The sequence below is a fragment of the Neovison vison genome, chromosome 10, assembly GCF_020171115.1.
Source record: "Neovison vison isolate M4711 chromosome 10, ASM_NN_V1, whole genome shotgun sequence".
NCBI classification, from domain to species: Eukaryota; Metazoa; Chordata; class Mammalia; order Carnivora; family Mustelidae; genus Neogale; species Neogale vison.
In genome coordinates, this window is record NC_058100.1 from 2,957,215 (window position 1) to 3,100,682 (window position 143,468).

The following is a 143,468-nucleotide window of genomic DNA, read 5'->3' on the forward strand; positions in this document are numbered from 1 at the left end:
TGGTGTGGAGGGAAAAATGTGTTCCTCAGGACAGGAGAACACTGGGGAGTGAAGGAGATGTTTGGGATCTTGATTGTGGTGGTTTCTTATTTTCTTGGTTTCTTATCTGCCAAAACGTGAAATGGTATACTTCAGATCTATGTGATTTATTGTGTTTAAATTGTCCTTCCAGACATTTGTAAATAAATAAATAAATAGAATGTAAAGAAAGAAATTATAGTCATGTCTTAAATCTTGAGGTCTTAAATGTTACCTTCCTGACCAGCTGGAAACATGATGTCCTCTTGGATATTTTCCCAACTCTTCCTTAGCCTCTCCCTTGCTGCTGATGGGTGCTGTTTGCCCCGTTGGAGGACCTGGATACGGAATTCTGGGAAGAGGGTCTGCACCCCATCAGAACTGTTCTGAGCGCCAGAGAGCCCCTTGCTGTCCCCATCTTTCGCTGGCATCATGGACCTTGCCCATGTGAGAGGCTGCCATCCTGGTGTCTGACATGCCCTCCTGCAGAATGACTCTTACTGGCTCTGGGATGCTGCCTTGATGCCATCTCTCTCCCTTGGGGACTTTGCCTTTTGTCCCCACTCTTTCAGACGGGTTTCCCACAGCTGGGACCTTGTGGCATGTCCCTCTCCCCGCTATATGGCTCTATTCTTCCTGGAACCCAAATAGCCAAAGTTGGGAGGCATTTGAGGCCAAATTTAAGCATAGACACAGATTACACCTGGATTTTTTGCTGTCTCTAAAGGCCAGGTGTACATTCTGGAGAGCATTTTGTACCTGTTAATATGGAACCAAGACATAGAAGTCACTCTTTCATAACAAAAATATATATTCCCTCTTTAGGAAGGACAACACTCCCTCACCCCTGCAGCCAATTAGCTTGCCAGTCAAACTCATGAGGCTAAGATTAAAACCTCAAATTGGATTAAGCTTTTCTGTATGTTACACTTCCCCTTACCCAGGATTCTGACACCCAAGGGGAAAGGAATAATCTTTGAAACACACTTTTTTCTTTTGATCTTGCTATTCCAAAGGTTTGCAAAGCCTTGCTGTGTTATTTACTTGAAGTCTTAAACAGGGCAGGTGTAAAATCAACATTGTCCGTGGCGTGTATCAGCCAAAGCACACCGGTCCCCAGTGGGCGCACCAGCTGGCCACGCCTATCGTTTTTACAGCGATCGAAAGTTCCGTCTCACCCCAGGTGACAAATCTCTTATTCACGTGAATAAAAGTCACTCCAAGCAACTCTGCCGCTTTTCTGGAGACGTAGGAACAGATGGCCTGCTTTTTAAATGCTTTCTCCTGTGGTGGACACTCAGCTCTTGAATTATTTGGGAGTCGGTGGGCAATGGGAGGGGTCTGTCCCGTGGGCCCACTGACTGCCTGCGTTGCTCCCTCCACTGCTGGCTCGGGCCACGTGGGCTCCCAGAGACACGAGGCTTTGCCATCTGAGTCCTGGGAGTCACCGGCTCTCCTGGGCCTCCAGGGTTGGTGCTGATCCCTGGAGCCTCCAAACAGTGGGTGCTGAACAACCAAACCGTGGAGCTTGACTTCCCCAGATATGGGGGAGTTTGATCTGGGGGAGAGGAAGACTCGTGAAGGCCCCCAATTCTGAGCAGATTGGTGTGTGTCCTGTATCTATATTCATCCTCTTCATTAGTATCATCATCACCAGTCACTTACCACCTGTCCATCTAGAAGAGGAAACAAAGTGTTTCAATTGTTCATGCAGAAATGATGCGGTCAAAGCTTTCCGCACTCAGAGCACATGGTAGTGACAGCACTCTTGTGATCCTGGCTAGACCACTTGCCCTTCCTCCTTGTTCCATGGGCATGGGAGGGGAAGGCCCACCTGCCCGCTTTCATGTGTCTCTACTGTGTAGAAATGCAGTGTTTACCGAAATGCTGCCCATTCTGTTCCCAGAGAACACGCAGACTCAGGCGCGGGGCGGGGGGGGGGGCGGGGACCTTCACCCAGTCTGCTGGATGGAAGGAGAAGCATGCTTGTGGAGAACAGGGGGAAGGTATCAGATGCTCCCAGGGTCTTCAAGGGATGCTCTGGGTAGGGGGCTAGTGGTCCAGAGCTGATGGTGCACATGGGAGATTCTCATAGTTTTCTGCAGGATCTTCATGGGCCTGCCCTGCAGTGTCTTCTGGTTGTGCCTTCTTCAGCTCCGAATAGATGACTGCAGGTTCCTGGTGGAAATCCCACAAACAATGAGCTCCTAAGCACAGGTGAGGGGAGGAGAGCTCTGCGAGAGGGAGGCGGAAAGCGTGACCCACCTCATTCTTCTGATGTGTCCTTGGTGAACGTGCTGTTGGATGGGAAGAGGGAAGACAGCATTAGTCTGTGGGCGACATATTCCAACTTACAACCCACTCACAATGCATTTTGAAATCTCCCTTCCGCAACTGGGCTCTTGATGGTTTGCTCTGTGGGGTTCTTCCACCCCCACACACTGATAAAGCCTTTCCCCTGCCCACCAAATGCCCAGAGTGACTCTCCTGATGATTTCCTTGGCTCTCCCCTGCTCATCGCCCCAGCCAAGCGGTCCCCCTGCTCCCATCCAGCCCCCGTTCAGGGCCTCTGTGTGTGCACTGATTGGGAGAAAGTGGAACACAGGCTTTGCTTCATGCGGGGATAGTGGTGGAGGCCAGAGAGGGGGTTGGCATTCTAAGACTACACAACAAATTCCCAACAAAGATCTGCAGTGAAGCAGTAAGAAAATTCAGTGTGTGTGTTTCTTCTCTTTCCAAGGGTCCTCTGGATCTCTTTCATTCATTTATTAGTAAGTATTCAGTAAACAATGACCTTCTATTAAGCTACAAGGACAGAGAAACAACAAACAAACTCAGTCCATGTACCCAAGGAGCCTATAATTTTTAAGAGGAACAATGGATGTGTAGACGTATGCAACAAGTAGGATGGGCACCAGATGGAAATACGTAATGAGCTGTTGTTGCCAGAAGCTAACCCATCCTCCCAGGCTTGGACACAGGGAGGGCTGGGGGGACGTTTCATGGAGGCACCTGAACTACGTCTTGACATGTGATCAGGGGTCACTGGGTAAACTAGGTGGGAGAAGGGCATTTCAGGCCGATGAGACACATGATCACCAGAGCATGCAACAGCCCAGTGTGAGCAGGAAGATGGGGAGGGTCAGCTTGGCTGGAGTAAGGCCAGAGCTCTGGGAGGGGGCCGAAGAGTAGGGGGAAGCGAAGGTCCAGCTTTGGAAGGAAGGGCATCGAGGCCGTGAATCCAAGCCCAGGTGTGATAGGCAGGGCCTCTCAGAGGGATCGTGCTGGAAACCATGTCTGGGGGCCAGAGGAGGAAGCGATTAGAAATAAGACTGTCTGGGAGAATTATGATTGTCTACGCATTAGGTTATGTGAGGTAGACACTAGCAATTAGCAGTCATGCATTCTTTTAAAACGATATTTGAAGAGACCCATAGTTTCCTAAGCACCACACTGGGTGCTACTGGTAAGTTCGTGGAAACACTAGTGTCTGTCCTCAGAGAGTCTGTGGGGTCCAGTGGCAGTGCACAAGGGTCCAAGGGAAGGGACACAGACATAGGGTGGCAGTGTGGGAGCAGATGATGCCTTCCTTCCGTGGCCCACTCATACTTGAGAGGCCTGGTCAGAGGCCCCTCGTGGATCCCCTCACACAGGCTGCCCCATCTCCCCTGGTCTGGAAGAGCTCTCACCTGGATTTCCCTTTGTTTTCTGGATGCTCCAGATCTGGGAATACACCAGGTTGTCATCTCCAGGATTCACTGTGGGAGAGGAGATGATAGCTCGCTCCAGCCAAGAGCCCACGTTCTAGACTCTTCTAAGCTACTAAGTTCATCTTCTGTCTCAGATACGGTGCCAGGAGTGTCATTTTCAAGTTGAGTGTGACTCAGTCTTGGGAAGTTGCTCAATCTCCCCTCCCACCTTGGTTCATCCCTGGGGCCCTGGGCTACTTAGGAAGTCTCACCATTGCTGTACACTGGCTGCGGCTCCATCACGGCTGGTGGCTCAGAGTGGGGGGGCTTGTGGCGGTCTGTGGAGCAGGGTCCAGACCAGGAAGGCTCCTGATGCTCCTTGGGACTGTAACTGGGACAGACAGGGAGAGACACAGGGCGAGCAGGATTTGTGGATCACACCGAATCTCAGGAAGACCAGTGTCCAGGAGGATCCCAGTGTGGTCCCTGTGAACAGGCTGGTTCTGTTGGTTAAGAGTCAGACTCTTGATTTTGGTGTCGGTCATAATCTTAGGGTCTTGAAATTGAGCCTTGTGTCAGGCTCCATGCTCAGTGTGGAACCTGCTTGGGATTCTCTCTCTGATCATTCCCTCCTTCTCCCTCTGCCCTCTCCCTGCTCATGCTCACTCACGCTCTCTCTCTCTCTCTCTCTCTCAAATAATAAATAAATAAAATATTCTTTAAAATATCATGACTTCCTACCCTGGGTCTGCATGACTCTCTCAAGAGAACTCAGAAGGTGTGTGCGGCGCGACGTGCGGCTCGAGACAGCGTGACAGTGAGGGTCGACTGACACAAAGTCAGTGGGCCAAAGTGCAGAGTCTCAAGGTCTTTTTGGTAAACAGTTAGATCTGCCCAACTTCTTATTGTTCTCAAACACTTAAATGTTTAAACACTGATACACAAAGACTTTCTCACCCCCCCTGGAACGAGACCTTCATCTTTTTTAAAAGGTCCCTTTTAATATTCCAGCTTATATCACAATCATTTACCTTTCCTGTAAGATACCTTGACGGATCTCTGGGAAAAGAGTGTTTTTCCCCCCCACTTCTGTTTCCTTCTGCAGTCAATACTGTGAATTGAACATTGCCAGAATTTAATAATTATGTCCCGAATGAGTGTGTGGTGAAGGAATGAGGTCTGAGGTGGGGGCCCTGTGACAGAGGACGCCACTAGGGTGGGCATGGTCAACTCTCCACCAGGGCACATCTTAAGGAGTAGAGTGACAAGGAGAGCAAGTGACATGAGTCCTGGGTATGCCGAGGTCTGAGTGAGTATTATTCAAATATATGGTTGGAAGTGGCTTTCTGAATCACATTTTTGGATTTTGTAAGAATTTAAAATGTTAATAGGAAATCCAGTCAAATATTTTTTAAGGTACATATAACCCTGTGGCCCTGTCTTGTGGGTATGAATAGATCATGACAATGTTCTCAGCATACGAAACGAGACCTCACCTGGGTGTTCCAGTAGCAGGAAGTCTTCCTGAAAAACAGAACATCAGTGATCGTGAGTGAGCTGTGTAGGTAGTGGGCTCCACATCAGAATGCCCTTTCCAGGAAATCAGATTCATTTTAGGTCTCAGCCACGGCAGATCTTAGAGAACATCAGGCTCTACCCTGCCAATGGCATATTACTGATGAGGAAGGTGGGGTCTGGAAAGATGGTTGCCCAGAATCATACTTATTCAGTCAGTAAAAGCAGCATGCACTCTAAGGAGGTGTGGCCGAGTAGTACAAGAGAGACAACTTAGTACTTCACTTTGGGCCCAGTGCTTTCTCTCTTCCTCTTCTCTGCTCTGGCTGAAGCCCCAGGAGATGAAGACCAGAGACAGAGTTCCTACACCTTGTGAATAAATAGGGCTCCCATAACCAGCTCAGACATATCTGTACCTGTGGTCCTTGCAAACCCAATCAGCTGGGTACATACTGTTTTCTCCATACCCCTGCTCCCCTTCTCTTTCATCTGTCTGATTCCAACTGATCTTTCCTCCACCAGGGCTTTCCTTGGGGCCAGCGAGCTCTGAAGTGACCTATCTACACATACATGGAAACCTGCAGTATTGCAATCACCATACTGGATGGCAATTATCTATTTGTAGGTTTCCCTACAACTCTCTCCATCATGAAAGAGGGTGTTACTTGAGGCTGCAACCTCGTCTCAATTATTTTTATTTTCCCAGTGGCTAGAATGTTGACAATATTCAGTAAAGTTTGGTTCAGCAACTGAATGAATAAAGTATATGCTTTGAGGACTAAAAAAGGGGGGGCACGTTGACAATTGTATAATAGGTGATTACAGGTAAACCTAATCTGGAAGGCTCCTTAATCAGCCTTGGAAATATGACAGTTTTCCATCATCAGTGAGACAGTGAAATCCTTTTGGCCTGCCCCAATGCAGGACCTAGAGCCCACTCCTGACCATTGCCTATTTAACTGTGGCTCTGCATCTGTCTCACTGGGCTTAGACACCACGGATTATTACCACAAGTAAACATTCTCATCAAAAATGATTGATATCTGCAAACCATGAATTAAACTAGAGTTGTGTGACAGCTCCTTAGAGAAATTGTGATTCGTATCAGTCAACAGCCACTGTCCTCCCTTGTGGGTGGGTGAGCTAAGTCCCAGGATGTGTCTGCAAGTCCATTTATCTCTTCATTTGCAAAAGACAGAATAGACCCAGAAGATGGCTATTTACATGACACAGGTTAACATCACTGAAGAGGTATGGGTTGGTCTAGGACTAAGCAGTTTACATGGATACCACCAAAATGGTAAAGAGTATTGTTGTGACCACGAAGAAACTGGGGCTTGGAGAGTTTAATTTGCCTGCCAGATATCAAGTATCTGGAAAATTACATTACTGGAATTTTCATCCAGGCAGTTCAGTCACAGAGTTAATAGAGTTACCACTCTCTTTGGTAATGGGTTGGATACACTCAGCCTAAAGGAGCAGACAGAATTCTCTTTTCAAAAAAAAAAATGGAGTAAATACTTAGCAGTACAATTGCTGGGTCATAGGGTAGAACAAAACTGAGGGTTTTAGAGGGGAAGGTGGTGGGGGTGTTAGTCCTGTGGTGGGTATAAAGGAGGGCATGTGTTTCTTGTAGTACTGTGTGTTCTACACAAACAGTGAATTGTGGAACACTACATCAAAAACTAATGATGTACTGTATGGTCCCTAACATAACATAATTTAAAAAAAAAAGAAAGAAAAAAAAAGTGGAAAGGGCTGAGCTCCTCCATGAGCAGGCTGATGGGTAATGAGAAGGAGGTTGGCAAGACTGTGAGATGAGGAAGTCAGATACCCTCTGACTGGTAGACTGTTGGAATTTCTTACTGAGTTTGCTGTTTAAAACAAGACTTCCTCTAGATCGAGAGGTCAGAACCTCTTGGGTTTCTGTTCTCATGGATCCATAAAATGATCGTTGCTAATCTTGACTTCCCTGTGCCGGTTGCTGTATGGCTGAACAATCTATTTTTTGACCATTATTAACTTCAATGGCAAGGTCTTAATGTCTGCACTTCCAGTATGTTTTTAATTAGTAAGTGACTCAAATACAGGTGATAAAACAGAAAAGTAGTTTTGGAAATAGGGGATGTGACCAGCCTTCCATAAGTCACAAAGGTACAGTGGAGAGAGTATGGAGTCAAAGGTTAGGAAGAACCCCAAGTAAGCCCCAACTCTGACTCTTAATAGATACAAAAGTTTGGAAAGATAACTTATGAAATATCTCCATTTTTTCATCTCTAATATGGCGATAATAATATTGACTGAATTGAACTGAGATGTAGTTATTGAATAACTGGGAGTAGAAAAACTACAAAACCACATAAAATAGGCTTTAAATGAGTGATATATTTTATGATGAGTACCATAAAGCTTAGTGCTCTTATTCCTTTCATATATATTTTTAAAAATGATACGTAGACTTAATTTACATGTAATGTTATTTAAGAAAATACTAAATAGCTTTAAAATATCAGTCATACGATTCTCAAGGTTCTAGCCAGGCTTGAAAAAGGCATGGAAGATATTAGAGAAACCCTCTTGGGAGACATAAAAGCCCTTTCTGGAGAAATAAAAAAACTAAAATCTAATCAAGTTGAAATTAAAAAAGCTATTAAGGAGGTGCAATAAAAAATGGAGACTCTCACTGCTAGGATAAATGAGGCAGAAGAAAGAATTAGGAATATAGAAGACCAAATGACAGAGAAGAAAGAAGCTGAGTAAAAGAGGGACAAACAGCTACTGGACTACGAGGGGAGAATTCCAGAGATAAGTGACACCATAAGACAAAGCAACATTAGAATAATTGGGATTCCTGAAGAAGAAGAAAGAGAGAGGGGAGCACGAGGTATATTGGAGAGAATTATTGGAGAGCATTTCCCTAATATGGTAAAGGGAACAAGCATCAAAATCCAGGAGATGCAGAGAACCCCCCTCAAAATCAACAAGAATAGGTCCACACCCCATCACCTAATAGTAAAATTTACAAGTCTTAGTGACAAAGAGAAAATCCTGAAAGCAGCCCGGGAAAAGAAATCTGTAACATACAATGGTAAGAATATTAGATTGGCAGCAGACTTATCCACAGAGACCTGACAGGCCAGAAAGAGCTGGCATTATATATTCAGAGCACTAAACGAGAAAAACATGCAGCCAAGAATACTATATCCAGCTAGGCTGTCATTGAAAATAGAAGGAGAGATAAAAAGCTTCCAGGACAAACAAAAACTGAAAGAATTTGCAAACACCAAACCAGCTCTACAGGAAATATTGAAAGGGGTCCTCTAAGCAAAGAGAGGCCCTAAAAATAGTAGATCAGAAAGGAACAGAGACAATATACAGTAAAAGTCACCTTACAGGCAATACAATGGCACTTAATTAATATCTCTCAATAGTTACCCTGAATGTTAATGGACTAAATGCCCCAATCAAAACACACAGGGTATCAGAATGAATAAAAAAACAAAACCCATCCATATGTTGCCTAAAAGAAACTCATTTTAGACCCGAAGACACCTCCAGATTTAAAGTGAGGGGGTGGAAAAGAATTTACCATGCTAATGGACATCAGAAGAAAGCAGGAGTGGCAATCCTTATATCAGATCAATTAGATTTTAAGCCAAAGACTATAATAAGAGATGAGGAAGGACACTATGTCATACTCAAAGGATCTGTCCAACAAGAAGATCTAACAATTTTAAATATCTATGCCCCTAACGTGGGAGCAGCCAACTGTATAAACCAATTAATGACAAAATCAAAGAAATACATAAACAATAATATAATAATAGTAGGGGACTTTAACACTCCCCTCACTGAAAAGGACAGATCATCCAAGCAAAAGATCAACAAGGAAATAAAGGCCTTAAATGACACACTGGATCAGATGGACATCACAGATATATTCAGAACATTTCCTCCCAAAGCAACAGAATACACATTCTTCTCCAGTGCACATGGAACATCCTGGGTCCTAAATCAGGTCTCAACTGGTATCAAAAGATTGGGATCATTCCCTGCATATTTTCAGACCACAATGCTCTGAAGCTAGAACTCAATCACAAGAGGATATTTGGAAAGAACCCAAATACATGGAGACTAAACAGCATCCTTTTAAAGAATGAATGTCTAAACCAGGAAATTAAAGAAGAATTGAAAAAATTCATGGAAACAAATGATAATGAAAACACAACAGTTCAAAATCTGTGGGACACAGCAAAGGCAGTCCTGAGAGGAAAATATATAGCGGTACAAGCCTTTCTCAAGAAACAAGAAAGGTCTCAAGTACATAACCTAACCCTACACCTAAAGGAGCTGGAGAAAGAACAAGAAAGAAACCCTAAACCCAGCAGGAGAAGAGAAATCATAAATATCAGAGCAGAAATCAATGAAATAGAAACAAAAAAACAATAGAGCAAATCAACGAAACTAGGAGCTGGTTCTTTGAAAGAATTAATAAGATTGATAAACCCCTGGCCAGACTTATCAAAAAGAAAAGAGAAAGGATCAGGACCCAAATAAATAAAATCATGAATGAAAGAGGAGAGATCACAACTAACACCAAAGAAATACAAACAATTATAAGAACATACTATGAGCAACACTATGCAAAGAAATTTGACAATCTGGAAGAAATGGATGCATTCCTTGAGACATATAAACTACCACAACTGAACCAGGAAGAAATAGAAAACCTGAACAGACCTATAACCAGTAAGGAGATTGAAACAGTCATCAAAAATCTCCAAACAAACAAAAGCCCAGGGCCAGACGGCTTCCCAGGGGAATTCTACCAAACATTTAAAGAAGAACTAATTCCTATTCTCCTGAAACTGTTCCAAAAAATAGAAATGGAAGGAAAACTTCCAAACTCATTTTATGAGGCCAGCATCACCTTGATCCCCAAACCAGACAAGGATCCCATCAAAAAAGAGAACTACAGACCAATATCCTTGATGAACTCAGATGTGAAAATTCTCACCAAAATACTAGCCAATAGGATTCAACAGTACATTAAAAGGATTATTCACCATGACCAAGGGGGATTTATTCCAGGGCTGCAAGGTTGGTTCAACATCCACAAATCAATCAATGTGATTCAATACCTTAATAAAGGAAAGAACAAGAACCATATGATACTCTCATTAGATGCTGAAAAAGCATTTGACAAAGTACAGCATCCCTTCCTGATCAAAACTCTTCAAAGTGTAGGGATAGAGGGCACATACCTCAATATTATCAAAGCCATCTATGAAAAACCCACCGCAAATATCATCCTCAATGGAGAAAAACTGAAAGCTTTTCTGCTAAGGTCAGGAACATGGCAGGGATGTCCATTATCACCACTGCTGTTCAACATAGTACTAGAAGTCCTAGCCTCAGCAATCAGACAACAAAAGGAAATTAAAGGCATTCAAATCGGCAAAGAAGAAGTCAAACTATCACTCTTCACAGATGATATGATACTATATGTGGGTTCAAAAGACTTTTGGGTTCAAAAGACTCCACTCCAAAACTGCTAGAGCTTGTACAGGAATTCAGTAAAGTGTCAGGATATAAGATCAATGCACAGAAATCAGTTGCATTTCTCTACACCAAAAACAAGACAGAAGAAAGAGAAATTAAGGAGTCAATCCCATTTGTAATTGCACCCAAAACTATAAGATACCTAGGAATAAACCTATCCAAAGAGGCTAAGAATCTATACTCAGAAAAGTATAAAGTACTCATGAAAGAAATTGAGGAAGACACAAAAACATGGAAAAATGTTCCATGCTCCTGGATTGGAAGAATAAATATTTTGAAAATGTCTATGCTACCTAAAGCAATCTATACATTTAATGCAATTCCTATCAAAATACCATCCATTTTTTTTCAACAAAATGGAACAAATAATCCTAAAATTTATATGGAACCAGAAAATACCTCAAATAGCCAAAGGAATATTGGAAAATAAAGCCAAAGTTGGTGGCATCACAATTCCAGACTTCAAGCTCTATTACAAAGCTGTCATCATCAAGACAGCATGGTACTGGCACAAAAACAGACACATAGATCAATGGAACAGAATAGAGAGCCCAGAAATAGACCATCAACTCTATGGTCAACTAATCTTTGATAAAGCAGGAAAGAATGTCCAACGGAAAAAAGACAGCCTCTTCAACAAATGGTGCCACATGCAGAAAAATGAAATTGGATCATTTCCTTATGCTGCACATGAAAATAGACCCCAAATGGATGAAGGACCTCAATGTGAGAAAGGAATCCATCAAAATCCTTGAGGAGAACACAGGCAGCAACCTCTTCGACCTCAGTCGCAGCAACATCTTCCTAGGAACATTGCCAAAGGCAAGGGAAGCAAGGGCAAAAATGAACTATTGTGATTTCATCAAGATCAAAAGCTTTTGCACAGCAAAGGAAACAGTTAACAAAACCAAAAGACAACTGACAGAATGGGAGAAGATATTTGCAAATGACATATCAGATAAAGGGCTAGTGTCCAAAAATATAAAGAAGTTATCAAACTCAACACCCAAAGAACAAATAATCCATTCAAGAAATGGGCAGAGGACATGAACAGACATTTCTGCAAAGAAGACATTCAGGTGGCCAACAGACACATGAAAAAGTACTCCACATCACTCAGCATCAGGGAAATACAAATCAAAACCACAATGAGATATCACCTGACAACAGTCAGAATAGCTAAAATTAACAAGTCAGGAAATGACAGATGCTGGTGAGGATGCAGAGAAAGGGGAACCCTCCTACACTGTTGGTGGGAATGCAAGCTGGTGCGACCACTCTGGAAAACAGCATGGAGGTTCCTTAAAATGTTGAAGATAGAACTGCCCTATGATCCAGCAATTGCACTACTGGGTGTTTACCCTAAAGATACAAACGTAGTGATCCTAAGGGGCATGTGCACCCAAATGTTTATAGCAGCAATGTCTACAATAGCCAAACTATGGAAAGAACCTAGATTTCCATCAACAGATGAATGGATAAAGAAGATGTGGTATATATACATGATGGAATACTATGCAGCCATCAAAAGAAATGAAATCTTGCCATTTGCGACGACGTGGATGGAATTAGAGTGTATCATGCTTAGCAAAATAAGTCAATCAGAGAAAGACAACTATCATATGATCTCCCTGATATGAGGAATTGGTGATGCAACATGGGGAGTTAAGGGAGTAGGAGAAGAATAAATGAAAACAAGATGGGATTGGGAGGGAGACAAACCATAAGTGACTCTTAATCTCACAAAACAAACTGAGGGTTGCTGGGGGGAGGGGGGTTGGTAGAGGGGGTAGGGTTTTTGACATTGGGGAGGGTATGTGCTATGGTTATGTGCTATGGTGAGTGCTGTGAAGAGCGTGACTCTGGCGATTCACAGACCTGTACCCCTGGGGATAAAAATATATTATATGTTTATAAAAAATAAAAAAGTTAAAAAGTTAATAAAACAATGAACTAATAAAAAAATCAGTCATAAAATGTTGGTGCCATTTTTCATGCAAAGAAATAGGACAGAGGCTCATTGATTGACCTGAAGACAAAAGAGTAAGGAGACAATGCTTATCAGCATCATTAAGAAGAAAATATGTAAGTTTTTTCATTGCATTGAGATCCAAATATTCTTTTTATTTCTTTGTTTTCTTGCTTGATTTTCAGTATAAGCCCTAGAAAGGGAGAACAAAAGCATTTGGCCTGACAGAAAAGAAAGTGTCATGTTATGCCAAGTGAGAGATAGACAGAAAGAAAAGTTTTAGTAATTCCAAAATTTAAAGTAGTGAAACCTTACAGGCACCCAAGACACTGAATTAAAAAGTCCATTAGTGGGCACCTGGGTGGCTCAGTGGGTTAAGCCTCTGCCTTCGGCTCAGGTCATGATCTCAGGGTCCTGGGATTGAGTCCCGCATCTGGCTCTCTGCTCAGCAGGGAGCCTGCTTCCTCCTCTCTCTATCTCTGCCTGCCTCTCTGCCTACTTGTGATCTCTCTCTGTCAAATAAATAAATAAAAATTAAAAAAAAAAGTCCATCAGTTCAAGAATCCCTGATCCATGAAAAACATTTAGAGAGGAAAAAAACGCAGCCACAGAAGAACAAAGGATGATAGTGTATTTCTTGTCAGAAACAATGCACACAAGAAGATAGTAAAGCAGTATCTTTAAAATTTGTGAAGAAGAAAAAATCTCTGCCTATAATCCTATAACAGCAAAGGCATCTTTCACAATGAATGCAAAACAGAGACTTTTACAGACTATATAAAACCTGAAATAATTCATCATCAGCAGACCCATCTATTAGAAATGTTAAAAGAAATCTTTGGGGCAGAAAGAAGGTAATACCAGATGGAATTTGAAGATACAAAAAGAAATAAAGGAAATCAGAAGTAGTAACTACTTAAGTAAGTATGTAAAATTCTTAAATTATACTTAAGTCTCTTAAATTATACTTAATAACTAACAGGTAAGTGACTGTATACAAAAGTAATAGCACTGTAGCTAGGAGGGAAGAAATGGAGTGCAGAGTGGAATATCCTCTTTTTAAAAATTTCACTTATTTCTTTATTTATTTGCTCATTTAGAGAGAAAGTGAGTGGGAGGAGAGTCAGAGGGAGAGGGAGAAAGAGTCTCATGAAGACTTTGCAGCTCAGTGTGGAGCCCAATGGGAGGCTTGATCCCATGACCCTGAGATCATGGCTTGAGCCAAAATCAAGAGCTGGATGCTTAACCGACCGAGCCACCCAGATGCCCTATAATAGTAATATTCTTTTATTTTTTAAAAGATTTTATTTATTTATTTGATAGAGAGAGAGAGAGATATCACAAGTAGGCAGAGAGGCAGGCAGAGAGAGAGGGGGAAGCAGGCTCCCAGCTGAGCAGAGAGCCCGATGCGGGGCTCAATCCCAGGACCCTGAGACCATGACCTGAGCCGAAGGCAGAGTCTTTAATCCACTGAGCCACCCAGGCACCCCAGTAATATTCTTACACTATATGTGAAGTGACTGAATGGACCTGAAGATAGACTGTGGTAATTTAGTTATCTATACTAGAAATGCTAAAACAACCAGTGAAGTAAACAAAACAAAGAATTATATACCTAATATGCCAATAGAGGGAAAAATGGAATCATAAAAAATACTCAGTTGGTCTAAAAGAAGGTAGAAAAAAAGGAAAAGGCAAACAACAGATGGAACAAATAGAAAATAAATAGCAAAATAATAGACTTTAAATCTAATCTTATCATCACATTAATATAAATGATCTAAATACCTTAGTTAAAAGATAGAGACTGTCATATTGGATAAAAAGCAACAATTAATTATATGCTATGCATTTATAAAAAAATTTTTATAAAAAAATGCCTTAAATAGAAGGGCCTTTATAGGTTACAAGTGAAAAGATAGATAAAGAAATACAATGTTAGGGGCACCTGGGTTGCTCCATCGGTTAAGCATCTGCCTTCAGCTCTGATCACAATCCTGGAGTCCCAGAGTCGAGTCCTCATCAGTCTCCTCACTCAGTGGGGAGTCTGCTTCTCCCTCTGACCCTCCCGCCTCTCATGCTCTCTCTCTCACCCTCTCTCTCTCAAATAAATAAATAAAATATTTTTTAAAAAGAATACCACGTTAACAGTACTTTATTAATATATGAATATCAGAGTAATGACACTAACAGGGATAAAAATATCATTTCACAAGGATAAGCTGATCATTTTGCCAAAAACACAAACAATTACAAATATTTATGCACCTAATAAAAGAGCTTCAAAATATGAAAGGCAAAACTTGATGGAATTGTGGGAAGAGATGGATAAATCCATAGTTAGCATTGGTGATTTCAACACCCCTCTTTCAATAGTTGATAGATCAAGTAGAAAGTCATTACAGATATAATAGACTTTGGCAACACGACCAGTCAAGCTGACCAGCAGACCCATACTCTGAGAAATGTGAAACGTAGTTCAGGCAGAAAGAAAACGATACCATATGGAAATATGGAGACACAAAAAGGAATGACAAATACTAGAAGTGGTAATTAAATGGGTGTTACCTTGACATCAAGTCTGATAAAGATATGATAAGAAAATAAATCTACCAAGCAGTATCCCTCATGAATGTAGTTGTAAACATTCTTAACAAAATTTTACCACATCAAATTCAATAGTCATGACCAAGTGAAGCTGACCTCAAAAATGCAAGTTTTTTTCTTTTTTTTAAAAGATTTTATTTATTTATTTGATAGACAGAGATCACAAGCAGGCAGAGAAGCAGGCAGAGGAGGAAGCAGGCTCTCCAATGAGCAGAGAGCCCGATGTGGGGCTCGATCCCAGGACCCTGGAATCATGACCTGAGCTGAAGGTAGAGGCTTTAACCCACTGAGCCACCCAGGCACCCTGCAAGGTTGTTTTGACATTCAATATTCAAAATCCGTATCAATCAACTAGAAAAGAGAATCATATGATCATCTCAATCAATGTAGAAAAAACATTTGACAAAGATTTTCCTTATAAAAATCCTCAGCAAATTACATATAGTAGGGACGTCCTTGGCCTAATAGAAAGCATCTACCAAAAAATCCAAAGCTAACATTACCATATTAAATGATGAGAGACAAATACTTTCCCCTAATATCAGCAACAAGACCTGCTATGCTGATATGCTATATGTGCTCTCACCACTTCTATTCAACATTGTACAGGAGGTTCTAGCCAGTGCATTAAGGCAAGAAAAAGAAATAAAAGTAACTCAGATGGGAAAGGAAGGAGTGGGACTGTCTTTATTTGCAGATGACAGAATCACCTACGTAAAAAATCTGATGGAATCTATAAAAGAGAGACTGGAACTAATAAATATGTATATAGCAAGGTTGCAAGATATAAGATCAGCATAGAAATAAATTGTATTTCTATATACTTGCAATGATAAAAAACTGAAATTTTAATTTCTTTTTTTTAAATTTCTTTTCAGCGTAACAGACTTCATTGTTTATGTGCCACACCCAGTGCTCCATGCAATATGTGCCCTCCATAATGCCCACCACTTGGCTCTCCCAACCTCCCCCCCTGCCCCTTCAAAACCCTCAGATTGTTTTTCAGAGTCCATTTCATTTCATTCTCAGCATCCATATTAATTTTCCAAATTTCACAATATTTGGCACCCAAATATATTTCAGAATGTATGGTTTGCACCATGGCTATTACCTATCTTTTGTTGTTACAAATGAAAGACTTTTTAATATTATTCCTTTTGTTCTCAGTAAGCCTTGAACTGGGGGTGGAATGGCAAATAATCACCTTTCTAATTTTTAATTAGAAGCAAAACTCTGCTACCTAGTTTAAATCTCAAATTAAACACATGGAATGACAACTTCATTGAGAAATGTATTCTTCCTTTTTGTCACTGTTGCCTACAGAGTGCCAGTGAGTAGAACTGAGGGTTTACTATTTGGAAGAGAACAATCATCTTAAGAGAACGCACTACACAAGTCCAAATTATGATAGCAATGGCAAAAGTCACAACATCAGAGGGTAACACATAGACACCCACCTGATTTCCTTTGGGTCCTGAAGTAACTCACCAAATAAGCAGTAGCAGCAAGGCCAGGCACACTTAGCAGGCACCCAATGACGCCCACAGTGATATGGATTACTTTGCTTGTGGAAAGCCCTAAATGGGAAGACCTGTATTTGAGTTCTGGTGGCAAGTCTTTTTGACCTAGACAACATGTAGGTGGGGAGTAGAGATCTATCAGGACAGTTTTCTTCCAGGTTCTAATTCCTCCATTTGAATTATCTCCACTATAATTGGTAATTTTCAAAATAATGGTCCATGGTTGTTAGCATCTAAGATTGAAATCTATTCCCTTTCTTTCCCCCATGAAATCAACATAATCTCTGGAAGCCCCAAGCCTTTGTGTGCATGTTCAAAAACTCTTTGATGGTAGAATTTGTATAGTCTGTAGGAAAAATATTTTATTGATCTTAACTGTAATCTGAAACTCAGGTACCTCCAACATACCTGTGAAGTTGAGTGTCACCATGTAACTTCTCTGGACCCCCAGGCCATTGTCAGCCCCACAGGAGTAGTTTCCAGAATGTTCTGTGGTCAGAGAGAGATTAAAAGATGCTCCTCTTCCAGAGGGGGCCGACGTGTTCCCCAGGATGACATCTTCATGATAAAACCAGTATAAGATTGGGGGAGAGCCTCTCTGGACCTCACAGCGAAGTTCTAACAAATCTCCCACCACAGCCTGGGGTCCAGCAAGGTTGAGGGTGAGGATAGGGCGAGACACTGGAACTGAAGGAGGAAACATAGTTCATTGGCAGTTTTAATTGGGAATGTATACCAGATAATAAAGGAAACATTCAACGTAATTTAGTAGTAGGAATAGAGACCTGGGATCAAGACAAGCCCTACCTGTGACACTGAGCTTCACCGCCTCACTGCGCTGGGCCCCCAGGCTGTTGTCAGCTTCACAGGCATAGTTTCCAGAATGTTCTGCTGTCAGAGAGAGGTTGAAGGAGGCTCCTCCTCCAGAGGGGGCCGAGTTGGTCCCCAGGATGACATCCTCATGGTAATACCGGTACCGGATCGGGGGAGAGCCCCTCTGGGCCTCACAGCGAAGCTCCACCATGTCCCCTACCACGGCCAGGGCTCTGGGTGTCTTGACAGTGAGGATGGGGTGGGACGCTGGAACTGAGTGAGACAGGAGCTGTCAGAGAGGGTCTCACCTTACCTTCCATCTTTGCTTTGGCATTTAAATCTTCACACCTCTTTTCCTTGCCTTCTTCAGAAGATCCTTCTGGCTGACAAAGAAACTAAACCCTGGCTTGGGAACAAGGTTGAGTGAAAAAGCGAGGAACTTACTTCTTGGTGTGACTCTGATCCATTTACTGAGGATGGGGCCTTGAATATTGTCGGCTGAGCAGTAGTACCTCCCAGCGTCCTGCTCCCTCACTGCGGCTATCCGCAACTCTGCTGACAGGGCACGCACCATCTTCCTGCCCAAACTTCTCTCCGTGCCCTCCCGGTGCCAGGAAAATGCGATAGTCCCTGTACCCTTGGCTACTGAGCAGATAAGGACCATATCTCCTCCTTCAATCAGCTGGCCCCCAGGGGGCTGGATCTCTAGATTCACATCAGACACAGGGATCCCTAGGAGGACAGAGGAGAATATGAGAAGGTCTCAAAGGCAGGTGCTACAGAGCCAAGGAGAAGGCTGGTGTTGCCACGAATAAGCCAATAGCAACAGGTACAGTAGGCAGGGGGCCAAAGTGGGAGATAGGGAATTGTACATTATTATGAAGGGAACATTACCTGTCCCCACACACAACAGTTTCTGTCCTCGGGTAATGTCTATCTTCTTTTAAACCTAACGTTGACCACAGTCAAATTTTACGGACCTTTATCTCTAAGGCACCTCTGTTCCATCAGTGGACCATAAAGAAAGAGAACAGGGAAGGTTCCTTGTATCCCGAAGTGACTTGATTCAGAACCCAAACCCCTCTCCATCCTCCAAGCCTCCTCCAGTCTCAGCACCAGCTCCCCACCTTCTTCTTTATTTCAGTTTGTGTTTATCTTCCTCTTTTCTAATTATTTTGGAACAACTTTTGATTGACACATGGATACCCCAAAGGGCCTCTACAGACAGACTGCATGTGGTCTTTGGTGCTTCTTATGAAGTGTTGACCCACTATAGAATGTACCCTGTATGTCTTTGTGGCCCTCACAGGTTAGACGCCCAGCAAGTGATCAATAATGATTATTACCTAACTTAGATGGAAGAGAATGTTATAGGGAAGTTAGGCCAATGTTGAACCGAAGAGAAAGGAATAGTGGGATGGCTGGTAGCTCCTCTCTGCCATGTTCACTATCTCAGGGAACAAGAGAGGTAATTCTCTGCTCTCTTTTCCCTTCCCTCTGCCCCACAGACACTCACTCTGTACATGTATCAGGGATTGAAGGCTTTCTTTAATGATAATGGGAGTCATTGTCTTTGCCTGGCACCAGTAGGACCCGGAGTCTTCACTCCACATGGTGGGGATCTGGAGCTCCGAGGAGTTGCTCCAACCAGGTTCCAGGACCTTATCTTCTCTGAAGAAACAGAACCGAAGCCAAATGTATGACCTTGGTGGAGGGATCCAGGTCTCACATTTCAGTTTCACTGGGCTCCCCTCGATGGGCTGGGATGGTCTGACTCTCAGCACAGGTTGTGGAAACAGCTCTAGAGAGAAGAACAAAAACAGTTCCCAGGGCAGTGAGATTCTGAGTTCCTGGAGAGGGACACCTGTATTCTCAGCACAATGTCAGAAGGTGGGGACCCATGGAGATGGAACCACCTCTAACCTCCTTCCCATGGATGCTCTCTTGAAGAGGCCTCTCATATAGGCCCTTTTTGATCCCCACATAGTTTCTCTGTCAAGACCTATTACCCACAGGAGCATAGCCATTACCTTGAACTTGGATTGTTAAAGGTTCTGAAGTTTCTTTCTTTTGGCTCCAATGAGATTTCCTAGAAGCAGTGCAATGATATTCGTTATTGTCCCTGGAGACTGAATGTATTGTGACCTCTGACTGAGAATGAAGTCTCATTTCTTCTTTATTTTTGTAGTAAGTCTTTTCATAAGTTTCTTTTTCTTTCTTCCCCAGGCATCTCAGAGTTACATCATCTCCTTCAAAGACAGGATGTGAAGCCTGGAGGATCAGCCAGTCTGCAAAGAGTGAACAAACATACTCCAACTGTTTCTTTCTTCAAACTCTCACTTCTGCCCTTGAGGGAAGAGCTATGGCCCTGCACACATTGGTGAGAGACCTCCACCACCTTTTCCATGTGGCCCCACTACTAATGTTCTCTTGTCCCAGATAGTGAACTAATTTTCAGAATATGTACCTAAGAGATCCTCATATGTATCATTAAAAGAGCAATTTTCTATCATATATTCCTTCGGACCTGAGTCCCTTCTTGCCTGGTGGCTTCTGGGTTACTGACATGTCTCTGGATGGAGGAGATGGACAGTGTGCTGTCCTCACAGCCCTATCTCCTCATTCTCCCAACTAGAATCAATTCATCAAATAGCCTCATGCCTGCTTACAACACTGTCTGTGTTCCCTGCGTTCACCCAACCTTCAGACATGTGCCCAGCTGCTTGATTTCAGAGACTCACCCCTTTCTTTCCTCACCAGATAAAAATTCCACACGCACAGGGTCACTGAAGGAAGATGTTGGGGTCTTGCATGAGTAATATCCAGACTTGTCTATTTGGATTGTTCCAGATCTACTTTGCCAGAAAATCCCATTGTAATGCCAAGATACATATCCCTGGGCCCGAGAATGATCATCCTTGCAGATGAGATTCACTTTTTCTCCCTCGAAGGTTCTGGACCATGGAGGTTCAAGGAGAAGAAAAGCTTTTGGAAGTGTTCCTAAACAGGAAAGAGAAAGGTGCAGGCAGATGAAGGTGGATGGGAGGAGGCTGAACCCAGGGGAGGTCCCAAACTGCTGGTGGGCCAATTCCCATCGGGAAAGAAGCAGATACAACTGGGGGACATGCCTGGGGCAGAACCTGCTCTTCCTCACCCTTTGCATAGGCCAGAAGTGGGCAGGTGGGTGCCATAAGGGAGAGGTCTCAGGTCCCTGAGGTGGGTTCCGAAAAGCTTGGGAGATGGGATGTGTAGCTGGGCATGCACTATGAGGGCCTCTGAAGGTGGCTGATTCTGAAATGTTCTTGTCCTGTGCATTCCTGTCAAGGTACAGGTGGGCCTGGGATGTAGTCTCTAGACTCTGAAGAATCACTTCCTACTTGGTTGCTCATAGGTAATGGACAACATATTTTTTCCTGCTTTCATTACTTTTAAACTTTGTTTGACTTGAGATTCTATGGGGAAGGCAACTTTTGTCTACACTCTAAGTCAGATACAATAAAAGATGAAGGGACATAAAGAATTTGAATGGAGAGGCATGGGCTGCTTGATAAATCCCCTTTGTACACAAAATTGCAAATGACAAATGGGACCCGAAATGGAAGCAGGACAGCAGCATGAGCTCCCTTCGGAGTGTATGAAGATTCGGGTGCAGCACTTCCTCTGTGAATAGGAGCTGCTTTTCTGTCCTTTGATGGTGGCTCTAGCTTGAACATACGGGTGTGGGGGATGGTCCTCAGGGGGAAAAAAGGAGACAGATGGAAGGTTCTGGACATTAGCGTCCTGCCTCTGCAAATGCTTCCTTGCCCTGCACTGTGGGGAAAGGACTGAAGGCTGCAGAGATCACAGGAGGCTCTGCTCACTGGCCGTGGTGACAGGTGTGACCCCAGAGTGGCAGCACCACCCATCCCGGCACAACCTCAGGCCCCATTTACAGGGACAGGCATGCTGGCTGGAAGAACCAATGCCCAGAGAGCAGGACGGAGAGGGAAAGGAAGACTGACCTGATTGCTCTCGTCCGGGAGCTGTGAGAGAGCCAAAGGTTAAAGGTTAGCATGGGATGACACTGTTTCAACCCTTGGTTAGACTCTGAGAAACTCCCAGCAACCCAGCCACAGTCCCTTCTTGGGCTTTCCCTCCCATTTCTTTCTGCACATTCCATACCTCCCATGGCCCCCAAACAAAAATGCAGCCTCTGATTTCTGTGATGAGCATGAGTGGCTCGTATCCATACCCCTGGCCTCCTTGCTCTGCCCGCAGTAGCTCGTGCTCCCTCTCGCTCTCTTCCCTGGCCTGAACTGGGCAGAGCAGAGGCAGAGAAGGGCTTGGAGAAATGCTTTATCTCCCCCTTCCTCCTCACTTCTTGGGCACTGTTCCCCCTACTTTTCCTTTCTTTTATTTATTTATTTTTTAAAGATTTTATTTATTTGAGAGTGAGAACAAGAGAGAGCACAAGCAGGGGGAAAGACAGAGGGGGAGAGGAGCAGATTCCCTGCTGAGCAGGAAGCCAGATGCGGGCTTGACCCCAGGACTTCCGGATCAAGACCTGAGCCAAAGGCAGAAGCTTAATGACTGAGCCACCTGGGCATCCCTCCCCCTACTTTTTCACTCTCTGGTTAAATATTGGCTTAAAATGTCAGGAAGGAGCCATGTTGTCCCGCAGACCTTCCTCCCCTCACCTGTGTGGGCAGTAACTGTTTCTCTGGGCATTTAGAGGTGTGGTTTCGCAGAGAGAAAAATCCAAGCTTCCTATGAGGTGAGAAAGGATACGGGCAGGAAGCCAAGGTGCCACAAAGGATGGCCAGGTCTCTGGAGTCTTTTGGTTTTCCTGGAAACCCAGCTCTGCTCATTTTCCACCTCTTGCTATGTGTCTGAAGCCCAAGGGGGAGCAGAGATAGAAGCCCCCTGGCTTTCCCTCCACCTGCTGACATTAAGAACTTGGGCCCCTGTCCCAGTCTGACCCCTACTCACCCAGGATCAGCAGCAGCAGCCACAGAAGCACAGGGACCTGGTCCGGCCGATGGCAGGGAAAGCCCATCTTACCAGAAGCCAGGCTTCTCTCCCGTCTGTGAAGGATGGCCAGAGAGTAGTACTCAGATAAGGCCCACAGAATTAGAAAAAGGAAGTAAAATAATCAGGTCTTGCTAGTGTTCTCAAAATGTGAATGTGGCTACTTTCCTACGTGGCCCTTGTCTTTCGGGCTGGTAGCTGTGCCATTTCCGATGTTGGTGGCCACCTTCTGGTGGTCCACGTCTGCCAGGACAAATATCTCCAAGGCTGTGCCTGGGTCCTCAGAAAATGCCAAGCTGTGCATTTGCTAGTATGCAAATAACTTTTTCTTCATTTCTCAAATGGAAACCGCTTCCTTACCTCAAATTCATACAAACTTCGGTGTCACATGAGGTCCTAGTACAGACACACTTGGTCAGTCTGGTGTCAAAGTGTGTTTTATGATGGGAGCCCCACAAAGTCAAAGGGTTAGAGCAGATGTAAAACCTTTTGAGCTTTATATAGGCTGGTCTGAAGTTGCTGAAGAGGAAGGTAAGAGAAGTTCACAGACTGACTCAGCTGGTAGAGCGTGCGACTCAATCTCAGGGACATGAGTTGCAGCTCCACGTTTGGTGCTGAGGCTACTTAAAAAACAAAAACATATCCCTCTGCAGTTTAGCAGAATAAGCTTCCCTAAGTGCCTCTGAGACCTGCACAGATTGGGGGTAAGTGAACAAGCAGACAAATGTGAACCTATGTTGTGAGGGTCTCAGCCTGTCAACAGCCACATTGTGCCTGAACCAGCCCCCGTGGTTCTCACCATTTCCCCCTGCAAAAACCATCAGGAAACACGGCAGTGGTGGGGCGAGGGAGATTGTTACTCACATATCTTGGGAAGTACATGACACACCTGGGACCACACAGCGAGGCCACAAGACTGGGGTTCTTCTGCTTTTATTGGGATCAAGGTGGAAGGCACTTAGGGTTTCATGGGCTTACTCTTTATTGAAGAATTTAACATAAGAGCGGAAATTTAAGTTTGTGATGAAAAAACAAAAACAAGAGATCCAAATGGTCAGTTAGTGAGATCAGCCAAGATCTCTGAAACAAAGGAGGGTAGGGTGGAGGGAGCTGGCTGGGTCCCAGAGGTGAGGAGCTGCCACCATGCAGTGGGTGCTCCGGGCACCACAAGCTTCAGGCAGGCCCTTGCCTTTCCTATAAAAGGAAACCCCTATCCGCTCACACAGAAACCCTGTGTCCAATGTGGACCGTCCCCAGAAGGGCCCTCTGCAGCCTCACGGTCCAAGTGTCTTTCCTAATTATTTCCTGTTTCAGCCCCACAAACACTTCTCATAGTTTGTCAATTTCCCTCCCCAGTTCCGGAGGGTTCTTGGCCATTATCTCCTTATCTTTTTAGTCCTCCCTTCCTTCTTCTGAAATCCTTAGAATGTGGATATTAATCTGCCTCATGGGCTTTTCTCCTTTTTGCTCCCCTAACTGAAGTATTTCTGGTGACCTGTTTTCAGCTCTCTGGTCCTTTCTTCTGTTGGGTCTCTAATGAGGAAAACAAAGGCAAGAGAAATCTAGCTTAAATTAAATCTCCCTACAGCTTGCATCCCACTGATAGATCCCTGAGACATGTAGAGAGTGACCTTCCTCGAGGAACTCATGGTGGCTTTAATGTTGTTTTGCTAGAGAATAAGAGTAATCTTATCTTAATGGCAGCTAGACCCTCAACATCTCAAAAGACTTGCTTCAAAATTCCTTTGAAACTTACTTTATCTCTACCCCACCTCTCTCCACAAACCTAAAAGTACAGAATGTCACCCATCACAATGCCAGTGCAGCTCTTTCTGCCCACAGGTCCTGTCCCTGTGTTATAATAAAATCATTTTTTGCACCAGAAATATTTCAAGAATTCTTCCTTGGTCATTCACTCAGAAGCCCAAAACTTCAAATCATATCATTTACATCATTCGGTGTCCAATCTGGGGCTTTGAATCCACTCATCTGGACTCTGATCCTTAATGCAAATTTGGTGAGTATTTCCTCTCCTGTCCCTTTACTTTCACTCCAGGAGCTTTTCAAGGAGTAGGGTCTTATTGAATACTTTCCTGTCTATTGCTCAGGCTCTAATCCTCTAGCCTGTGGCCACTCTAGGAAGAAGAGAAATCCTGTCTTTTGGCTAGAAGTTAGTACCCTGGCCAGAATGATAATAAGACCCAGAAACTTGAGGACCTCTCTTTATTTCTGTCCTTATACAAATTTGTCTGGTTTGGGCATAGGAAAGCTACCTAAGTGACTAGCAAATCTGCTGATCGTAAGACTCCCATATGAGGTTTCCTCTTCTTTGGTCTAATGTGATCCCCTCCATACTCCTGGCCTAGCCCCTTCTAGCCAAGGAACCTCCACTAAGAACAGCTCCAAACCAGTTAGAATTAAAACCCAACCAAGGATGTTTCCTAGAGAAACTGGCTGTAAAGTTTACATGTATTGGGATGTCACTTACATCATGATGGATTTTTATCTTTACTGTTTTTCATTAGTGTCCTCTACTGACAAAACTGGGTAATGTTCCTAGTAAAGCTTTTCTGATGTTTTCCATGGTTTAGAAATGGTAGTTTCTCATGGCACAGCATCGCATTTCAGTTCCTTCTCTAGTATCCGTTTGTAGTCTAGAATGCAATGGGGAATGAGGGGCTCTTGGCAGCTTTTCTGTGGGGCCCTTATGGGATCACGTTATGGTGATCAATACCAATTCCTTTGGAGGGTTCCTCCAGTTGCTTTTGATACCTGGAACCTCTGACATCCTGGTGTGACACCATCCAGGAGTTGGTTGGCGGGATTTTTTGGTAATAGACTTTTTCTACTTTTCTAGGAATGTGGGATATTCTTCTTCAGTCCCCAAGACTCCCCTTTGGAATAATTTTAACCCACTGGGATCAATTCAGATGGAAAGATCTAAAAAAGACAAAAGCTGGAGAGTTAAGATGGTGGAGGAGTAGGGGTACCTTAAGCTTGTCTCTCCCCAACATAGCTAGATAGTCAACAAATCATTCTGAACATCAGAGAAGTCAATCAGAGTTCTGAGAGAACAAACACTGCAAGTCTACAAGTAGAAAACTGACCTCTTTCTGGAAGGTAGGAGGTGTGGAGAGTTGACTTGGGGGGTGGGGGGATACAGCTGAGCTATAGCAGCACGGAGTCATCCTGCTTTTGGAAGCTACTGCAAAGTGTTATAAGAAGCAGAGTGCACAATCTGAACTTGTAGACATCCGCTACTATGAAGGGCATGCCAGACTGACAGGTGCTCCGGGGGTGAAGTGGGCAGAGTGTCAGGAGTGACAGTACAGTTGGGTGAAGATCTCCGGGGTTCCAAGAAGAATACGTGGTGTCAACATGCATGCTGTTCCCAGGCATAGGTGTGGGGAAGCTGGCTCAGAGCAGCAAGTCTTGGTGTTGGATTTCTGATCCACCTTGCCGTAAACTGCAAACAACTGTGTTTGTACAACTGCTTTCCTCGGATGGCCAGCAAACAACAAAAGCACAGTAAGACCCTCCCCCAGAGGAACAATGTGGGTCTGCACCACAGGTATTCCTAAAATTTGGAGTTCTGAAACTCGATTGCATGCCTGAGATAAAGCAGCTCAGACACAGGCAGGGCAAAAGCAGGATTCACACGGAAACCAGGGACACAAGAAGGGTGATTGATGGCACTTCTGTAAGGGTTCACTGAAGACTGGGGGATGCAAACTTACAACTCCTGGACTAGAAAGCTGAGCACGTCCCACCCATCAGCCCTGAAAAACATCAGGGGGCAAGGCAGGGCCACCTAGTGGAGTCCAGGGCCACTTACACTGAGTACCACCGCTTTGTGGTACACCTGTGCTCTGGAAATATATCTCCACTGAAAGAGGTCAGTGTGAGAATCAACTCATCAGGGAAGGCCACTGACATCAAAATCCAAGAAGCACAGAGAACCCCCATTGAAGTCAAGAAAAGCTGACCATTTTCAAGGCATATCATAGTTAAATTTGCAAAATACACCAAGAAAAAAAAATCCTAAAAGCAGGAAGAAGAAAAAAGGCCCTTAACCTACAAGGAAAGACCAATGAGGTTCATAGCAGATCTTTCCACAGAAACTTAACAGGCCAGAATGGAAGGACAGGTATATACAATTTGCTGAATGGGAAAAATATGCAGCCAAGAATATTTTGTCTAGTGAGGTTGTCATTCAGAATAGAAGGAGAGATTGAAAGATTCCCAGGAAAAAGAAAAACTAAAGGAGTTTGTGACCACTAAATGAGCCCTGCAAGAAATTTTAAGGGGGAACTTTTTGAGTGGGGAAAAGAAAAATCAAAAGCAACAAAGACTAGAAAGGAACAGAGGATATCACCAGAAAACCAACTCTACAGGTAACACAATGACACTAAATTAATATCTTTCAATAATCACTGTGAATGTAAATGGACTAGATGTTCCAATCAAAAGACCTAGGGTGTCAGAATGGATGAAAAAACAAGATCCCTCTATCTGCGGCCTACAAGAGGCTCATTTGAGACCTACAGACACCTGCAGACTGAAAGTGAGGGGATGGAGAACCATCTGTCATGCTAATGGATGTCAAAAGAAAGCTGGAGTAGCCATACTTATATCAGACTAACTAGATTATAAAACAAAGACTGTAATAAACGTGAAGGGCATTATGTCATAATTAAGGGGTCTATCCATCAAGAAGATCTAATAATTATAAATATTTATGCTCCCAACTTGGGAGCACCCAAATGTGTAAGTCAATTAAAAATAAACAAACCCATTTAAAATAATACAATAATAGGGGACTTTAATACCCCACTTATAGCAATGGACAGATCATCTAAGCAGAAAATCAACAAGGAACAATGGCTTTGAATGACACACCAGACCAAATGGACTTAACATATTATTCAGAACATTTCATTGTAAAGCAGCAAAATACATATTCTTTTTGAGTATTCATGGAGCATTTGCAAGGAACATATGGGGGTCACAAATCAGCCCTCAACAAGTACAAAAAGATTGAGATCATACCATGCATATTTTCAGACCACTCTTCTATGAAGATTTAGGTCAACCACAAAAAAGGAAAAAAAAATGGAAAGACATCAAATACATGGAGATTAAAGAACATCCTATTAAAGAATGAATAGGTTAACCAGGAAATTAAAGAATAAATAATTTTTAAAAAGTCATGGAAGCAAATGCAAATGAAAACATGACAGTCCAAAACCTTTGGAATGCATCAAAGGCAGTCCTAAGAGGGAAATATGATGGAATACAGGCCTACCTCAAGAAGCAAGGAAAGTATCAAATACACAATTTAATCTTTCACCTAAAGGAGCTAGGAAAGGAACAGCAAATAAAGCCTAAAGCCAACAGAAGGGAAATAATAAAGATTGGAACAGAAATAAATGATACAGAAACAAAAAGCCCCAGTAGAACAGATCAATGAAACTAAGAGTTGCTTCCTCAAAGGAGTTCATAAAATTGATACCCCCCTAGCCTGACTTATCAAAAAGAAAAAAGAAAGAACCCAAATAAATAAAACCATGAATGAAAAAGGAGATATCACAACCAATAATCATAAACAAAAGTCCTGGGCCAGATGGCTTCCCAGGGGAGTTCTGCCAAACATTTAAAGAAGAGTTAATACCCAGTCTTCTCAAACTCTTTCAAAAAATAGAAATGGGAAGAAAATTTCCAAACTCATTCTACAAAGTCAGTATTATCTTGATTCCAAAAGCAGACAAAGACCCCACTAAAAAGGAGAATTACATGCCAATATCCATGATGAATATGGATGCAAAAATTCTCAATGAAATACTAGCAAATCACATTGAACAGTACATGAAAAGAATTATTCACCACAATCAAATGGGGTTTGTTCTTGAACCCAAGGTGTAGTTCAATATTCATAAATCAACGTGATACACTACATGAATAAAAGAAAGGATAAAAACCATAGATCATCTCAATAGATGCAGAAAAATCATTTGACAAAACACAGCATCAATTCTTCATAAAAACCCTCAACAAAGTAGGGATATTTGGAACATACCTCAGTGTCAGAAAGGTCATATATGAAAGACTACAGCTAATATCATCTTCAAAGATGAGAGCTTTTCCTCTGTGGTCAAGAATAAGACAGATGTTCACTCTCAACATTACTATTTAACATAATACTGAAAGTATTAATCTCAGCAATCACACAACAAAAATAAATAAAAGGCACTCAAATCAACAAGAAAGAAATCAAACCCACTATATGCAGATGGCATGGTACTCTATATAGAAAACCTAAAAGACTTCACCAAAAAATTACTAGAATATGTGAATTTAGCAAAGTTGCAGGATATAAATCAATGTGCAGAAGTATATTGCATTTCTATACACCAATAATGAAGCAGCAGCAAAAGAAATCAAGGACTCTATCCCATTTGCAGTTGCACCAGAAACAATAAGATACCTAGGAATTCCAATACCTAGGAATAAACCTAACTAAAGAGGTAAAATATCTGTAGTCTGCAAACTACAGAACATTTATGAAAGAAATTGAAGAGGACACAAAGAAATGGGAAAGCATTTCATGCTCATGAATTGGAGGAACAAACATTAGAAAATTCTGTATTACCCAAAGCAATCTACACATTTAATGCAATTCCTATAAAAATACCACCAGCATTTTTCACAGAGCTAGAAAAAACAATCCTAAAATTTGTATGGAAACCAAATGACCCCAAATAGCCAAAGCAATCCTGACAAAGAAAAACAAGACTGGAGGCATCACAGTTCTGGATTTCAAGCTATATTACAAATCTGTAAGCATCATAGAGCTACCACAAGACCCTGCAATTGCACTACTGCATATTTACACCAAAGATACAGATGTAATGAAAAGAAGGGCACCTGTACCCCGATGTTCATAGCACCAATGGCCACAGTTGCCAAACTGTGGAAAGAGCCAAATGCCCTTCAAGAGACGAATGGATAAAGAAGATATGGTCCATATATACAATGGAATATTATTCCTCCATCGGAAAGGATGAATACCCAACTTAAGTATCAACATGGACAGGACTGGGGAAGATTATGCTAAGTGAAATAAGTCAAGCAGAAAGAGTCAATTATCATATGGTTTCACTTACTTGTGGAGCATAACAAATATCATGGAGGACAAGGGGAGATGGAGAGGAGAAGAGAGTTGGGGGAAATCGGAGGGGGAGATGAACCATGAGAGACTATGGACTCTGAGAAATAAAGGGTTTTGGAGGGGAGTGGGATGAGGGGTTGAGTGATCCTGGTGGTGGTTATCATGGAGGGCACAGATTGCATGGAGCACTGGGTGTGGTGCATAACCATTGAGTCTTGGAACAGTGAAAAATAAAATAAAATTTAAAAAATTTGAAAAGCTAAAAAAACAAAAGACAGTATGGTATTGGCACAAAAATAGACATATAGATCAATGTAACAGAGTAGAGAGCCCAGATATGGATCCTCAACTCTAGGTCAACTAATCATTGACAAAGCAGGAAAGGCTATCCAATGGAAAAAAGGCAGTCTCTTCAACAAATGATGTTGGGAAAATTGGACAGCCACATGTAGGAGAATGAAACTGGACCATTTTCTTACATCATACACAAAAATAAATTCAAAATAGATGAAAGACCTTAATGTGAGAAAGGAAACCATCAAAATCCTAGAGGAGAGCACAGGCAGAAATCTCTTTGACCTCATCCATAGTAACTTCTTACTAGACACATTGCCTGAGGCAAGGGAAACAAAAGCAAAAGTGAACTGTTGGGACTTCATCAAGATAAAAAGCTTCTGAACAGCAAAGGTAACCATCGCAAAACTAAAAGGCAGTCTGTGGAATGAGAGAAGATATTGGCAAATGACATATCTGAAAAAGGGCTAGTATCCAAGATCTATAAAGAACTAATCAAACTCAACACCCAAAAGACATATTATCCAATTAAGACTTGGGCAGAAGACATGAATAGACACTTTTCCAAAGAAAATATCCAGATGGCCAAAAGACATATGAAAAGATGCTCAATATCCCTTATCATCAAGGAAATACAAATCAAAACCATAATTAGATGCCACCTCACACATGCCAGAATGGCTAAAATTAACAATACAGGAAACTTTACAGGGGATGGGAAGGATGTAGAAGAAGGGGAACTCCTATGCACTGTTGGTAGAAATGGAAACTGGTGCAACAACTCTAGAGAACAGTTTGCAGGTTCCTCAAAATGTTAAAAATAGAACTACCCCATGACGAAGCAATTGCAATGCTAGGTATTTACTCAAACAATAAAAAATACAGACTTGAAGGGGTACATGTACCCCAATGCTTACAGAAGCATTACCATCAATAGGCAAACTACGGAGAAAGCTCAAATGTCCATTGACTGATGAGGGGGATAAAGAAGTTTGGTGTATATATAATGGAAAAGTACTCAGTCATCAAAAAGAATGAAATTTTGTCATTTGCAGCGATGTAGATGCAGCTAGAGTGTATTAGGCTCTGTGAAATACATCAGTCAGAGAAAGGCAAATACCATATGATCTCATTCATATGTGGAATTTAAGAAAAAGACAGATGAGCACAGGGGAAGGGAGAAGAAAAAGGAGAGAGAGTAAGAAACTATAAGAGACTCTTGATGATAGACAACAAACTGTTGTTTGATGGAAGGAGGTAGGTGGAGGGTGGGCTAAGGGGTGATGGGCATTAAGGAGGGCACTTGTGATGAGCACTGGGTGTTGTATGTAAGATGAATTTCTGGGTTCTACTTCAGAAACCAATATTGCACCATATGTTCAACAAACTGATCTTCTTATGCAACACTGCCTGGCCTCAGTACTCCTTAGGAGATGAGAAAAATGGCCCATTAATGGGACATTATACTTTATATGATCTATAAATTAGATCACTTATGTAAGAAACAGGGCAAATGGGCTGAGGTACCCTGTGTCCAGGCTTTCATGGCCCTAAATCAGGACCTAGACCCAAGAGCCTCTTGCAGAATGTTTCTAACCAGCAGTTGGGTTAATAAACCCCCCTCTGGACATATAGAATGATGATTGTATAAAGAGACCCATTCCTCCTAACAAACCTGGGCCACTGGAGGGATCACCAGCCAGTTCAGACAGAGAGGTCACTGGCTCTGTTGCTATCCCTCCTTGTTATAAATCCCAAGATCTGTCTGTTCCCAGTCCAAATGGACATACCAGGAGTGGAACTCCCTATCTTCCAGGAGCTCCACCTAAATTTGGAATGCATCCTTTTAGGGAAGTTACTAGTGGAAAAATGGGCAGAGTTAGAGACCATGCCCTATTCTCTATGAAAGAGCTGGTTCAGATAAAACAACAATTAGGACAATATTCCAAAAAAAAAATCCTCTCAGTATATTGAGGACTTTCAACAGTTATCTATTATATTTAGTTTGACCAGGGAAGATATAGACATCATATTAACTCATACTTGCACCCCTGAGGAAAGGAACCATTTCTGGGCAGGAGCTCCTGGGCAGGAGTTTACTGATGAGCTATCAGGGATAGATAGGGAACATTATCTGGTAAGGAGACCTGCTGTCCTAAATACTGAGCCACATTGGAGTTACCAAGAGGATAGACAAGGAAGGGAAAGACAAGCCCATTTGATCCCTTGTTCAATAGAAGAAATGAAAAAAGGATTCTCCAAACCTGTACATTTTGATAAAAATCAAGAAGTTACTCAAGGAGCTGCTGAAAATCTAGCTCTACTTCAGGGTCATTTAATAGGAACCATCTGTAAATATACAAATCTGGACCCAGCTTCACCTGAGGGAATGACGATACTAAACCTTTATACGTCAGTTGGCACCTGATACTGACTAAAATGGCTTCGGTTCTCCAACTCCCACCCAGCGCCTACTAGAGGTACCTACTGGGGACTTTAATAACAGGGATGACTTTAGAGCAAGAAAGGCACCAGAGAGCTAACAGGCTCAAGTATTGGCCGCCCCTATGTGGGTGCCCCCAACACCAGACTGACCAGGGGCTCAAGATAGAGCCAGTATCCTACAAAGGGCCGGGTAAGACACCATGCTATGGGTAGCCAGACCAGACATTGGAGCAAAGAGTGTCCAAACCAAGGCTCTCCCCCAAAGCTATGTCCTATCTGTCAAAAAGAAAAAAAAAAGAAAAAGACATCATTGGGAGAGAGACTGCCCTCATCTCCAACAGGAACTGGAGGGTGAGCATTATGGGGTCCTGAGGTTGGTCTCTCTCTCTGGGACAGCAAGATGATGGAGCCCTGGGTTACCCTGGATGTAGGACATAATTTTATTGATTTTCTTACTAATACAGGAGCCCCTTACTCTGTTTTTATTCAGCCCTACTTGTCTTTCTAAGCATAGAATGGTTGGCATAAGGAAACTAAAATGTGTCTCCAGACAATGCCTTTAACTGTAAATGGAGAAACCAGTTGGTTCCTCATTCCTTTCTAGTCTTTCTGTGTTGTCCCACTGCAGTAGTTGGATGAGATTTAATGTATAAACTAGGTAGCAGATTTGCTCATACTGAAGAAGAGAATGGCTTGTTCTCTTTAGCATCTAGGAAATTAAAACCTTACCCCAGTATCCCTTCTGACATCTGGAAGGAAGTAAACCCACAGGTCTGGGATTGCGATGTCCCAGGATGGTCTTTTAAGCCCAGCCAGTTAAAATCACCTTAAAGGACCAGCCACCATACCTCATAAAAGACAATACCCCTTAAAACGTGAGGCAAAACCTGGGTTACAGCCACTATTCATAAGTTTCTCAAACATGGTATTTTATTTTACTTTATTTTAAAGATTTTATTTATTTATTTGAGGGAGAGAGAGAGCACATATGGTGGGGAGGGGCAGAGTGAGAGGGAGAAGCGGACTCCCTTCAGACTCACCTGCAGGGAGCCCCATGTGGGGCTTGATCCCAGGACCCTGAGATCATGACCTGAGCCGAAGGCAGACTGAGCCACCCAGGTGCCCCAAACACAGTATTTTAAAGCCTTGTCCATCCCCTCATGGCAGTTTGACCAGTAAAGAAGCCAAATGGGGACTACCAGAGAGTGCAAGGTTAAAGAGCTGTAGATGAGGCGATGGTGCCTCTTCATCCCGTAGTGCCAAGTCCATACACTATTCTGACCCAGGTCCCTGCAGGTGCCACCTGGTTTACAGCACTTGATTCAAAGGACGGCTTCTTTTGCATCCCTCTAAGTGAGGAAACACGGCTACTACTCGCTTTTGAATGAGCCTCGTCTTCAAGCTCACAGGCTGCTAAATGAACTTGGACAGTCTTGCCGCAGGGAGTTAGAGACGGTCCTCACTTGTTGGGGGTTGCACGTTGCAGAGATCTCTGTGATATCTCCTTGTCTCAAGGCGTTATAACTCAGTATATGATGGACTGCAATCTGTCAGTATACGACAACATTTTAATCTGTAGACCTACAGAGGAGACGTCAGATAGTAATTCTATAACTTCAATTTCTTGGCAGACAGACGGTATCGTGTCTCCCCTAAAAAGGCACAAATATCTGGATAAAAAGAACAATACTGAACAAACACCATACCTTCTCTACCAACAGAAAAATGGCTATATAAGATCTTGGACCCTCAGCTACAAAGAAACAACTCTGTGCTTTCCTAGGCATGGCCATCTTTTGCCACGAGTGGACTCCTGGATTTGGGCTCTTAGCCAGACCCTTATATGATTCAATTAAAGGCCCTGATGAAGAAGAATCTTTGCTCTGGACTAAAGCCCAGGAGATGGCCTTTCAAACATTAAAAACTAAGCTTTCGTCAACCCGAGCTTTGGCTTTACTGTATTTAGAAAAACCTTTTACTTCATATGTAACAGAAAAACAGGGACAAGCTTTGGGAATTCTTACTTAAAAGTTAGGAAAAGAAACAAGTCTGGCGGGTTATTTTTCAAAGTCACCTGATTATGCAATGCAGGGTGGCCGGCTTGTCCTTGAGCTGGAGTTGCCACAGCCCTTCAGGTAGAAGCAGCTTTAAAGCTCATCTTGGGACAGTCCTTACCAGTAATATCATGTTCAGAGGGTCTTAGAGACCAAAGGCCACCAAAGGAGGATAGGAGGCTGACCTTCTAGATGCTGGCTATACTTTCAGACACACTTGAAATAATACTTAAAACCCAACCGACTTAAAACCCAGCTGACTGTATGGAGTTAGAGAGATGGACCTGACCACCGTCCCTCTGTTGTAGAACACAACTGTCCAGAAATTATAGACCTTGTTTATTCTAGCAAAAGGGATTTGAAAGACACCCCTATTGAAAATGCAGGTGACGGTTGATTTACTGCTGGCAACAGTTTCCTGGATAACGGAGAAAGAAAAGCTGGATACCCTGTAGTTAGTTTAATTAGGACCACTGAGGCACAAGCCCTTCCAGCAAATACGTCTGCTCAAAGGCTGAATTAATAGCACCTACCCTTGCTGTTCAGTTGGCAACAGGCCTAAGGGTTAATACTTACACTGACTCCAAACATGCTTTCCTGGTACTACATGCTCATGGAGCAATTTGGAAAGAAAGGGGATTATTATCAGGCCAGAACTCCCCAATCAAATATGGGCCTGAAATAATTACTCTTCTCGAGACTGTAGACCTGCCCAAGGAGGGGAGGGAGGGAGGGAGAGAGGAGGGAACTGTAATTCACCTAAGAGGACATCAAAAGGACGTAACTTCACAATATAAAGAAAATAATTTGGCAGACCGTGTAGTCCAGCAAACAGCAAAAAATAAATAAATATTCAATTTTATACCAGTCCTAACTCGAATAAAGTCCATAATGCCAGTGTATTTAGACCAAAAAGTTCACATAGCTCAGGAATGGGGATAAAAAAAAAAATAAGCAAAGGACTGGCTTGTTAATGATGAAGGAAAATCTTTATACCCAAAAATAACCAATGGAAGGTAATACAGGGTTTACACCAGACCACCCATTTGGGCAAAAATACTTTAGACTATTTAATTTAAAATATCTTTGGGTGCCTGAGTGGCTCAGTGGGTTAAGCCTCTGCCTTCAGCTCAGGTCACGATCTCAGGGTCCTGGGATCAAGCCCCGCATCAGGCTCTCTGCTCATCGGGGAGCCTGCTTCCTCCTCTCTCTCTGTCTGCCTCTCTGCCTGCTTGTGATCTCTCCATCAAATAAATAAATAAAATCTTTAAAATAATCTTTGATGGAGTAAATTTAACAACTACAATAAAACAGGTCTGTCAATGCTGTATCGTTTGTGCACAAGTAATTGAGAAGGTACGGTCCGCCCCTCCCCCACTTTTAAAACCAGTCCAAAGGCATGGAACATATCCAGGAGAGGTCTGGCAGCTTGATTTCACCAAGATGTCTCCTTTCAAAGACTAAAAACTCCTACTGGTGTTTGTGGACACTTCCACTGGATGGATCAAGGTCTTTTCCTTGTAAAACCGAGAGAACCATGGAAGTAAGAAAAGCTGCCATATATTTTAAAAATATATATAAAAAAAAAGCTGCCATATATTTAAAAAAAATATATTTTTTTATTTGACAGAAAGAGAGAAAGAGAGCAAGAGAGCACAGAAAGGGGGATCTGCAGGCACAGGGGGAGGGGGAGGCAGGCTCCCTGCTGAGCAGAGAGCCTGACACAAGGCTCAATCCCAAGACCCTGGGATCATGACCTGAGCCGAAGGCAGACCTGTAACCCACTGAGGCACCCAGGCGTCCCTGTAGCAACCAAAGTTTTGTTGGGAGAAGTTGTTTCTAGATTTGGCCTTCCACAATCCCTACAAGTGATCATGGTTTTTCTTTTTTCTCCACAAATAACTCAACAAATAGCGCAGCTTTAAAAATTAAGCATTTCTTACAATCCTGTGGAAACGTAGAAAAAGCTAATAATGCTTTAATACGACACTTTCCTAAGCTTAGCCTAGAGACCCAGAAAATTGGGTTACTGTCGTCCCAAGAGGAATTCTCAGGAGGAGAACTGTTCCAAAACAACCTGTAGGACTCAGCCGTTTTGAGTTCTTATATAGAAAGCCATTTCCTACAGTGGACCTGTTACTGGAAGGACATTATCCTACTCTATTAAACTATTCACTGAAGGCTGATTTAACCCATACGCCACGTAGTGATTATACTGATCACCTGCTTCCTGAAACCGACTCAGTATAACTGAAAGTCCACCCGAGGTCAGCCCGGAAGACAGGGTTTGTTTAAAAGACTGGAAATCAAGTTCAGTGGGGGACTTAAATCCAAAATGGAAAGGTCTATACTGGGTCATATTATGTACTCCCCCTGAAGTAAAGTTAGAGGGACATTCTTCCTGGAATAAAACATATATCTGGAATAAAACCTGTCCCTCCTTCGTAGAAAACCCATGAGCAAGCTAGTGTGCCTTCTTACTCCTGTAAACCTGCAGAAGACCTCCAAGTCTTCTTCAGATGACAATGAAGGTTGCGTAGTTTCTCTCTGTTCACCCGTCCCAACAGAGAGTTCCTTTCCACAATGGATGCAACATTACGCTGAACTTCAAAATCAGACAGTTTGTTGGATAGGTGGAATTTTGTCCAAGTGAAGGATCTCTGGGTTACTCTGGTGGGTTTCCCCTTTACAAGGCACTGATTGGCATTTGCTATATACTTACATTTCAAGGAATAACATATAATGATACCGTTTCATGATAAATCTATCACTAACCAGAATGTTTCTTCTTGGCCCATGATCAAGAGGACATGGAATTTACCAGGACATAACCAGACTCTTTTATACCCTCAAATTACTAATACATGAACTAGCTTTACAACTCCACAAATTGATGCCCATCGAGTGGCTAAGTTACAAAATCCTACTTATTATTATACTGAGAAGGGTATATATCAAATTTGGGATACATGAGTATGGCCCACACCCATCATTAGACAGCTCAGTCAGAATGCAATTTTATGTTGGGAACAAAGGAATCATACTTACGATACACAGGCAAATAGCAACAACATCTAGGGTAGCTATCATTAGATACATGTCCCCAAACCATCCTGCTCCAGGCTGCTGCCTGGCTTGCAGCTGATTAGATGAGGTGACCTGGAATCAGACAGCTAGCTCCAAATTGAACCCTCTGGTTATGTGGAACTCATCAATAGTCCCCGGCTTCCTTCAGGGTGGATAGGTCACTACACCTTAGGTTTTGCCTGGATTCGTGGGTGCATTACTAAAACCATCACCACCCTGGCTAATTGTCCCAACTTCAAAGAAAGAAAGATGGACATGATCTATCTTTCTCTGGTATGACCATCTGACACCCATCTTTGTTACATTTGTAGGGTTAGAAAGCATAAATTGGCATGGGGAAGCCCTTAATAAATATACCATAAAGCACTCAATGATTCACAAACCAGCCTCTCCTTACTTAATATTGAAGTTGCAGAGATGTGCAAAGTAGTTCTACAAAATGGAATGACTTTAGAGGTTCTAACAGAAACACAGGAGGTGCTTGTGCCATTATTAAAAACAGAATGCAGTGTATACATCCCACGTTACCATAAAACTGTCACAGGACTGCTAAAAAATATAAATACTCAAGTTGAGGGTCTACGAGATCCTTCCCTTTGTTTTTAACAATTTGTTAGGTGCCTGATTTCGGGGAGAATTATGGTCAAATATTAAAGGTTTCTTTGTTGGACTTCTCATTCTTACAGCCACATTAATTCTTGCCTGTACCCTCCAAGAATGTGACTGACAAATTTAGGAAATTAAAAGTGGGGAGAAGGTCAGGTTCTTGGGGTGCACCTGGGGGAGGAGTCGAGTCTTCCTGGACTGATTGCTTGAGGTGTAAGTTTCAGATCGGCACAGAGCCGTTCCATTTCCAGAATCCGCTGAGATACCTCTTCTGCCTGGAGTAAGGGTGGGGACCTGGTCAATCTGGCAGGTTGTCAGGCCAGAGCCGTTCTCGGGAAGCAGCAGCCTGCCTGTTTGCTGTAGACACCGTGTCACACAGGCCCCCCCGCTCTGCCTGGAACCACAGCGCCACGTGCCTCACTCAAGGGGAAGTGAAAGCTGAGAGAAGGTACAAAATAGGTGGTTTCCACCCACCCCCAAGATAGCAAACGTTGGGCGCCAGCATTTACCGTTGCTGGAAGGGTGTCTCACAGCTGAGCGTATGCAAACTGACGCCAACTAACTTACATCCTACTGAGGCCAACAGAGGACTCACTTCCCGTCCTTTCCTCATATGTGATGGGGGCTCTGTTAGGGCCTTTGGAGACCTTACCCACGGGCTCTGGGTGGGGGGAGTCTGCTCGGTGTATGTGCTCCAGGCTGGGGCTGGCCTCTTAAAATCCAGGGGGCGTGGGGCCGGGGGCTTGTGCTGGGGTCATCTCTGAATCCTGTTAATTCTTCAAAGTCATTAAAACCAGGTGTGGCTCACGAGAACCTTGGCACTGCGTTAATCCAATTTCTACAGTCCTGGAAGGAAGTGATCGGTTCTCCGGGAACAGCCCTGCTGCACGGGCCTCAGCTGCACCAGGACCCTGAGAACTGCTTCTGAGCGGAGATCGAGTCAGAAGAGAAATCAGGGTGAAGGGTGATTTTCATTTCTTTAGAATTTTGACTCACAAAAGAGAATATAATGTCAGGGTTTGGTTTATTTTGATTTTTAACGTGTCTGGAATTTTTCTGACCTGGCAATCGGATCTTTGAACCTCACTTTCTTCCAGGGGATATTGACAAGAGAAGGAGTTTAGAGTATAATTGATGGCACCTGGAGGTTGTAATTTTACTATTAGAGGATCTTAGGATACTCTTCAATCTCATCGTAGAACGTCTGACCAGCCTATTGGACTGGATGTCGGATGGAAATCATAATTAGAAGCAAATTTTCACCCTGGGATGCCAAGTGACATTGGTGTTATTTAATTAGCACTTTCCCCCTGCATCTTGGGGGCAGTTGCCCAGCACTGCCCAGAGTGCCTGGGACCGGCCCGGTGGTGCTAGGAGGATACACACGGGAGCAGGGCTGGTTCTGGTAAACCGTCTGTGAGCATGGCCGCCAACCTCCAGGGACATCGCAGAGCTGCTGTTGGAGACACAAAGAGAAATGAGACAGGATCCCTAAACCCTGCAAAGCATTACATGAGTTTTTACAGCAAAAGGGCAACAAGTGTGATAAAAAACTGTGCTTGCTTCATAAAATCACTCACAAAATACATTACCTTTTTCAAATATTTGCAGGCGTTTGGGTCCATTGGCATCATGTCTTTCAGAATACTTGGTAGAATTGCCAGGAATGCTCTCTGGGCCTGGAGTTTTCTTTGTTGCAAGTTTTAAACCATTGGTTCAATTTATTTCATCACTGCAGCGCTGGTCGGGTGTTGTTTCTCTCCTGGTGTCTCCTTCAGTGTATTTTTCACTATTTCTTCCTGGAAAAAAGTATGAATTTTCCTGGGAACTGTCTGTTTCATCGAATTTTCATTTTTACTAAAATGAAGTGTTATCGTCTTGTTTTAATTTTTAATAAGTTCAGAATATATGGTCATGGCATGTTCTTCATTGCAGACATTGGTTATTGGTGCTTTCTCTCTTCTTTTGTCTTGATCAGCCAACTGTGGGTGTGACCTGTCTCTCTACTTCTTCTGATGGTGACTCATGGTGATTCATTTCCTTGTGGGACTGTTTTTATGTGCTCATTGCATCTGGGAATTAACTTATAGAATTAATTTGAAGCCCAAGTTGAATTATTTTTTCCCCAAGAATATATATTCCCAAGAATAAATATTCCCAAGAATATTTAATTCATTTTGGAAAAGTCGGGGATCTGGCAGCACTAGCAGTACAAGATCATCTTTCTTTCTTTTTCTTTCTTTCTTTCTTTCTTTCTTTCTTTCTTTCTTTCTTTCTTCCTTTCTTTTTTTCTTTCAAGATCTTATGTTTTTATTTGAGAGGGAGAGAGAGTGAGCATGAGCAGGGGAAAAGGAGGCAGGGACAAAGGGAGCTGGGAGCCCAATTTAGGGGCTCAATCCCAGGATCCCAGGGTTACCAACTGAGCCAAAGGCAGATGTTAACCCACTGAGCCACCCAGGTGTCCCAGGACAAGAGCATCTTAACCCACATCCAAGCATGGTGGTCTTCCAGCCACCAAATGAGCTGAAGCCAGGCACTCATTTGTAGGAGGGATAGTTTACTTCCAATTCACCATTACATGGGCAGTGGAGCCCTTTGAGGTCCCAACCCTAAAAGGAGGGTTGTTCTCAGAGCTTCACAGACACCAGATTTGGGTTTTTGTTGACAGCCTTACAAGGCTACCTCAGTCTCAGCTCAGTCCCTTCCCAACATTTTCACATGCGCTTTCCACCCCCTCCCCATATGGCCATAGAACATAACAGCCTCCAGAGCTGTTTGCATTCTGATCTTTATCCCAGATCCCCATAGCTAGTTGAAAGGACTTTCATTTTTTTTTAATAGGAATTTTAGAATTATACCTCTGAAAGGGTGACAACACCGAGATGAAACATCTTTAACCTGGAGACCAACATTCTGTTCACTTTCTGGTAAATGGAGCCAAACTCTGCCCCACTTTCACTTCTGTGTGAAGCTGGCCTTGACGAGCCTTGAAGCCAACAGGTTCTCTGGGTTACTCTGGATTTTGTAATTTCAGAATTCATTTGTTAGCCACCCAACCAGCCCTGCTTACTCAGCACCGAGTCCCCTGGAACCCAGCAAAGCCAGGATTCTCATCACAACCCCGGGCTGAAGTGCTCCTGCTGGTTCCCTGACTTGAGTTTAGCTGTCTGCACCACCTCAGCGTGAGCCAAGAAGCATGAATCAAAAGTCGTCTTCCCTGCACATGCCGGCTCGCCTTCCCTGACAGCCTCCATGCCCAGAGTGCTGCGGCGTCCGCTTCTCCCCAAACGTCAGAGTGCACCTGCTCGCCCTGTGCTTGCTTCCAAGCAGGCTGCCCTTCTCTGCAGCCGTCTCAGTGTTGGCCGAGCCCAGGCTGGTAAATTTCAGTCCATTCTAAGATTTTGTTTCCAAACCAAATTTTATGAATAGCCCTTTTACTTACAGCCCTTGGTGAAGACATCCTGGTGGCTTTGCCCAGTCCAGCACATATAGGGGGGCACAGCCATGCTCCCTGCAGTGGCCGTGGCCCAGGGACGGGCTGCTCTGAAAGTCGCACACTCTATTTCCTGGGGCCCGTGACTACAAAGATGAGTAACAACACTCATTTATATTTTTTGAAACAATTCCTCCCCACCCTTCCATGGTGATATCAGAGTCTAGGGTTTAAGTAATAGAAATTAAAAAATTATTTTATTTTTCTTTCCAACATTTAACAGCTGCTTATTTAAGCAACAAAATTTCAGCCAGAACCACCATCTTCTAGTAATTCACCGAAATGACCAACACAAAGGGAAAAAGGAGAGGCACCCAGCAAAAGCCTCCATAAGCCTCTCAGAACATGTGAAGTGGTCCCTTTGGCCACGTACATGCGAATCCACGAGAAAGGTGACACTGGGACAGATCTGGGAGACTCTGCATGTCACCCAGCAGGCTGTGAACATTGCTATGAACACACAAGGGCCAGATTTCTGCCAAGAGAATTAATGAGCACAGTGAGTGTAGTAAGCACTCGAAGCCAAGCTGGCTTCTTAAAGCACGTGAAAGAAAGTGATCAGAAAGAGAAGGAAGCCAAAGAGAGAGGTACTCGTGTCCCACTGCTTGTCTCACCCAGAGACGCACCCTGTGAGAACCATGGAAAGGAGCCTGAGCCATGGGAACCCATTCCCTGCGGATTCATGGCAAGATGAGTGAAAAAACAAAAACAAAAACAAAAACCCAAAAACAAAAAACTCCATGAAACCTCAAGACTATAAAACTGTTCCTCTTAGTTGAGTAGAAGTGTGGTGTCCCCTCCCCCCAAAAAATAGTTAAAACAAACTTTGGTTGTGTCCTAACTCAATGGGTGATGTCTTTATTCAAATTTAGTGGGATTTTCTTTTTTTCTTGCTGAAAGATGAGAAGTGGTTTATTTTGCAACAAAATATACTCAATTGGTTAGGAAACTGCCAGATATTACTTATAAAATATTTAAAGAAGTTTGAAAATAGTCCTCTAGATCACCAAGAAAAAAATAATTTTAAAAATCAACAATAGGTTATCTGCTGTATTAGGCTCAGAGAAAGCTGGGTACTCATAATTGGGTTCTGTCTTAAACAGCTGTGTTTTAAGGGTAAGGACCTTGCCTTTGAAGCCTGCTACTTAAAAACAGATCCTTCACACCCCCTTGGTTCCTCCTGTTCTTGTACATAGCTCTCTAGTGATTGGGAAAAATGTTTGTACTGGAAGGGCTCTTTCTGGCCCCAGTTCCTTTGCACTTGCCTTTGCCTAAAATACCTGCTTTTTCTTTGTTCGGTTGGCAAATCCCTGACTGTCCTGTGTCCATCCTCCATGTCACAGGTGAAACTTCCCTGACACAAGTGTTTTTAGGAGAGGAATGAAAGTGCTTGGAATCAGAGGAGAGAGCTTATTCCTGGTTTGGGATGCAGTATAAAATCTCTTCTATCTGTTTCCCTGTCATGGGAACAAACACACGAGAGGTGTGTTTGTTTCTCCTATGGGTTTTATAATTTTTAAAAACTTCTGTCTTCCACTCCCCTGTGGTTAGAGACTGTTTTAGTAACCTTTACACTCCTAGGGCCTGGCACACAGTAAGCATTTAATAAATGCACTTTAATAAATAATCAACAAAATTTTACTATTTAATTGCTCAAACTTACTTTCCATATCTCCTGTCATACCTCTGAGTATATTTTTTGGCTCCATAGAGCACTTCCTCTAAGGATGTCTTCAGGTGTGTGTGTGTTTGTGTGCGTCTCTGTGTTTGTGTGTGTGTGGTGAGTGTCTAGTGTGTGGAGCGTCTGTGGGGTGTGTGCTGCATGTGGGGTGTGTATGTGTGTGTGGGGGGGGGCATGTGTGTATGGTGTATGGTGTGTATAAAATACTGAGGCCTGTTATACCCCAGAAGATCATATTCATCCTTAAAGGTAAAGGAAAGGGCTGCTAGGTATGAAATTTTATAATTTCCACTTTGAAAATGCTATTTTCCATTGACGTCTCACATTGTTTGTTATTGTAGGAAGCTGGAAATCCGTCTAATTGCTGTGACTTACAGTGTTTTACCCTCTTGATATTTCAGAAATGTCCCTTGGTCTCTGACACTCACCTGCTGAACTGTGATGTTTGGCTCTCACGATCTACTCAGCTCTGCAAATTAGGACACTTCCAACATGAGATCTTTCTCTTCTCTGCTCATGTAAGATCCTGGGTGATTTCCCCCTAGACTCTCCTTCTCTTTTACTTGTGCCGATAGCATGGACATAACTCACAGGGATGCCTGCACAGCCAGCGCACAGACTGCCTTCCTTTGACTTTCCGTTTCTCTACCCCATTTTGGTATTTCCGGGGGAGATTTTCTGACCTTCCAGGTTACTCCCTGGTTCCTCAGTATTAATCCACGTGTGAACACGTCCACCTGCCGGTTACTTATTCTGACTTTTGTAATTTCCATGTTTATGGTCTTGACTTGGTTATTCTTAAGCTGTGGACGGTTTGGTGTGTTCAGGTAGCGTGGAGGGGAGGACATCCACCGTGTCCTTCCCTGCTCACCCACCCCCGGCTCACGTCTCTGTGCTTTTGCCGTGGTCACTGTTCTGTCCCAGGCATGTCTCTGCCCCTCTCAGTGATGGCCACAGCCCTTGTGCTGTGGGTGGAAGTGGGAGACGGGAATTCTCAGGGACCCAGAAGCTCACCTCAACCTGCTGTTAAATTTGGGGCCTACAACAGCTGGGGTCCTGTGGAGCCCAGATGCTGCTGGCGGGATAAGGGCCCCAGAGGGTCCAGCAGGGAACCCCTTTCGAACAATGTTGGGGAGCAAAGGTCTCATCCAGAGAGCACTCCATCTTCCGCCTGCCTCTTCCTCTCCGAGCAGCTCCTGCTTCCTTGCATCTGTGTGTCCCATGCTTGGGACAGTTCGTGTAAGGTTTTGATAGACACTCAACTTCCTGTTCGTGGATTTCCAAGGTGCAGAATATGTGGAACAGCCTGAAGCCATCTTGTCCACAAATGGAAAGTTTTTAATGGGGGAAAAAACCCCAAATGCTAGTGAAACAAAGAGATGTGTGAGCTAGAGCCAGGCCAGAGAGCACCAGTGATGAGTCCCTGAGAGAAAGGGTCAGTAACCAGAGAGCTTCAGATAGCCGATTGGCATCTGTCCACTCCACAGAGGCCATATGCCAGCAGCGGCCTGGGGCCTGCACGGGGAGCAGGCCTCAGCCTCCGGTGTCTGGGGCGGGGTCCGTGTGTTTCCTGAACTGGCCAGAAGGACAGCATTTCTGAGCACCCACGAGATGCAGCAGCGGGGAAACCACCTGGGAGCTCATGGCCCAGAGCAGCAGGTGCGCGGCCCAGGGGCCCGGGGCCCGGGCTCGGCTCCTCTGTGACGCCCAGGCCTCTGTCCCATCCGTCTGCCTCTCTTCCCCCTCCCTGTCCTCTCTGACCTCCTACTCTCCACGTCTCCCCACAGACTGCACCTTCCCCACTGCTCGGCATCTCCTTCTCCACACCCACAAAGGAAGAAAGGAGGGTCTAGTACTGGAAAAAAATCCCAATTACATCACATACAAAGTATCCCGAATAAACAGAACAGAAATTTATGACAAAGAGGGACTATCACTTTCCCTGATAGACATGGAGAGGTACCATGTCTACGCACGCTTGGAAACTAGGGTCTTCCCAATGACCTCTGGATACTGGACTGGCTGTGGGCTCAGACGACTTCTAGGCATTGGCCAGAGGTTTGGACCCACGAGAGCCCCAGGGATGCCCTCCTGCTGGGTCTCCATCCTCTTGCTTCCCTGTCTCATTCCTCTTGTCCCGCTCCCCACATGCCTGCAGCACCCAGCACCCCTACATCAGCACGAAGTCCTCTTCACTCTGCCTTTGGAGAAGAGACTCTCAGCAGCTGTCCCAGGGGATTCCTGCAAGAGTCACAGGAGGCAGGAGCTAGAAGCTGCTCTTCAGGATGTTTTGTATGAAAAGAAAGCAAGGAAGCAAGAGATTCCTCCAGGGTTTGGTCTGTTTGCTCACGTAGAAGGCAGAAACGATGGAAACTGTTGTTCTCTCCTTCACTTCTGAGTTGTGCCAGTAACGGTAAACTGAGGGATTCCCCCCAACTACCCAGGTTCCTTGGGAGAAATCCTGCCAAGTTATTGTCTGACTCTGAATAAAGTAATGGGTTTAATCTCTCCAAACTGTAATACTACCCAAAATATTGACTTAAAAGCAAAGATATTCACTCCAACACTGCTCATCATGGTGAGTAATTGTCAATATGATAATGGTCCCCAAATAAGTAATTTACAAAACAACTTACTATGTATCCAAACATACCAAGCAAACTACAAAGATCTTTGAACATTTAATGGCATGAAAACATCAAAATTTTTTAAGAAATAAAAACAGGTTACAGTTATTATTCCTTTAAAATCACATATTTATAAGCACAAGAGCACATTCATGGAAAATACGACTCTGGCTGATGGCTATTGAAATAATAACAATTATCAGAGTGATGAAAGTATGAGTGAGTTAATAGTCTCTTTCACTGTCTGTATTTCTAAATTTTCTACAGTGAAGATACAGTATTTTATAGATTAAAGCCCATGGGCTTTGTGCCTTCGGTCACATCCAGGTGGTAGCCCTCAGACTGCACAGTACTGGGGTCATACTCGTGCATGTGAAGTGTGTGGACAGGAGGAGCGTTCCGTGGCAGCTCTTACACGGTGCGCCTCTATGGATGAGAGGGGCCACTGGCTACTTAGCCATCAGAATTATAACCATTTTTAATTATTTTTTTCTGATCAACATCAAATGTATTGTGTATAGTTTCTAAAATATTCCAGATTATCTCTCTGTAGATTAATGACCAAACCCAAGCCCCAGTCACCTCTGTCCTTCCCACTGGGGACCTATCTTTAGCAGGGGAGTGGATTATAGAAGATATTAATCAAAGCGTTAAAAATCTGATAGTTGCATTTGATAGTCAGTTTGTTTGAGATTCTCGTTACCCAACTTTTTAAACATTTTTGTACTAAGTTTAAGGCTAAGTGATAATTATGCATATTTTATTTAATGAAAACTTATTTGGTGCTACTTAATGCCAGACATTGTTCTATGTGAATTACTAATATTTAACAAATGGTTTCCCCCCATTTAAAGGTGAAGAAACTGAGGTACCTGGAGGTTAAGTAGTTTGTTGAAGGCTACACAATTAGTGGGGGATGGGATTGGGACCCCACCCTAGACAGGGGTTCCCAGAGGTTATGATCTTACTCCTTGCCTGATTGTACCAATGGATGTAAAATATTCAGCATTTCAAGAAGACATAAATACAGTTGTTACTTTTAAATCAATGTGAGTCAATGTACAAAACAAGCATTCAAAAATGGACAAATATGGCAAGCCAGCTCAAGCTGCTGTTCCTTCACACAAACTCAACCCTAAAGTTCTCACAAGAGCAAGAGAGGACTTATTTAAAACTTGAGATGTCTGTCTGTGGAGACAAAAGACAATGAATTCCCAGTTTGGAAGATGAAGAGAAGCCCCAGAAATGGATTCTGTTCACATCACCTCAGAGCAGATGCAGACGAAGGCTTGTCTCTCGTGCTCCTTGTTCTTCCTCAACTCTTTGAACTTTGGAGCAAATACCATACGATTTCACTCATACGTGGAATTTAAGAAACAAAATAGATGAACATGGGGAAGGGAGGGAAAAATAAAATAAGGTAAAAACAGAGAGGGAGACAAACCATAAGAGACTCTTAACTCTAGGAACAAATGGAGGGTTGCTGGAAGGAAGGGGGGGATGGAGAACTGGGGGATGGGCATTAGGGAGGCCACTTGATGTAATGAGCACTGGGTGTTCTATGCAGCTGATGAATCACTATACTTCTGAAACTAATAAGACTCTATATGTTAACTAAATTGAATTTAAATTAAAAACTTAAAAAAGAGAGAACGTAACAAAGATAATCATCCCACACAGCTTCTGGGACTCAGTAGCAGTTCAGTAAATATTGACTAAATGGAAGAAGACATTGGGAGAGAACATGATGAGAACCAAAACGATGACCCAGCTGACCTTCTCAGCACTTGCAGCACGTTCTGTCTGTGAGATGTCATGAAGTTTGGCATTTTTATAAAGTTTTTTTTAGCCCTTAGTGCTGTTCCATCTTTGTTGGGGTTCTGCCCCCCAGTTTCTCCAAGTGTTATGTCTCCTTCACATCAGAGTAGATGACATGAGAGTCCTAGAAGAGATGCACAGGTGAAGGAAGGAAAGGACTATGGCTGGTGGGGGACCAGATGAGGAAGGAACTCTCCAGAAGTCCAGCTCACCTTGTTCTCCAGAATCATCCTTCTGGTGTTTGCTGTGGAGAAAAAAAAAATATTACTTAGATTTCATTCTCAGACAATGCTCCAGGGCACAGGATGGCAATGCTTATTGTGTGGTTTCCAGCTTCTCCTGTTCTTTTGTAAAATCCATGCCTTAATATTGTCCACTCTGCAGTCCTTTGAAGACCACCGAAGCTCTAAGCCTTCTGCCAACCCTTGTTAAACAAAACCTTTCCCCTCTTTGATACAATTTCTGTAGATCATTGACAATATTCTGTCAGAGCTCATTCTCCTGTTATCTCTTTATGTCCTTCAGATAAAACCACAGGTGTTCATGTACTACACAGAGGGAAATGGGACACAGAGATGAGGGATGGGAGACCTGAATCACACCACCAATTGAGGGTGTGGGGCCTGCTTCCTTCTCCCTTCATTTCAGGTGGGCAGAATGGAAATCAATCCCCCTCCTGCCCTTGGCAACACATCAGCCCCGGGAGGGCCTGCAGGATAAGCATGCAGTGGGCAAGACTGTGCCTTTTCAGGTTTGCTGGGCTGGTCCCAGGCAGGGAAGGAGAATGACAGGGTCATGGGCTCTCTGTAGGCTGCTGCAGTACAACTGTAAGCAAGGCTGGCCGAGGACCTGTGGTTCAGAGGAGTGCAGCTGGCTGACCCTTTCCTGGGACACCTGCCAGGCTGCCAGCAGCCTCTGGCTTCAACAGAAGCAGCCGGGAGTGCAGAGCAAAGGACATGGCTGAAGGTTGCAGCTTTAAGGGCAGTGGAGCAGTAGCTTGAAGGACATGACTCTGCAGTTCTAAAAAACTACTGACTCAACTCTTGGAAGACTACACATCAAAGCGCAAGTCTCCAGATTAGGCTGATGTGTTCAGTGACCCCTTCCATGGCGTCTTCAGACTGGACTTCACATACCATACTTCAGATATTCTCATTCTTTCCTGATTTGTTTTATTCCCTTGCCTTGTATCCCAGATTCTCACTAATTGTCGGTTCTCAACTGACCATCTGTTTTTGTTTTGTTTTGTAATTCAGCTCCTCCCTGAGAACCTGCCTGCAAATACCTCTTGCTCCTTCTTGGATCCACAGATTGCATATCAAGGTCAAATGATGTGAGCAAGCCTCACTTGTGCACATGGTGCCCCTTACTGGGAAGATGCATCTAACAAGAACCATTTTGTAGTTTCTCACCTGAGTCTTCTGGTGGCTGAATGCTCCAGACCTGGGAATAAACCACATCCACATCTATAGGGCCCACTGCAGGGAAAAGACATTGGTTCAAAGACATCCATGGGCATGGGGTTCAAACTTTATATGTGCTGTCCCAGACTCCTGCTTTGTGACTGTCCTCCCAACCCCAACATGAGGGTCATTTATTGATTGAGGGTCATTTATTGATTGAGATTGGGACTCGGGGCACCAGGGCGTGCAGATCTCGTCATGTTTTCTTACCTGCTTTCCTCTTCCCTCCCTGCTGCAGCCCTGGAGCCCCTTCCAGTGGGGGAGACTCACCATTGACATAGTCTAGCTGCAGCTCCTCTATGTTGGGGAGTGAGCTGGCATGGGTGGACTCTTGAGGGTTTGCACTGGAAGCGTCTCTGAGAAAAAGCAAACTAACTACATGATAGTCTCCAGAGCAAGAGCGAGAACACAGAGGAGGCAGGCTGGGGAGAATGTGGGAGAAGCCTGGCAGATGTGGCACTTGGCTCAGATGGTTTGATGGCTCTTAGTCTAGCCTCTCAGGGTGTGGTCTTTTAGGTGGGCAGCCAGAGACAGGCCACAGAATCACAGAGTACTTTATTATAGGATGGCCCCTCTGATCTGGCAAAAATGTTCGATTCCTCATCTTTAGCTTTTTCAAAAGTTATAAACAAGAGAACAATATTGCCTCAGCTTTAATCTCTTCTCTCACAAGGTCTCCTAGAACTTCATCTGCTTCTTTTTCATCAGTTTATCTCTCTCCTTTGTATACTGTATGTATCATATATTCTTCATAAGACAATATGTCACCTGTGGAAATAAACTCCATTTTATGCATGTTTTCACACCTTTCAAAGTCTGACAAGAACTTACTCATACATTGTAAGTACTCCATAAATAATCTTGAAAATGTGAATTAGTAAACTAATTTAGAAATCTTGACTCCTACACAAGATAGCACCTTGTCACATGGGCCACCATGAGATAGCACCTGATCCACAAATGTAATGAACACAGACATGGCTGAGTGTCACAGAAAGATACTGTGTGACCTGTGCAAGTAGTAAGAGCATGATTCACAATGGAAAATCATGAAGGGAGAGGTTCTCTAGAGTTCCCATTTTGAATAGGAAAGTTCTCACCTGGGTGCATGTGGGGCAGAGCGTCCTCCTAAAAAGCAGATAAAGGAACATTCGTTTTAGGGGAGACATCTTTATCTCTTGAAACTTTCCCCCGACTTAACCACATGTGGTCCTGGTGGGCATAAGATTCAGAGTAGGGGTCCAGTTGCATTGCATCCTGAGGACTCCTTATTTTCTCCAGCACCGTTGGCTGGATAATCCTACTGGTCTAACATGCCACTTCCAATGGCAAACCTCACAGGCATAGGTCACTCTTTCCGGAATTTTTATTGCTCTTTCAATTATTGCAAAATATATGTTGACTGCTGATGACTTTACTGGCTTCCTTATTCAGGTGGAACCTTCTCACTTTCTAAACGTTTTGGTACTGCAACCCCCACTCTAAAGCATGGTCTTGGGGTAGGGCTTGATGTTGACCTTTGTAAGACCCATTGGGATCTCCTTCATACCACCTAGCTTTACAGAGAGATGCAGAACAAGAAATACAGCAGAGCAGCTTGGACGTGTCAGCTGTGTCACCAGTGGCCAAGGAACTCTTTCCTGGTCCTTCAAGTAACAGCTCAGGGGACAAGTGCACATGGCTGGAGCAGAGGCCACTACGAGGGACATAATCAGTCTCAAGAGTCATGCTGCATTTGGGGATGTGCTCGTTTGTGCTTCTTACCCAGCATCACCCTACTCAGAGCCCTTCTAGTTTAGAGACGGCTCAGCAATCATGGAAAACGTTGCCTAGTAATATAGCCAGCTCTCCAGCTTGATCAGAGTTTTTGGATACAGTGTTAAAGAAGGAAGAACTAACTTATTTTCTTCAAGGAAAGGAAGAAAGATCTCAGGATTTTCTACCAAGCCAAAAGTCATTCCACCATAAGGCGAGGGATGGCATCTTCAAACAGTATGAAATCGGTATATGTGTGTGATTCTAACACCTCCTTCCTGAGTAAATTATTTTTGAAGTGGACTTTGATCTACTTCCAAAGCACTTTTGAACAAAAACAAAACTCGATGATATCTTGGCTCCCAAAGGAAACTTCAAAAATATTCTAAAAAATGAATATGGTATAAACAATCTTCTCTGATCTTAGTGTAACTGGAAATTCATAATAGAACTGTGAAGAAATCTGGATATATCTGTAACATATACATTTTAGGGAATTAAGTCTTAAGCTACTAAATACATATATAAATATATAAGACAAGGGAAAGCAAATCTTTTAAATGTCTCATTTGTTCTAAAGAATGAGACTAACAAGAACAGAATGCAACCACTTAACAAAGATAAAAGCAGAAATTTCAGAATTAGAAAGCAAATGGACAGATCAAATAAATCATTCTAGCAGCTTCATTTTTTAATCAAAAGGGGTGAATATTCCTTTTTCTATGCCACTTGAGAATGTGAAAGGAGAAGGCACAGAGGGTAAGTGCAGCCATGGGGAACGTAGAAGAACCCTAGGACACCACTTCACTCAATTCTAAGGAAGCAAATTGGCGACCCTAGATAAAACAGACAATGTTCTAGGGAAATTCCCCAGAAGATAAAGAAAATGTGAGCAGAGTGTGGTGGTCGGACAGGATGGAGTGCGCTCTGCTACCTGAACAAACCAACCTCGGTTTGCAGGGGTTTATAACAGCGAAGGTTTGTAAATTTCCCACTCGTGTTGCAGACCTGTCAGAAATCTGCTGGAGGTTCTGTCACTCAGGGACGGAGTCCCTCGGAGACGTAGGCTGCTGGAGGCCATACCATCTAGAGACACTGTTAACCTTGCATGCGTTTGCATGAGCACCAGCGCATGGGAAGGAAAATGGGACATCAGCACCTCGCTGGTAAATGCTTCTGACAGGAAACAGTGCAAGTGGCTTCTGCCCGCATTCCTCTGGCCACATCTCGCTTCGAGAAGACAGAGAAATGCAGCTGTCCGTGCGCCCAGAGGTACGGGAGGGCTGGGTGTCAGTAAGCACTAGCAGCACCTCTCACAAGATTAGTTACAAGAGCAGAGACGGCAATAGCTATCAAAGACCTGCTCCCCCAAAACCCACCAGGCACAGCTTCCACAGGGAAGTCCCACAAAATCTTGAGAAAACAGATCATTACATTACCATGTAAACTACTCCAGAACACGTAAGACACACAAAAAGAAGGAAAATGTTGAGCTTCCTTTGTAACGGTGAGTACGAAACCCAGAAAAGATCACAATAACAACAAATCTGGCAAGTGTCAACATTACTATTAATGGGGAAAAAAAAAACCCTTCAAAAGATTGCTGGTTTATATTAAAACTGCATCACTATAATTGGATTTTTATGAAGAACGCAAAGATCAGTCAATATTAGGTATTCTAGTATAATATAATTAGTTGATTTAATACCTGAAAAAGAGAAATATATGATCATCATCACAGATACCAATGAAATATTAGCAAAAATTTAAAGTAGTTTCTGAGAAATTGTCTTAATAAAATAAGAACGCTGGAACTTAATTAAAAGAGGCGTTTTAATTAAAAGAATTGGAACTTAATTAAAAGAGGTATTTACACTACATAGCAGCGAAATACTAGACAATTTCCCTCAAAAACAGGAACCTGACAAGCTATCCACATAAGATACCAGAGGTCCTTGAGCATATAATTAGACATGAAAATTTAATTTGCATAAAAATTGAAAAGGAGAAGATAATTTTTTTTGTTTTGTAGATTGTTTCTATATTTGAAAGAATCAATAGTATATTGGTATATAGATGAAAAGTGAGAGAATTCATCAGTATGGATGAGTGAGAAATCATTTTATGTTAACAAACAACCTCTCCATAGCCTCATATTTCTATCAGTTAAAAACTATAATGAAAGAAAAAAAAAAAACAGTATCACAGTTCCTGAGTCTTGAATGCTCTGTTTAAAAAAATATAGCTTCCGTTGGACTTGAAAAAATTGAATTACATTTGCACTATCTGATGAGTTTCCAAAATTTCTTTGATCCTGTGGTAGCTAATAGGTCTAAGGAAGCATTTTGCAAGCTTTAAAGTTTATCTTGCATTTCTGTTGTGCCCTATGCTTGTCCTGTATCTTAGAGATTAATAAATGACACTCACTGAAGAGGGGGAGCTGGGGGAAATCAGGGAAACATGCAAGAGGAGGATAGTTAAGTTCATGAGGTTCTACAGGCAAGGTTGAGGCTCGTGCCCAGGTCAGAGTGGACCCAGTCTTAGCTCTGCCTTCTAGTGTCTGTGTGAACAAGGCTGCCCACTTAACTTCCACAAGATTATTAAGCCTGGACCATAAAACACACTTAAAAATTATTTCTTATAGTTATGGATAATATGTGTAAGCTTGCCATACACAACAGAGGCAATAATTGGTCATAGGTAACATGTCTTGGCTAGCAGAATATTAGTAGGGGTCAGAATGGGATGTCACTTAGAGGAGTCCTCAAAATTCCTGGTCCTACAAATAAAGCAGAGACACAGTCATGAGGAAAGCACAGCAGCTTTGTGGGAGTGTTGGTTAGTGAAGCTGGTGCTTTGATGCTTCCAATGATGACAGAAGAAGAAATTGAACAGACCTTTCTTCTGAGAACTGGAAATATTTGACAAAATACTGGTGGAAGTCTATTTATAGGGTTGAAGAGGCGATAGGATAGAGAAGAACTATGAGGCTCTGGGAAAGAGGGCTAGCTCTGGAACCGCTGGTCCTGTGGGGGATTTATCAAGGCCAGACAGGGTGGCCCAGGGGCTGGAGCTTCAGGATGTCTGGTGGGGTGGGGAGGCACGGACTGGAATGTGTCGAGGTTTGTTTGGAAATTTTAAAAATATGGCTGCAAATTCTTTGACACTGAGATCTCCATTTGGAGGTGGAAGCTGTGATCCCTCTCCTTGCATCCCAGCAAGTTTATTAGGGACCCAGTGAAACCAAGTCATCTGAAATTAGGTGGAAAAACACATTGCAGATTGGCTATCACACTTGCTTTTGAAAGGGAAGCCAGCATGTAACATGTTTGACTGCCCTGTAACATCATGCTACGAAGGGTCCAGGCCACACTGAGAGGTTGTACCTGTGTTCTAGCTGAGAGTCCTAGTCGAGGCCCCACCCTCCAGCCATCACCAGTCACAGCAAAAAGCTAATGATGTATTATATAGTGACATAACATAAGAAAATCAATAAATAAAGGAGAAAAGTGTACTAAATTGTTTTCCTTTCTTTAAATCCAGTTACTTATGTTTTACTCCACTGCATATAAACTGAATATGTCTATTGAAGATTATTAAATAATTAGTTATTAGATAATTTAACAATTGGACATTTTTATTTAAAAGGCAAGCATGAAGGACTTGTGTTAATGGTTTTAATCTCTACACAGGGGAACATGACATATTCTAAAATGAGTAATATGGCAGCATTGCCCACTGCATGAAACCTTAGAAAATCATGAAGTGTAAAATAATTAATCAGATTTGGGGAGGTTTTCTTTCTTCCTTTTTTCAAATCCAATCTGTCTCAGTAATAGAAAAGTTCACAACAATGAAAGGCAATCAAAACAAATGGTAAATAACCAACCTGCTATCTTGTGGGACCAGTAATAACAGAGCAGAGCAGCAGCTATAAAACCAAGGCCACCACACAGCGTCCCGAGAACTCTGGCTGTGACATGGTCTCTTCTGCAGCCACCGGTCCCTACAGGAAGACACAGTACATCAGGCTTAGAGGGTCAAGTCTTGCATCCTGGAATCCTTGTGCAGTACTATGCAGGAATGGTTAATATAATTTCACACATTATCTGAGTATGATGTGTACTTTCCAGGTTGCTGTGGAGAGAAGAGGAGCAGCCAGGCACTGAGATCACCTTCTCCAAACTCCCACACAGAGTATACATCACTTGGACCTCCACCTACCTTCCAACAGCCCGATATGGTACCAGTGCCGACTACTGGGGCAGAGCTGTTGTTCATTAACACTCCTGTATCCAGGGACCGTCAACCTACCTGTGACGTTGAGTGGTACCACCTCACTGCGCCGGGCCCCCAGGCCATTGTCGGCCTCACAGGAGTAATTTCCAGAATGTTCTGTGGTCAGAGAGAGGTTGAAGGACGCTCCTCCTCCAGAGGGGACCGAAATGTTCGCCAGGGTGACATTCTCATGGTAGAACTGGTACAGGATTGGGGGAGAGCCTCTCTGGGCCTCACAGTGAAGCTCCACCACGTCCCCCACCCCGGCCTGGGGCCCCAGCTCCCTGAGGGTGAGGACGGGGTGGGACACTGGACCTGAGGGAGACAAGGGGCCGGTGGAGAGGATTCGTGAGGCCATAGCAGACACACAGACCCCCCAGACTAGGACGTCAGTGAAGGCCCTGGCCCCTTGGTCATTGTGTGTCTCCCAAGATTCTTAACAATGTCTTTAGTATTGGGGGGGATATCGAGTCTGGGCTGTTGTCTAAAGACACGGTCCCTTGTCATTATCAGCTTTTTTCTAAGCCGATCCAGCCCCCCTTTACGTTCTCTCGCACGGAAAGAAGGATGCTGCTGTCTAACTTGCAGGGGTGACCCAGCCTCCGGTTGCCGCTGACCCCTGGCATGTGACTCCATGGCCTTGGTCTGGGGTTTCTGTCTGGGCTGACTCAGAGTGCAACTCACTTCTCACACAGACGCTCAGCAGCTGGCTCTGGACAGGGTCATGGCCGTTGTCAGCTCTGCAGTAATAGCGGCCGGCATCGCCCTCCTGCACAGCCGGGACCTCCAGCTCCGCTGACAGGGAACGCTGGGTCTTCCTTCCCACACTGGTTCTTGTGGCCTCTCTGTGCCAGGAGAACGTGATGTTTCCCGTGCCTTTGGCCACAGAGCAGAGGAGGACCAGGCTCCCTCCTTCGATCACCGGGCCCCTGGGGGCCCAGATCTCTAAGCTTACATTAGAGACGGGCACTCCTAGACAGACGAAGACGGCAGGTGAGGAGCTGGACTAGGGGAGGACTCTGGAACCAGGCCGTGAATGTCTTCATGCAGACGCTTGAAGTGGGAATAAGGGCAGGGCTCATGCAATCCATTATAAGTGCCCACAGGAAGGGAATCCACAGTGATGACTCCTGAAGAATATGGGTGTTTATACTGCATGTCCCACCCCCCCATCCTGCCTAATACCATGGGATCACTAACGAATGTGCGACGGGTCATCTGCTCCAAGGACAGGAGAGCATTTCTGCAGGGAGGAGTTGCTGTGCCGAGTGGGGCCTTCTGCACAGAGTGAAGGGGTCTCTGGTAGCATCAGTCCTACCTCAGGAAAGGCACTGTTCCCACTAACAACATCGATGACCATTCCTGCATTATCCTCAGTTTCAAGGGGTCCACACGAATTACAATGCCTCCTCTGGCTTTTCTGCTTTTCTCCGAGGCCTCATGTGTCCCCCGATTCTGGAGCACTGTGGTGCCTTCTAACAAACCAACTTGTGTTGCAAGCCGGGGGTGGGGGGATGTGCAGAGCCCCTGGGGAACCCGTGCCTTGCCCCTGGGGAACCCGTGCCTTCACCTTGCTGGGTGAAGTCCCAGCTCACTCCTAAACACCAGCATGGCAGGAAGGGATCTGTGTAGCTATGGCTGGTGCATATCACTTCAATAAAGAAGAGAAAGGTTATAAGGAGTGTTTAAAACAGAAGGAAAAACAGCTGCAAATGCAGTACCGGTGCTCATAGACAGCACACCAAGACCTCATCGGTTTCAGCCCATCCTGGGAACGCGACCTCCTAAAAGTCAGTCTGAAATTTCCTGTTCTGCACTAAAGAGGTTATCTGTGTGATACACAAACAAACAAACAAACAAACAAAACAAAAAAAAACAAAAAACAAACAAACAAAAAAAACCCAACAAAAACCTGGCAGTTTCCTCATCCCCCAAAGTTGTCCTGGCCTGGGGAAATCCTCTCTTTTATTTTGCTAAGAACCCCTCCCCCCACCGGGTGCCTATAAACACTTGCATTTCCTACAGCTCCCCTGAGCATCTCTCTGCCTGCTAGCTGGGATCCTGCTGACTCACGAATGCCTAATAAAGTCAAAGACAATACCATCTTCACCTTCACTCCACTGGGCTCTGTTTTTAACAGGAGCTTGCCCATTTGTTATTTCTATGAAACGCCCATTCTCTAGCTCACATCCCACTTTCCACGAGCACAGGAATTGCAAGAGAACCCAAAAGACGAGGGTCCAGGAGTGAAGCTGCCTGACTCCCCACGCTGAGACCCACGGGTACTTACTCTGCACGTGAATCCGGGATTGGAGGCTCTGTTTTCTGACCGTGAGAGTTGCTGTCTCTGCCTGGCACCAGTAGGACCCTGAGTCCTCCGTCCACATGGCGGGGACCCGGAGCGCTGGGGAGCTGCTCCAGCCAGACCCCAGAGCTTTGCCGTCTCTGAAGAAGCAAAATTGGAGCTGAACGTTTGATCTCTGTGGAGCAGGCCGGGTCTCACAGGTCAGGGTCACGGGGCTCCCCTCGGTGGGCCAGTAGGAGCTGACAGTGAGCACAGGGCGTGGAAACAGCTCTGGAGAGAAGAAGGATCACAAGCATCCTGAGCAGGAAGTTGGGTGGTTCTTGCTCCAAAGCAACCCCAGCCAACGTGAACTTCAGACCAGACAATGACCTTCAGACCAGACAGGCTGCCTCACCGGCTCCCACCTGCGGTCTCACCGCGGGACTCTGGTTCACAGCTGCCGTGGGGCAAGGCGTCCCCCCCAGGGACCTGCCTGCTCTGCCCTGGTCTCATCCAGCCCAGCTCCCACAGGAGGGAAGCGTTTACCTAGTACTTCAATCCTGACGCTTCTCGAAGATTTTGACTTCCGAAGGAAGTATTTTCCGGCGGTAGCAGAACAGGAGTACTGGCCACTGTCACTCGGAGCCGCACGTGGGATGGAAACGCTGGAGACTTGGTCTGGAAACTGTAGCTGTTTTCCATCCCTGTAATACACCACGGTCTGGATTTCCCACCAGTCCTTTTTCTTCTGGCACATCAGATCTATGCTGTCTCCTTCAAAGACAACGGAGGGAGCGTCGAGGGTCAGCCAGTCTGCAAAAGAGGGCGTGAGGGGCTGGGTTGGCCGTTTCTCCCACAAGCCAGATGCCTGACCCCTTCCTGTGCTCTTGGATACCGCAGCTCCTTCCCCTTCAGGCAGGACGGACGTTCCAACCCCCCGCTTTACCTACTTGGGACCACCACGTCCTCTTTTTTTCTGTGGGGTATCTGAGTCAGCATGGGCTGCTGTAACAAAACACCGGGTGTCTTATTTACAACAGACATTTATTTCTCAGGGTTCTGGAGGCTGAAAGTCTAAGATCGAGGTGCGGGCACAGTCAGGTTCTGGTGAGGCCGCTCTTCCGGGCTGAAGACGGCAGACGTCTTGTGTATTTTCACTTTCTAGTTCTCCGGCCTCGTTTTCTAAGGGCACTAATCCCATCCTGAGGGCGTCACCTCCATGACCTTATAGTTCCCAAGGGCCCCACCCCCAGCTACCATCCTCCTGGGATTAGGGTTTCAACACAGGAGTCTGGGGATGAGGACACAAACATTCGGTCAATGGCAGGAATGTCAGAGTAAACCTAATTTTTCACAGGGATATGAGAGCGAAGTTCCTCCTGGTCAGCCCTCTCTACTGGTGATGTCACACGGGGGACCTCGGTCCTCAGGGGACATGCTGCTTTCCCACCTCCTCAGCTCTGATCCAGCCTTAGAAGGCACTACGCTGTGCTCTAAGTTCATGGTCTCCATCTTCTTCTTGTCTGGTCAGAGGAAACCGCCTAGGGGGCCTGGGTATCTGGTTACTGGAATAAGACCCCATACCTCAAACCTCAGGACTTCCCACCTGACTAGTTTCCAAACACGTCCCCACCCAGCCCATGAGTAATTAGTGGGGAAGCTTTCGTTCATAGTTCAGGTCTTAGAGGACGGACCGTAGTGAAAAGAGTCATTGCTGAAAGTAAGCGTCCTCCCCTGGGACTGCCGGCCTCCGACTGCCTCGTGACTGGTATTTAAGGTAGCAGGGCACCTTCTGTGTCTGGGACATTTGCATTACCTTTCAGGGCTGCAGTTGAGGATTTTGACCTTGAGGTGAAGAACTAAGTTATACCCCGAACAAAAATCTCCTGCCCCTGTTCTCTGGCGGCATGGCGGCCAGAAGTTGGATGTGTAGTGTAGGGAAACGGAGGTCAGCCATATAAAGGAGGGAGTGCCTCATAAAATACCCCGGCAGAACCGGAGCCACCATGCCACAGGACGCTCGTGAAATTTAGAATCATAAGTTTTGGAAAACGTGCTACTGACTGTTCCAGGAGGAGAACCAGATTTGCCTGTTGGACATAAGGAAAACCATCTGGGTTATCAAAAATGAAACTGGAAGGGCAGAAAAGCGGGGTTGCAGAAACAATGAGCTTATTTGAGATTTTCGCTCTCCTTTACTGGTGGAGACTGGATCCCCTGTGGACTCCGCTGTGGAACTTACAATCAAGCTGATTTTTAAACCACCAGTATAGACTTCATCTAGACACTGGGAAAATGTCCAGGGAGAAAGCTATCAGGGAAGCGGGCAGACATTCTGTGTCATGGTTAGAGAAGCCACTGAAAAGGTGCATGACGGACAAGCTCATGGGCCCGGGCCGCAGCTGACTACGTGAGCCTGTGGTCGGTTGCTAAGGACCTTTTATGGCCCAGGTGTGTGCAACAGTCCTGCTCCTGAACGGGCTCCGGGCCAGAGCTGCGGCAGCGGCCCCCGGCACCCCGTCCCATTCCTCTCTTGCCATGAAAGGTGAGGTGAGGGTCTGCTCTCCCAAGACAATGTCTTGGAGCCCTAAGAACACTTTGCCCTTGGTGGCTGGTGTTGGTGAGGCCTGGGAACAAACCTCCACGACTCTAGCTTCAGGCCAGGCTCTCTACATATAGAATAAAGTCTTGTTTCTATACTTCCTTTGGCGAGCATAGCTTGAAGTCAAGAAGAGCAAGGTGAGACCAGCTGTAGGCACACAACGCTAGGAAGGTAGCCTGGGTATGACAGCATGCAGAGCTCAGCGATGCCACGGAGCCAGGGCCACCGGACATCGGCCTAGGAGACCCTCGCCTGCCTGTTGGGGACAGAAAGTGTGCCTGTCCTGCAGCGTGGCCCCAGCAGCTCTCCCGCAGCAAGGGCAGCCCAGCACTTACAGCAGATGCTAAAGAGATGCTCTCTGACTCTCGCAGGGCAATGCACTGACTTCCTCACCCGGGGCTGGAGCAACCATGACCCACCGCCATTCCCACCGTGCACACGCTCTCAGACGTGTCTTAGAGAACAGCTGTTCTTAAAGCTGTGAAGACATTCAGCCCGACCTCGTGGAGGAGATGTGTTCCCAGGGCCTGGAGAACCGTCCTCCCCCAAGGGCCCAGGGGCCGGCTGTCTGGCCTACAATCCCTCTTCCAGATGCCACAGTCCCTACAGCTGGGGCGGTGACCAGGCGGTGGACTGTACCTGGGCAGGCCAGGCAGGCCGTCCTCACCCAGCCAAGGGGGCCCGTCTTGAGGCGGGTTGGGCCAGGGGAGCTGCGACACTGGAACATCTCCACAGCCTGTACTTGTCCCTCTCTGAAGGACCTCATGGGAGCCCGGCGATGGAGACACCCGACCCCGGAACAACAAGACGTAGATGACTCACCTGCCTCTTCACTGAGAGGACCTGTGAGGGAATCAAAAATCTGAAGTGAGCCCAGAGCGTTTGACCTTACAATTTAGACATTTCTATGACTCTTCTCAACTTCCCCCAATTCCCCATCACCCCCTGTTCTGTTCCTCGACTCCATTATCACCAACAACACGATCTCCCTCAAGCACCAGCCGGCCTCCACTCTCGTTACGGTCACAAGGCAGGTGATTCCAAAGGGAGAACCTGGGCTGTGCCCATGGACGGAGCCAGATGCTCAGTGATTCTCTCACCTCCTCATCCTTTCCCTCTCCCCACCAACCTCCTGCATACCCAGGTGTCCACCACCGTATCCCACGTTACCAAGGGCTCATCAGGAAACACCCAGGCAGTGTTTGTGGTGCAAACCTTGACAGCCGGAGTTGTTTCTTGGTCCAATTTTGTGCATGACTTAAGCTTTGACGCCGAGGCACCCGCAGAAGCCTGTGACCCCAGCACACTGAAGCCATCAGACCAGACAGAGAGCAGGGCCCCCTCCCCACTCCCCCCTGCTCTGAGCCTTCTTCATTTTGGAGATCTTGGTGGATTTCCATAACTGACCATGTGGGCCACTTGGTTTATTCTCTTCTCAAGCTTTCAGTTCTCACTCATTTGTTTTAATTCACTAGCAGAGAGGGAGCCCATGAAGCTATGGGACCCCAGCCTCCACCCCAATAAGAACAGAACCCCAGACCCCTGTGTTTCTCTCCCCATGACCTTGCTGTTTGATCCTGGAGGTGCTGTGTAGTTTCAAGGCTCTGTAAATAATAAACCTTTAGCTCTCTGAAGCTTCCTGACAGTTAATACTGATGGACGTCTTGCAGTCCTGATAAGACCCATGAGGGCATGTCCTGCCACAACCTTGCTTATTGATGGCCTGAGACCAGCACACGCAGTTTTGACCATACCTGCCTCGAACAGATTCCTTTTCTCTGGCTATATTTTATGTGAGAGCCCTTTTACTAATTAACAAATGTTGGTTGGTCTCCTGAATGTAGAGAAAGGAACTTTGTTTCCCTACAGCACTTTCCCTGTCCTGGTAGCCCAAGGTTTAACAGAGGAGCCTGAGCGAAGGATGTCCATGCATCTCTGAACCCCATCTTGGAGATAACTGTTTAAATAGTTTCACAGAGAAGTAGTAAATGTTGAAATTATTAAAACTGTATTTATGAGAACATATTACTCTATGAATTATCTAAGATACCAAAGCAGGAGCTTATAACCCAAGGACAGCCGAGATAGTTGACCTTGACCATTAAGGACAAGGATGCACTGCAGTCTGACTTGCCCAGAGCTCACTCCTGTGCCTCAGACTCTGCTCCCTGAGCTCGAAGCAGACACCCGAGCATTCCTACTGGTCCTGGGCTCTGATAAACCCTCAGGACTTTCAGAAGCTAGAGACCTCCATCTGCTGCCACCTCAGTCCCAATTCAATTATCGGACTCACCAAAGATGACCAACAGTGACCACAGCAGCATGAGGACTTGGTTCAGCTCTCCAAGAAGAGATGTTCCTTCAGCCACAGGCTGGGGTCTGTATGCAGGGAATGGAAACTGCTGTTCAAAGTAAGTGTTGTACAATTAGAGAGAGAGAGAGAGAAAAAAAAAAAAAAAGGAAGTGGAAGGGCTTGTCAATGTCCGGCCGCAATCTTCTTTCCTATAGGTGCTATGAGAATGATGATGGTCCTCTAGGTGCTAGAGAACCGCCTTCTCTCAACACTGATGATGGTTAACACACACAGCTGTGCATGAGTTGGACACAGTCTAGGTGCCTCACACTCACGGGGTTATTTGATGTCCAGAGCAAGCTTCTGGAGTCTGCACAGTCCCCTTTACACAGCTGGGGAAACAGGCAGCAGGGAAGGCAAGCAATGGACCAAGATCATCATGGTCCGTTTCCAGTGGGGACAGCCAAGAGTCAAACTCAGGCAACCCCGTTCCACAGTCTGGCCCTCAAACGCTGTCGGATCCTACCGTGACGTATAATGCTTCTCAGTGTTCGTCAGGAGAGTAGGGCCAGAGGTGCAACCCCTCAGGCTTCCTGGCTGATCTTTTCTTCAGTCCATAGCTTGCCTTCTAGAATACGATGTCGCCAAGATTCATAAGTGCTCTGTATCATTGGAAACATTGTCCTCTCCCGTATTTCTAATCCATGCTGCTTTCGACGGCCATCTGCCCCCAGCGCAGCCACGCCCTCCAGAGTACACACCCCCAGATCCTGTTATCTCCCCCGTTCTGATGAGAAGTGGTCCCTGTAAGAGTCCTGTGCCCCAGTCCGCTCAGGGGCAGGCTGAACAGGCAGATACATGTTTCTTTGTGGGCCTTTCAGAGCACGAAACTGTAAATCATAAAATCATTGGTATTTGTAACCTGGGGACTGACTGGCGGTGAACTGAATCAACGTCTTCTGTTCAGGTGAAGACTTAGCGTCGTCAGTCCTCACAGACAGAGCTTTCCTTCGGGAAATGCTGACGTACATACGTGATTCATACCTCGTATCATCAATGCCTCACTTAAAGTAAAAAGGAAATGCAAAAAATACCCCAAAAACCAGGTTAAAAAATAAATTATGTGTCAAACAGTATACTATCAAGCAGCCATTAAAATGATTCTGTAGAATATTTAAATAGGAATGGAAGCTGTTCACGATATACTGTAAGGAAAGGGGCTGTTCAAAGCAATCTATCTGCCACACACCATCCTCCCCAAAATGGACCGATTAAAAAAAATGTATGGGACAATAAACAGCAATGTGTTAGTGTGATTATATCTGACTAATGTAATTTTTTAAAAGATTTTATTTATTTATTTGAGAGAGAGCGAGAGAGGGAACACAAGCAGAGGGAGTGGGAGAGGGAGAAGCAGACTCTCTGCTGAGCAGGGATCCCAAAATGGGGCTCAATCCCAGGACCCTGGGATCATGACCTGAGCCGAAGGCAGACACTTAACCCCCGAGCCACCCAGGTACCCCCGACTAATGTAATTAAAGGTGGTTTTTATTTTCCTCATTTTGCTTATCATTGTGTTCTCATATTCTTACAATAAACACATGCTATTTATATATTTCTAAAGGATTCATAAAAAACAAGACCTGCCTTTTTTAAAGCCTCACTCACCTCTAAGTGTACCAAGCAATGCTACTCTACCTTTCTGCACAGGCGAGTGATCTATTTGTGTTTGGAAGAGGGTGAGTGTTTCTCTCCCTGGCACCAGAGCTGCCCACTGAGCTTCTCTCCAAGCCCTGCCTCTGGAAGGGCCTCTAGGTGGCCCGTGGCTCCTCCTCGTCCTGCCCAGTCACCACAGCACAGGATTCTGATGGAGGACAGTGAGTCAAGGGAGAAAATACAGAAAAAGGCATAAGCAAATTGTGGAGGAAGAGCTGGTAGTAGGTGTTGGTTTTTCATAGATATCTGAGCCGATTTTTCAAAGTGCTTGTGGTTTCATCCTGTCCTGTACGGACATGTGGCTCTTGAGTTGAGAATTAGCTTTTTCCCATAGCGTTACCAAATGGTGGGAGGTGTGGTTTGTGTGAAAGTGAGTGCTAGAGGGGAAGAGAAATGAGTGGCCACAGGGTGGGTAGGTGGGCCACTGGGGTGGCAGCGAGTCCTTGAGGTGACCAGCACGCTCCATCCGGATGCTGGTCACACCTGACGGATGGCAGACATTCACACGTGGACGGACACAACTAGCAGGCCCACAAACTCGGATGCAAAGTAGGGGCCACGGCCAGAGACCAGAAGCTCAGCAGTTCATTGGAGGACAAAGTAACTTATGTTCAAGGTTATAGTGGTGGAAGTGAAACTGTAGGGCGGGGTGCACTGGCCAAAGCGAGAGATGTGTGCTGGGATCTTTGGCTGCCAGCAGGAGGAAGTCGCAGGTTCCAGAAAGAAGCAGTTACCTGTAGACACAAAAGCTTCTGGGACAGACCGAGTAGACCCTTGACTTGGAGACTCTGCAGGTGGCAGCATACACAAGGGTACCTGTCAGACACGGGGGCAGCAGTGTCCTGCCAACTCCATTCAGTATCTTGGAAGGGACACAAGATGCAAGGCTAGGGGTGTGTGTGTTAGGATTGAGAGAGACAGAGTCTTCATGAACTACAACTCACAAAAAAATAAATACCATCTCCCACTTGAGGAAGTTGATTACCAGGAAAGTCACAATAAGAAAATGAGGCTGGTTCACTTCAGAGATCTCCGGGTGTATTTGGTTGAATTTGGGGCTGCAAGGCTGCAATGACAGAATTAAATGTCATAATGTGTGAAGTCCCTTCCCACAGGAATTGGTGCATACATGCTGTGGATATGGTCCTGTCACCGCCACCACCCTGGTGTGTGTGGGGGCAGCTATGGTAGTAATTTCAGTTGTTACTGTAATTGTCTTGAACAACATGGTAGGTCTTTGTTGAATGAGGTTTGACCTAGATATTCAACAAATGACATTTTATGTCTAGGGTGAGAAATACATTCTTCTGGAGATGCTAATGTTTGTTGGAGCAGAGCTGGGTGGCGGAAATCTTGATGTTGTGTCAATAGACACTCTCTAAGTATTATTTAAGCAGAGCCAGACCTTTTGCCCAGAAGACTCTACATAGCATTTCATTAATTCCAAGAATTCTGATGGGCTCTTCATAGTCCAGACAGCATGGCAGGGAATTCAGACCAAGAATATCCGGAAACTTCTGTCCGCTTCCTTCCTGGTAGTTGTGAAGATGAAGACGGTTGAGAGACCCAGTTTCTCTGAGAATTATCCAGGCAATCTGAGAAAGATAGGAATAAGATTCGACTCAGGTAGTGATGGTTTTGGGAGCCTGGAGTTTTACAGATCTCAAATTTTTCTTCTTCTAATTCTTTTTATTTTTTAAGGGATTTTTAAAAAAAGATGTATTTATTTATTTGACAGACAGAGATCACAAGTAGGCAGAGATGCAGGCAGAGAGAAAGAGAGGAGGAAGCAGGCTCCCCGCTGAGCAGAGATCCCGATGCGGGGCTCATCCCAGGACCCTGAGATCATGACCTGAGCTGAAGGCAGAGGCTTTAACCCACTGAGCCACCCAGGCAGCCCTCAAATTTTTCTTCTTCATGAGGAGGATCACTTTCTTCAGTGTCACTAGGAATTATTGCTAATCCCTTTTGAAGAAGGCATTGCCATTCCCGTGGGGGGAGGTAGAGGAGATCCTAGTCTTGAAGTCTGAGGTGGGGAGGGGTGCAGGGAGACTTAGTGAGGCTCTGGGTAGATATCTGAGCAGAATCTGCAACAGGAAGCAGACCTCCCATGGTCTGTGAGAACCTCCTGACTAGAGGCCGGGCTCCCTGGGGATGGCAGTCATGGTTGGGGCCCCAAGGGATCAAACACAATTCAATCTGAAGCTTTCTATTTTCCATTCTAATTGTATATGTGTGAGCTGGGTGGAGGGGACCCTTGGGGCGTTGAGAACACTGACCCTTAGTAGAGCCACCCAAGGCAGCTTCCTTGGGCGTCTTCCCAGCAGTAGAATATTGGCTGTTGGTGGTAGAAGACCAAGAACTGAGATTCAGACTGTGCTTCTGGCTTTCGGTTTTGATTTCCCTTCAAGGGATTTGCCCATTCTTCTAGCCTGCTCTGCTAACAACTCCTTCCTAGTTCAGGAGGTGGTAATTCACTAGCCAGAGGAAGCGTGCATTCATTCACTCAGTGATGGATAAATATTACATAACTTTTTTTTTTTAAAGATTTTATTTATTTATTTGAGAGAGAGAGACAGTGAGAGAGAGCATGAGCAAGGAGAAGGTCAGAGAGCGAAGCAGACTCCCCATGGAGCTGGGAGCCGGATGTGGGACTCGATCCCGGGACTCCAGGATCACGCCCTGAGCCGAAGGCAGTCGTCCAACCAACTGAGCCACCCAGGCGTCCCTTACATAACTTTTTAAATGCACAATTAAACAGGTAAAAAAGAAGGGAAATTTCCACCATTACAGATAAGAAAAAAAAAAAAAAAGGAAGTGAAAACAGAGTGTTAACACGTATAAATTGATATTACCGGTGCCCTGAGGAGAAAATACTACACTAGATGATTTTTATGAGCACAGCATTTAGTTTATCTGGAACTCAGAAGCAAAACCCTGTGTCTGCAAATGATAGAAGGTTGAAACCAAGACACATAATATTTGGACCATCAGAAGACATTCTTTTTAAGAAAAGAGTGGCCCGGTAGGAAAAAACATTCACCCACCAGCACAGAAATGACAAGTAACCTTGTCTTTCTATGAACTCTGGGGGAGATAGAGAGTTTCTCCTGAGATATCAGAACCCCAGGACTGTGCCGCTCCCATGGGTGGGCCCCGGGAAGCCCCAGATAAGGAATTGTTGTAAAAAGTGGTCCCGGGCCAGTGACATCCCCAGGACTTAGAAGCAGCACATACAGAGCGGCTTTTGAGGGACACAGACAGAAGCATAGGTCATGAAACTCACCATGGACTGGACTTGTCCCCATCAATAGTCACAAACCCCACCCAGCAAATCGTGATGAACAAGATTCAAAATATGTAAGAAATGTAGGCTTAAACACCTAAAACTTCTGGCAGAAGAACTATCTAAGAAATACAATAAATTAAATGTATTTGAACTATTTTAAAGTTGTAAAAATAATAAAATGAAGTGTTACACCCATAACTGTAAAGTGCTGTAAAAAACAAAAAGGGAAATTTGGAATGGAATCGTAATAATTTTTTGAGCATTTGATGTGTACCATGTACACCTTGAAGCATTTTACTTTTTTTCAGATGTTCGAAGCCTTTTTAAAAATTTTATTTACATTCAACTAATTAGCATATAGTGTATTATTAGTTCCAGAGATAGAGTTCAGTGATGCATCAGCTGATCTTGAAGCACTTTAAACAAATGATTTTACCTGATGAACAAGACCGCATGATCTATTGGATACAATTGTTATCCAGTTTTAAACATGAAGAAATACACAGAAATTAACCAATTCGCTCAAAACTGCAGATTTAGTAAATGGCAGAACACACGTGTAAATCCAGAAAAAAGTTCAAGCTTCTGGTCCCCTGGGGCTCCCACTTCATTCCTGGAGTCCTGCCTGAGGTCCAAACACTTCATAGTGGCAGATTAAACATGAAATTTAAAAATCTACATTTGTCCTAAGAAAGAAAAAGGTAAACATTTCCATGGGCCAGAAGCAGAAACGCAAGGGAGAAAGGCAGCTGAGGAGGTGAGAGCCTGTGAGGCTTGCAGAGGAAGAGCATCCCAGGACCGGCGAGAGTGGGTGCAGCGCTCCTGAAGTGGGATGGCCCCAGGGCATGCAGGAGGAACACTGGGAGGATGTGTATGGAGCCAATCCAGCGATGGGAAAAGTCGTCCTGCCCAGATGTTCAAATGGTGCTAGTGTCAAGCAGAAGAATTAAACAGGAAGTTTTTATTAGAATGAGATAAGGCAGCACGGAATTACAAGAAAAAAGAACAGACTACTTGATAAACAGTAGTCGATAATTGATATCGGTCTGAAAAAAATACTTCAATCTCTATCTCACATAAATTTCTTTATTCCAAAAAGTAAAGTCATAATATAAATACAAAATTCCAAAACAGGAGAAGTCAGATTCTTACCTCACACCAAACGTACATATGATATCCTGTGGATACACCCAGATCATGAGGGCATTGTAAGAACGTGCAAGAACATTTTTAGAACAGAATCACATGCAGGGAATGTGAGGGAAGTTTCTGGAATGAGGGAGAAATTTTATATCCCAACAAGAGTTTGGGTTACTTGGGTGTGTATTTGTCGGACCAGTGGAACTGAACACCTAAACTATGCACACCTCACTGGGTATAAGTTATAAGTAGTTCCTCCAAAAGCTTTAAGAAGGAGGTGAATGAACACTGAGAAAATGCACAAAAGGCCAGCACAGGAAACAGGGAAGAACTACAAATGAACAGTCAATTTACGGGAAAAATGCTCAGTTGCACGAGTCATTGTAACATTTTTAATTGAAATAACAATGACACTTTTTTCTCACAGACGGTGCTCTCACGTGTCATTGGTAATGTGTTCCCTGGTTCAAGAGTATACAGCACAAACACAGAGTGTGCGTGACCTAAAATGTCCGAGTCCCTGCTTTACAGATTATTCCTTCAGATGGATTAGTGGGAACACAGAAATACATTTGTGTGAGGACATTTATTTTAGTATTTTTTTAATAATAGAAAATTTTTGGAATCTACCTAACGTGCATCAGTGATTGAAAAGGATTCTGAGGGCTTACTTATGGTTTTTACTACAGTTTTATTCAAAATAAAAGACTCCTTAATAATGGTAAAAAAAAGAAAAGATTAAAATATATTATGATAGTATTTAATTAACAATGCTGGTTTTTGTTTATTTGTTAATTTTTTTTATTTATTTGACAGAGAAAGACACAGTGAGAGAAGGAACACAAGCAGGGGGAGTGAGAGAGGGAGAAGCAGGCTTTCCGCCAAGCAGGGAGACCCAGGCAGGTCTCAATCCCAGGCCCCTGGGATCACAACCCAAGTTAAAGGCAAACGCTTAACAACTGAGCCACTCAGGCACCCCATCAATGCTCAGTTATTAAACACAGGGGTACCACTTGTGGTGGTAGATATAGGGAAGGCTCCAACATTTTATATTATATACGTCTAAATTATATACGTCTTAATTTGTAAGAGTTGGTGTATAATTAACTGTTTTAAAATGAAAACATGGACTCCAAATTGTCACATTTTTTTGAAGTTCGCAAATAAAAGAAGAAAAACTATATTCATAAACTTCTAGAGGTGCAGCAAATACAGAACTTTGGGTGTGGTGACACAAAGATTGTATGTCATGATAAATATGGGGGCATCTAGATGAGTCTGTGCATACGAAACGTGTCACTGAAGTTGAATGTACCCATAGTTACTGTGAATAATGATATAGTGACTTCAAGTGCACCGAGTCACATATTTCATGCAGAAACAGGAAGAATCACGTATGTGTCAGGGTTGTTCTGGAGTCCAGCACAGAGGGCATCTGCACTTGGACAGAGGATGGGTGCTCACCTCTGCACAGCTGCCTGCAGAATCGTTAACCCCATGTCCACGCACTCCGAGTGAGCTTCACTGTCCCTCCACCCCAAGGTCACCCACCCTGTTTCCTCTTATAGAATGAAGTTAGAGCACAATTTGACCTGTGCCTAAAAGAACCAGTAGGAATGAGGCCCCACCCCTGCATTCATGTTGGGTCTTTTGGATGGTTTCTTCAGGGCTTTTAGCCTGATGCAGGAATAGTCTCTGGGGGATGGGGGGAAGCACCTAGATGAGAAGTCCTGGAAAACTGACTACCCCAAGATCTCTGAAGAACATATCAGTCCTAAGGCTTGGGCTCATGGATGGTTTCCAAAGAGCAGAATCTTCCAGGACTTTACATGGCGTCTTCATAGTCCACATCTGCAGGGCTTGCCTTCTTCAGCTTAAAATAGATGGCTGAGGCATTCTAAAAGCAAAGGCACATGGATAGGACCAGAGCAGGGAAGACACGTGGTTCTCTTCCCCAGCCACGCCACACAGCCCAGAAAGTAGAGCCTCTTGGAAGACTGACCACAGGTGAGCATTTTCAAAGGTCTGTGTCCCACGAATGGGCTGCAGAGGTGTTTCTGATGAGCCGTAAGTTCACCCAAACATGCAAACTCCCATTCTAATGGGCCACCATTAGGCATTTCCACAGGCTATCATTTTTTCTTAAGGATGTCAGAGTTTTGTACTCATAAACTACATTAAACTAAACACAAATTCTGTCCTGAGACCTCTGGCTTCTCCCCGCCTCCATACTAGACAAATGTACAAAGCACGTACTATCCTTGCACCCATGTAGAGCTGGAATTCCTGTAATTTTCTGAAAGTATCTTTGTATTACCAGTGATTGCCTGGATTGTTCAAGGTTTACAATTTACTGAGTTGACACAAATCACTATTAGTTTAGCTTTGTTCAATGTTAATTTAGTTTTCCACAGATTATGTGGTTAACCTCACAGCACAAAGTGGTATGTGTGTGTGGCTCAACAATATTTCAGGATAAAGATGTTAAAGGTAAGAATTTTTAGACTTGCCGTAGCTACACTGTACCTACAGATCATCCATGTGTCATTGCTAAAGGAAACAAACATCTGTGCAAGGCTCTCACATTCACTTGCATGGTGAGGCTTTATTGTTATGACCAAATGTTTTTCCCACTGTGTGGGGAGATAAGGGAGGAGATAGACCCTGAGAACCTTTGGTTTTTCCTAAGTGGCCATAGTTGTAAGAGTTTGAGAACCAGTCACAAGAAGAAAGGAAGAAGAGCAGGAAAGAAATTCTGTAAGTCTTCTAACTTACCTGGTCTGAGGTATGTGTCCTTTGGGGGTCTACTGTGGAACATAAGATGTGTGCTGTAAGATTTTACTTCTACTTGAAGTCCTTCCCTAAAGTCGTGCTAATAAAGGCTTCTTCTCCTCCTATCTACTTCCCATGTATTGATTTCTGTCAGCAATTTCATTCTTGCTTTTTATCTCTTACAAACATGATTTCCTTGCTGTACGGAGGACAATGGGCAGCCTAGAGGTGGACGTGTAAGAAGTCCCTCCGGGCATTTACACTTTTCACATTTCTGGACCCTCGAGGTATGGATGAGACAACAGCAACAAGTAGGGCCACACAAGGAGGGCAGGCAGACACCACCACCCCGATGGTCCTCTGACCAGGCTGTGCTGTGCACCAGAACTAGACTCTCCTGGGGGTGGCTCCCAGACCCAAGGCCAGTGCTCAGGAAGGTAGAGTAAAGCCCACAGCCAACTGCAAGGCAGAGCTGCAGTGCTGAAGAACACTTCCATTTAAAATGAAAACATGGACTCCAAATTGTCACATTTTTTTGAAGTTCACGAATAAAAGAAAAACTATATTCATAAGCTTCTAGAGGTGCAGCCTTCCACTTCCATTCGCAGGCACCGATTATCTACTTGGTCCCAGAAAAGACAAAAGTCAGAGACACACTCACTCCCTTACATCTCACCTGCTGCTTGCCGCTCTTGCTGTCTATGGTACACCAAAGAGTAGACCTCATCTCCACTTACGACATTCACTGAAGAGAAGAAAGGAGGCATAGTGACACAGTCCTTTCTTCCTACCACTTACCTCATTCCATGCCTACCACCTGTCACCATGAAGACGGATGTGCCATCTGTTGTTGGGGGTGGCTGGGGCACAGCAGGCACTGGTGGGATAGCAGACTCCACCCCTTCCCTGGCCCCCTCTAGCTGCTTGGGCCAGAACCTTTGGGAAACCTCACCATTCTCGTATACAAACTGTTCCTGCAGTGGGACAGCTGAGTTGATGTAGTTGGGCACCTGTGGCACGGGGCTGGGAGGGATCCTGCAGACACAGAAACACAAGATAACTCTGTGGGAAAGCATCCCAGATACCCCAGACATTACTGTCCAGGGTTGTGAGCGAGACATTGAAGGAGAGAAGCCTGTTAGCAAGGGTCCTCAGCAGAATACTGACTTCTGGGAAGATCCGCAGTGAGCTCCACTGTGTGTTAAAAACTCTGTACCTGGGCTGAGCAAGGCATGGCAGAGCAGCCATGGAGTGCACAGCCCATGAGCGCAGGTCCTTACGTAATGGGTTCAGTGCGGTGTCGCCCAGACCTAAAATAGGGTCCCTCCCATCACAAGCGCTCAGTGAATACCAAGTGAGAATATTGATTCCCTCCCCAGTGGAGAACAGGTTGTTAGGCAGAACAAGCAGCTTGAGGAAGGGAGAGAAGAAAGTGAACTTGCATGTACAGGGCTCTGTACCCCTGGAAGACCGCTACTCTGATTTGGGAAAATAATCTGATTTTTGTTAGCATAAACAACATGGTACAAAAATATGTCAACAAAACTTTGATGTTTTAAAAATACTTTCCTCCTCTAAACTAAAGAACTTTGCCAGTAAGTTTTCAGGATGGTTATCACTCTCTGGCCTGAATGACGGAAATGTGCTTGTATCTTAATGCCTTTGAGATACTTTCAGGATCTCGGGATCCTGTTTTCCTTGGGATCCTGTCATCAGAATGACTCACAGATGCTCAGGTATTGGTTAATCGATTGGATAAATCAATTCGCTGGTGAATGTGTGAAATGAGTCCGTTTAGTGAGGGAGATGAGTCAGGAAGAATGACAGAAAAAGGATTTGGATTAATTAGTCCATGTACAAATGAGGAGGAGCAGCAAACAGACCCTGTTAGCAGTGGGAGAACTCCAGATAATAAAATACACAACAAGCACATGAGAGTGGACAAGTCGGAGCGGGGAACATGGGCTTTCCTGCATCATCGGCACACACAGAGGGAGCAGAGCCTCACCTGCCCGGGTCTTCAGCCTCTCGTCTTCCTAGAAGTCAAGCAGATGGGCAAACACGTCAAAAGGGAATCAGATGGCCCTTGTGCGGGGGCTGCTCCCCAGGCCTGTCACCGCGTGCCGGAGGGCGTCCTGGCTGTCGTCTACTCGGATCCTTCACTCGCAGGTGAAGACACTCAGTGCGGAGCAGTCGGCTTCCAGGTGTTCATCCCACGGCAAGGACCTGAGCCTGAGCCTCTGAACCCGAACACCTATTGTCTTTTCTGCTTTGGGTTTTGACGACAACAACACACCACCTACTCTTGTCATGACAAGAACCCTCAGAAGCACCACAGGCACAGCCACGTTACAGGTGAGGTGAGGGGCCCCAAGCGGCAGGACAAGTTTAGAGTTTCAGTGAGACTCTCGCATGGTCTCCATCTTGCTCAGGGGAGAACAGGAGTCCGGGATTAAACACCTGAATAAATATGCCATTACCAGCTGCGAGCGGGGGCGAAGCTGAACAACTTAGGGCTCTGAGGAAAGAATAAAAGGAGAGAATTGTAGGCGTGTGGCTGGCTGAAGCCTCTGGGGGAAAAAGACAGTCAGGCTGAGGAGCAGCCGAGATCCCGCCGTGAGCAGACGAGCGGGTGCATAGGTGAGCTCCAGAAAGTGAGAAGAGCTCGTGACGGTGCTCGGGGCGGGGATGAGGTCAGAGGCACTGAGTTTAACTTGGGGGGGGGGGGTCGGCAGAGCTGGAGTTGCTAACTGTGTTTCTCTTCTAGTAGCTGACCTGTTGTTTTTAACAGAGTCAGAATTTTGGGTGAAAATTAGATCCCAGAAGCACCGGACATCAGTTGAGCCCCGACTGGTCACACACGGGGGTTGGGGGACTCGGCCACAGACACGGGCACCGCCCCCGGGCTGGGGGTTGGGAGCAGATCTGGGGGCTGGCAGCACACATCCCTCCCCCACCGTGCTCCTGTCTGTCCCCAGTCCTGCCTATTTCTGTGAAAACAAAGTTCACAGTAACGAAATACCAGAATCGATAAATACTAACCCATTCTTTTCTTGAGCCAACAGCAGAGCGATAAGGCCATGACAGTGGGACCAAGGGTGCCAAGCAGCCCCTCCAGGACTCCTGAGGCGAGAAGTTCCTTTCTGTCCTCCACAGGCACTGAGGGGAGAGGTCTGCCCATGAGCCAGCCTGCAGCAGGGCTGGCCTTTGGAGAGCAGACGTCTCGGGTGTGGGCTGAAGCCAAGGTCCGCTCTTTCCGGGCGAGGGGTAGGGGTAGCGGGACTGACTTATGTGATTTGCAGCTCATCACCCTCCTGGCAGGAGGGAGGCACAGCCTTCACGGCCTCTGTGCCCCTCAGACACACCTCCCGGGGCAGCACCACCCTCAGACGCTCCGTTGTAGGGAACACAGCACCAGAAATGCTGCGGGGTCCATACAACTCTCCGGGATACCAGAGAGGGACATTGGCCAAGACAGTTCAATGGCCTGAGCCGTACCTGTGACGCTGAGCGTCACCGCCTCACTGCGTTGGGCCCCCAGGCCGTTGTCGGCCTCACAGGAGTAGTTTCCAGAACGTTCTGCGGTCAGAGAGAGGTTGAAGGAGGCTCCTCCCCCAGAGGGGGCCCAGCTGCTCCCCAGGATGACGTCCTCGTGGTAAAACCGGTACCGGATCGGGGGAGAGCCACTCTGGGCCTCACAGCGAAGCTCCACCACGTCCCCAGGGAAGGTCTGGGCCTCGGGTGCCCTGAGGGTGAGGACGGGATGGGACACTGGACCTGAGGGAGACAGGGGCTGTTGGAGGGGGTCTCCACACTGTGACAGACTCGTAATCCCTGCCCACAGAGGCTCAGCCCCGTTGGTCATCCGCACGGAGCCCCGGGGAACGTGGAGCCCAGCGAGTGGGGGTGCTGGCGGGACAGAAGCTCCGGAACTTACTTCTGACCGTGACGCTGACCATCTCGCTGATGCTGGGGTGGTAGCCGTTGTCGGCCGTGCAGAAGTAGTTCTCTGTGTCACTGTCGGTCACCGCCGGGATCTCAAACTTGGCGGTGAGTGAGCGCTGGGTCTTTGTTTCCAGAATCAAACCCAGGGCCCCTTTGTACCAGGAGAAGGTGATGTTGCCTGTGCCCTGGGTGGCCAAGCAGATGAGAACCAGCTTCTTTCCCTTCTGCACTTGTCCCCCTGGAGGCTGTGTCTCCAAGCTCACGTTCCAGACGGGGACTCCTACACAAACACAAGGAGACACCGGGGATGTGACAGTCCCGAAAGCACAGGCCTTGGGTCAAGTCAATAACCGATGTTGTTCCGTGGTGGTGGGTGGTATTCTGGGGTGGGGGGTGGTGTTTGCTGCTGGCTGGGGGTGGCCTCGGTCAGCTGGACAGTGCGGGGGGTGAGAAGGCCATACTGTTACATGGTGGCTGCAGCTCCCCTCCCTTCCCGGGGCAGTGGTGCTCCCAGGGCCTGGGCCTCTCCAGTCCACGCTCTGCAGGGCGCAGGACGATGGCGGCCACAGGACAGACGGCCGATCGAGCTGTCTGGCCTCAAAGGCTGGCCCCACATCTTACTGTGGGTGCTTGATGCAACCGCTTCACTTGTCAGACTCAGTCTCCCGTCTGTACAAGGCAGGGGCGGGATACTAGCTATCTCCTGCCGTTGGGACGGTCCCATGACCTAGCGCACGTGGGGCCTGGAGCCGGGCCGGCTGCCCGGTGGCTCTTTGCTCCTGTCCGGCCTCACCAGTGTTGAGTTTTGAACAAGGGTGGGGAAGCCGACCTTCCAGAGGCGTTCCGCATCCTCTTCCTGGCACCGTGGATGCATTGTTGTCTGAGAATGGGGAGGACGTTAGCGCCCCCCGGAACATGGAGTGACACGGGTCAGTCACCAAACGCCCCCTTCTCCTCCTTTCTTTCAAAACCAAGCCCCAGCTTCGCCTCCCATAGCCTCGGGCCCAAAGGGGGCCCTGACCGTGTGGGTCTGAGTTCTCCCTTCTCTGTAGCTCCCGTGACTCCCCACCACGGCCACACGTGTCCCCCCTGGGGAGGATGTCGCCAGGGGTCGGGATTTTGCAGTGATTTGCTCCCACCCTCCAGCACAGGGAGGATGCCGTGAGGGGCTCCTAAGTACTCTCCTGGGCACCTGGGCGGGATTAGGGAGAACAGGAGCAGATCAGGAGCAGATCCTTCAAGACTCTGAGAAGGAGAGAAGCTCCACCTTGTCTCCACCAGCTCCTACCCCCCAGGGGAGAGCAGCCTCGGGCCCCCGACCCTGTGTAAGTTCCCCGTGCAGGCCCCGGGCTCACCTTGCACCTGTATCTGGATCCTGGGGCTCCAAGTGACTCTGATCGCCAAGGTCTTTGCTTTGCACCAGTAGGAGCCCGAGTCTTTCCTCCACACGGTGGGGAGCTGGAGCTCTGGGGAGTGGCTGCAGCCCTGCCCCAGGGCCTGACTCTCTCTGAAGAAGCAGAACTGGACTGGGGCATCCAGCTTCTGAGAAGTGGGCTGCATCTCACAGGTCAGGGTCATCGAGCCCCCCTCTTTGGGCCGAGAGGGCCTGGCTGTCAGAAGCAACGCTAGAGAGAGGGACGAAAGAGAAATCCCAAATGGGTTCCAGAGTTCCCGTCAGAGGCACACAGAGCTCTCAGTGTTTGGAACAAGGCGAACTGGGTGCAGAGACCGCCCCCCACTCCAGCACGGCCTGACCCTGTGCCATGTCTCCGCCCCCCACAAGGCAACCTCTACCTCCCGCTTGGTTCCCACTCTTGGACATCTCTGTCCACAAACTAAAAACACCTTTTCTAAAAGGACACAGGGCCGGGCGCCGACCACTGTTACCAGAAAGGGTGAAGCCTGACGTTTCAGGAAAAGCGAGAGTGTTTCATTCATTCCTGTCATAAACCATGTTGGTTATCTTCTTCCGCTCACTCCCCCGGCATCCCAGAGCCACACGCTGTCTTTCAAGGACAGAATGTGACGTGGGACGATCGGCCAGTCGGGGAAAGATTAGAGGAATTTAATGCCTTCTTTACTGAACCTCTCCTGCCCGTTACTGCTGCTCCCAGTGGAAGGAACAGGCATACGCTTGCCTGGAAATGCCACCCGCACGCTCGCAGCTCCCCTGCTCTGCGACTCTGTGCAAACCTCGTGCGGACCACGGCTGTCAGGGGCGGTTTCATTCCATACCCTGAGCCCCAGGGATGTCTCCCTTTTCGGCCAGGGGGGCTCTTCTATGGATGCACTACAGATGGGCAAAGCTGGGTCCTGCCTCCCCTCCTCTCCATCTGCCTGGCGGCAGCCCCCAACAAGACAGCAGATCCTGGAGGACAGCAGCTCTCGAAGTATATGTTTACCCAGCGTCAGAGCCTCTGCTCCGATAAAAATGCCGCGTGTTCTGGATCCCGAGAGGGGGCTGCTGCTGCCACACCTGTCAGCCTCAAGCCCTTGCTCCTGGGATGCTTTACCCTGGGACTTTGTAAACTCTAGTCCAGTGTTAGTACCAGAAGGTTTGCTCCGGGGCCTGGAATTCCTGGCAGGGGTGGTCTTTTCTCCTGGGAATCCTGCAATCCCCTGAGGACTGAGGACAGAGAAAGGAATAAAAAAGGCTCCAGGCCCCCATTCCCTGCTCTTCTGAATGGGGCTGGTGGCGTGAAGGGGACACCGGACAGGGTAGTTTGCAAGGCCTGGAGCTCGGTCTTGTAGCTCCGAGCTTGTTTCAGAGAGTTCTCAGACTCCCAGGCAGACCTGGCAAGTCCCTGGTAGTGGAAGCTTTGTTTCTGCTGGATGTGGATTTGGATCGTGCTTGGGCTCAGACTGGGCGCTCAAGGGGTAGAAGCAGGCTCAGGCACAGAATGTGTCAGTATTAACCCACAGCCTGAGTTCCACTTGGACGAACTTTGGGAGAGCATCCCAGAAGCCTGGGCTGGTCCTCAGTATTTGTGCAAAGCCGTGCTCCCCGGTTGTGTGCATGGCCTGTGTTCTTGGGGGGAGCAGGAAGCTTCTTCGAGCCCTGCAGGTAGTATTTTGTGCGTAAGGCAGTGGTTCTGATGTATCCTGGGTTGAAATGTGCCTCAGCGGAAGAGTCCTTCTGGGAGAAATCTTCCTCCACTCTTCATCTGGTGGAAGCAAGACCTCGAATGGGCATCGGAGTGATGGGTTTGTGCCAACCAGACTGAGAGAGAAGCCGCATGGGCCACAGCTGTGGCCACAGAGCAGGGCTGGAAATGGGAGGGGGACAGAGAGCTACTTGGCTTTCCTGTGGTCCGGGGACCGACTGTCACATTCTCCATGGATGTGTGATGGCAGCGTCTCCTCCATCGCTCCTGGGGGAGCGCCTCATGGGGAGACACGAGGGCCTTGCCACCCCCGAGTCTGGGAGGACGACGAGTCTTGTAACGTCCGTCGCCCACACTCCGCCACCTCCAGTGGAACAGCCTCTCCCTTCCCGAGCTGCCACTCCCCGCAGAAAGGGCTATGGTTTCAAGAAGACCTGCTCCCCTAGCTGAGCGGCCCCGTGTCAGGTGCAGGGACTGACCTGAACACAAGCAGCCTGGTCCCCTGGGAGCCGCTGCCACGGAAGACCTCAGCGGCTGTCACCGGAGGGCAGCCAGCACCCATGGGCCTGCCACACGGATTGGGCCACGAAGAGGAAAAGGAGGTCTGACTCACCTTCACTGGCTGGTTCGCAGGGGGCAGCTAGGAGAGAAGTCAGGAGAGGTCAGTGCAGGTGCGAATTCCCAACAGGCAGCCCCTGCAGCCTGGTTGACCATCCCCAGTGGGGTTCTCCACGTGCTCTCCTGCAGCCGTCCCCCTCCCCCTCCCCCTCTCCATCCCCCTCCCTCCTCCTCCCCTTCTCCCTCCACACTCCCTCCCCCTCCACGCCCCCCCTTCCCTCTCTCCTGCCCGCTATTCTCCTCCCCCCATCCTTCTTGACCTCCGTTCCCTCGCCTACATCCCCAACACCACACAGTTCCTTTTGTGATCAGGAGCTCCTTCCCGATCACTGCTCCTATCCGTGGTGAGGGTGGTGCCTTCGTTCCGTGGCCCCTTCAAGCCCTGGACTCTCATCCCTCCTCTCAAATATCCAGGTGACCCCAGTCTGGGCTGGCCCACTGCAGTCACAGCAGCCAGGCTCCTGCTCTCGACGCCCTTTATTCACCAACATCCCGGTGGAGGAGATCCACAGAAAGAATCCGGATTTCTCCCAAGATTCTCCCATACCTCAAGGGTCTGACTGTAGGTAGTATGGCAACATCACGCTCAAGAACAGAACATTCTGGGGAGATGCAGGCTCTGCAGCTGGAAGACAGAGCCCTGAAGCCTGCCTCTTCCCCTTACAAGCTGTGCTACCCCAGGAACAATGCTTCACCTCTCTGTGCTTCGCTTTCCTTTTCTGTGAAATGCGGGTAATCATAAACTCCCTCAGAGTTTCTGCAGGGATTAAATAAGTTCATGTCCATAAAATGCTTAGAATAGTGCTTGGGATTTATTTACCATCCGGCAAACGTTACTCATTATTAGTACCTATTTGAGCCCATGTTTAGTCTGACTTGTGTAGCCTGCCGTTGGAGCTGAAGAGCTGGTGTGACTAATGTGTGCCTCAGGTAGGAGAATGGAATCGATGGGGCTAGCGTGAAAATCACATTTTTTATCCGTCCGTTCTACAAATGGTTTCAAGCACTTACGGAGGCGTGCCAGGGCCCGTGTGCGGGCTGGCGTTGCAGGAGCGAGTGCAAACAGCAGGCTTTGCTGTCCAGGAATTTCGGGAGAGAGAGCCCATTGAAAAGTCACCAAAGAGCCTGACTTAAGAGAGTGATCAGTGTTACAGGAGGGATGAGGCCGAGACACAAGTCTGAGGGTCTTAGGACGGTCTGGACTCTTTGGACGGCTGTCAACTGAGTAGAAAACAGAATGAAAGTAGACAGCTGCCTTCGGGGTGTTTGGGGATGAGCACCCCCAACACAGAACTAGCCAATGCAAAGGACGTGAGAAGGAATGAGCTTGTGGTGGGGTGGGAAAGAGAAGGTGGTGCCCTTGGAGCTGACAGAGGGGCAGTGGTGGGCACTGGTGTAGTAGAGATGGTCAGTCAGTCGCAGAGGGCTCCCTGGACTTGGCACCAGGTCTGGATTTCATTCCAGGTACGATGGGGAGCTGGGGACAGTTCTGACTCCACTTATGTTTGTAAAATCACTCTTATCCTGGGAGAAGGCCAGACCACCGTCATGCAGGAGAAACAGGGAGGACACTAGTGGCCATTTAGTCTGGAAGATTTAGACTGGAAGAGCTCGGGCGAGGCAGGGCCACCGTGAAGGGCCAGAGTCCAGTATAAATTTGAAAGTAGAATCAAGACTTACTTATAGATTGGAGGTCAAGTGTAGAGGAGAGAGAGGAATGAGTGTGAGTCCTAGATTCTTGGTCACAGCCGCTGGAAGAGTGGAGGTGACATTTATGGGCATGGCACGGTCACCTGGGTGAGTTGGGGGAACCCACGGGAGATCAGGACATGCGTTTGGCTGCGTGGAGTGTAACAGCTGAGTGGCTGCGGAGCGCATGCACGGCGCTCAGAGGAGAGGCCAGAGCTGGGGACATAAGCTTGAGCTGAAGGTCAAAGCGGCGCAGGAAGCGTCTGAACCGGGCGGGGACGTGCACATGGGTGGAGCGTGAGGTCTGGCCCCAGCCTTGGACAACTCCAACGTCTGGTGGTCAGGAAGCAACAGGTGTTGAGTTAGAAAGAAACCCAGAAGCCTGTAGTGTTCCAGAAGCTGAGGGAAGAAGTGCTTCCAGAAGACGGGCTGAAGGACCACTTGGGAGAGTCCAAGTTAAAGGAAGCTGAAAACAGAGTCCTGGCTGGGGTGACAGGGAAGGGGTTGGTGGTCCCAGCAGGGGCAGGGGTGGGGACGAAAGGTGGACAGCCATGGCCAAGGGTGAGAAGGACCTGTTAGCACCGAGAACCAACCAACAGCCGCCAGGGCTTGAAAGGATGGAGGCCGGGAGGGAGGGTTTGAGGAGACGGAAATGCTCTGCGTCGTGACGGTGCGGGAGCTCACAGGACGGCAAATCCTTCTGGAAAATCAGAGCTGCTGTATCGTAAAAGTGAAAGTTAATGTGATGTAAGTTAAAAATGAGTTTGAAACAGGAAGGGCGGGAGACGATGAGGCAAGCCCAGCCGCTCTCTGGAAATTTTGTGCAAGGGAGCGGAACACAGTCACGGCACATTCCCATCGTCTTAGGGGAAAAGACACGGTGGCGTGATTGTGTATTCACCGGACTAGCCCAGGATGAAGAAATGAGGTGATGGGAAGAACAGGGAAGGTTCTGAGAGAGCGAGAGCATTAGGGAACCCAATGCATACGGGGGGGTGGTCCTGTCCTGCATGAGAGGAGGGACGGTGTTGTGGGACAGACGGCGGGGGTCGGCAGGTCCACAAACACGGCCGCAGAAGGGTGAGGACGTTGTCTTCTGATGGCTTTCACTTCCTCAGTGACATGCAGCAGGATTACAACCCGAGAGTAAGACGGAGTTTGAGGAGACAGAGAAGGTGGGAGATAGTGGGCTGAGGGCCCGAGTGGGAGGCACCGAGTGGAAGGTGTGGGAGGGTCTCCGGCCCTACAGGGACCACCCGAGATGTGTGCCCCGCATTTAAAGGGATGTGAGTCAACAGGATGGTGCCCTCCGTGTGAAGTCACGCGTAGCTGCTTGGGCACTGGTGTGAAGCCCACGGAGAAGCTGACGGAGGGTGTAGAGAGGGGAGGGCTGGGCCAGCCCCAGCATCGAGCTGAGAGGCGGGGGGCGCGGAGGACAGGAACAGGCAGTGAAAAACCCCAATCCATGGGGCTGAGAGGGAAAGTTGCAAATGCCGCATGGTAATAGGGTGGGGTAGGTGTGGGGGTGCCAGGAACAGGGATTTGGAAGCAAGCGTCCTTGGTGACGTTGGTGACGGTCCACTCTAGCTAGGGAGGAGGGGCCAAGGACAGAAGACAAAGGAAAGGAGGATGACCGTGAGGACAAAGGACAAAGAGCCCAGTTTGTTGTGTGAACCACACCTGCAGCTACCCACAACATTGAGAACAGACACAGAGTTCACATCAGAAGGAAGAGCAGACACTCAACACGTCCTAGGAGATAAAAAGTGAATTGATAGTTTCTTCAAACGCCTGGCTTTCCAGTCTTTCACACCCGCTGCCTGACTCCGAGCCACAGGTGGGAGGCCGAGGTCCCGGCCTCCGTGGGTGCAGGCGGAGACCTTGGGAGGTCCGGCCTGGACGTCCTACTCACCGCACATCAGCAGCACAAGCCCCAGCAGCATGAGGACTGGGCAGGGGACTGTCCCTGGAGAGGCTTTCTCCGCGAAGGAGGAATCCAGTTTGACAGAGGGTTGAGGAAGCGGGATGGGATCTAGAGAGTGAGCGCCCTCCCAGCGCCCCTCTGTCTGCTCTGCGCAGCGGCCTGAGACAGCTAAGGACGCTCCTTCTTGTGGCTTTGTTGTATGTCCACAGCTCCACGAGAGTGCACGTTAGCACATCAGGGCCTCCTCACGAGCTCAGGGCTGTCTCCAAGGTCGGTTCCCGAAGGCAGTTTCTGACGTGGATGAGTGCTCCCCGGACTGCAGTCCTGCAGAGGGCAGTGGGTGCTTTCCCTGTGGGGAGGTCCGTCCCCCCACCGCGCCCGCTCCACACGTGCTCCGGCTTCTCCACAGCTGCACGCTGTCTCTCTGGGCACGAGCGGCCAAGCAGGGGCCTGATGGCTCTCACTGGGGTTACGGGCAGGACCTGACGGACTGTGATGGGCTCAGGGTCAAGCTGTTTGTAAGGTACTGGCTCCCGCCCATATTTAGACTTTCCCGGCGTAGCCCTCAGTGAAGCAGAAACAGAAGAAAAACAGAATCACAGGAACTTATGGCCCGGGGGGAAGTTTGTAAGTGAAATACAGGAAATAAGCTTATGCAAATTAGCTCCTGGGCGTTGGGGACAGTTTGCCATGCTCACCTGGTATGTGTGACGGTGGTCCTCCCCTCCCCCACATCAGGTGGGTGTCTTCTACTCCATCACCCCCGGAGCGCACTGGGGCTCCTGGTGCTTGGCATGGGGAGCCTGGGTGTGATTCAGACCGTGCTCAGAAAGAATAAACCATCTCAGGTTCCAGCACCTCTTTGAGGATCTAGGATTAAGAACCAGATAACGTGCAAAAGCAAAGCGTGTGAGCAAAAACAGGGGACACGGCAAGACGCCATTCGGTAGTGACGCCCAAGTGCGGGTGTGGAGTTCCAAGAGAAGGCACCAGAAGAGATGGCGGGGGGGGGGTGCACAGGGCCAGCGCTGGGCCAGCTGCAGGAGGAGCCACAGACCTGCCTTGTGTAATGCTGACTTATGAGAACCCACGGAGGCCACACAGCTAAGTCACTTCCTCCAAACTAATTTTTACTGGTACGAAATCTGAAGTTTGCCTCCTTCTGCATGACCACCCATTACCTTCCCCTCGTCCTGTGCTGGGGCGAGAAAGAGAGGGCTGTTACCTGTCCCCGGAAGATGGCAGCGTCTGCCCCGCATCGTCTGCCCCGCACCGTGTTACAGTCTGAGGATCTGGAGGTGAGAAGTGCATGTTCCCTAAGTGCTGAGAATTCACAGTGCGGCAGGCGAGAAAGATCTATGAGCAAACCGAACACTGGGCAGTGCGAAAATCGTGATGACTGAGCCAGTCCTGGTCGAGGGGCAAGAGCGGGTGTCGGGAAAGGGGAGGGTCTGCAGAGGGTGTGCTTTCTGGGGATGACGGGGATCTCCGCCGGCCGTGCAGGCGGGGAAGGACGCCTTGTGCAGAGCCAAGAGGGCGTGTGGCTTGAAGTCATGAAACAGCGAGGTGTTCTGCGGGGGTAGTTGGAGCTTGATTGTTGGAACAAAACGTGAAGTACCGACAGCAGGAGGCCAACGAGACGGAGGGAGGAGGAGAAGCCACAGCAGGTCTGTGCGCTGCACTAAGAAGGCGGGCTCTTCAGGGAGGGGGAGGGGCCAGTGGGGCCAGGGGCTGGAGAAGGCACCTCCCATCAGAGGCAGCGTTGGGCCATTGCCCTGAGGTTCGAAGGACACGCTGTTTGACCATCTGATCTTTCCCTGAAGCCAGAATTTTGGGATTTTATGTAAAACCTACTAAATTCTACATGCTGGAGAGTAATATTTAAAAATTGTTTTAAAACAAAGCATTTCTGATGAATACCCAACTTTTGTAGCAACATGGACGGGACTGGAAGAGATGATGCTGCGTGAAATGAGTCAAGCAGAAAGAAATATGGTTTCACTTATTTGTGGAGCATAACAAATAGCATGGAGGACAGGGGGAGTTAGAGAGGAGAAGGGAGTTGAGGGAAATTGGAAGGGGAGCTGAACCATGAGAGACTATGGACTCTGAAAAACAATCTGAGGGGTTTGAAGGGGCGGGGGGGTGGGAGGTTGGGGTACCAGGTGGTGGGTATTGGAGACGGCAAGGATTGCATGGAGCACTGGGTGTGGTGCAAAAAACAATGAATACTGTTATGCTGAAAATAAATAAAAAATAAATTAAAAAAAAAAAAAACCAAAGCATTTCAGTACAGCAGCACAGCTGTGCAACCTCCGCCCTGGCTGGCACGTGGGACGGTAAGGGAAGACACAACTAACCCCGCAGAAGATGAAAAATCCGGGGACATACCGAGTCTGCTCATTTTGAGGTAGAAAGTTTACTCATTTTACAAATTAGGAATCTGCAACTCAAAGATGTTGGGCAATTCTCAAAGCTTTAGGTGAGAACTATGGTAGGTGAGAAACGGTAGGTGAGAGCTACGGCTGGTGTGACCCCCTGACCTCAGCTTACCCTTGATTGTGTCCGCTGGCCGAGACAGCAGCCCCTGACCACACGTGGCCCCTGAGCACTTGAAGCCGAGCTTGTCCAAGCTGAGAGGCCCTGTGAGCACAGTTCACACGCTACGTTTTAAAAACTTGAGAAAAAAAAAAAAAACCAAAAGAACTTGAAGTGTCTCATTAATAATTTTACATCAATTATATGTTAAATGATAATACTTTATATGTAATAAGTTTAAAAATGTTAAAATTAAAGTATTAATTCCACCTGTTTCCTTTTTTTTTTGCTCTTTTCCAGTATGGCGAATAACAAATTCTACGTTCTGTGTGCGGCCCCTCTTACGTGTCTGCCGGACAGAGCGGCGCAGCCCTGGCGCCCAGCAGGAAGAGGCTTTCTCACTCAGCCCTCAGCCAGAAGGCAGGCCACACCGGCCCGGGCCATTGCCTGTGTCAAGCTCCCACAAGATGTGATGCCCCATGTCAGAGTAGAAGAAAAACACTGAGAGGGAAAGTCTGAGGTCGGGGAAGAGCAGAAATGGCAGCTTCTCCACAGAACGTGCTGGGTCTGGGGTCGCGCATCAGGAGCAGATCAGAGATGAGGACATTCTTGCAATTTTCAGAGCGTTGCCATGAATTCAGACCACACCGTGGGCCCGTCCTATAGAAAACTCAAGGTCGAGGTCATCTTCCCCCAGAGCAGGCTGCCGGCTGGTCCTGCTGAACAAGTGCCGGGGAAACGCCCAGCGCAGTGAGTCGGAATCCGACCGCCGGGACCCGGGGAGTTTGCTCTTCTGGGGAAGAGCGGGTTGTGCTGTGGACCACAACATCCCACTTTCCATACATCTCCGTCTTGCCAAAGACAGTTCTCGAGTATGAACCATCCCTCAGTGCTGAAATGTACACAGATTTTATCATCCAAACCAGGACACTTTTGGGAGGAGAAATGTCTACTAAAAGTTGTTAACAGATTAGCTGGCCCTCAGCAGACATCCACCCTCCTGTCCTAAGAAAACACGGACCAACGCTTTTTCTGACTTCCCCGGAAGCCCTTCCTCTACACTCGTGCTTTCAGGCGTTTCCTCTCTCCTCAGATAACCAAGGATCACCCCCAGTGTCTCCCCTCCTGCTTCTCTGACGTGACAGGGCTCCCCTCCTGTGTCTCTGGGATAACCGCTGTGGCTAAGTCTTGTCCCTGCTACCGATGAAGGGCATCTGGTCACAATTCCTGTGGAGTTTCTCACAGCGAGGGAGTCCAACAGAAGGGTCACCCAGAGACCGATGTTTGCCTCTGTCTTCCCGGAGTTAGCAAGACCGAGCCGCTTTCCAGGCTGTCACAGTGCCTTGTGCGCACTGGCTGTCCACCCACGCACCCGGGACGTCGGTGTGGCTTGGGTACGCCCAGTCAGTCAGGAGCAGATCAGCTTCAGACGTCCCTGGAAAGAGGCTGAGAGCACAGCCTGGACAGGACGTGGCCGGAGGGCCATCAGCTTCTGATCATTTAAGAGAGGCCGTGACCTCGAGCTGGGCTAAGGACGAGAATTCAGGGATGTGCGGCCAACGACACGTCGTAGTGGGGACCCTCTTGTAGGTCCTGGCCCCCGCCTTTTCGGATCCATATCCTGATGCTGTACGTGCCGTGAGAACTGGTTCGGAACCAAGCAACGGGCCTATCGAACCTCACACAAGATGAATAGATTGTCGCTCTCTTAATTTTAAACCAGAAATTTGGTTAGGGTTATTTTGGTTATCAGTACCAAGACCAGTGAGCTAATTCAATCCAAATTTTAGGTATATAATACACATAGAAAACCACAAGAGAGTCCTAACGACAGAGAACAAACTGACGGATGACGGAGGGAGGTGGTGGGGGCTGGGCTAGATGGGGGAGGGGCATTAAGGAGGGACTTAGTGACGAGCATCGGGTCCTGTATGTAGGTGATGAATCACTGGGTTCCACTCCTGAAACCAGCGTTGTCCTGTATGTCAGCTAACTAGAATTTAAATAACAATTTGGAAGAAAAAGTTTGCATATATATTTGTATATGTATATTTACATATATCTATACCTAAAGTGTATATTAAAAGTATACAATCGTGTGTTCCAGAACCGAACACTAAGAATTCAGTTGGACACAAAAGAGAAAGAGACAAGAACTAGAACCCGAAGATGCTGTCTGGATTCTCCCCATCTCTCACCTCGTTCCTCTGTGTTTCCGACATCCGGTGTCTCTGTGGAAGGGCTGCTTCTCATCCTCTGGTCCTCCTGGTGTGTGGAAAACGGCCACCCGCAGCTCCCGGGCTGACTTGCTGCAGGTCCGGCTACTCTCAGCCGCAGCTCCCGTCTCCTGGGAAGGGCTGGCCCACCCGGCTTGGGACGGATACCTGCTCGCGGTACCAGCTAACTATGGCCAGGAGGGCAGGATGGTGTTGCTTAAAAACGTCCCTTAGTTTTTACCCAAAGGAGTTGCGAACACGTCCACACAAAATTCTGCCCGTGGATATTCACAGCACGTTCACTCATGGTTTTCAAAACTGGGAAGCAACCGAGATGTTCTTCCGGAGGTTGGTGGGCAAATAGACTGTGGCCCATCCAGGCAATGGGATACCGCTTGGTGCTGAAAAGAGACGAGCCTTCAAGCCATGAAAAGACACGGAGGAAACGTAAACGCGTGCCACTGAGCGAAAGGAGCCCGTCCGTGAAGGCTACGTATGGCTGACTCCAATTCCTGACGTTCTGGAAGAGGAGAAAGCGTGACAGAACGTAGAAGACTTTGGGGACGAGAGGAAGGAACAGGCCAGCACAGAGGACTTTAGACGAGTTCTAGGGAAATAAACTTACTGTGCGCAACATTATGATGCTGGATACATGTTTATACATTTGCCCAAACCCATAGAACGACCCCTTGAGTGAACTCCAGTGTAAACTACGGAATCGGGGTGATGATGCGTCAAAGCAGTTTGACTGTAACATACGCATTCCCCGGTGAGGAATGTGGACAATGGGGGGGGTCTGCGCACATGTGGGGGTAGCAGGAGTGTGGGAACTCTGTATCTTCCTCTCTATTTTGCTGGGAACCTAAAACTGCTCTTCAAAAAATAAAAAAAAATGTCCGAAAACGCACACACGCAATGTCCACAATGGACATGCTGGGTTAAAAAACAAAGGCTCAAAACAAAACAAAATATGATTTCTTCATACTAAAAATATAATTATGAGTAGCCCAGGGGGCCCAACCCCTGATCAGCACCAAATACGAGATAGCAGAGGCGCCCATGGAAGCAGAGAGTGCATCCGGGCGCTGGTCGGAGAGCTCCGGAGAAATGGGACTGGTTTTGAAAAAACCGCTTATGTCTGTGTGAGTTGGGGTAAGCTGTGTGCTTTTGATAAGCCCTCCAAACACCTCCCTGGCTTGACACAGGTCTCCCTGTCTCCCAGTCAGCAGAGATGGGGTGAGGGCCCGCCAGCCGGTCACTCAGAGGGCCCCGCCTGCCCCCGTGTCGCTGGGGTCTTCCCTGACAAGCCGGCAGACAGGGGGAGAGAGCATGAGGGAGCCCCGCTCTGTCAGTGGCCTTGATGGGAAGGTGTCATGTCCATTCTGAGAACGGGCCTCATGACCCCGTCTACATGGGAGAAACCTCTGGGAGCCCTGGACGCTTGGAGGAGCCGGGCGCCGTGAGGCAGCAGGTGCCAATGGGGGCTGAGGAGGCGACTCTAGCTGCCTCCTGGTGACTTCAGGGGCTGGCCCCCTTCTACTGGGGACGGCGCCCCAGCTGTCCCAGACTGCGGGACGACATGTGCTGTGGCGAGGGGCGGGACAGGCAGGGTCACAAGGCCCATGCGGCTTGCAAGCCCTACCTGCCTACCAGGGGACAGTATTCCACCGATGACAGAGTGAGGGGCTGCCCACAGCGTCTTCTACCACGACAGATCTGGGAGCCCTGTGTGCTGGCGAGGCCCCGGACCCTGCCAAAGAGCAAGTGCAGGTGGGCACTGATTGTGGCCAGCATGTCGCTGTTCCTCGGGCGTTTTCAGGGTGGGGGCTCTCTGTGTACTGGGGAACTTGTGGGAGTCCTCAGCCCCACAGGCCTATAAGGGCCCCATCGGCCCCAGGCCAGAGGAACGGGTGCAGACTGCACAGGTGTGGGCCCAGGAGCGTTGGATGCCTAAGGACCTGGACCCTCGCAAGGGTGTCTGGAGGGTCTCTTGTGGGAGAAGGCGTAAACCAGCTCACAATCCCCGACCTACCCAGGATGTACCCCGCCAAATGCAGAGCTCCAGGTGAGCGCCCCACTGGCTCGGGCCTGGCTGGGGTGCGGGCTGGCATACCTCCTGGTAAGAGGCCCTGGAGGAGACGGGGGGCATGTCTAGGGGGACGCAGCAGTGTCTGAGTGCGGGCAGCCAGGGCCACAGGCTGGCCTGCCTGGGTTCCTCCGAGCCCGCCGTGGACGTGTCCTCCGCCCTGACAACAGGCCGGGGTCGGCTTCTCGGCTTGCTGTCCTTCAGGGACATTATTCAAACGACTGTCAGCTCTTGCTTCCGGGACAGATTCCCCCCCATCTCTCCCAGGAGCTCTTCCTTTTGTCTGATTGGTTCTCAGGGGACTTATTGGAATGGAAGCAAATGAAACTTTAATACAGAAATTGAGGGAGATTTGAAGTCCCTTTTGTGACACTCCAACCCTGACCACTCTACTGAGGATAAACAGCTTTTCAGGCACTCGGTTCTGGCCGTCCAGTGGCCCTCCAGTTTCCAGCTACAATGGGGTGAAGGGAACAGGACCCTCATCTGTAGGGAAAACCAGGAGGAACTCATCAGATAAAGAGAGCTGATCAGATAAAGGCAGAATCTCTTCACGTATCTAGGGTAGATACCAAAATGTTTTCCAAGGCCTTGTCCTCTCTCCTGGGGAGCCCGATGGCTCTAGTTCCCACGTTAGGGAAGAGCCAGGAGGGGAGGGCTCTGTAACACGCCTGGTCCTGTCGGCAGACAGGTTCTCTTCTGCCCAGTGGAGCCCCCGAGGCGGTCGCGGAGGAGCGGACACACCTGCTTCCCGGCGGCAGGGAAAGCACCAGCACGGGAGCCGCCGCAGAGAACGAGTCTGCTTCATTAGGGAGCGGAAACGCAGGCCTGCAGCGGGGGCTCAGCTTAGCCTGAGTCCCAGGCTGCCGCGCTGTAGCCTCAAGTCCTGCGCCGGCACCGCTGCGCCTCACACGTGCAAGTGCCAGTCTCCGAGGGGTGCAGTGAAAATGATGTCATCTGGTCAGCAGGGGCCCGACTCCCACCCCCAGCCTCCTTCCGCCTCGGCCTCCCCTCCTTCCAGAGGCAGCCCCGTTGCCAACACTCGTTTCCCTGGATCCGTTAGAAAACACTTGTGCGATTCTCCTTGGTAAAGAGCAACCCCGCTGGCTGGCTGTGGCAGACGGTACCCAGAGGGGCTTTATTGCCGATACTGGGAAGGGGGCGTGCCGTGGCTTCCAGGTACCACGGAAGCATCCGGAATTACAGGACACTGCCCTGCTCCCGGAAGAATGTGCTGTCACCGAGAAGCAGAAGGGCAGTGAGGTGCCAGCCGTGGTTGCGAGCACCTGAAGCATGAGAAACAGGGCGAAATGCCTCTAAGCTTTCCCCCAAGTTCCATGTAGTGGTCTGCTTCCTTTCATGCTCTCTACAGACACGGAGGACGCCCAGTGATGGCCTATACTGGTCAGAGCACAGGGCTGGGGATCCCAGGCGGGGTGAGAAGAGGCAGCACGGGCCAGAGCCAGTGTGGAGGGTCCACGGCGAAGAGAGGGGGACTGTGAGCTTGTCTTCCCGGCAGAGGGCATTCAGCAGCTCCTGTCTCCAGGCGGTGATGGGAGTGCTTGGCTCTAGAGCAAGGCAGGGCACAGGGCGCAGGTGCATGCTGGGGGCAAAGCGGGAGGCAGGCACAGCCTGCAGCCTGGGGCTCAGGCCAGACCAATCAGGGTCCCTGAGGAGTAGGGGACACCTGGGACCTGGGGGCTTCTGGTCGGCCATCAGGTAGGCCAAGCTACTATTCTGCAAAGAGAAAAGGATGTACAGTAAGGATGGGACACGTCAGAAAGGATGATCTCATTCAAGCTCAATGAGGCTGGGAAAGAATATTGGGCGCAGAACAGGAAAGAGAAGCCCTCCCAGACCCTAATCCTACACACGTCCCGCACAGAAGTGAACCAACGTGGAGTCGGGTGCGGCCTCCCCAGGGCTCACTCAGCCAGCGGCCACAGTGTTCCCGCATGTGAACACGTCTCGCCCTCCCTTGATCACGGAACTCTTCACGGTCAATGGGACCAGGGTCTTCCCATTTTACAGATGAAAATAAGGAGGTCCTGAGTAGTTAAGTGACTAAGTTAACAGAGCCCCAGGATGGCAGCATCAGCACTCAACCTGCAGCCTTCCAGGACTCAACCCCTCCTCTCCTGGGCACTAGCTGTTCATCCGGCCCTTGGTCAGCCTCTGTCCTCACCGGACTCCGCAGCAGGATGCTTAACCCAAGCAGCCCCGCATTCCCACCCGGCTCGCAGCTTGCCGAGCTGGGCTTCAGCCCCCAGGGACTGAGCTTGCATGGTTCAAGTTGGGGCAGGGCTTCCTCCTCCCGTCCCCTGAAGAGGCCTACAGTCCCCCCACTGTCCGGAAAGACTGTCTCCTGGGCATTTCCAAAGAGCCTCTCCACCCCAGCCCCATTCCCACAGGTTCACGTAAAATCGGTGGAGAGACGTCAGGTAGAATGAGGCGGGACCGTCTCCTGTGCTTTAAACTCTGGGTGAGAGGGTTGGGGTCTTCTTCAGTGTCAGGACTGGTCACTTTAGTTATGTTCTATCATTTCAAAGCAACTTTCTATGATTTTGGAAAATTGTTTATTTTCTGTAATTCTCACTTTTGTTCACGTTTTCATATAAGGGTGTGGTTTCTAAAACCTCTCTTGCCCTCACATCAGTAAGTCCGTGGTATGGGACTCACTATTCGCTTCATCCTCGCTTCTATTTATTGCGGAAATGCCTCACTAGAGCAGGTGAGCACCGCGGCGGGGGCCGCCATCCCTCCCCGCCCCCCATGACATCCCCGTGAACTCTGCTCCAGGACTGACGTCCCTGTGAACTCTGCCCCAGGACTTACCTGCACAGACCACAGCCACGTCCTCTGCATGGTTGCAATTGTGCCGGCCCCAAAACCTGTGCGGACACTCCTCCAGGGACCTCTCCTTCCCTGAGCAAGCCACGTCGTCCAGCCAGATGCGGCCGGCCCCTGGGCCAAATCTTCTCCGGAATTTGGCAGGTGGAGAGAGGGGTGGCCCACAGCCCAGCTGCCTGCATACCACGCGGTCCGCTGCTTCTCCCCAGCCGTCGTCACAGACGGTGCCCCACTGGCCCTTGTGCAGCACCTCCAGCCTCCCGGCACAGCGGCCGTCTCCTCCTACCAGCTGCAGCTCAAAGGGATCTGCAGGTACAGGAGGGAGGGAAGGTGGAGGCAAGCAGGGGGACAGACAGAGGAACTTGCTCTATATTCAGATCGCACCAGCACGTGAGACCCTCCGCCCGGCTCCCCTGCCTACCTACATCCGCTTCTCCCGGCCTGGCCGAGTGTCCCAAGTCCCTTCCTTAACCAGGATTTTCCACTTCTCTGTCTAATTCATAAAACTATAATATTAATAATGACTTTCTGATCGCTTTTGAAAATCAAAGAGCTCAACAGTGGAGGGCGTGCTCTGTCCCCGGCGCGCAGAGTTCGGTGTGCGAATAGTTCACAGTACTCTGGGGCTTACTGCTGCGAAACCGCGTTCCTGCACGAAGGGAGGCATTCGTGTCAGCGTTTGCAGAAGCACCAGCGGGCGCCAGGGTGGCTCAGCCGGTCAAGTGCCCGACTCTTGATTTCATCGGACTCCACGCTCGGAGAGGAGCCTCCTCGGACTCTCTCTCCCCCTCCTCCCACGGGTGCTCTCTCTCTCTCTTTCAAATAAATAAATTAAAATCTTAAAAATAAACAAATAGATGAGAATTGGTGAGCAGCACAAGTCTGCTCCCTGTCCCTCGACGCGTGACTAGCTCTCCGTGGATGCCGGTTGGACGGAATCCAGTGTGGCCAAACCCAGGAATGAACCTAGCGTCTGACCTTGTGGGCTTTACCTTCACATTCCACCCACATATCGTCATCGTGGGTGCAGTTGCTCCTCTCCCAGACCCCGGCAGGGCACTCCTCAAGGCTGCTTTCCTTTCCTGAGCATGATGCCTTTCTCAGCCAGATGGGCCCTTGGCCCTGGGTGGCTTTGTTGCAGCATTTCCGGGTCAGCAGGGCCCGTCCACATCCCAGTTGCCGGCACACGACCTTGGTGGCTGCAAAGCTCCAGCTTGCTTTGCATACGGTGCCCCACTGCCCTTGGTGCTTCACCTCTACCCGGCCCTGGCAGCGCTTGGGGCCGTCGACCAGCCGCACGTTCTCTGGGACTGTGGGAAAGGGAAGAGGAGGTGTCTGTTCAGCAAGAACATGGTCTTCCCAGAATAGAGCCCCATGGGCACATCCCTCTGCTTTTGGTGTCTAGTCCAACGTGCTAGAGCGCTTGGCATTGTCCAGCAGATGCTTGTTGAAAGGGTTGGATGAGTGAATCGACAGAATGAATGTCATTTTTCAGTTCCAAGTGAATTAATTATTTCTGTAACATTTTTAGTTTTTCAAATTATTTTCACATTTGTATTCTCATTTGTTCCTCATAAGAGGCAAGTAGATGGATCGCATAGATTTTTAAAAAATAAAATGCAATAGTGACATACACAATGGGTCCGAGCCCCAAACTTCCTGGTTCATTTTCAGCATTATCACCCGGGTACCATGGATTAGTGCTCCCGACTTTCAATCTCTCTAACAAGTAGGAATGAGATCTCAGCATCAGGCCCAAAGATCTGTTGGCTGTCTCCCTGGTAACAGTCTGCTTGGTGACAAAGAGAAGACAGGGACCAGCTCCTCAGGCAAATCACAGTCTAATGGAAGTGCATGCAGAGAAGGGATTATTAATGCACAGAAGGCAAAGTGTTGTGTTGGTTTCCTAAAAGCATCTCTTGCCCGCTCTTTCGTTGGTGGAATCTTTGGGAGCTGGAAAAGCGTGCATGTTCTTGGTTTTCTGAGGAGTGAAACCCAGGAAACATGTATCATACGTTGCCAGCTCTTTTCTTCCCCACACATGCCCCTGAGCTCCCAACACAGGCTACGCTATTCAACGAACACTTAGTGGGGGATGGGTCTGGATGTGCCTGTGTGTATGTATGTATGTTTGTGTGTGTGGCCTGTGTGTATGTATGTGTGTGTGTGTGTGAAGGAGAGAAGCAGGCTCTCATGTAGCTGAGACTAAGCTGAATTCATTACCTCAATCAAAGAGCAGAAAAAATACCGACTCTGCAGGGCCCGCAGTTGAAAAGGGTGAGGAGCTAGTTAGCCACCTGTGAAGTCCACAGGGTGTTAAGACAGGTGAGCGTGGCCCACAGGTTGGGTGGAACAGGGTGCAGGGCTACGGTACTCACACCCACATACAGCTCCCGCGTCCTCCTTGTGGCTGCAGTCGAAAAAATCTTCCCTTTCACACTGAGACAGGCTCTCTTCCATGCCGTTGCATTGGAATTCTTGGACGAAGATTTTTTGATCTTCTTGTGTCAGTGGCCCAAATGCAGTACCACTGATTGCCTTCTTGACGGCTCCACAACCCAGCTCCCGGCACACCACAGCTGCGTCGTTCTCGTCCCAGCCGTCATCACACACCGTGCCCCACTCGCTGGCCCGCTGTACCTCCACCCGCCCTTCACAGCGGTGGTCGCCTCCCACAAGCCGCACTCTGGACAAAGGCCCTCCAAAGGAATGAGAGCTTGGCTGGGCATCTGGAGGATGAGAGAGGACTCAGGCATCTCAGAACAATTCCACCATTCCCAGAGGGTGTGGGATGCTGGTGGCTGAGAAAGGAGGGCTTGAAAGGGAAGTGGAAGGAGGGGATCTTCAGGACCCCATCCCTAAGTTCTGATTCTGCTCCACTCCTAACTTACCCTGCTGAGAAACGCCACTTCAAGACACCTAGGTCTATATGCTCACACCGCTAAGCAGTGGGAGCCCCGGGTCAGAACACAAGTGTAGAGATGTGGTCTGTTGTGTTGTCTTTTCTTGACTCTGTCTCTCCCCATGGCAACCAGACTGAGGCAGGCTCTCTAGATATAATTTGGGCTGAATAACCTCACTCTCTTTCTCTCCCAGTATCCATGATCCCCGTTACCCATCCTTGCTGCTTCTCATGACATCTTCCCATGCCCAAGAACCCAGCTCAGAGGAATGCAGAGAGCAGTGGGTGAAGAAAGTTCAGAGCCTTGACCAGTCAGATTCTTAGTCTAGAGGGTTCTAGGGCTTAGGGTAGAAGACAGCCTCCCCAGAGCCTCCAGATAAGTTCTGAGGAATCCAGGACATGATTTTACTTCCAAACCATAACTCTGAGCGTGGAAAGACTAATGGAAATCTTTTTCCTTCTTCCACCAAGAGACGGACATAGAGCGGAGATGGCTGTGGGAGAGCAGAAAAGAGCCTAGCAGGCAACACACTTTTGTTTGCGTATATACACTATATTCCAGGTATTGGTTTATGAACTCAGAGCAGTGCTGCCCTCCAGGACATTATATTTAAGAGGTCTGGGAGCAAACCCATAAGGACTCCTGTAGCCCCTGGGTGACAGCATGTTACAGAAGAGCTGAATGGTCCATGCCTCCATGCAGTGGCGTAGTTGACATAGACAGGTCTGGGGGTACGTGGCAGGGCCACATGTGACTGCTGGTCTGTGGCCTACCTTATTTTGAACAGTGTCACCTATGACCATGTAGGACATGTGGGTGACTCAGGCACCTGAACAAATGGAACATGAATTTGGAGGACCAGATCTTCCACCATCCATCCTGCCTCAGCTCTGCACAAATGCCCTGGAACTTGGAATCCACCCCAGAAGAAGCTTCTGAGTGAGAAGACCCTGAGCTGGTTGATTTTAGAGTGCATTGGAAGTTGACATTTGGGTTGTTCATCTGTTTTTGTGTCTCCTTTTCTTCCGTGTGTTTTCTGAGGGAAGCAATGAGCGGAATGGAGACTAGAAATAGATTTTAAAATTTAACTACAGAAAACTAAGAAAAGTTTTCATTTTTGCACACCTACATTTATAAGGTACAAATATAACTCAAGAAGAATCATCCAGAAATAGCATTTGGGTCATTGCAAGATTTGAGTTTAGACAGGCATTATTGTGTACCCCAGGAAACTCTAGCTATCATGATGATGCACATGTTATCTGGTTTTGAATTGTAAAATTCTGGCTTTAAATGAGTTTTATTTTCCAGGAAAAGTAGGATTAGAAGACCTCTTTAGAAAGAAGAAACACATAAGAAAGAAACAGCCTAAGTGTCAAAGAAACCCAGCGAAGAAGAGATTTGAAAGCCAGAGAGAAGGGCAGAGGGGTCATTGGGACAGCTGTCTCCTGGGCAGTGTCTTCAGCCTACTTTGTTGTCTGACAGCTTGAGAGCAGGGCTGGTGGTGGAGAAGCAGTGACCTGGGCCATGGGAAAGCTGTAGAGCTGTGGTCCCTGTACCGACAGCTAGGACAGCCCTGGACGCCACGGGAAAAAAACCATGAAATCTGATTGATGCACTGAGAACCCAAGACAGCAATGTTGAAAGAATTGAATTACATTCTGCTGGTGTGGGGTCCCCCATGTCCACTGCAGAGTCTATGGCTGTCCCTCTCTGGTAAAGTCTCTACCATCAAAAGAAAAAGACCAATGGAATAATGTATAAGAAGCTGATGGTCCACGACCAACCACCTTGAGTCTGGAGATCACAGCCTTCCTCTTGACAGACTCATTCTCTGTGCAGCTTATGCATGGTCCAAGGACCCCTTACTCAGGTGGCCAGTGGAGACTGAAATCTAGCCTACCTGCTGCTGGCCAAACCACATGCTGCACACAAGTAGAGGCATTTCTAGTTCAAAGGAGCCATACAGGTTGGCATAGGGACCTGGAAGTGGTAGAACCAAGCAGGGCAAAAGGAAGTTCCTCTCCCAGATACGCCAGCAAGAGAGAGGTACCTTCTGAGCCCCCAAAAAAACCATCTGTTACTTGGAGGTGGCCAAGAATTTTAGGCCACAGAGTCTAAGTGGGAGGGAATCCCTTTGCAGGAAACACCACCCAAATCCCTTCCAGGTTCTGGAGGTGGAAACCCATCCACAGAGTGGATGGATTGAGATACCAGAGAGGAAATCTACTGAGGTTCTATTGAACTAGAGCCTCTACCCACGTCCTGAGTAAGCATCAAGATTTCCATCTCAAGAACTTGGAGGCCTCCCTCTCAGGAACCCGAAAAGTCTTACCTAAGAGACCAGGTCCAGTGCAAATGGCTGAGGAGAGAAGAAGCAAGCAAGTGAGATCATATCATCAATCCCAAGGCTTTGTTCAAATAACACAACTCTCTAGAAAGTCTTTGGTAGACTTTATGGGGCAGCTAGAGTGCTGGATACAGAGCTTCCAAAGTCAGTCCTAGAGAAACCTCCTGCAATGACCAGCCCCAGAGGACACAGGGAACCCCTGATTGGGAACCACAGAGACCTATTGAACCACAGCCCAACCTATTCCCTGTACATGTGATGTAGCTCTGCCCCAGGCACAGGTAGAGTCACTTTCTATTCTAGTCAATTATGTTAACTGATTACCGCCTGGAGTGGACGGGTGGTGTGCAGCCTCTGGGCTCCCCAGCAAGTCATGCTGGAGGCCACTGGGAAGGCTCTCATGAAGAAGACGGCAACACCATGGGGGCAGTGAAAAGCAGGAAAACCGAAGGATTTGTCTGTGTCACTGGCACTGTGCTCAGGCCACTGCCAGCGCACTTTTCCTGTAAGGGTCCAGATCACAAACAATTTGGGCTTTGTGGCTACCTGGTCTATTACTACCCTACGGCTCTGTCACCGCAGCATGAGAGCAACCACGTGTGTATATGTGTGTGAATGAGCATGGCCACGCTACAATAAACCTTTGTTTATACACACTGAAATTTCAATTTCCCTTTCACAAAATAGTATTCTTTTTTTTATTTTCCCCATTGTTTAAAAACGTGAAAACCATTGTTAGCTTGGGGTTCAACAGGTCAGAAAGCAGCTCTGAATTTGGTTCCAAACTCAGCACATCATAAGGACATCATAATTTCCCCCTATAGGACCCCTGGGTGATCAGGGTCCTCTATGCATTAGGATCCCATCTCATGCCACCCAGAGTCCTGATCTCTGTGCCCATCAGTGGTCCCCAAGGTCCCAGGCATTCTGAACTGCAGAACAGTCATGCTCCTCGCCCCCCAGCACCTTATGAAATATTTCTGAAGGAGCTAATATCTTTGGTCTAGAGCCTTTCAGGCAGATACAAAAATTTCAGTTTCTTATTCTGGAATATTTTCTTCATTTCCCAATAATTTCTAAGTAACTCTAAGCCCTTAATCTTCAGGACGTGACTTCTCTCAGACTCAGTATGACCTTGTCTGTAACTGTCTAAAACTCAAGATTATATTGCACCCCATACATCTAGTAAGGAGCACAAAGCCTGTGTATACACAATGGAAACCATACGTGCCATGCCTGGTATGCGGGTCTGAAAGTGATAGAGCCCAAGAGGATCTTGAAAATTCTGGAGCAGGGTGATGTGGGTAGCCAGACCAGAGAGGCTTCGTGAAGGAGATGGGGCTGAAGGAAGGTGGGGAGAGATGATAGGATGCTCCTGAGAGGGTAGAGCTAGCTGTCAGGTGATACAGGGAATGTACTGGTGTTTGGGAACTTGGCAGCACCCTACAGAGAGCACATAAATGCCAGTGTGAGCCTTGGTGATGCATGGGATCATCAAGACAATAAAATGGATGTGACTGATTAGGGAAGAGACCTTGTAGGATTGTAAGATGCCCCAAGTTCATTATCTCATGAAAAGTCTCCTAACAGACCTCCAAAGAACATACTATTATCTTCACTTCACAGATGAAGGTAGGATACCAGAGAGAGAGGGTAATTTAACAATTCAGACCGCTAAGAAATTTAAGAACAAGGATTGAAACCCGGGTCCTTTGACTCCAAAATCCCCATTTACAGTACCTTAATCTGGGTGATAAGAAACTGGGGGACACGTTCTATGGAACACCTTTGAGGGGAAACTGGACAGTATAACCTGTGAAAGTGTCTGTCTGGCAGTTCTCTTCCTCTTCTTGCTCTACCTGCTGTTACCCATGGTTCAGTTGTCTTCTTATAAAGAAAATGTTTATGAAAATTTTTGCCTGGGTGGCTCAGTGGCTTAAGCCGTTGCCTTCGGCTCAGGTCATGATCTCGGGGTCCTGGGATCGAGTCCCGCATCGGGCTCTCTGTTTGGCAGGGAGCCTGCTTCCCTCTCTCTCTCTGCCTGCCTCTCCATCTACTTGTGATTTCTCTCTGTCAAATAAATAAATAAAATCTTTAAAAAAATTTTTGTAAAAAGGGAAATGGGATAAACTATTATAAATTTGCTGGTGCAAATAAAGGGAAACAGAAAAAGCTTTGGTGATCAAAGTGGATTATAAATTAGGTATGGATTAAGTGGCTTGAGTTTGGAACTTAACCAGACACAGAGAAGGCAGGAGAGCAGGTGAAGCCTCTCCTGGAAAGGTAGCAGGATCTGCACGTACTGGGCAGGAAGAGCACACTCCTGATCAGAGCTCCGGGGAGACTCTGAGTCTCAGCCAGCGGGGACAGAGGTACTCACCGAGGATCAAGGAGAAGAGCAGGGCCATGAGCCGGGCTGCTGGAGATGCTGAGCTGAAGTCTGAGGCTGGGAGGAGGTCCTGGAGCAGCAATAGTCAGCTTTGGCCACCAAGTGTGCCAGCAGGACAGAGCAGAGCAGGTCCTGTCTGCAGCAGAAGCATTATCAGAAGCCTTATCAGATGACCAGATGACCAGAAGCCAATGGGCACAAGAGGCAGAGCTGGTGGAGCTGGGCTTGCTGAGTTCAGCATATCCCCAGAGGAAGGGGGGTGGCCAGAAATGGCAGAAAAACACAGAAAAAGAAAGGAAACTATAAAAAACCCCAAGCTGTTCTGCCTGGGTTCTGCTATATCCCAGCTCCATCCACCTCTGGACAAGAGAAAAGCCAGAGACTGTAGAAAACATCTTGTTTGCCCTTGGAGGCACCATAATCCAGAGACAAGGTGTCAATCTCTGCATCTAGGGCTGGCTTTCCCTTCAAACCAGCTTTTCTAGCACAAAGCAGAGGGCTTAGCCCATGGATCTGCTCTTCTCCTGTCCTTGTCCTGGTTTATGCCCATCTTTGGAAGCTGAGTGGAAAAAGGTCCCTGTGGTAATGAAATCAAGTCATTCTTAGGACCAGTATATGATGGACAATGGTTGAGCAGTAAGACTCCCAGTTTTCCCAGCCCCCAAGCCTCTCCCACCTAGTTATTAAGCACCACTGTGTTTCAAGAGCTATTCAGCACTAGACTCTGGGAATACTCAACTATATCCACTGACAATGCTCCTGCTGCTCCCTCCAAGATAGTTTATTTTCCACAACTACACATTTTCACTTCTCTGTAATATTCAGGTCATTCTGCATAAAGATTGGTTCATTAAAGACCTCTCTGTTTAGTCCTGTTTTTCTTCACCTACTTATTATTGTTTTCAGGAAAGAGTTCGGAGCAGCCTGAGTGCTAGGGGAATATGCGGAGTGCAGGGAACACACCCATGAATGGAGGAGCTGGCGCTCCATGGGACATGGTCCCATGGCTGTGTCAGCGTGTGGAGGCAGCTGTGAGAGAGGAAAGTACATGACACTTTGGGAACACAGTGGAGGAAATAGTTACTTCTACTTGGGGTTAATCAGGGACTTCACAGAAGTGATGACATTTGAGCGGGAAGTGAAGGGTGAGTGGCCTGGGGATTTGGAGAAGGAAAGGCTTGGCTCTAAGGATGGAGATGAATAAAATGGCATCATCCATCTCAGAGATGAAGGCTGGTCTGGAAGGGCTGGTCTCAGCCTGCTTGGTGGTCAGGTGTCAGGGATACCAGTGTCTTAAAGTACACATACCTAGTAGTGCTATTTCTGGGTCATAGGGTAGCTCTATTTTTAACATCTTGAGGAACCACTGTTTTCAAGGGTTACTGTACTAGCTTGCATTCCCACCGACACGGGAAGAGGGGTTCCCTTTCTCCACATCCTCACTATCATTTGTTGTTTTCTGTCTTGTTAATTTTAGCCATTCTAACAGGTGTAAGGTGGTATCTCATTGTAGTTTTGATTTGTATTTCCCTGATGGCTAATGATTTGAACACTTTTTCATGTGTCCATTAGCCATTTGTATGTCTTCTTTGGAGAAGTGTCTGTTCATGTCTTCTGTTCATTTTTTGACTGGGGTTATTGGTTTTTGGGTGTTGAGTTTGAGAAGTTCTTTATAGATCTTTGATATCAGCCCTTTATCTGAAGTGCCATTTGCAAATATCTTTTCCCATTCTATGGGTTGCCTCTTTGTTTTGTTGACTATTTCCTTTGTTGTGCAGAAGCTTTTTATCTTGATGAAGTCCCAAAAGTTCAGTTTCACTTTTGTTTCCCTTGTTTAGGGACGTGTCTTGAAAGAAGTTGCTGTGGTGGATGTTGAAGAGGTTAGTGCCTATGTTCTCCTCTGGGATTTTGATGGATTCCTTATTACATTGAGGTCTTTCATCCATTTTGAGTTTATCTTTGTGTACGGTGTAAGGGAATGGTCCAGTATCATTCTTCTATATGTGGCTGTTTAATTTTCCCAGCACCACTTATTGAAGAGAGTTGTCTTTTTTCCATCGGATATTTTTTCCTGATTTGTCAAAGATTAGTTGACCAAAGAGTTGAGGATCCATTTCTGGAGTCTTTATTCTGTTCCATTGGTCTATGTGTCTGTTTTTGTGCCAATACTATGCTGTCTTGGTGATCATAGCTTTGTAATATAGCTTGGAGTCAGGCAACATATTTATTCCAAGGATACAGATGTAGTGAAAAAAAAAGGGGGGGCACACACACCTCAATGTTCATAGCAGCAATGTCTACAATAGCCAAAGAGTGGAAGGAGCTGAGATGCCCTTCAGCAGATAAATGAATAAAGAAGATGTGGTCCATGTAGACAATTGAATATTACTGAACCATCAGAAAGGATGAATAGCCACCATTTCCATCGACATGGATGGAACTGGAGGGGATTATGTGAAGTGACATAAGTCAAGCAGAGAAAGTCAATTTTCATATAGTTTCACTTATATGTGGGACATAAGCAATAGCACAGAGGACGATAGGGGAAGGGAGGGAAATCTGAAGGGGGAGAAATCAGAGAGGTAGACAGACCATGAGGGACTATGGGCCCTGGGAAACAAACTGAGGGCTTCAGAGGGGAGGAGGGGGGGGGAGTAATAGGGCGATGGGTATTAAGGATGGCATGATGGTGAACACTGGGTGTTTTACCTAATTAATGAATCATTGAACACTACATCAAAAACTAATGATGTACTGTATGGTGGCTAACTTTAACTAACTAACTAACTAAATAAATAAATAAAGGTACACATAGTAAAGGGTCTATTACAAATAGGTTTTAAAGACTAATTCCTTACACCTTCATTCTCCGTTCTGAAATGATGCAGTAACAGACTCAGAATGCAGAAGAGACTCAAAACACCAGCTTTCTTGTTGATGGATCTTGGTTAGATTGTGACTAGGATCCCAGATCCTGTGCATTTACATTCAGCTACAGGAGTCAGACTCACCTTACTGAGTTTGCACTTGGAGGAGAAAGGACTCCCTGTGGCCCTTGGCCCACCAAGCAGCAGGGATATCCAGCCTCCAGGTTCAGATTTATGTCTCCCACCCCTGGGAAAACTGGATGGAAGAAAAAATAAAGACAAAAGCTTTCTCACCAATATGATATTTTACCACCAAAGTCAGGAGTGTGAAGCGAGGAAGGGAGAGAGCATTACCCCAAAGGCATAGGGAGCCACAGCGGGATGTGACCACAGGGAGCTCAAGTTCCAACTTCAGCTTCAAGGGGAGCTTGAGGTCTGGCCCCAGGGAGGCTGGAGAAGAAACCATGTCCAGGGGAGCCAGTGAGGGCTGTTGGGGTAGGGGTGAGGGCTGCCAGACCTAGTTAATGGTAGAATCCATAAGAAGACTTTGCTCTTTGGATATGAACATGAGGGTAATCAGTGGTTTCAGGTCATTCTCAGATTTCTAGAAGAGAAAAATGTGACAGAATACAGGTAAATGACAGCAAGCACCGGTGGCAAGTAGGGGACTGGATGTCACGGGCACAGTGTCTAGGGGTGTCATGGGGGATACAGTGCTACTGGGGAGCCAGAGAGGCCAGATTGGACAGGGGTCTCTGAAGAGTGGTGAAAGGTGAAACTATCATGGAGAAGAAGGGGACATAGGTAAGGGCGATCAGTGTGACTGTTTTCAGCAGGGGGCTGGAAACCCACCTGTGTGAGGAGTACCATAAACCTGGCCATGATGCCCTCTCCAGCTCCAGTCACAGGGTCAGGATGAGATGTGGGCCTCACAGATCTGGATTTGGAGGCTCTTGAGGAAAGCTGGGTGGTGATCAAGCTAGGGTGCAGGCCTGGAAAGCAAACTAAGGGGCCTGTGAGACATGAGGAGGCCAGCAAATGGGCTGAGGAAAAGTGAGAAGAGAAATGAGCCATGGGAAAAGGGATGTCACTAAGGAAGGACGGAGATGGGAAAGTTTGGGAGATTTGGAGATTAAGGTTTTAGAGGAAAAGCACTTCTGGACAGTAACAAGGCCCAGGTCAAGGGACTGGGAGGAAGCACAGGTGAGTTCCAGGAGGGGGAGTTTGGGGGATTGAGAAAAGGCTTGTCCAGACAGGGAGATGGGTTGGGGTGTGAGGAGTGGGGAAGCCCAAGGCTGTGTGAGAGTGGATCGTTGTCTGGAGGACGGTGATCCATGACGTACATCAGAGCACAGAAGATGCTCTCTGGGGAACTCTGTTGAGGGATGAGCTACCTGTTCCGCTGTTTTAGTGCCAAGGTGAATCCCATCCATAAGTAATGAGTATGCCAATTATGAGTGATCTCCATGAGAGCAGGAAACTACCTGCATTGTCCCCTCCTCATATTTCCAGAGCTTGGCAGGCAATAAATGATTGTTGACTCTGTGAATGCGTGAATGACTATTGGCAGCCAGAGAACATCATTGAGTCTTTAGAACCATGAGAAACATCATGTCTTTCCCACTATGCCCACATTGCCTTGTATGGCCTAGGGGATAAAGATCATGGGGTCTCCAGGAGGAAAAACTGACAAGAAATAAGTAATTTGTCCATGTGGGGTTTGCATAATCAAAGGAAAATCTGAAACTCTAACTGGATACCAAGTCTACAGGAGTCTACCACCATAATGATGGCTATGTTATTTCTCCAGGAGACTCATTGCGGTCACTCTTTGGGAGACAAGGCTTTAATGTGCACCTATCTTACATAGGTCTGGCATTGGGTCAGGTGGGACAGAGCCCACAGGGAGAGTCACTGGGGTGTACTTTCTGGGTGGAGAAGGCAAGAACTAGTATTCTGAGGTGGTTGCCAGAATGACTAGGTTGCTCTTGGGTTAGTTTTCCAAAAGTAATTGATCTAGGACACAGGTTTCTGGTGGGTTTGGCCACTCCTCCGTGTATAACTGTCAACACCCGTTAACTAGTGCGGCTGATCTCCTTCTGCTCTTCTCGTATGTTTCTCTGCCTCCCTCCCCCTATAGTGTCCAGGACTGAGAAGGAACTCAAAACGAGGAATACATCTGAGACTTGGGGTTGAGGGGGTGTAAGCACAGTCTTCAGTCATTTAGAGTAAAATCGTTCTGTGAGATTCCTGAAGAGATAAGAAGACCTATATGTGGAAAGTATAGGAAAATATTTGTTTGCAATTCATCATGGAAAAAAAATCTAAAGACAGAATAGGTCATCCCAGAGAACATGAGCTGTCCATAATCATAGGTATTTAGTCACATGGCCTGTCAATATTAATGTTTGTTGATCATTACTAATGATTTTTTTTTTTTGTCCCCAAGTCTCAGGACTACAAAAACATTCTCATCAGTGTCAGGAAAAAGTTCCTAAAAACTTCTTTGAAAACAAACAACAGCCTGTGAGTCTGGGGGCCAGGGTGTGTGCTGAGGGGCAGGCAGGACACCTGCGCTGTAGCCCCCCACAGGAGAACAGAGAAGCCATAGAGCTCTCTCATTCTTCAGGCACCTGAAATGAGAAATCTAAGAGAGAGGAGGACAGGGGGTGGTGGTCAGAAGATTGTGGCCCACAGAGAGGAAGCCTTATAAACCTAGCTGCTACCTCCCTCCCCTGTATCCTGCCTGGCTATCCATGTCCTGCTCGCAAGACAACAGCCCCAGGCTGTCCTGATGTCTCTGGTGTGCTCTGCCTAGAATGTGGGCCCATGCTCTTCTCCACTTGCCCAGAACCATCCTTACAAAGAGGCATCACAGTGCAGAGGCTCAGAACATGTGCTTGGGGAGCACGTGGACCTCAGTATGCTGTTAGCACTTCAGATTTCCTTTGATCATGCAAACCCCACATGGACAGAATACTTATTTCCCACCAGTTTTTCCTCCTGGAGACCCCATGGCCCCTATCCCCCAGCCTGTACAAGGTAATGTGGATGTAACAGGCAAGAGACAGTACTCCTGAGTGTGCTAATGTACTTGGTCAATAACTCTGCGACCTCCGGCAAGATACTTTGGCCCTTTGCAAGTAACTTTATTTTTTTTTAAGATATTATTTATTTGACAGACAGAGATCACAAGTAGGCAGAGAGGCAGGCAGAGAGAGGGAGCCTGCGGAGCAGAGAGCCCGATGCGGTGCTTGATCCCAGGACTCTAGGATCATGACCTGAGCCGAAGGCAGAGGCTTTAACCCACTGAGCCACCCAGGCGCCCCTGCAAGTAGCTTTCTTGATAAGGATTTAGACCTTCTTTTATTTATTTATTTATTTATTTAATTTATTTATTTGCTAGAATGATTCATTTTCGTTTCTGCCTTTTATTGAATAAATATTTAATTTAATCTTGCTTAATCCACTTTTGAGTTCCTCTTTTAAATGGGAAATAAAAAATGACAGCAAAGCAAGTAGTTTATGGGGTTACACCTCAGAGAAACACCCATCAGGGAAGGCCAGTTTGCCTCCAAGTGTTAAGTAGCCCTCATTAGCTCCTCTGACCCAAAGTTCATTCCTTGAACATCCCTGATCCTAAACCTAGTTCCTGTGAAAGATAGACATTCCCATGTTAAAAAGCCCTTATTCTGGTAATGTCAGAATAAATATTACAACACAGGGCCAGGAGAAGAGGGTAGGAGGATCAGTCTGATGGCCCAGCCTTGGACTGGGAAGTGTCCCAGGGGTTACCATCCTGCCTTACCACAGAGGACATAATCTTATTGGCGAAATGAGCAGTCTGGAACAAGTGACATGCACAGTCTGCTGTGCTTCCTACTCAATTGTGGGAATGCTGTACTGTAAAATGCCAATTCTTCCTCACCCAGAAGGTGACAATCTTCATTAATTTTTGTGACCAAGAGGAACTGTTTCTGTTCTGTCCAGCCCAGATGTCTCTTCTCCAGAGTCTCTGGATCCTCTTCTGAGTGTCCACACCATCCAATTCCATGGGATCTGGGTGGGGTGTCTGTTTCCCTTATTTTCTTGTTCTTTATTATTTTCTGGAGCACATCACCCATTCCCCCAAAACAGGGTGGGAATGGAATATGGAGATGACAATAATCTGAGGGTAGGGCTGAGGGCACAGAGAAGGAGAAAGCAGACCAGGAGGAACAGACTGTGGACATTCTCTGTCACTGCTCTCTCAGTGCCCTTGAAGCTGGTAACAAACTTTTAATCAAAAATCTTATTAAGTTAACTAGAAACATTCACTGATTATGTCTTGTGTATAGGCATGTTTGAGACTCTAAAAGGAGGAGGACAGGAGTCAGTGATGGGTTCAAGACCATTATTTACATAAAGACATAAATGCCATATTAAAAGACAGTATACCTTGAATGCTACTGTGTAAGAGTAATATTTCTAGAATAACATTTTAAATTTATAGCTCTAGCATATTCTTGTAACTATTAGAGTATTTGTCCTTTCTCTTTGGTTAATTAATTAATATTTTGACTAAGAATTCTTTATAATCATTAATAATCACTAAAATAATATAAATTATAATTCATAACTGATTAATTAATATTTTAAACAGTTAATTTAATACAAACTGTTGATACCTAAAAATATCAGTAAGTGTGGATAATAAGGAAGTTGGCTAAAAACTCTCACTGTATAAATGAAGAAAACTCTACGTAGATGTGTATTAATGCAGGTACAGAGTGATACATAGGCACAGACACACACACATATCTTATACCTGTAAAGGTAGAACCAAGAATCACCTCATGTGAGACTGAGAAGAAACACAATAGGAAGAATTAAAATGTTTAACTGGAACTTACTTGATTTTATTTTTTGTTGTATGAGAGTACTGTAAATTCTCTAACTTCTTTCATAGCTCCCCTACAAAATCATTAGTAGTGCCTCTTTTGCTCATAAATCTGATTTTTCATAGGGTCACATTACAGGCAGAGGCCCTAAGGCTTGGATACATGAATGCTAGACCATCTGTTCAGGACATGTTCACAGACTGAAACCAGTGGACTGGAGTTTGTAATCGACTGTGAAGGTGCTGCAGGCCAGCTTGACTTAAAATCCTTTTTGAGCATCACCAAGATGGCAACATAGGAGGCTCCTGAATTTCCCTCCTCCCATGGACACAGCAAGTATACAACTCTATGTGGATGGATTCCCTCTGAGAGAAACTCAGAAACAAGTCAGTGGCTCCCACACATTATGCAATTCAGAAAATACCCACACTAATATGGATAGAAGAAGCTGAGACACACGCACCACAAACCCCTCCCGTGGCACAGCACCCACATTCAAGGGGGAACCTCCAACTTCCAGCTTCTCCCTGAGGAGGAAAGGGTTTGGACTACACATCTAGCATTTCAAATGCTATGGCTTCCACCCAAGGGGTGTGTATCCAAATCAATGAGCTCTGAGAGCCAACAGGGCCATAATTCACAAGACCCACAGGACCATAGTAGACAAAGAAGCAGTTGCTAATTTGGTACACTAGCACTTTCTGCAGCCGTCTCCTCCCACCACCGGTTCTGTGCAGGAGCCTCCTGCCTCCCCAGTAAACAAAATCCAGGACCAGACAGCTCAGAGGTGGACTCTACTAGACATTTAAGGAAGAGTTAATACCTATTCTTCTCAAACTATTTCAAAAAATAGAAGAAGGAAAGCTTTCAAATATATTCAATGAAGCCAGCATTACTCTGATACCAAAACCAGACAAAGACACTACCAAGAAAAGAAAAGTACAGGTAAATATTCCTGATGAACATAGATGCAAAAGTCCTTAAAGAAAAAAAGCAAAACAAATTCAACAATACATTAAAAGGATCATTCACCACCATCAAGCGGAATTTATTCCAGGAACACAAGGATGGTTCAATATCTGCAAGCCCAGCAAGAGGATACACCACATTAATAAAATGAAGGATAAAAACCATATGATCATCTCAATAGATGCAGAAAAGCATTCGACAAAATTCAGCATCTGCTCACAAAACTATCAACATCATAAAAACTATCAACAAAGTGGGTCTAAAAGGAATATACCTCAACACAATAAAGGCCATTTATGATAAACCTTAGCTTACATCATCCTTAATGGTAAAAAAATGAAAAATTTTCCTCTAAAATCAGGAATAAAACAAGGATGTCTACGCTCACCACTTTTATTCAACATAGCTCTGGAAATCTCACAGTCTTACAGAGCAATTGGGCAAGAAAAAGAAAATAAAAGTCATCCAAATTGGAAAGGAAGTAGTAAAACTGTCACACTATTTGGAGATGTTATAATTCCATATATAGAGAAACTTAAATATGCCAGCAAAGGGGCACCTGGGTAGCTCAGTGGGTTAAGCCTCTGCCTTCAGCTCAGGTCATGGTCTCAGGGTCCTAGGATCGAGCCCCGCATCAGGCTTTCCGCTTGCTGGGGAGCCTGCTTCCCCCTCTCTCTCTGCCTGTCTCTCTGCCTACTTGTGACCTCTCTCTCTCTGTCAAGTCAATAAATAATCTTTAAAAAAAATACGCCAGCAAAACAAAAACAAAAACAAAAAAACAACAAAAACATATACCAACAAAACTATAAGTGAATACAGTAAAGTTGCAGATATAAAATTAATATACAGAAATCTGCTGTTTCCATACACTAATAACAAAGTAGAAAATTTAAGAAGAACATTTAAGAAAATGTTCTTCTTAAATTTAAGAAATTTTAAGAAAATTCAAGAAAATATTTCCATTTACAACTGCACCAAAAACAAAACAACAAAACACTCTAGGAATAAATTTTACTAAGAAGGTGAAAGACTTAGACTCTGAACATGATAAGACACTGAAGAAAGAAACTGAAGAAGATATGAACAAATGAAAAGACATTCTGTGCTCGCAGAATGGAAGAACAAACAAAGCAATCTGTAGATTTAATGCAATTCTTATCAAGATACCAATAGTATTTTTCACAGAACAGCAATGAAGAATCCTAAAATTTGTATGGAACAACAAAAGAGCCTAAATAGCCAAAGCAATCTTGAAAAAGAAAAGCAAAACTGGAGGTATCACAATTCCAGATTTCAAGTTATATTACAAAGCTGTAGTAATCAAAACCGTATTGTACTGGCACAAAAATAAACACGTAGATCAATGGAACAGAGCAGAGCCCAAGAATAAGCACATGCATATATAGTCAGTTAATTTTCATCAAAGGTGCCAAGAATACACAACAGGGAAAAAACAGTCTCTTAAATGATGCTGGGAAAACTGGACAGCCAAAGGCAAAAGCATGAAACAGGATGCCTATCCTACACTCTACAGAAGAGTAAACTCAAAGTGGATGAAAGATTCGAATGCAAGACCTGAAGTCACAGAACTCCTAGAAGAAAACATACTGGGTAAGCTCCTTGATATTGATGGCTCCTCACCTCTGATCTGTGTCAGAAGTAAATATTCTACAGCTAACTCTACTTTCACACAGGTTTGAATTTCCCTGACCTCGCCACCCACCCCCTTTCCCTCATCTAGATAAATTTATATCGACAGCCTCTTCTTAATCCCTTTCACTCCCAGCTTTTGAAACTCCCACCTACAACTGTGTTCTCACTGAATTCCCTAGAGCAGATATTGAGTATCATAAGTCATGACATTACTGAATTCCAATAGATTAGATCTCTGTTTTCTCTCAATACCCATTCTGGCAATGTGGCACTTGCAAAAAATATAGAAATTCAGAAGAATTGAACAGTAACACAAACCTTATTGACCATCTCTGGAGTTGGTGACCAGAGTGGATAAGATGTGATGGATATTGCAACATAGAGCACACAGTAAAACTTTCCTTGAAATTCTACCTTAGAGATCACTCTTGAAAATTTATCATAGCATCTTCTTACCCCAAACTCTTTCAGTTGTTTCACTGATCTTCAGTTTTCTGATTTCACTGAAGACTTCCTATCCCAATTTCTTAATTCTCTTTGTCCCTCCTCTTACCTTTCAGAGCTCTCTTCTGTGTCTTACCTTTGGGTACTTCCAAATCCCCTTTCTTCATTAGAAAAAACTTAGAAGCTCTGACTTCAGTTCCAGAAGCTGGTGTGTAAGATATGCTGATTACGGGAATGCATGGGTGGTTCATTTGGCTAAGCATCCAACACTTGATCTCAGCTCAGGTTTTGATCTCACAGTCATGAGTTCAAACCCTGTGTTGGACTTTACCCTGGGCACAGAGCCAACGTTTTTTTTTTCCCTTTAAATATTTTTTAAAAAATTTTATTAACATATAATGTATTATTAGCCTCAGGAGTACAGGTTTGTGAATCACCAGGTTTACACACTTCATAGCACTCACCATAGCACATACCTTCCCCAATGTCCATAACCCCACCACACTCTCCCTACCACCCTCCTCCTGGCCACCCTCAGTTTGTTTTGTGAGATTAAGAGCCTCTTATGGTTTGTTGGAGCCAACATTTAAAAAAGGAAAAAGATCTTTGGGGTGCCTGGATGGCTCAGTGGGTTAATCCTCTGCCTTCAGCTCAGGTCATGATCTCAGGATCCTGGATAGAACCCCGCATCGGGCTCCCTGCTCAGCAGAAAGCCTGTTCCCCCCCCACCTCTCTCTGCCTGCCTCTCTGCCTACTTGTGATCTCTCTCTCTCTCAAATAAATAAATAAATAATCTTTAAAAAAATAAAAAATAAAAAAGGAAAAAGATCTTTAAAAATAAAAGATATGCTAGGGAGGTGGGATTATGGACATTGGGGGGGTATGTGCTATGGTGAGTGCTGTGAAGTGTGTAAACCTGGAGATTCACAGACCTGTACCCCTGGGGATAAAATATATATTATATGTTTATAAAAAATTAAAAATTAAAAAAAATAAAATAAAAGCTATGCTGATAACAATCAATGCTATACAAATATCTATGTCTGCTATCCTCCTACTACCTAACACTATGAAGAGGTTTTGGAATACAAATAATTAAAGCCTACCTACTGGCAATGACACATGATGGGGACCTGATGAGGAAAGGGTCATAGGCTCAAACCAGGCTTGAAAAATTTGTCAAGATGGAATTTGCATCTGGGGATAACGAGTAGCAAGACAAACACATTTATAGGGTGTGGATAGAAGTCTTGACTGTCATGGAGACTACAAAACAGAGATCAACTCAGTTTTCACAGTTTTGAAAAAAATAACCCTAGATGTCTGTCACCACAGGTGTTTGACATACATAATCAGTCCCCCATGCCATAAAGCCTAGGTGGCAAAGGCAGGTGTGTCCACCAAAGAGTCTATCCCCTGCCTGTCTAGTAACAGCAGGGGCAGTGATGTAACAGATGAACACCAGTTTCCTTCCGGCTCCTTTACAGGTAGGCGTGGCCATGTGGTTGCATTCCAGGTGATAGTGTGTAGACAGAAGCTGTTTAGAATAACCCTCAACAGGGATGAGGCTAACCCAACATGGAAGCCTTGCTATTCTTCGTCCTACTTCCCATAGGAATATTGTGGCTGCTATCTTGAGGAGATAGCCTTTAGGATGGAAACCATGTGCTAAGAAAAACAGAAAAGAAAGCTGGGAAGAGCCCAGGACAATGAAAAGGACAAAAGTGTCAAATTCAGTAGGAGGAAGAGAACACCGTGGGTGAAAGGTGAAACCTGAAGTGGAAGGGACTGATCGGACTTTGTGACCCTCTTTGTGAAGATTCCATTTTTGTAGGAATAGATGTTTTTCAAGTGAAGTGAAAACAAATTCCTAACACTGTAAAGCCACCATCATTCAGGTTTCCATAACTAGCAATTAATCAAATTCCTAATATTTAGCAACTTCAAATTACATCAAAATGCTAAAATTGTTTTTTCATGAATCAGGGGATTTAGCTCAGTTAAAAAAAAAAGAAGTAAGAATTGATATGGCAAAATAAAGAAAATGCATATTTTTAATATTTCTCTACTATGCTGAGAAATCATTGTATATTTGGTACTTTGAATATTTGTAATTTTAAGATAATTTGGATATTTAAGTCCCTAGTAACTTAACCACAAGAGTGCCACTTTTAAAATGTGTTCAATAATTGATATAGAATTGTGTGAGGTGTTTTGAGGAAAAAAAGTCAATTATTTATTTGAGCTCTAGTATGTGTTTGGCACATAATTCTCTAAAATTTTTTCTAATTAAGAAAGAAGAATTTTCATTATATTCTAAGGAACTAACTCCAAATATTTTAAATTACTAGCATTTTTTCTTGAAAACAACACCTTTTCCCTAATATTCCATGGGTTAAATCTGATAATCTTGAAGTGATGCCTCATACTGTGTTGTTTTTCTCCTCATTATGGTCCTCAGTTTCCTTCCATTTAATAATGTACACAAGCTCTCGTTTTTCTCTCTGATAATATAAAAATAGAATCCATAGGATCACCTAATTCAATTCAGAGCATAAAGAGTATCTCTGCATTCATAAGCGTGGCCAGTGATGTGCAATCAGCAGCCCCCTTGCCAGACGCATTAAACACCAGGCAGCAGGGACTCCAGAGAACCAAGTGTCCTAAATAAGTGCGTCAGAGCTCTAAACCTTTGACAGGAAACTTCTTTTGAGTAAACACAGGGCAAGCATTATAAGTGGCAGCATGGGATCCTGCCAGCCCATCTTGATGATACTCTGTATACTTCCCAAACTATTCATTTAGAGAAATGATAATGCCCCATCTTTTTTCTTGGGTGATCGATTAAATCAACCAGACCACTCAATGGTGGAGGAGGAATTTGCCCCATAGGATGGTGGCTTTAAGCTGAAAGTTGTAAGAGAATGGTACTGTTTGTAAACACTGCAGAGAGCATAATAGGCATCATATTTCTAAGTGTAATTTATTTGACTTGTGATTACTTAAGTACATGAAAAAATTTATTAGTCAGACAGTTTACTGGGACTTACATATATAAGCACAGTTGGAAGTGTGTAGAAAATTTAATTAGGCTCTAATCCTCCCTTTAAAAATATATGATAAACTTTCATTAGCAAAAACTTGTATTGTTTTTTGCTTTTTTAGTTTTTGTTGATGTTGTTACCAAATACATTAACAATATTTAACCATAAGTATCTGCAAGGTCTTTTATGTGTCCTCAATCCACCTTCAAATACACTCCAAAACTCACATTGGATCATACTGATCTAATATAATCTTCTTGGATTATATTGATCCATACAACTGAGCAGCACAAACAAGGGATTTCCCACAGAGGGCAAGGATGAGGCAGAGACTGAATACTTAACACTTTAGCTTTAGTCTCTGCCAAGTTTTTACTCAGGGAAATTATTGTGATCATTTATCAAGGTTTAAAACATTTAATTCTCTCAGGGTCCCTTCAACTTCAAAGCTCATGCTTGTCCTTGGTGTTACCTTGATCTGACTGGTTTCTCACGGATGCTCTCTGCCACTCTTCAGGTTGGTATTCTCTGGCCGAGTGTAATTGTTGGCCAAAATTTGGTTTAGGGGCCCTTATATTTTGGAAGTTTGTAACAGTCCTGATGGGAAATACATTAAGAGGACTAGCTGGCTGCTGTGTTGTGGGTATCTGACTCTGCTTGCCTCTTGAAGAGTGAGGAAGAGGGTCTGTTTCCTCTTCCAATCCTGGTGCCACCAGATGTCGCTCTTCTCTGATCTTTGCTAGGGTCCCCTTCCCTTCCCACATCCTGGGAACTCCCTCTTTGTGGGCATCAACTAGAACTTGCAGAGCCTCACTTAATCCCTAATATATCTTTACCTCCCAGGTTGCTCAACCTGGAAGATTGGGGAAGCAGGGAGGGATCTTACAATAGCTCAGGTTCTATCTCTACCATCTCCCCACCATGAATTTCTTTTGTTGCTGGCAGCACATGGCCTGGAACTGTGGTTTGAAACTTGTTTGATGGTGGACACAAGGGCCACACAGTCCCCCAGGAGGCCCTGTTTTACATGACAGGAAGAGTGAAAGGCTACCCAAAACATTTCTCTTTCTAGGAAAGACTCTAATTAATTAGAAAGTTGTATTTTGTGGGGGAGTAGGCAAGATGGCTGAAGAGCAGGCGATCTCGTTTCATCTGGTCCCTCGAATTTAGCTAGGTAACTGTTAAAGCATTCTGAACACCCATGAATTCAGCATGAGATATAAGAAAAGGAAATATCTGAAACTCTACAAGTAGAAAAGCAACCCCTTTCTGCAAGATAGGAGACACAGAAGTGAATCTGACAGGAGATGTCAGAAGATAAACAGAGGGGAGAGGTAACCTCCATAAGCTAGCTACTGGAAAGTGATATAGCCCTGGAGGGCAAATCTGAACCCTTAGAAATCTGCTCCAGTGAGAAACATCCCTGCCTGAAAGGGGCTGAGGGGAATGAAATGCACAGAATTCTGGATGGGTCAGTGTGGTCTCAGGATCCCAGGAATCACAGAAATGATGGGGATGCCTGAACTGGTAGAGGTTCCAAGCAGTGGAACAGGGAAACTAGTTTACAGTCAATGCGCACAGGAGGGGCTCTCAGCTCAGTTAGCACAAATGATGAGCTGGGCTGGATCAGGTGACTGCTCACTGCCTGGGCACCTTGCAACATCTGGAATGCAGGGACAATCCACAATTACCCATGACCCAGCAATAGCTCTTAGGGGAGTAACCTGTAAAAGACACTACTGAGTGACACGCAGCAATCCCCCTTAAGAAGCAGAGCGGGTACATACACCGTATTTCTCATGATTCATTTATCTTTCAGTCTAAAACTTTCCATTTCTTTTTTTTCTTTTTACCCTTTCCAACTAGTTTCTTATTTTAACAGTTCTTTGTTTTTGAGTTGCTTTTTAACTTTTATTTTTTACATCTACATTTATAGATATATGCTTCATCTTTGGCATTTTTTAATCTACCCAATTTTATTTTTATATATACATAAGTTATACTTTCTCTGCAATTTTGGGATTTACTGTCTTCTAACACAGAGACCAAAATACACTCAAGAACAAGTGGATCACCCTGTTTTCTCCACCTTATCAGATTATATTCTCTTCTCCCCCCTCCCTTTTTGTTTTATTTTGTTTCCATTTACTTTTCCATTTTGGTATGTGACTGCTTCAGATTTGTCTAGTGTGTATTTTGTTTGGGTCATGCTTGATATTTTTGATTCTGCTCATTTGCTCACCCTTTATTCTCAGGGTGATGAGATGACTAGAAGGAGGAATTCACAACAAAAGAAAGAACCAGAGTTAATGTTCTTTGCTACAGATCTAATTAATATGGATATAAGTAAGATGTTGGAGATGGAATTCAGGATAACAATTATAAAGTTAATAGAAGGGCTTGAAAAAGCAAAGAAGACACTAGAGAATTTCTTAGGGCAGAAATGAGGTCTAATCAGGCCAAAAAAAATGTTATAACTGAGGCAGTCTAAATTAGATGTTCTAATAGGATGAGTGAGGAAGTAGAGGGAGTAAGTGATCTAGTAGACACACTGATGGAAAGGAAGGAAGTTGAGGAAAAGAGAGAAAAACAACTAATAGCTTACGAAGAGAGGCTTCCTGAAATTAACGATGCCATGAAATATGCCAATGTCAGAATTATTTGGGTGCCTGAGGGTGAAGAGAGAGAGAGAAGGCCAGGAAGTATATTTGAGCAAATAATAGCGGAGAACTCCCTTTATCTGAGGAAGGAAACAAGCATTCATGTCCAAGAGCTAGAGCAGAACCTTCCCAAAATTAATAAAAATAATTCAACAACCTGTTATATAATAAGGAAGCTTGAAAATTTTTGAGAAAAAGAGAGAATCCTGGGAGCAACTTGACACAAAAGCCTCCTTACCTACAGTGGAAGGAACATCAGACAAACATCAGACTTATCAATAGAGAACTGTCATGCCAGAAAGGGCTGGCATGATATATTCAGGGTACTAAATGAGAGGAACATGCAGCCAAGAATGCTTTATACAGCAAGGCTGTCATTTAGAATGGAAGGAGAGACAAAGAGCTTCCAGGACAATGGAAACTGAAACAATATGTGACCACCAAGCCAGCCCTGCAAGAAATATATTTTTTTAAGATTTTATTTATTTATTTGACAGAGAGAAATCACAAGTAGACGGAGAGGCAGGCAGAGAGAGAGAGGGGGAAGCAGGCTCCCTGCTGAACAGAGAGCCCGATGCGGGACTCGATCCCAGGACCCTGAGATCATGACCTGAGCCGCAGACAGAGGCTTAACCCACTGAGCCACCCAGGCGTCCCCCCTGCAAGAAATATTAAGGGAGATCTTGTAAGTAAAGAGAGAGCCCAAGAATAATATGGACCAGAAAGAAAGAGAGACAATCTACAGAAACAGGGACTTTACAGGCAACACAATGGCACTAAATACATATCTTTAAATATTTACTTGGAATGTAAATGGACTAAATGTTCCAATGAAAAGACACAAGCTATCAGATTGGATAAAAAAGCAACACCCATCCATATGCTATCTATAGGAGATTCATTTTAGACCCAAAGACACTTCCAGAGTGAAAGTCAAGAGATGGAAAACAATTTACCACACTCATGTGCCTCAAAAGAAAGCTGGGGCAACAATCTTCTTATTAGACAAATTAGATTTTAAACCAAAGTCTGTAGTAAGAGATGAAGAGGGACACAATATCATACTAAAGGGGTCTATCCAACAAGATGATCTAGGCATTGTAAATATTTATGCCCCTAGTATGGGAACAGCCAATTATATAAACCAATTAATAACTAAAGTGAAGAAAGACATTGATAACAATACACTAATAGTAGAGGATCACAATGCCCCACTCGCAGGAATGGGCAGATCATCTAAGCAGAAGATCAACAAAAAAACGGGGCTTTGAATAACACACTGGATAAAATGGACTTCACAGATACATACACAACATTCCATCTTAAATCAACAGAATATTCATCTTTCTCGACTGCACATGGAAGTTTCTCCAGAATAGATCACATACTGAGTCACAAATCAGGTTTCAACAGAGACCGAAAGACTAGGATTTTTCCCTGCACACTTTCAGACTGCCATGCTGTGAAACTTGAACTCAATCACAAGAGGAAATTTGAAAGTAACTCAGTTAGAGGTAAGTACATCCTACTAAAGAATGAATGGGTCAACCAGGAAATAGAACAAGAATTCTAAGAATTCATGGAAACTAAAACAGATCTGTTCAAACCCTTTGGGATACAGCAAAAATGGTCCTAAGAGGGAAGCACATTGCAAAGCTTCCTTCAAAAAATTAGAAAAATCTCAAATACACAAGATAACCTCACACCTAAAGGAGCTGGAGAAAGAACAGCAAATGAAGCCTAGACCAAGCAGGAGAAGAGAAATAAGAAAGATTTAAAAAGAAAAAAATGAAATTGAATCCAGAAGAACAGTAGAACAGATCAATGAAACTAGCTGGCACTTCAAAAGAATTATTAAGATCAATAAACCTCTGGTTAGACTTATTCAAATGAAAAGAGAAAAGACCCAAATTAATAAAATCATGAATGAAAGAGGAGACATCATGATCAATACCAAGAACTACAGACAATTTTAGTAGCATACTATGAGCAAATATATGTCAAGAAATTATGAAATCTGGGAGAAATGGATGCATTCCTGGAAATTCATAAACTATCAAAACTGAAACAGGAAAAAATAGAAAATCTGAACAGACCAATAACCAGTGAGGAAATTAAATCAGTAATCAAAAGCCTCTCAAAAAGCAAGGGTCCAAGACCTGATTGCTTTCCAGGGATAATCTACCAAACATTTAAAGAAGAAATAATACCTACTACTAAAGTAATAGTACCTACTACTACTACTACCTACAACTGAATCTACTGAATTCTTTCAAAAAATAAAAATGGAAAGAAAACTTCCAAACTCATTCTATGAGAACAGCATTACCTTGATCCCCAAAGCGGGCAAAGTCCCCTCAAAAAGGATAATTACAGACTAACACCTTTGATAAACATGGATGACAAAATACTCATCAAGACACTAGCCAATAGGATCCAACACTACTACAGAAGGATTATTCACCAAGACCAGCTGGGATTTATTCTGGGGATGGAAGGGTGTGGTTCAACATTCGCACATCAATCAATGTGCTAGATTACATCAATAAAAGAAAAGACAAGAAACCTATAATGCTCTCCACTGAAGCAGAAAAAGCATTTGACAAAATATTACATCCTTTCTTGATTAAAACTCTTCTACGTGTAGAGATAGAGGGAACATATCTCAGTATCATAAAAGCCAGCTATGAAAATCCCACTGTGAATATCATTCTCAAAGGGAATAAACTGAGAGGTTTTCCCCTAAGGTCCAAACACAATAGGGATGCCTACTCTCACCACTATCATTCAACCAGTGCTAGAAGTCCTACTCTCAGCAATCAGACAACAAAAAGCAATAAAGGACATTCAAATTGGAAAAGAAGAGGTCAAACACTCACTCTTCTCAGATGACATGATTCTTTATGTGGAAAACCCAAAAGACTCCACCCCAAAATACAGCAGCAGCTCAGCAACATGGTAGGATACAAAATCAATGCACAGAAATTGGTTGCATTTCCATATACTAACCAGGAGACTGAAGAAGGAGAAATTAAGAACTCATCCCATTTATAATTGCACCAAAAACCATAAGATACCTAAGAATAAACTTCACCCAAGAGGTAAATTATTTGTACTCTAAAACTATAGAACACTCATGAAAGAAATTATGGAAGACACAAAGAGATGGAAAAATATTCTGTGCTCATGGATTGGAAGAATAGACATTGTTATAATGTCTATGCTACCCAGAGCAATCTACACCTTCAATGCTATCCCAATCAAAATACTAATGGTGTTTTTCAAGAGTTGGAACAAATAATCCTAAAATTTATATGCAAAAAGACACTGTATAGCCAGAGGAATGTTAAAAAAGAAAACCAAAGCTGGTGGCATCACAATACCTGACTTCAAGCTATATTACAAAGCTGTTGTCATCATACAGTATGGTACTGGCACAAGAACAGAAACATAGATCAATGGAAGAGACTAGAGAGTCCAGAAATGGACCCTCAAATCCATTGTCAACTAATCTTCAACAAAGCAGGAAAGAACAACTAACAGAAAAAAAAGACCATCTCTTCAATAAATGGTGCTGGGAAAATCAGACAGCCACATGCAGAAGAATAAAACTGGACCGTTCTCTTACACCACACACAAAAATAAACTCAAAATGGATGAAAGACCTAAATGTGAGACAAGAAATCCTAGAGAGAACACAGGCAGCAACCTCTTCAACCCAGCCACAGTAACATCTTGCTAGACATGTTTCCAAAGTCAAGGGAAAGAAAAGCAAAAATGAACTTTGGGAACTTCATCAGAAACTTAAACAGTTTCTGCGCAGCGAAGGAGACAGTCAACAGAACCAAAAGACAACCTACTGAATGGGAGACGATATTTGAAAATGACATTTCAGATAAAGGGCTGGTATACAAGATCTACACAGCATGTGCCAACTCAACACCCTAAAAATAAATAATCCAGTCAAGAAATGGGCAGAAGATATGAAGAGACATTTCTCAGGGAAGACATACAAATGGTCTACAAACACAGGTAAAAATGCTCCACATCACTTGCCATCAGGGAAATACAAATCAAAAGCACAATGAGATACCACCTCACACTATTTAGAATGGTTAAAATTAATAAGACAGGAAGCAACAAATGTTTGTGAGGATGTGGAGAAAGAAAACCCCTCTTGCCCTGTGGGTGGGAATGCAAGCTGGTAGAGTCACCTCAAAAACAGAATGGAGGTTCCTTCAGAAGTTAAAAATAGAGTTACCCTATGCCCCAGCAATTGCACTACTGGGTATTTACAGAGTGGAATGAAGGGGTACTTGCACCCCGTGTTCATAGCAACAATGTCCAAAATACAAACCTGGGGAAGGAGCTGAGATGTCCTTCAACAGATGAATGAATAAAGAAGATGTGGTCCATATATACAAAGGATTATTCCTCCGCCATCAGAAAGGATGAATACCTACCATTTTCATCGACATGGATGGAACTGGAGGTGATTCTGCTAAGTGAAATACGTCAAGCAGAGGATGACAAGTATCAGATGGTTTCACTCCTATGTGGAATATAAGAAACAGTGCAGAGGACCATCGGGGAAGAGATGGAAAGCTGAATGGGAAGAGATCAGAGAGGGAGACAGCCATGAGAGACCCTTGACCCTGGGAAACAAGCTGAAGGTTGCAGGGGGGGCGTGGGGGAGATGGGCTAACTGGGTGATGGGCTTTAAGGAGGGCACATGACGTGATGAGCCCTGGTTGTTATGTTGATAAGTTGTTGAATACTACATCTGAAACTGATGGTATACTGTGTGTTGGCTCAACGAATTTAAATTTTTAAAAAAGGAAATTCATATTTCTTTGGAAGCTGAGTCAAAAAGCCAAGTCTGACCTTTGGAAGAGTCAGACCTTTAGACTTCATATGAATCAACTCACTTAACATCATAGCTCTGGTTCCCCATCTGATACACCCAGGGGTCAAAACTGTTATTTCCCCATTGAGCGTTATTAATATCACAGTGTTCTCTGCAATATCTTTTTTTTTAAAATCTTACCCTCATTTTATCGGTATATTGCAGTAGTATCTTCCAGTTTTATAGAATGTCATGCTGATATAACTCAAAAGATAAGATTAAATACAACTTTGCTTTGTCTTTATTTTTTCAATTTAATTTTTCAAGTGAATATCCTTTCAAATTTGAGTGGGTATTTCGAAGATCATTATAACTTGATAAGGATATATTCCTTTTTTGTTTTTACCACAGGCAAAAGACTATGAAGTTATGGTGAAGGTTATCATTTTCCTAACTATATGTAAAAAGAAGTTGCAACCAAAATACAAAGCCAATTTTTCTCAATATTTCATTTTGACAAACTTTTCCCATAAAATTGCACTCAGCATAGCATCTATTACTTCTAAAACTTGAACAAATATGTCTTCCAATGATGGTTCCCCTGGCTCTCCTCTCTCTTCATCTCTTCTATCTCTAACCTTCTCTCTTTTTTTTTTTTTTTTGTTCAGAGAATTTTCTTCTATAGATTCCTCTGTGCCTTCTCTCTATAAATCAGTCCCTCTGCTCTGGGCTTCTCCATTCCGTTCTCTCTGTCAGTGCTGGATGCTGAGCAGAGAAGGCTGTGAATTACTTAGGCAGAGGAACAAGAGGGAGGCATGTATATTTATATTTCAGTATTTTCTTAGGCAATGCACTTACATTAACAAAAATACACATAAAGGATACATTGCAATAATAGTAGGTCTTTTGGAAACAAGTATATTGCTAGTAGCATTGAAAAATGGTAGTTTCTCAGAAAAATAATTTCACACTATGTGGAAAGATCTGTTCAAAGTCTTTCTGGTTCAGTAATCCCATTTTAGAAATATCCCCCCAAGAGAAAAGTAAATGTCAAAATACACAAAGCTGTTTGAAGCAGTGCTCGGGTAAGTGAGGTAACAGAGGATGTCATAAATACCCAATCTGATTCCAGTCAAAATCATGATCAAAGCTGCGTGTAGAGGAGGCAGTTCCAGGATTTGAAAAATAAAGTGCTCACTCTGGGAAATGCAGGAACACAAGATTCAACAGATGAGAGAAGGAAGCGGCCCCAGACCAATTCATCCCAACAAGAGTCGCCATTTAAAAGAATTATTTGTGGATTCGCTTTGATAAGGCTTGGTAGCTCCCAATGCCCAGGGAGCAGCCTAGAGCATCACCAGGTGACAGTGAGTGAGCTGTCACCTTGGAAACTCTAACAAGATGGTAAGTGAAGAACCAGGATTGACTCTCTCAATATTTTAAAATATTAAATATTTTATCCATTTATTTAGAGAGAGAGAGAGCGAGCGAGAGAGAGAGAGAGAGCACACAAGCAGGGAGCCCCATGTGGGCCTAAGTCCCAGGATGCTGAGATCATGATGTGAGTCGAAGGAAGATACTTAATCAACTGAACCACCAGGCACCCAAACCAGGAGTGACTCTCAATGGTTCTGCACCATTGTCCTCTGTAAAACCTTTAAAGGGGATCATATGCACCAGTTGGCACAGAAGGTCACAAGATCTAGAAAAGTTTTTCTCAATTACTTGGATGCACAAAGGTTGGTAGTAGGTGGAGGGTCAAAAGAAAGACAGAGTAAATTATTCTTCTTGAGCTTCTGAGACCTGTGCCAGCAGAGACTTCCCCTTTCTCCCCAGATTCTGTACAAAGCTGTTGATACACACTGTCAGGTCTTTCGCACACCTTGCTTCGTCCTGGAGAATCCTTGCCCTGCACTAGGACCAGCAGTTAGGGATGCACGTGTGTGTGCCACTGACAGTCTGCAGAGAGGATAATGGTACGAGACAAAGGTAGAAAGAAAGTGAACTTCTAGCCAATGCTTCCTGAAGTACTTCCTGTCATGTTATTTTGGTGACAATATGGTATGAGTCGGAAGGGATCTGAAGGCTCAAGTGGGCTGCTGCAGCAGGAAATGGCAGTCCAGGGTTTCCAGCAACCGCAGGCACCACACCCACCCACCAAGGGCCTAGGGGATCAGTACCTCACCTGGGCCAGTAGCCACAGTGTAGCAGGACATGGGAGTGTCTGTTTTGGGAGACCCGGTCAAGATCTACTGCAGTTGGAGTGACTTAGCTTGAGCCCTTCTCTCTGTCTGTGTCCCACTAATACTGCAGTGGTTGGATGAGACCCACTAGAGCAGGTGGGAAGAGCAGAGAAATGCTCCATCCCTCCTCACTCTCAGGGACCCCGGGTGGTCTGACAGTTCATTGCTCTTGAGAATTAACTAAGATTCATGTGTTCCGTTATGATACTAATAAAGCTGAGTTACTAATTCTAAAACACACACAGATGATGGTTAGTATTTACCAACGCTGATGTTTGGGGTAAGTCCTGGACGCTCGCCGAGCTGAGCTCTTCACTCCCCAGTGATAATTGTAACTGCTTTCCTATGCCCACCTTTCAGGAGTTTTGCGGTCCCAACACTTTCAATGATGTGAATGATGCTTTTGTACCCGTGAAGTGCTGGATACATGCTGCGTTTTTCATGAGTGAGGCAACCGAGGGCCATCCCCTCAGAAGGGATTTCCAGCCTGAAGGCACAATCCACAACTGCAACTGAATAATAAGGAAAACAACTGTGTAATATTTTTTAAAAGATTTTATTAATTTATTCAACAGACAGAGGTCACAAGTAGGCAAAGAGGCAGGCAGAGAGAGAGGAGGAAGCAGGCTCCCCTCGAAGCAGAGAGCCGATGCAGGACTTGATCTCAGGATCCTGGGATCATGTCCTGAGCTGAAAGCAGAGGCTTAACCCACTGAGCCTCCCAGATGCCCCAATTGTGTAGTATTTTTGATAATCATTCTTCCATATTGTTTATGACTTCTTTTGTTATATTACTCAGAAGGACTTCAACCACACTTGTGGACCACCCACTCCCTGGATGGGGTGCTGAGCTGGGAGAGGGGAGGCCACATTCCCTAACAGAGCCAGGGGGCATGTTGTAGTGTTCTTCTCCTTTGAAAGAGTGGTTCTCTTCCTAAGATAAAACTTGTTTTCAATGTTTAGATTAATTGACACAGGTCAATAGTAGGTATTTTTAAAGATTTATTTACTTATTTACTAGAGGGAGTGAGAGCATGCAAATGGGGGAGGGGCTGAGACAGAGAAAGAAAGAGAACCTCAGGCAGACTCCCCACTGAGTTGGAGCCCGACATGGGACTCCATCCCAGGACCCAGAGATCATGACCTCGACCAAAACCAAAGTTGGCGCTCAACTGACTGAGGCACCCAGGTGCCCCAATATTGGTTTTTAAATAGTAATTTCTTTATAAACATGTAGTAGGATCCTACTGTAACACTATTTGTAATCTCTCTTTTTAAAAGATTTTATTTATATATTTGAGAGACAGAGAGAGCAAGTGCATGGGTTGGGGGGAGGGGGCAGAGGAAGAGGGACAAGCAGACTCTGCTGGGCAAGGATCCCGATCCCAGGACTCCAAAATCATGCCTTGAGCTGTGGTCAGACACTTGACCAACTGAGCCACCCACATGGTTCTAGAATCTCTTTTTGTTTACTTAGCTATACAGCATGTATCTCTCTCTATATAAACAATTATGTATCTATTTCAGATGGAACTACACATTATTCCACTTTGTGAATATGCAATAAGTAATTACCACTCCCCTAAAACGGAGTGACTTGTTTCAGCAGAATTAATCCCCCAGTAATGAACGTTCTCTTACAATCACCACCTTAGCTTGATCTACGTCGCATATTTTGATTCGTGGTTGAATGAAGGACTTAGATTTAGTCCTTAGTTTAGATTTATTAAGCGAGGAACTCTTACAGAGCCTGAATTTAGCATCAAACATTTAGTCAGTTTTTGTCTATGATGGGGAAGCAGTGCTAATGGCCTGTGGTTTCTGTCCCTGAATGACAGCCTAAAAGGAAGTTTGGTGACCCTGAGCCAAGAACAAGCCTGGGTTAATGACCACTAGGACCACCTTCCATTCTAGTAAAGAGGGAAGAAGTAGAGGGGCCACAGTGCCCCCGGCTTCCCCCATCACACACAGCCTCTCGTAGCTCAGGATCATCCTTCTCTTTTCTGGGAAGCTATGGCAGCTTTCCTCAGAAATGCAGAAGTTGGGTGCTGGTTCTGGACCCAGCCGTTTGCTTCCTGTGGGGAGAGAAAAGGAAGTGATTTCTCCAGTGCTTCTGGACATCTGGGGATTTAGTCCGATGCCCTCTGCATGTGCCATACTGTCTTCTGCTGCCCCTTTCTATGAACTGTCCTCTCTTCTCCTCTCGAGGCACAGACCCTCCCCCTAACCCCCTGCATGGGAAGGAAAACAGAGGCATCCCTTGAGGGGCCATGTGAGGCAGCACGGAGTTTGACAGATGCTGTTGGGCCATCCCTTTCCAAGCCAGTGCGGTAAGAGGTACGACTCATTCTTTCCACTAACACTTATTGACCTTGTCCCTGGAGCAGACACCATTGGACATGGGTGATGTCATGGTAAACACAAGGTAAAGCCTTTGACCTCATGGAGTTTACATTCTGGTGGGGGAAAGACAAGACAAATAAAATACATGGTGTTTCATATATTGATAAATGCTGTTTTACAAAGAAAGTGAAGGAGATGAGGAAAGAGCTGCTTTGTTGAGTGAGGTGGCAAGGCAAGGCCTCAGTGATAAGGTGGCATGGGATCAGATGAAGGGATGAACCATGCTGCTAGCTGGGGGTGGGGGGGGTAATCAAAGCAGAAGGAATAGCCAGTGCAAAGGCCCTGAGGCAGGGGAGTGCTGAGTATTTCCTAGGAATGCAAAGAAAGCTATGGTGATTGATTGGCAGCATGAGGGGAAGCAATGGGAGACAAAGACAGAAAGTGTATCTGGGAGTCAGACGGCATAGCCAGAATCTTATAGCCATCATGAGCACCAGACTTTTACTTTAATGGGACATGGAAAGTCACTTGGGCCAGTTTTGAGGATTTCACTTGTGCTCAGCTGACTGTGTGTCAGTTCAGAGCAGGATAAGGAACGTCCTTGTACTGCGGTTCTAGTAAGCCCTTTGACAGTATGAATCAAGAGCCTTGAAAGGGTTAAAGCCAACTGTTAGTAACAAAATGGAATAAAAGATGCCAATTGGAAACAGAAAAAAAAATGAGGTTGAGGTACCTCACTTATTCACCTCACAATAAGCCAAGTAAAACATGGCACAACTTAGGTAAGACATTTTCAAACTCTAATGAATGAGATAACAGAAGACTTCAATAACACTGCAGTGCAAACCCTGTTCTCAGACTCTGAGTACTGTAAATGTTTATATATTAATTGTTCATGAATGCTATTTATGTAATTATTTGTTAATTATTTATGTCTATAAGTTTGATATAGTTTTTTCTAAAATGTAAAATTCTGTTTTTGGTCTTTTTAACCAGATAAGCTCATTTTATTTTTTTTTTAAATTTTTTAAAGATTTTATTTATTTATTAGTCAGAGAGAGAGGGAGAGCGAGCACAGGCAGACAGAGTGGCAGGCAGAGGCAGAGGGCGAAGCAGGCTTCCTGCTGAGCAAGGAGCCCAATGTGGGACTCCATCGCAGGACGCTGGGATCATGACCTGAGCCGAAGGCAGCCACTTAACCAACTGAGCCACCTAGGCGTCCCAAGATAAGCTCATTTTAAAGCTCACATGAGGAAATGAGCCTAAGGTAATAAGGATGATCAGAGAAATTTTGAAAGAGCCCTAGAGGCTACAAGCTCCATGGTATCTGAAATTGTATTTTAAAACCATGAGAATCACAAAGCTGAGGGAAAAAATGAAATCCATGGAAATCAATCCACAATACGAGTTGGAGACTCCAGCACCCCACTCTGAGCAACTGATAGAGCAAAGGCGGATATGGAACTGCTGGACACACCATCAAGCACTGGGACAAAGTGACGTTCCCAGGTCCCTCCACCCAACAGCAGCCTGTGCCATCTTTCCGAGTGTGCACGGAACATTCCCCGTGACAGACTATTTCCAGACTCTTTCCTGGATGATGAATCAAAACTTAACAAGAATAAAATAGCTGAAGTCACACAGAATATGTTTTCCAATCATAATGTAATAAAACTAGAAATGAATTTCCAGAAAAGAAACAATAAAATCTATACATTCAAAGCAATCCTTATCAAGATACCATCAACTTTTTTCACAGAGCTGGAGCAAACAATCCTAAAATTTCTGTGGAACCAGAAAGGAATTGAATCACTAGGGGAACGTTGAAAAAGAAAACCAAAGCTGGTGGCATCACAATGCCTGACTTCAAGCTATATTGCAAAGCTGTTGTCATCAAGACAGTATGGTACTGGCACAAGAACAGACACACAGATCAATGGAACAGACTAGAGAGCCCAGAAATGGATTGTCAACTAATCTTCAACAAAGCAGGAAAGAACAACCAATGGAAAAAAAGAATATCTCTTCAATAAATGGTGCTGGGAAAATCAGACAGCCATATGCAGAAGAATAAAACTGGACCATTCTCTTACAACATATTCAAAGAGAAACTCAGGATGGTTGAAAAACCTAAATGTGAGACAGGAATCCATCAAAATCCTAGAGGAAAACACAGGTGACAACCTCTTCATCCTTGCTGCAGAAACTTCTTGCTAGACACGTCTCTAAAAACAAGGGAAACAAAACAAAAAATCATCTATTGGGACTTCATCAAGATAAACAACTTCTTCACAGCAAAGGAAACAGTCAACAGAACCAAAAGACAACCTACTGAATGGGAGAAGATATTTGAAAATGGCATTTCAGATAAAGGGCTGGTATCCAAGATCTACAAAGCATGTGCCAACTCAATACCCTAAAAATAAATAATCCAGTCAAAAAATGGGCAGAAGACATGAAGAGACATTTCTCAGGGAAGACATACAAGTGGCCAACAAACACAGGTAAAAATGCTCCACATCACTTGCTATCAGGGAAATACAAATCAAAAGCACAATGAGATACCACCTCACGCCATTTAGAATGGCTAAAATTAAGAAGACAGGAAGCAACAAATGTTGGTGAGGATGTGGAGAAAGGGAACCCCTCTTGCCCTGTGGGTGGGAATGCAAGCTGGTAGAGTCACTTCGAAAATAGTATGGAGGTTCCTTCAGAAGTTATAAAGAGCTACCCTATGGCCCAGCAATTGCACTACTGGGTGTTTACCCCAAAGATACAGATGGAGTGGAATGAAGGGGTACTTGCACCCCGTGTTCATGCAACAATGTCCACAACAGCCAACCTGGGGAAGGAGCTGAGATGTCCTTCAACAGATGGATGGATAGAGAAGGTGTGGTCCATATATACAAAGGAATATTCCTCCGCCATCAGAAAGAATGAATACCTACCATTTTCATCGCCACGGATGGAACTGGAGGGGATTATGCTAAGTGAACTACGTCAAGCAGAGGATGACAAGTGTCAGATGGTTTCACTCCTATGTGGAATATAAGGAATAGGACAGAGGACCGTAGGGAAAGGGAGAGAAAACTGAATGGGAAGAAATCAGAGAGGGAGACAAACCATGAGGAACTCTTGACTCCAGGAAACAAACCAAGGTTGCAGACAGAGTGGTGGGTGCAGGGGTAGAGGAACTGGGTGATGGGCACTAAGGAGGGCAGGTGATGTGATGAGCACGTGGTGTTCCGTGCAAGTAATGAATCACTGAACCTTATACCAAAAACTAATGCTGTACTATATGTTGGCTAATTGAATTTAAATTAGAAAATGAATAAACTAGAAAAAAAAAAGCAAAATATGTTTCAAACAAGTAGAAATCAAGACTCAACCTCGTAAAGAGCATCTATGGGAACTCGAGAGGTCCCATCATATTTAACAGTGAGGTACCAAGTATTTCTTCCCCAAGATTAAGAACAAAACAAAGATAATCTGTTCTCAGCACTCTTGTTCAATAAGACAGGATGTTATAACCACTACAATAGGACAAGAGCAATAAAAAGGCACACGAATGAGGGGGAAGAAATAAAACTGCCTGTATCTGTAGGTGGCATGATTGTCTATACAAGAACCCCCCAAGAATCCACCAAAAACAAACAAAGAAAAAACCCTTCCTAGAAATAAAACGTGAGCTCCACCCAGTCGAGGGATTCAAGACTGACACACAAAAATCAACCGTATTTCTGCATACTGACAGCAAACAAGTGGAAATAAAAATAAGGCACATGCTATTTATAATACCCTCAAAGAGAAGTGAAAGGCTTAGATATTAATCCAACAAAATTAGGTGCACCATCTGCATGCTAAAAATGACAAGATGCAAAGGAAAGGAATCCAAGAAGACCCACGTACTTGGAGAAACATATTGTGTTTGTGGATTCGGAGATTCAGTAGTACACATTTCATTCCTCCTACACTGATCTGTAGGTTTAACAAAATTGCTATCAGAATCTCAGCAAGCTTTCCGTAGACATAAACAAGCTTACCCTAAACGTACGTGGAGAGGGTAAGTCTGTAGAATAGGCAAAACAGTTTTGGAAAAGAATAGAGCGGCCGCAATCTTTCTCCCCAGTGTTAGGAGTTCCTGAGTAGCTACAGTAAGCAAGACTGCGCAGTGTTGTCAGAGGGACAGACACAAAGACCAGTGGAACAGAATAAAGAACGCAGACAGAGAACCACACAAATATATCCAGTTAACATCTGATAAAGGGGCAAAAACCAGCCAATAGGGAAAAGTAGCGTTTTTGAAACAAATGGCATTGGCACATTGGGGATTTATAGGCAATACCAAAACGAAAACAGAACTCCCAACCCACGTCACGTGCCTCATACAGAAATTACTGGAGACGGACCATGGGCTTAAATATAAAAGGTATAGCTATAAACCTTCTACAAAAGAAGGACAAACTCTTCAGGGCCTCCTCCTAAGCAAGGATGTATTAGATTAAACACTAAAAAAACATTCATGAGAAGGAAAATGGATAAATCAGACCTCATAAAAAGTTAAAACATTTGCTTTGCAGAGACCCCTGTTAGGTAGGATGGCCCCATAAGACTGAAGGCTAACAGTTTGGCTTCCCCAGTTTGGCTCTGGTGGACATTGCTGCTGTGAACACAGGGGTGCAAGTGCCCCTGCATCCTCCTAACATCCAAGCTATGCATTGGGAGAACATATTTTCAAACCACATAGCCAACAATTTACTGGTACCTAGGCCCTGTTTTTTAAAGACATCAAAACTAACCGTTAGGAAAACTGAAGAACCTATGTAAGACAGAAGACATCCAACAGAGAGGACACACGCAGGGCAGGGGAGCCCAGGACCAGAGCACAACACCAGCTACTGGAGAAAAACCGACAAAAAAAAAAAAATGTGCTGCATTTTGTAAAAAAAAGGAACAGACGATTGATGCAGGCAAAAACTTGGAGGATCCCCAAGGAGTTGGGCCGAACAAAAAAATGCCAGCCCCAAAAGGGTATGCTCCTTGTAATTCCATTTGTATAACACCTTGTTCAATGGCATAGTTGTACAGGTAGAGACCAGGTGAATGGCAGCTTAGGACTGGGGAGGCGTGTGGAGGGCTGGACAGTGTAGTGGGGCCAGCTAAGTACCTTCGTTGTTGCAATAATTACGGGAAGTCGCACACGTGATTAAATTGCACTTTAAATTGCACAGCCACACACAGAGACACATACCCACAGTAAATCAAATAAATGCATGACAGCTAGTAAACCCTGAAGAAGTTCTAGGACCGCACCAGTGCCGGTGTCCTGAGTTCAACACGTCCCACAGTAACGGAAGACGTTAGTGTTGTTGGAGACTGATGGTAAAGACAGTAGAGGATCCTCAACATACTAAAAATAAAACCAGTCCTGGGAATATATCCAAAGGAAATGAAAACAAGGACTGGAAAAGATGTCCACACCCCGAGTTTACTGCAGCATCGGTCACAGTAGCCAAGACACGGAAGCAGCATGGGCGCACATGGCTTTGTGCGTGGATGAAGACGGCTGTGTACATACAGACTGTAGTGCTCAGCCATAAAGAACAAAGGACAAACAAAGAGAACAATAAAACAAGGAAATCTTGCTATTTTTGACCCCACGGATGGACGTGGAGAGCATGATATTAAGCAAAGTAAGTCAGACAGAGAAAGAGCGATACTGTATGATCTCACAGAATCTGTGCTTGGAATCCGAGAGAACCCAACAAGCACAGACTCCTCAACTCTTTGCCCTGGTCAGAGCGTGCCCTCTGGGTGTTGCCCGCCACCTTTTACTTTGACAATCTCTGGAAAGGCCTCTAAGCGCACCAGAGTGGAGGCGAGGGTCAGGGAGGCCGTGGTCTTCCATCCCTTGAGACCTCAGACTTGGGCCACGGAAGGGAGTCTGCTCAGATTCATGACAAGGAAGGTTGAAATGGTAGGAGCCCCGTTTTCAACACCACAGCTTTCTGGAACTCTGCCACCACCTTTGCCCGTGGCCTGCGGGTCCTGGGGCAGAGATGCTCCCGTGTGCCGTCTGAGTTGACCTTGTGTCTTGTGCCGGGGCCTGGATTGGCAGGGCCCTGGGGACTTCCTCACACAGATGTGGGCTGGGTTTCCAACCACCAGCTGGTTCCCAGGCAGCAGCCCCTTGCTGACAGAAACCCCTTTCCTCCTCGGTAGCAGGTGATGGCCGTGGACATCAGCTTCAATCTTTCAGTTCTGCCTTCACATCTCTACTCTTGGGATGGGGGCTTCAATACCCCACATCCCAAAATGGCCTCCTTTTCTTGGTCAACACCCACCTGACACACCACTTCTGGAACCTGACCAGAGCTTTTGTGCTTGTCCGTAGCCCTTCCTGATCATCTCAGTCCTGGGGAGACAGGAACTCCTGTGGCATCAGAACTTTGAGGGTTTAGGATATTATTATAAATGGGACCCTCTCACAGTCCCCGACTATACCCTTGCTCTCCCCACACTCACTTTAGACTAATGGCCAGACCCAGAATATAGCCAGGAGATGATGCCCCTCGTGGCCATCATCTACTGACCAAATGTGCCACAGACTCCAGGCTGACCCTTCACAGGCTGTGCTAGACCTTGAAACACGAACACCACCCCCCAAAGAAAAAGGAGAAAAGAGGATTTTGAAAATCTTTCTACGTCAGCATCAGTCACCTGGGTTAGTAGAGGGCAGGAGAACATTGTGGGGACGACACATCAGACAGGAAGTCTGCCACCCAGAGACTTTCCCTGCCAAAGTTCCCAAGAGCCCAAGAGGGGGGTTGTTTCCTATTTAACTGGATCTGCTCCAGAGTCCCTCTGTTGCAGCAGGCATGACGGACCTCCAGATAAGGCCACTGTCAAGGGAAGGCACCCATTGCCTTCGTGACTCCTCCTATTCTTCTGGCAATCTCCTCCACCTGAGACATGGAGGTGAGAGGGTAGAAGTTCACGAAATTTCTGGAAGGGCTGCAAGATTTAAAGTTTGAGAAGTCCCACCTGTGCTAATCTCAGAACCTCCATCCCCTAGTGTGGACAGCTTCATGGGTTCCCCTTCTATTAGTTCTTGGGAGCCTCCAGGTAAGATGGCTCCCTGAGACAGAAGCCTATCAGATGCCCGCCGCAATGACCATTGTCTGTCCAGCCCCTTTTGCCAAACGCTACAGGGATGAGCTCTCCAGGTCTGCAGATTGTAGCTGTTCTGAGGACACCTTAGTCCCTACCCCTGCCATCTGCTCATTCTCCTGGGTCTGGGTGAGATTTTACTCACCCGACCTGGAAAGCCCTAAACTCGGAGGGACCAGATATTTACAGGAAAAAAAAAGGAGAAATGTGGAGCTGAAGAACATTGCAAGAATGCCTTTTCTCCAGGAAGTCCCCCTTTCCCCACTGGGTGTCTTCTCCCGAAGGGAGGGATGGATGCCGCAGACAAGGGGAACCTGCTCTGAAATCCTAAGACGGCCGCTGCTCTCTGGTCTGGAGGACGAACTGGGAAGAACACCGCAGACTCTCTCACAGCTTCAACTGCAGCGGAATCAATGAGGAGAGGGGCTAGCTCTCATCAAAAAAGTGCTCAAAAAAAGCTAATTGTCTCCATTAGAAGCTTTTATTTATTTTCTTTTATTAAACGCTTTTAAAAGAAAGTTCTATTTTCAGGATTCTGTCCTTTGAAAATATGTAATTGTCCATCTTTATGCTGCCGAGCCTTTGTGATGCCCAGCATTGGACTCGTGGCTCTTGTCTGATGTTCCTGGATTATTTCTGCAAATTTTGAATCTCCCGATTTATCTGAAAAGCCCTTCTCCCTTTGTGTGTTTGTGTGTCTGGGGGACATAAAGTGACTATACACTGTAGCAAGATCCCAAGGAGCATGTAATAACAACCAGCCATCCAACGTGCTACCCATCTCTTGCTTAGCTGTCACCACTTGCTGTTAAATCCTTGGTTCATGGTTGGAAGGTTCCAGGGACTTCATTTCTTCCCTGCCTCTGATTCTGTCGTTCCCCCTGCCCCGTCTTTGTCACACAGTCTTGTTCCTTCTCCGACATTGCTTTGACTTAACCACTTTCTTCTCTTTTTCTTGCTGATTAGAGGTTTTCCCAGAACATGAACTTGCCCACACTTCTAGAGGGTGAGGCATCAGAAAGGTTGTAAAACAGAATGCATATGAATGCGTGTGGTGTGACCTTTTGGTGGCCTCCATTCTCCCACACAGTCAAGGAGGCAGGCCCGGAGTCTGGGCCCTCAGATGCTGCCCCTCCAGCTTCCCACTCCCCAGAGCCTCCAGATATAAATCAGCAGAGAAATAAGCTCTGGGTCTCTCCAAGGCCTGTGTGCGCTCTCTATTCTCAGAGCAGACTGACTTAGGGAAAAGACGTCAGGAAGGTCTACAGCTGCATTAAAAAGCGACCTTTGGAAACTGCTGGCAAGGAGGTCTTCATTTGTCTTGTTTATTATTTTCTTTTCAGTATTGCTCCCTGGTGTTGCTGACTGCAGATGATGCAGATGTTCTGTGGGTTCGAAGTATCTTCTTAACCTTATCCCCCTGATGGCCTTGGGTGGAAATGGGCAGATTACAACATGGAGAGAGAAGGATTTTTGCTGGAAGGAGCTTCTAATGCTGGTGTAACCTTTTCTCCCCCACTGAGGACTCTGCTTGTCCCTCACCCACAGCCCAGATGCATCTCCGCCCTCTCTGCTGCTCTGTGCCCTGGGGGCATGACCCCTGCAGCTGGCATCAGCCCACCTCTTAGGCTTCTGCGCAGGCCCCAGACACAGGAAAGGCCTTTCCACCTCCTTCATGCCCCGTCTCTGGCAACAGCCGTGTCCCTTCCTGTCACAGACCCACCTGCAACCCAGTGGCCTCATCTCACTGGGCTTTTCCAGTGGTTCCTCCTGGTGCCTAATCCCGGCTTCACAGCCCATGGGGAGAGACTGTGCTCCAGGACTGAGTGGCCCCTGAGCCACCCGTCACTGTCCTTGGGATAGCGCCTCGCCTCCAGGCGCATGTTGCTGTGGCCACTGCTTCTGGTCCTCGGTGAGCAGGGTGCCGGAGCAGGGCTGGGGTGCGGCCGCGGCAGAACCACCGGTGCCCGGGCCTCGCAGAGCCTGCTCCTGAACACCTGTGTCTCCGGGCGGATGAGAGGGGATGGGCCCACCTTTAGCTGAGCACCAAGAGGTACCACGCAGGCCAGTACTGGGCAGAGCAGGTTCCCAGGAGGACAAAGGACTCTGCATCTCTTTTGCAAAGACTCATGCCCTTCGCTCTCTTTAAAACAGTCATTTCGGCGTTGATTTCTTGGAAAATTGGAACGCTTCTTAACAGGACATCAGAGGAATGTTCTGTTAGGGTAAACTCTATTTGCAGCCCGCTGAAATCCTGCTCTGTCCCAGCCCTACGCCCACACTAGCCGCCACGTCTGGGGCTGATGCCTTCCTTTCCTCGACTTACCCTGTGGAGTGGCTACAGTCCTGCCAGCTGTAGATCAGCCCGTGGCTCCTGCTGCTACGCTCGACCTTTGCTCACGGGCACAAAGGCAGAGCCGGGCCTGACCCTTGCGCACGGGCACAAATGCAGAGCCGGGTCAAGAATAGGGAAGGACGGGAAATAGCACACACAGGAGGTGAGCGGACGCCTCATTTCCCCCCCGGGCTCCGCCTGGCCTCTGTGTCGCCAGCAGGCGGACGATCTGTTTCCAGCGAGAGTCAGTCTTCACCAGAGAAGTTGTAAGAGGAGCAGAGGAACTTCTGTAAGAGGAGACAGCATGGAACTTCTGTGCAATAACCGCTCGGGAAGGACGACATTTGCGAACCGTTTGGGTCTTGAGTCCTCGGTTCCAGGGGAGGTTGTTTGTGAGTGAGGGAAGGAAGGAAACAAACCAGGCGGGAGGAAAAGGAGTAGATGAGCGAGGGGAGGAGAACGGAAGGGATGAGATGTGGGGGTCGAGGGAAGAAGGCATGGGTGGGAAGGGGGCAGAGAGGCCAGGTGGGGAGGGGGTGGAGGTGTTTAGAAAGCGTGCAGGCCCTGACCGGGCGGTGAGGTCTGCCTCTTCGCTTGCAGCGGCTCTGGACGCCCAGTCTGGTGAGTCACCCTCTCTTTGCTCTCTCCAGTCTCGGGAGGCCCACTCTGTAGGCCAGGCAGGGGCCGCAAGTCTGGCCTCTCAGCTGGGGCAGTGGGGACTGGGGTGGGGCGAGTGGGGGGCTGGACCCCACTGGACAGGAGCAGTCCGGTGTCACTTCATCTCGGAGCTGCTACCTGCCTGCCGAATGGGCTACACCCCGGACCCTGTCAAGACAATGGATTCCTTTCTCCTTGCTGTTGAGCCCTAGGACCTGAAGAAAGGTGCCCGGGAAGGGCAAGTGAACCGTTCGCAGTTACTGTTGAGTAAACTTTCTGCACATCTCCTGGGCCCGACCCCCAGCAGCACCAGAGGCCGCGGTGGGAGATACACTGACCACAGAGAGGCAACTGGATGCTAGGGAGAGGCTGTGCCTAACACAGGGCCGTCCCCTGAATGTCCCCTTGGACTGCAGACGCACCACGCCTAACTTGTCTTCTATTATTAGACAAAGTTACACTCGCCCCGTAACTCCTCCTTGGAGGACGTGTTCACCCTCCTACACGGTGGGGCGGGGGAGGGCATCCTTACATACCCGATGATTGTGTATTTGATGATACAAACTGCATCGCGTCTGCGGTGATTTTAAGCAAGAGTGTTCTCTGGCTCCGCCTCGTAGGACCCGGGGAGATGCGTGCGTGGGGACTGTGCCTGGTTCTGGGGAGCGTCTTCCGTCACACGTCAAAGTCCAGGCCCCGCTCCCAAGTGTCTCGCAGCGGGATCCCGTTTCCAGACCCCGGAAGCTCCAGAGCCCCCTGTCCCCCAGCCTCCAGCTCTGTCGTTACCGGCAGCTCCGTCACCGAGTCCTTCTTCCTCAAACACTCCTTAACCAAACTGGTCTCATCTCTGTCATCATCCCCGAAAACCGTGCCCAAGCTCCATGTGGAGGAAGGAAACTTTTGGCCTCCAGGAGGGCTTAAGACGTGTCTCTTTTTGTCAGTGTCTCTGACCCACCGCCACGCCCGCCTCCTGGTCCCGCGGTGAGACTCTCAAACGGCCGAGCGGTCTCTGAGCGTCTTAAGAACAAAAATTCTGAGCCTGCGCCTTCAACGTGTCAGACAGACAGGGACCCCTGGAGGGAAATACCACGAGTGTCGCAACGTATGTGCAAGAACAGAAAATGCGAAAGATGAGAAAATGTCTCGTAGAATGTGGGAGTCCCCTCTCTTTACGGGTCCCACTTGTCTCACTTTGGAGATTGGACCCAGGGCCCCCGCGAGGGTGGTCTGACTTCTGAGGCAGCTCCCTGAGGCCAGCACCCCGTCCTTCTCCCGAAAACTCACAGCCACAGGGCAGAGCCCGCAGACGAAACACACACTCCCGGCCTCCTTTCTTTCTCCGTCCAATTCCTCTATGTCCAGCTCCGCTCCTCTTTCCACCGACGGGGAACGCACAGGCCAAGGTCAGCCCTGGGATTAGACTTTTTATCAGAATGGCAAACGTGTCTGCAAGCCAGCCCTAGGAGTACGGTTCTAAATTGGTACTTGAACAAATACAAATTGATTTATAAGTATATAAATTGAATTTCTAGCTCAGTGGTCGGCTGAAATATTTCCCCCTAAAGCCCGCGGCTGCAGGGCTGGCCTTTTCCTCTGCACAAACTTCCAGCTCCGACGTCCAGTCCCTCTCCCTACGGGATTCCTGCCTGTGCTGGGACAGAGGCAAACACCAAGCCGCCCTGAGCTCTGGGGACCACTGTCCTCCAAGGGGAGGCTTGGACCTGAGCAAGCAGAGAAGCCCACCCGTTCTTACAGGGGCGGTCCAGCAAAGGATTCTTAGAAGCCTCTGGAAAAGGCATTCGGGAAGGGCTCATTCCAGAGACTGAGACGCCAGCCCCGGGGCTAGTGTCCCGACGGCTGGACTGTTTCATGAGGGAGAAGACGGCAGGAAGGTCTTTGAATTGTACCCACTGGGCTGAGCCTCCAAGGAATGGGAGATGCAGAGGAAGCTGATCCTGACTGTCACAGGGACAGGAGGTCACCTTGAGTGGATACAGAGATATAACTACTGTTTAAAAAATCAGTATTTGGTCCAGAAATGGGATTGAAACTTTTTAAACAGACATGACACTAATAGGATCATGGGAGGCACACGATGTCCCCCTCTCCCGCCGTCCCAGTGCCTTGGGAATGAGGGAGAAGCCAGGTCACTCGGCCTGTCATTATCAAGGGCTAGTGAGTGTGAAGGAAGAGTGAAGCCACAGTTCAGGGTGTGGGGTCTCAGGTGTCCTGCCGCAGGGGCCTCAGCGTGAGCCCTCCGCACCAAACGCTCCTCTGCCTACACTTGGCTTCCAGCAGTGCCACCACCTGGGTGCCCAGCAGGGGACGTTACGTCCACCCCAGGCCCTCACCTGCCCTCACCTGTCCTCTCGTGCTCACGCAGGTGTCCCAGTGTCTGCCGTGCTCCTGGAGACCCTGCCCCAGGGGGGCCACGTGCTTGCAGGGGAGCGTCTGGTCCTCGTCTGCTCTGTGGCTGAAGGCACAGGGGACACCACGTTCTCCTGGCACAGAGAGGACACGGGGGAGCGTCTGGGGAGCCCACGTCAGCGTTCCCAGAGAGCAGAGCTGGAGATCCCTGCTGCCGTGGGGAGTCACACAGGGCTGTACCACTGCACAGCGGACAACGGCCTCGGCCTCGCCCGCAGCGGGGCCCTGAACGTCGCTGTCACAGGTGAGTGTCGCTCCCCTAATTAGCCAGTGACTGAGCAGTCTCCTTCTGTGGCAGTGAGGCTGTACCAAGGATGAGGAGGGACAGGCCGTGAGGAGGTTAAACCATCTGAACACGGCCGGAATCTGTGAGCTGGTGGGGCAGTGGCAGATGAGCTTCAGGAGGGGGACAAAGGGACAAGAGGCGTCCCTCATGGGCTGGATGGACCCTGTGAGGACTTGGGACGAGGACAGCATGGGCTGTAAGTCTGTGCAGCAGGAGAGACCCTCTCTGACGGCGGCCCCCTGTCTCCCTCAGACCCAGCGTCCAGCCCTGTCCTCACCCTCAGGGCACCTGGGACCCGGGCTGTGGTGGGGGACGTGGTGGAGCTTCGCTGTGAGGCCCAGAGCGGCTCCTTCCCAATCCGGTACCGGTTTTACCTCGAGGACGTCATCCTGGGGAGCAGCTCGGCCCCCTCTGGAGGAGGAGTGTCCTTCAACCTCTCTCTGACCGCAGAACATTCTGGAAACTACTCCTGTGAGGCCGACAACGGCCTGGGGGCCCAGTGCAGCGAGGCGGTGACGCTCAGCGTCACAGGTAGGGCTTGTCTGTGTCCTAGAGGACCAGGGGTGGTGACGCCAAGCGTCCTTTCTGCTGGACGATCCTGTTGTTGGGAAGCTGGTCTTCAGCTCTTGGGCTCTGCTGTGCACGGGACATAACCGTCCTCACCCCAACCCGGGCCTGCTGCTCCCGCGGGAGCGGGGCTAGTCCCTGTCTGCAGGGCTCTGTGCTGGGCCGGCTGCGCTGGTCTCGGGGAACGCGGGGCCCGCCGGGGACGGGAGCTCTGCACGCACACAGCCCGCGGAGAGCGGGAGGCTCGACTCGCCTCTTCAGTACTCAGGAAACTGTGGAAAAACCGTGAACAGACAGACTCCGGGATCCAAACCTTTAGCAGGCTTACGTCACTCGGTCTCCGTAACGATGCTCTATTCACTGACCAGGAAATGGGCTTTAGATCCGGTAACTTTCCCACGTTGCTTGGCTGCTGGGCGCCCAGCGGGATCCGGAGGACAGGGTCAGGAAGCAGAGCGGTGGTCGCAGGACGTGCCCCCGCTAACGCATCACTGTGGAGACGCGCACGGCGGCGGTCCTGCTCCGGGACGTCATCGGGTTCCTGCCGAGTCCTTCTTCGTCACCGGGTCCTCGTGGGCAGAAGTGACCCGCCTGCCTGGTTTCGGCGTCCGGGAGAGGTTAGCCACAGAGGCGTGATTTCAGAAGCTCTGCGTGGTCACCGTGCGGTGGCGGGGTTGTTTTCCACTGTTTTGTGTTGGACTCACCGACTGCTGGAGACGGGTCTAGAACCAGCGGCAGGGACTTCCCGAGCCTAGGAGATCTTGACCCCAGTGTCCGGTGTGCTTTCCTACAAGTCTCTCCCAATTTTCTACCCTTCATTAAAATAATTTGGATGGTTTCACCCAACGAGTCGGGCGCTTTTCAAAATCATCACACGCTGTCGGCCGCCTTCTGGCGCACGTTTCAGACTGCCTCCAGGTTCGTGAGATCGCGTCCCCTTACTTCTGATACGTCTGCGCGACTTCCTTCCTGATGGGGCCGGCCCACGAGCGTCTATGTAATGGCTCTTTTTCAAGACTCGGGGGCACTTTTGTGACTCAGATGCATTTGGGTTCTGGTTTTCTAGTTCCGTTAGTTCTGGTTCATCTTCTCCCCCACCTTCCGCATATCTTCCTCCTTTGGGCTTTAGGCTTATTTCATGTTGCTCCTTTGTTAAGTTCTCAAGTAAATAATTATTTACTCCTCCTCTTTATTTGCGTGTCGCAAATGCATCTAAAACACATGTTTCTTCCAAGTACTTCTTTCCTCACCCCTTACAAGTTTTGATGTCTAACATTTTCACTGAATTTCTAAAGTATGTGGAATATGGGTTTTCATTTCTCTTATAACTGGGGACTTACAACAACGAATAGATTTCATTTTTATCCTTTAATTCAATAATTTCTCAATAGATTTCTTCTTTGTCCTTGTGGTTAAACTTGATTGAACAACAGGGGTGGCCTGACATTTACTTTGGGGAACTAAGAATGTCTCTATGGCTTAACACACAGTTGTCATTTTTGTGGATGTTATATACGGAATTTGACTTTATTTTATTTATTTATGTATTTATTTATTTGAGAGAGAGAGCAAGGAGGGGGAGGGAGAGAGGGAGAGAGTGAAACCTCAGGCAGATTCCCACTGAGCATAGCGTCCTGTATAGGGTTCGATCCCATCACTCCAAGACCACGACCTGAGCTGAAACCAAGAGTCAGACACTTACTCGACCGAACCACTCAGGCGTTTCTCTATGTGGAATTTGAGAAGAATGTGAATGTTCTGTTTGGGATATACAAAGTTCGCTGTTTATTTTTCTATTGGATGAAGCCTGTTGTTATGTCGTCCGTCTTCACGGTGCCTTACATACGCTCTGTCTTTTCAGTCTGTGAGTCTCTGAGAATCACGTTCACATGGTACCTATGATTCTCCCAGGTTTACTGTTCCTGCAGGGCCTCCGCTGTGAGTCTGGTGACCGACCGTGTCAGATGGGCACTTTGGTTGCAAAAGATAGAGATGCTGTACAAACGGGCTTGGGCCAGAAAAACCACAAGGGCCGCAGGCAAGAGAGTGGGGACCGGATGTGCCTAGTGCAGGGCTGGCTCCTAGGGCCCCATCCTTTGCCTCCCCTCTTTCTGTTCTGTCTCCCCATCATTTTTGTCCTCAGAAGGACAGCACTGGGCTCCATCCTTCCTCTCTGCTGCAAACCCTCCAGAAAAGGCCTCCTTACAGGTTGCTCCAGTTTGGAAAAACAAGCAAAGAGATGGGCAGAGTGTGGGTTAACCTTGTGGCCTGTTCATCCCCCGCTGCAGAAGGAGTGGGCTTGGGGTGGGTGAGGACACCCGCGGGGCATGAAGCTGCTCTCAGAAGAACTGGCGCAGCTCAGGCCACCGGAATACTGGCGTCCCCAGGCTCCATCTGTAGGGAAGACCTAGTTCTAGCCTTCTCTCTGTTTTTCCAAGACCTTTCTGAGCTCGGAGAATCAAGCACAAACCCCTGTGTCCTACCTTCCGTGGTCTTCAGAATGCTCCTCCCAGGGGTCTGTAGGTGGGGGCTGCCCTTGGAAGATGCACCCCCACGTCAGCAAGCCCCCCTCCCCCACCAAACAGCCTCTCCCGTTTGCCTCCCACATTTCTGAGTGTGCTCCAACCCCGCGTTTGCAGAGCCTCTGCCCAGAATCCGCTTGGCGAACGGCGCCCACCGCTACGAAGGGCAGGTGGAGGTGGAACGGACGGCGGCTGGGGCACCGTGTGTGACGACGGCTGGGACATGGCGGACGTGGCCGGGGTGTGCCGGGAGCTGGGCTGCGGAGCGGCCAAGCACACCCCGCAGGTGCCCTGTACCCGCCGTTGGCGGGCGAGGACCCACCTGTGCTCATGCAGGCGGCCCTGGCTGAGTGTGAGCAGGTGGAGACCTTCCACTGCGACCACAGCGAGGCCGCGGGGGCCGTGTGTGAAGGTGCGTGAGGGCCGGGCTGGGCTGGGAACGGGCCATCCGGCCCTGAGAGCCTCCTCTCCACTGTCCGCGCCAGCTCCGGGCCACCCCACTGTCCGCCGCAGCCGCCCCTCCTTCACGGCCCCTCACCCGCTCTCCGTGGGACCGTGGTCAGGCCGTATGGGAGGCCAGTCCGGGTCACACGGGCTCTCCCGTGCGTTCCGTTAGCCCGGATCTGCCGTCTCGAGACTGAACACGGATGCTTCATGGCTGTGAGTCGGGGCGCAGTCCTGGGACAGGGTCATGAGGCCCCAGAATGTCAGCGTGTGAGAGACTGCAGCCCCGGCCACACGGCCCATACTGCTGTGATCCCGTCACGGGTTCAGAGGCCGCTCCCCAAACAACTCTGCTCCTCGGAATCAGTCCCGGAGTCGGAGGCCTGCCGGCTGGGGCTGAGCCGGGTGCTGTTTCCGACCCGGGATTCCGATGGGACACGGGCCCGGGGAGGCGGGAGGGGTGTCGGAAAGACTCTGGGGCCATCAAGGAAACCAGGCCACAATCCGTCAAGGACAGAGCTCCCTGAGGTTAAAGAAAGCTGGGCGCTGAGCCCCAAACCTCCACAGAGCTTGTGACGAGGTGGAGGCTGGAGGACCACTCGCCCAGTCCCAGCCCCCACTCTGCTGGAGCAGCCCAACCCCTCGTCGGGGAGTCGGGGAGCACGGAGCCCTGTGGAGGGAAGTCTCAGGAGCAGTGGACTGACGCCCAGCGCCAGGAGCGTGTGAAGGCCTGTGGCTCATTCAGGGACATGGCGTCAGCACTGGGCATGGGAGGGATCCAGGATTTGGGGTCAGCTGTGTGGGGCTTCAGGCATGCCCCGCCCCCACTCACCAGCCATGCACGTAGCAAATGTCTCTGACACTTGCGATATCTCAGCTTTAGGACCCATCAAACTCCCACCCCTCGTGCAGACCCTCCTGCTGGAAGGAGTCC

The 143,468-nt window shown here is 46.5% G+C and overlaps 3 protein-coding genes across 6 annotated transcripts; all 3 read right to left on the reverse strand.

Moving 5' to 3' along the window:
- Positions 1–1,960: 1,960 nt before the first annotated feature.
- LOC122918326 (Fc receptor-like protein 2) lies at positions 1,961–62,679 on the reverse strand. 2 transcript variants are annotated; one of them, XM_044266642.1, is made up of 13 exons: positions 62,649–62,679; positions 61,178–61,198; positions 58,300–58,566; positions 57,760–58,044; positions 56,154–56,441; positions 55,506–55,784; positions 17,688–17,966; positions 17,289–17,567; positions 16,818–16,937; positions 5,204–5,231; positions 3,980–4,098; positions 2,284–2,315; positions 1,961–2,196 (listed from the first exon to the last, which is right to left on the reverse strand). In XM_044266642.1, the coding sequence occupies exons 1-13, from the start codon at positions 62,677–62,679 to the stop codon at positions 2,071–2,073; spliced, it is 2,154 nt and encodes a 717-aa protein (XP_044122577.1). In that variant the 3' UTR covers positions 1,961–2,070. The 2 variants fall into 2 exon arrangements, with proteins under 2 accessions (XP_044122577.1, XP_044122579.1); XM_044266644.1 differs by lacking the exons at positions 1,961–2,196; positions 2,284–2,315; positions 3,980–4,098; ... (2 more) ...; positions 17,289–17,567; positions 17,688–17,966 and adding exons at positions 47,762–48,097; positions 48,186–48,217; positions 49,386–49,451; ... (1 more) ...; positions 50,537–50,564; positions 55,081–55,197.
- A 7,032-nt stretch (positions 62,680–69,711) lies between these two features.
- On the reverse strand, positions 69,712–79,139 carry LOC122918327 (Fc receptor-like protein 1). 3 transcript variants are annotated; one of them, XM_044266646.1, is made up of 10 exons: positions 79,094–79,139; positions 76,866–77,135; positions 75,503–75,790; positions 75,064–75,342; positions 74,608–74,688; positions 73,574–73,601; positions 72,518–72,600; positions 72,242–72,310; positions 71,569–71,600; positions 69,712–70,690 (listed from the first exon to the last, which is right to left on the reverse strand). In XM_044266646.1, exons 2-10 carry the CDS (start codon positions 77,086–77,088, stop codon positions 70,619–70,621), a joined length of 1,155 nt encoding a protein of 384 aa, XP_044122581.1. In that variant the 5' UTR covers positions 77,089–77,135; positions 79,094–79,139; the 3' UTR covers positions 69,712–70,618. The 3 variants fall into 3 exon arrangements, with proteins under 3 accessions (XP_044122581.1, XP_044122580.1, XP_044122582.1); XM_044266645.1 differs by having other exon boundaries at positions 74,608–74,724; XM_044266647.1 differs by lacking the exon at positions 71,569–71,600 and having other exon boundaries at positions 74,608–74,724.
- Positions 79,140–90,885: 11,746 nt separating this feature from the next.
- CD5L (CD5 molecule like) lies at positions 90,886–100,196 on the reverse strand. The gene is made up of 6 exons (XM_044267739.1): positions 100,169–100,196; positions 97,774–97,800; positions 94,914–95,264; positions 93,528–93,845; positions 92,521–92,841; positions 90,886–90,971 (listed from the first exon to the last, which is right to left on the reverse strand). The coding sequence occupies exons 1-6, from the start codon at positions 100,194–100,196 to the stop codon at positions 90,886–90,888; spliced, it is 1,131 nt and encodes a 376-aa protein (XP_044123674.1).
- Between the last annotated feature and the right edge of the window lie 43,272 nt (positions 100,197–143,468).

Bases quoted from the DNA above. Each gene is read 5' to 3' on its own strand.
- LOC122918326 (XM_044266642.1), bottom strand. From the start codon at position 62,679: ATGCTGCTGTGGTCACTGTTGGTCATCTTTG. The intron at 55,785-56,153 runs GTGAGTTGCACT...TGTCTCCCTCAG, and splicing joins GCTGAGCGTCTGTGTGAGAA to GTCCAGTGTCCCACCCCGTC. The intron at 16,938-17,288 runs GTATGTTGGAGG...CTTCCCATTTAG, and splicing joins GGTGACACTCAACTTCACAG to GGCTTTCCACAAGCAAAGTA.
- CD5L (XM_044267739.1), bottom strand. From the start codon at position 100,196: ATGGCCCTGCTCTTCTCCTTGATCCTCG. The intron at 93,846-94,913 runs GTGAGTACCGTA...CCTTTCCCACAG, and splicing joins CGCGGGAGCTGTATGTGGGT to TCCCAGAGAACGTGCGGCTG. The intron at 90,972-92,520 runs GTAAGTCCTGGG...CTCATGCTTCAG, and splicing joins CGTGGCTGTGGTCTGTGCAG to GTGCTCGCAACCACGGCTGG.
- LOC122918327 (XM_044266645.1), bottom strand. From the start codon at position 77,088: ATGACCCTGACCTGTGAGATGCAGCCCACTTCTCAGAAGCTGGATGCC. The intron at 72,311-72,517 runs GTGAGGTTTCCC...TCTTCTCTTCAG, and splicing joins ACAGTTTGTATACGAGAATG to TGAATGTCGTAAGTGGAGAT. The intron at 71,601-72,241 runs GTGAGATGTAAG...TATGTTCCACAG, and splicing joins GCAAGAGCGGCAAGCAGCAG to TAGACCCCCAAAGGACACAT.